The sequence below is a fragment of the Acanthochromis polyacanthus genome, chromosome 5 (assembly GCF_021347895.1).
Source record: "Acanthochromis polyacanthus isolate Apoly-LR-REF ecotype Palm Island chromosome 5, KAUST_Apoly_ChrSc, whole genome shotgun sequence".
NCBI classification, from domain to species: domain Eukaryota; kingdom Metazoa; phylum Chordata; class Actinopteri; family Pomacentridae; genus Acanthochromis; species Acanthochromis polyacanthus.
The window spans coordinates 13032051-13156043 of NC_067117.1; the positions used below are offsets into that span (position 1 = coordinate 13032051).

Sequence of the window (123993 nt, forward strand, 5' to 3'; positions counted from 1 at the left end):
AACTCAAAGGAGGTAAATGTACCTGGTGGCAGAAATCTCCTGGTCTTTGATCTTCAGTTTTGTGAGGGAAGCTTGCTGCACCTCCTCATAAACTGCTGGCAATAGAGCTGCACACACAGAATCAAACAATAAAGCAAGACTTAAAGGAACAAACCACAGAATGGTTGCCTCATTTATGTGATTTTTTCTGCAGCTGGGTGCAAACATCACATGCAATATATAGTGTAGCTGATATTAAATCACACTAGCCAATGCAGCAGTTTTCCAAGCCACACAAAGACATACTCACAGACTCACTGAGTCTTTTCACCCACCTAAAATTCCCTCCATGTTGGTGGCTGACGGCTTCTGTCTCAAAACTGGCCAAAGCAATTCTTTGCCATTCTTCTGATGAACTAAAATGACCAGGCGAGCATCTGCAGCTGCAACATCGATTTCCTTGTCCCGCCGAATCACTGTCATACTAGAAGAACATGAAGCTTCTTTTAACGTCCTGATCACTCAGATGGCTCTACTGTCAGTTTGAAGAGGTTAGAAGCTAATGTGGGCCTAAACATTTGAATACAATCAGACAACCAATCAAACTAGAGTTTTTATCATCTAACATATTTAAAATCAGCAGTTTGAGTGCATTATCGCTGTACAGGAGCTTGACTGTAAGCATCAGTTTCAAAATTTAAAATTACGAATGATAAAAATTCTGCATCATAAATAGTTTAAGTCGGGCCCTGTCTTTTTGAAGGCTGAAGAGTGTTTTTTGTACAAATAACCAATCTGTGCTTTCAGTGCCTCATTTGTGAGAGTGACACTTGTTTAAAACCAAAATCCTCAAATTTTTAGAGGTCCACTTTAATTTCTTTCTGAGGTTTTCAAGACATTGATACTATTCTCATGTCTTTACATCATGAATCTCTAACCTGCAGCCACAAAGCTTGGTTTTGATTAAAGAGCAGAGACCAAAGATAGCAGCTATAGTGTTGTTCAGTTCAGAAGTAACAAAATCTGTCCACCAGGACATTTCAACGCACTAATAAAAGCCATACGCATTTAATCAGCACAGAAACCTAAATGTAAAAACAGCAAATTGCTGTTTTTCAGGGGTGAGGTCTCAGAACATTTCTTGGCAAACTTCAAATACTGAAATGTAAACTATGCTGAACTGCACCAAACATCATAGTAAAAATCAATTCTCTCATGTAACTACTGATGAGATAATAAATAATTAGATTTATTAACATGTCAAGCTGTTGCTGATGTGAGAATCAACCACACATCTGTACAGATTCATCACTGTGTAATTCCAGACCATTACAATGCAAATTCACCTTCCGACTGCGATGGGATCCTGTCCAGTGTGGTGTGTTACATTCTGCCCCACTCGCACAGTGACTCCTGTGGTGGTAACTTCAACATGCTGATCAGCAGTGAAGTGGACGACAATCTTTTTGAAGCCCCCATTTGTTACTGAGTCAAGCTCACCGTTCACATACAGCTCTGGAATAAAACAGACCACATACCGCTCAATACCACACTACAGACTAGGCAGATAAAGATAGAAATCACTGTCTATGACACACTGAGGACAACATACTAAATAACAGGGTTTTGTTGACTGAGCAGATAAAGACTGTGAGGGAGGATAATGAGGAGGAACATTACTGACCTCTGCTGGGGTGGTGCAGCAGTTTAAGGAGAGCAGCTCCGTTGACATCAAAGCATAGTGGAGGAGATGCACTGTCAGATTTCAGCAAAAATCTGTGCAAAAGAGGGGCTGAAGATATGGAGACACACAGAGTTACACAGCAGATGGAAAATTAACAGCTTTCACATGCAACATCAATTTACTAAAGTACAGCTGAATTGTAGCATGTTTGAAGTTCATCTGTTCATTCTAGTCTCAGCTTTGAACGTTTATGGACCAAATTATCGTAGTTCAGAGATTACATACACACAGGAATGTCCTAATTATGGTGCATACCTGTCATAAAAAGTTGGAATATAAATATATTTTCTAACTACTTTATTCAAATATTGACAAAACATATATTGTACATATTTTTTTTGCGTGTTGTTTGGACCAAATTCACTTGTTTCAAATGTGTGTGTTGTGTGTTAACTAAATCTGTACCTCCCTCTGTGTCTGTGCTCTTGTGTGAAACAGAATTACAAATACTCTATACAAACCAGTATATATAAACTGTACAAATCAGTTATTCAATAGTGTACCAGAAGTTGCTGCTGCTGTTGACACGAAGGTAGGACGAGGACGCTGAACAGGTGCTGTAAATAGATTTATAGGAAGCCAGTTACATACTCTGATATCACAGAGCTTTAACAGATATTTATAGAGCATCCATGTTCTGATTCCTATCCCCAACTTCAAAACAAAAAAACTAAATGTTATTTCATTCCTCATCTGCCTCATCACCTTTAGAAATATATTTGTACTTTAAATCATTTTTGTTGCTGAAATTTGTGCACATGCGTTTAGACCTATTTGTGTCTGTAGTTAAAAATTTTCTGTGAAGGAACATCTTATTCATGTGACTGCCACTTTTAGTGACTGTCCAACAAAAATACACAAATTCTTTAGTATATCTGAATCAGTTGGCTGACAAATTAAAGTTAAAAGTAATTAAAATATAATTAATTAGCTTTCACAGCTTGTGTTGTGATGTAAATGTAGGTAATTTCTAATAATTTCTTCAAATATTAGAAGGACAGATTCAGAGAACTGTCCACTTCCTTATGACATGAATGTGGATGGTCAGTGCCAAAATTACAGATGTAGAAGGACAGCTCACAACAAACACAGAAAAAGATTATGTTTACGTCTCTTAAGTTTTAGTTTTTGATGCCCACTGCCGGCACGACCTTAAAAAAACAAAAAACACAAACAGTAAAACATAAGAATTTATGTTTATTTAGAAGTGCCTTAAACAATCATATCTAAAGATGACTGTTGAAGGCATTTCTAAATAAATGTATATCTTTAAATACTTTTTACATTTTGTGTCACTGCAGTGTTATCAGTATTACAGATATATTCTGCATGAAGAAGTTTCTTTTATAGAAACAATTCTCAGAAAAATGCAACTATAATTTTTGTAATTTTGAAAAAAAATCTTTAAAAATCGCAAGACATTTATGTTATTATTGGTTAAAAAAAAAACAGTTTTATTTGAATGGTTGAAAGAAGAATGGAGGCTTTAATGTGTCTAGTAATTGGAAATCTAATTTGTAATTCAATCGAGTTTCTTCCACACTTTGAACTCCTCACCTTCAGCCACATTTCAGTTTACCGCCTGCATTCAAAAGTAGACGTCATGAAAACAGGTGAGAGCTTAGTCACCGCAGTCATTGCAGGTGTTCATAAACAGCTTCTTTCCCTCAGCTGTCATTCTACTGAACTCTGCACTACAGTGACAGCCCCAACATCCCAACACCCCTCCCCCATCCCTGTTCACCCTGGACTTCATACTGTGCATATGCTGCATGTATGCTCCATCTGTTGTTGTTCATACAATTTATTATTACTATTTATACTCATACTGCTAATCCTGTATGTACACTGCATGTATAGCATTAATGCTGCTTACACTGTCCATACTGTCTATGCTGTTCATACAGTTGATGCTATTCATAGCATTTATACTGTTTATACTGCACTTAACACCATTTATCTCCCCTTGTAGATTTGGATCCAAATTCACTAATGAACCTCAGCATGTTTTTGGACTGTGGGAGGAAGCTGTAGAACCCAGAGAAAACCCACACGTGAACAGTTAGAACATGCAAACTCCATGCAGAAAGATCCAGTCCCAGGCTGGGATGCAAACTGGGGATCTTGTAGTTGCGAGGTGACGGTGCTAACCACTGATCCACTGACCCTGGCAACACTAAACATTAATTATGTTTATACTTTAACAAGTGTGATCAGTGACAGCTCCGTTTTGTGGAGTTCAGGACGTAAAGAGCTCTCTGCTAACAGAAATCACAGGACCTCTTCAGAGGCTGTGCAGAATCAATGCTTTGGCAGGTGGAGCTTTTTTGGTGGCACGCACAGAACGAACAGCATGTTGGGCAGGTGTGATCTTAATGTTGTGGCTCATAAATATTGTCATATCAGAACAGTGCAGATGTGTGTTCATGCCATACCCTCATAGACGTCCATGACAAAACCTGAGTGGGAAGATAAACATAAAATTTAGATAGTGTAAGAAATATTCATCACTTGTTCATTAGATTACAGTATCACAGGTGAGTCTCTGAGAAGTTATAATTGCTTCATTAATGCATGACTTCAATGTTAAATGATTATTTGTTCTCATCTGTGGAAAAAAAATTCAGTTCCGTCACTTCATTCAGTTTCAAATTATTGTTGATTAACAAATTACATTTCACACATAGATAATTTTGTCCACTTTTCACCCACACTAACTTATTAATGCAAACAAACTTATAAACCACAAACTTATAGTTCTGTATCCATATAATTTAATTTCATTGTCACATCATGTAAATGTGTCTTACCTGGTATCATCCCTGTTGAGAGAGAATGTTGAAAAAGAGATATTAGATGCTGAACTGGTCATTCTGTATTATCTTTGTTTTGGTCACATTGATATTAGAACAGTTCTTGGATTGCTTCTCAAACTTTGTCATTAAATGGATGACATGGAGATTAAATGAATAGAAACTCTTTATCATGATTTTTTTCAAATTCTTGTTGCTCAGAAGTGTAAACTTTTGATTTGCATTCATTCATGGAAAGCAGAGCAGTCTAGAAGATATTTTAATTGATTCAAATCAGACTCAAAAGGCTTTTATAATCCTGCAGAGAGCATATGATGTTCAAATGTTGGTATAACTTACAATATAATTTAAGGAGAACTGATATCAAATAAAGACAGAGAGCAGATTGGATTTTAACAAGAGATACTGCAGTCAGTGAATGTGTGTTTTAGTTATAAATTATTATATAAATTCTATCTAGGAACCAGAAGATTAACTCACTTGATTTATAGAAGTTATTAAAAACCAGAAAACATCAACATGCAATTTTGATCCATCAAATCGTGTTTTTAAAAAATATATGACAGGACGATATCTACAGATTTGGAGTCTTTTCTTGTCATTAACTTTAAGAAACTTTCACTCAAGCACCAGAAATCCACGTTTTCTGATACGTACATTGTTACATTGTTATTCTTTATCTCAATAAATACTAAAATACATTTTACATATGCATCACAATAGAGCAACTATGAGCTGTATGACATACCTGCACCCTGAGGCAGAGTCCTGCACTGGGTCGGGTACCCGTGGGTACCCAATGGGTACCCGCAAAAACAGCTGATTTGCGGATGTTTTTTAAAAACTTTTTTTTCTTGGGTTCGGATCTGGATGGGAAAAATAGCTTGCGGGTGGGGTCGCGGGTTGTAGATTGACTCATGAGAATCAATATACAATAATAATAAATAAATAAAATAAAAACTTAAGTTGGAAGTTGTTTGTAAAGCTGTGACGTGATCCATCTGCTGCGACTGCAGCTGGCACCGCGTCTCTTCTGCATCCATTTCCGGGTTACCAAAACAACAAAAATGCCGGGGGACCATAGACTGTATCTATAGTGGACGTAGCATCTGGCTCCAGAATTGAAGCCAACCCGGAAGTGTCAAAAACTTGCAATATCACGCCGTCCGCTAGGGTTGGCTCCAAAAAGCCTTTGTTCCATAGACCCCAATTCATTTTTGGAAAAAATAAAATTTGATAGAATGATTTTCTGCAGCTCAGGATTTTTTTCCTGTTAGTTTTCATGGTCAAAATGAGAAATCAGGTGGCCGATCTTAAAATAAATCAATACTGAATTTTAAATAAATCGTTCAAGTTGGCGGAGCCAGGGGGCATGGCTATACTTGATAGACAGCAACAGAAGCCTCTGCGGTAAAATGTGGGCGGGATAAGAGAGTCCTCAGCCAATCCTGCCCCTAGTTGCTCTCCGGTCCAGTCTGTTTGATGACGCTTTTTACGTCACTGGCTCCAAAAAAATCCAAAACGGTGACCAGGAAGTAGCAAAATCCGGGCTTCATTTTCTCAGCGTTGAAACCAACGGGTGACGTCACGGTTAGTTTACGCCTGCGGGGGACGTGAGAGTAAAGCTGCAGAGCGGAGAGTACAAATTAGCCGAAAATTCATCCTCGAGAGCTAAGTCTAAAGTTTGGAAGCATTTTGGTGTTATCATAGATGAAGAAAATAATCAAGTCACTGGGTTCACTGCCTGTAAAAGTGCAGTAAAGTGTTGTCTTACGATAGCCGCAAAGTGGGAACTTCATCATTGAAGAAACACTCGGAGTCGAGCTGCTCTGGAAATGCCGCTGCTGCAAAACCAATCGATCACTTCTTCACAAAAAAAGGTGAACTTAAAGCACCAAGAAAGCAAGACAAAGAGACTGTTACAAAACTAGCAGTAAAGTTTGTATGCAGGGACATCAGATCTTTGGAAACGGTGTGTGGGGACGGCTTCACGGAATTAGCACAGGGACTAATCGACGTTGGTGTGCGGGCTGGCCGTGTCGATGCAACGCAGCTGTTACCAGATCCAACAACTGTATCTCGCAGAGTGAGTAAATGTGCTGAAGAAATTCGCCAAAGCATCATTCCTGAGCTGACAGAACAGTTAAGTGAGTTTAACGGAGCAGTCACTTTGGACATGTGGACTGATGACTATAGAAAAATAGGCTACATCTGTCACACACTACACCAACAACAGCAACTGGGAGCTGGTGGAACGAGTGCTTTCTACGTCGGAATGGGACAGTACGCTACGTAAAACAGCTGAAAACATCAAACCAGCAGTCATCCAAGCCCTGAGAAGATACAACATTGAGGAGTTCTTCTCCAAACTTGTGTACATTAAGACAGGGGTTCAAACATAGTGGCAGCCCTTCGCACAGTCACAAGACTAAGCTGTGCTGCACATGCGCTAAACACTGTACTGTACACTACCATTGGGAAACCAGACGAGGGGGATGTGTTTGGAGAGGAGGTTTCTGCACTTATCAATGGAGCAAAGTCACTGGTGACCTACTTTAAGCACACAAGTCTTTCAGACGCGGCTGAAAAAAACACTGAAGGCATCAGTGGAAACGCGCTGGAATTCAATCCATACAATGCTGGAGTCGATCAGCTGTCAGTATGAGGACGTTCGTTCCTTGCTGCTGGAAAGAGGGGAAGAGGGTCGTCTTAATGACTTGCCTGAAGAAACATTGCGTCCAATGGTGATGTTTCTTGAGAAGTTCAAGGAGGCTACCAAGGCACTGGAGGCATCCAAAACTCCATCCCTTCACCTCACTGCTGTGTGGTTTGACCGCCTGAAACGCCACCTGCAACCATCCTCCACTGATAACCAAACATTTTCCTCTCTGAAGGGAAAATGCCTCAAAATCCTGCTCGACAAGTACGAGGTCCACCTCCTGCATAAGCTGGTCATGTTTCTGCATCCAAAGCTGAAAAGTCTTAAACTTCTTGTAGATGAAGATGAAGTGGCAACAGTGCACCACGAAGTGCGACGTCTTCTTAAAGGTGAAAATTAAGTTAACACAATGTATTTTTCACAGTGTATTTATGTATGTGTGTATACTAGTAGCCTAATTTGTATATATTACGTATGTATCACTTTGGATTTTCATGTTTTTTTTTCATTTGTCTTTGTTTTGTCCTGAGTATTATAAAGTTGCATAGCCATAATATTGCTCCCTCTATTACACCACTTTAGACTTAAAAGACAAGCGTGGATCACCTGAACACTGTGTCACTGCTTGTGTCCCACCACCTGAGAAGAAATCCCGAGCAAGGATGGAGGCATTATCTGATGTCGAAGATTCTACTTCTAGCGATGATTCCAGCACCCAGGATGAAGTGACCAAATACATCAACTTCAAGACAAAGAAGGCGGATAATTTCGACATTCTCAACTGGTGGAAGGAGCATGCATCAGTCTTCCCATGATTTGGCACACATTGCTTGTTCGATCTTGTCAATTCCAGCTTCAAGTGCAGCAAGTGAGCGAGACTTTTCCACAGCTGGATTTGTGATCCAAGAGCGCAGAAGCCAGTTGAAACCAGGGACAGTGGATGACATTCTTTTTCTGCATAGCAATTTAAAGAGACACTGAGTCGCAAGTTTGCTTCAAAGTGGCAAGGATGTTGACTGCAACACTGCATTTAGTTTGTTGGCTGCAGTGCATCCTACTCTCACTCATGCCATGGTTGCCACTAAAAAAATAAAAATTAAAAAAAAGAGTATTTTTTACATTTGGTTTATCTTTTTTCTTGCACATGTGTTTTGATGTTTACAGTGGTGGATTAGTTACTTTCCTGCCAGAATGTTCACCTTTGGGTCTATATTTGTTTATTAATCCATGCTATTTTCCTCTCAGGCAATCTATTGGCCAGTCACTTTAGGTTCTAATATGTTGCAGTATAACAGTGGCTATAGAGATGTTACTGAGAATGTTAAGACTGTTAATTTGTTTGAATATTGGAATATCTGGTCTGAAAATTCTCAAAGTGGAATATTTTTCAGGTGCCTACAAGTCACAGTTTTGTGGCATGAACCAGATCTACCTCAGTTTATGTACAGTATTTTATGTGTTGTGTCACTGTACTGGTTTACTTGCACTGATTTATTTTTGTATTAGCCAGCCTGGCTGTAATGACACAGAGATGTGCTTTTTGTTTACCTCTTTTGTTTTAATTTTTGAGCTGGACTTAAAATTTGACTTTTATTGTCCATAAGGGCAGTTAAAAAACAGTATTTTGTCAGTAGCCCATACTGCCTTAAATAAATTGATGTGATGCATTCATTCAGTTCTGAATTTTTGTTTTTGTATACGATTGTTAAAATAGATGGCTTTATAATTGAGCTAAAACGAATCTTTTCAGTTGAGCAAACTACAGAAAACTATCTTGGTCATTATTTACTCTCTGAGGCTTCCGCTATTTTGCGACAGTCATTGGCTCAGCTGTTGAAACGCGTTTCACCATCTAATAACACAATTTGTGATTGGACGAGAGCATCAAACGGTCTGCCACCGTCTAACAAGCGCCACTTCCAAAACAGTTAATAGCTATTTAGATATTTGAGAAATAAGTGGATAAAACGTACAACTATCACTTTGTAATGTTCCTGAAGTGTTCAAATATTACACAGTGTTTCACTGATGGATTACTTTTCTCCTCGATGGATTCGAAAACATGTCACGGCTCGTAACTGCTGAACGCTGCTCAAGTCTAGACAGAAAGTAAGTCTACTATTACACACGTAAAGTTCCCTCGAAGAGATTAAAAGTTTAAAAGCATTAAACATAACAAACGAGTAGTTTTACAGTTGTATGGGAGAAGAACACGCAGGGTTGATGATTCATGACTGAAGTCAGGCTTTTATTGGAAGAGCTGCTTCATTCAGGTGCGTTGTTTACTCACTGGCACCTTAACTGTGGCGATATGCTGTTCAGTATTCAGACAATATGACCCAAAATGATTATTTTAAATACGGGTTACGGGTCGGGCTGCGGGTCGTGTTTCAACGGGTCGAATCGGGTCGCGGTACTAATCGGGCTGATGCGCGGGTTTGCGGTTCGGTTGCGGGTTTGTACGTCCCCGGGTCGGGGCGGGACGGATCTTGAAAATTGGACCCGTGCAGGACTCTGCCCTGAGGAGGGTCAACCCTTCCCTCTTAAAAGAAAAAGACGATATAGTGCCGTCATTGCAGTTACAACTTTACTCTGAGAACATCATGTTATGTAAATTAGCTTGTAGCCTCTCAAATGTGTTTTAGAGAGACACACCTGAGCCAGATTTTTTGCTGATCCATGCCTTTGTTTTGATTAGAAAATAAACATTCAACTGACTGTGTAATTCATGCAAGAACTGGCAAAACATTTAATACATAAATTAGTAGTTTTGGTCAGGTATCAATTAGTCAAAACTGTGGAAAGATTGAACATTTATTTTCATGTAACTTTCTGGCTTTGATTCAAATTTATCTGATGCATCTTTGAAGATGACTGTCTGTGTTCATAATAATTTACATAGGAAAAATAGTGCAGACAGAAAAGATGTATAAATGTCATTTCATCTTTTAAATAACCATAGTTTCCACCCCTTTAAGCACAATGAAACAACACACACACATATATATTTATACTGTGCAGAATTAGAATATAATGACAATGCTGCATGTATGCTGTAAGTTGTGTGCAAAATACAATATCTCCTGACATATCTGGCAACACAACACTTGCTGAAAAGAGAATAATAAATGACCTTGCATTGGTGATAAACTGTATTGTAAACTGTTGCAGCATGATACAAGTAAGAATTGCTTCATTATTGCATTCATTTAATCTAAAATAATTATTTGTTCTAACTTGTGAAAAACAAATTATTCAATTCTGTCAGTTCATTCATTTGAAAATTATTGTTGATTAACAAACTGAATTTCACACATACATAATTTTGTCCACTTTTCACCCACACTAACTTATTAATGCAAACAAACTTATAAACCAAAAACCTGTATCCATATATTGTAATTTTATTGTCACATCATGTAAATGTGTCTTACCTGGCATCTGCACTGTTGAGAGAGAATGTTGAAAAAGAGATGTTAGATGCTGAACTGTTCATTCTGTATTATCTTTGTTTTGGTCACATTGATATTAGAACAGTTCTTGGATTGCTCCTCAAACTTTGTCATTAAATGGATGACATGGAGATTAAATGAATAGAAACTCTTTGTCATGATTTTTTCAAATTCTTCTTGCTCAGAAGTGTAAACTTTTAATTTGCATTCATTCATGGAAATGAGAGCAGTCTAGAAGATATTATAATTGATTCAAATCAGACTCAAACGGCTTTTATAATCCTGCAGAGAGCATATGATGTTCACATGTTGGTATAATTTACAATATAATTTAAGGAGAACTGATATCAAATAAAGCTCGAGAGCAGATTGGATTTTAACAAGAGATACTGCAGTCAGTGAAAGTGTGTTTTCTATATAAATGAATATACAGATTCTATCGAGGAACTGACTTGGAGGATTAACTCACTTGATTTTAAGTAGTTATTACAAACCAGAAAACATCGGCATGCAATTTTGATCCATCAAATTGTGTGTTTTTTAAAATATATGACATGACGATATCTACAGATTTGGAGTTTTTTCTTGTCATTAACTCTAAGAAACTTTTCAAAATAAAATACATTAAAAAAAACTCTAAGAAACTTTTACTCAAGCACCAGAAATCCATGTTTTCTGATGTGTACATTGTTATATTGTTATTGTTTATCTCAATAAACAGTAAAATACATTTTACATATGCATCAAAACAGAGCAACTTTGTGCCATATTTCATACCTGGAATCCAAGGATTGCCAGGTGGTCCCCCTAAAAAGACAGAGATGATATAATAGTGTCATTACAGCGACAAATTTGCTCTGAGGACATCATGTCCTGTAAATTAGCTTGAAGCCTCTCAAGTGTGTTCTAGAGAGACACACCTGAGCCAGACTTTTTGCTGATCCATGCAGGTTTTGATTAGAAAGTAAACATTCAACTGACTGTGTGAATTAATGCATAAACTGGCAAAACATTTAATATATAAATTAGTAGTTTTGGTCAGGGATCAATTAGCTAAAATTCTGGAAAGATTGAACATTTATTTTCATGTAACTTTCTGGCGTTGATTTAAATTTATCTGATGCATCTTTGAAGATGACTGTCTGTGTTCAAAATAATTTACATGGAGAAAATACTGACATGCAATTTTGATCCATCACGATGTGTTTTTTAAAAAAATATATTACCAATTTGGATTTTTTTTTATTATCTCTAAGAAACTTCTACTCAAGCAGCAGAAATCCACGTTTTCTGATGTGTACATTGTTACACTGTAATTGTTTCTCTCAATAAACAGTAAAATACATTTTACATACACATCATAATAGAGCAACTATGAGCCGTATGACATACCTGCAGCCACACCATAGCCTCCTCCCCCTAAAAAGACAAAGATGAAATAATACAGTGTCATGACAGCTAAAAATTTACTCTAAGGACATCATGTCCTGTAAATTGGCTTGAAGTGTGGCCTCAAGTGTGTTTTAGAGAGAGATGTCTCAAAGTTTTGCTGATCCATACAGGGTTTGGTTAGAAATTTAACATTCAACTGACTGTGTGAATTAATGCATAAACTGGTAAAACATTTAATATATAAATTCATATTTTGGTTCGGCATCTATTAGCTAAACTTCTGGAAATATTGAACATTTATTTTCATGTAACTTTCTGGCTTTGATTCAAATTTATCTGATGCATCTTTGAAGATGACTGTCTGTGTTCAAAATAATTTACATGGAGAAAATACCGACATGCAATTTTGATCCATCAAATTGTGTTTTTAAAAAAAATATATATTACCAACTTGGATTTTTTTTTTATTATCTCTAAGAAACCTTTACTCAAGCACCAGAAATCCATCTTTTCTGATGTGTACATTGTTACACTGTAATTGTCTATCTCAATAAACAGTAAAATCCATTTTACATACACACGTGGACAAAATTGTTGGTACCCCTCAGTTAAAGAAGGAAAAACCCACAATTCTCACTGAAATCACTTGAAACTCACAAAAGAAACAATAAATAAAAATTTATTGAAAATTAAATAATCAAAATCAGCCATCACTTTTGAATTGTTGATTAACATAATTATTTAAAAAAACAAACTAATGAAATAGGGCTGGACAAAAATGATGGTACCCATAACTTAATATTTTGTTGCACAACCTTTTGAGGCAATCACTGCAATTAAACGATTTCTGTATTTGTCAATGAGCGTTCTGCAGCTGTCAACAGGTATTTTGGCCCACTCCTCATGAGCAAACAGCTCCAGTTGTCTCAGGTTTGATGGGTGTCTTCTCCAAATGGCATGTTTCAGCTCCTTCCACATATGTTCAATGGGATTCAGATCTGGGCTCATAGAAGGCCACTTTAGAATAGTCCAACGCTTTTCTCTCAGCCATTCTTGGGTGTTTTTGGCTGTGTGTTTTGGATCGTTGTCCTGTTGGAAGACCCATGACCTGCGACTGAGACCAAGCTTTCTGACACTAGGCAGCACATTTCTCTCCAGAATGCCTTGATAGTCTTCAGATTTCATCGTACCTTGCACACTTTCAAGACACCCTGTGCCAGATGCAGCAAAGCAGCCCCAAAACATTACTGAGCCTCCTCCATGTTTCACCGTAGGGACAGTGTTCTTTTCTTCGTATGCTTGGTTTTTGAGTCTATGAACATAGAGTTGATGTGCCTTACCAAAAAGCTCCAGTTTGGTCTCATCTGTCCAAAGGACATTCTCCCAGAAGCTTTGTGGCTTGTCAACATGCATTTTTGCAAATTCCAGTCTGGCTTTTCTATGAGTTTTTTTCAGCAGTGGTGTCCTCCTTGGTCGTCTCCCATGAAGTCCACTTTGGCTCAAACAACGACGAATGGTGCGATCTGACACTGATGTACCTTGGCCTTGGAGTTCACCTTTAATTTCTTTGGAGGTTGCTCTGGGCTCTTTGGATACAATTCCAACGATCCGTCTCTTCAATTTGTCATCAATTTTCCTCTTGCGGCCACGTCCAGGGAGGTTGGCTACTGTCCCGTGGGTCTTGAACTTCTGAATAATATGAGCCACTGTTGTCACAGGAACTTCAAGCTGTTTAGAGATGGTCTTATAGCCTTTACCTTTAAGATGTTTGTCTATAATTTTTTTTCGGATGTCCTGGGACAATTCTCTCCTTCGCTTTCTGTTGTCCATGTTCAGTGTGGTACACACCTTTTCACCAAACAGTAGGGTGACTACTTGTCTCCCTTTAAATAGGCAGACACACCTGAGATAATCATGTCACTCTGGTCAAATAGTTTTCAATCTTTTATAGAGGTACCATCATTTTTGTCCAGGCCTGTTTCATTAGTTTGTTTTTTTAAATAATTATGTTAATCAACAATTCAAAAGTAATGGCTGTTTTTGATTATTTAATTTTCAATAAATTTTTATTTATTGTTACTTTTGTGAGTTTCAAGTGATTTCAGTGAGAATTGTGGGTTTTTCCTTCTTTAACTGAGGGGTACCAACAATTTCGTCCACGTGTGTACACATCATAATAGAGCAACTATGAGCCATATGACATACCTGCAGCCACACCATAGCCTCTCCCATAGCCTCCTCCCCCTAAAAAGACAAAGATGAAATAATACAGTGTCATGACAGCTACAAATTTACTCTAAGGACATCATGTCCTGTAAATTGGCTTGAAGTGTGGCCTCAAGTGTGTTTTAGAGAGAGATGTCTCAGAAAGTTTTGCTGATCCATACAGGGTTTGGTTAGAAATTTAACATTCAACTGACTGTGTGAATTAATGCATAAACTGGTAAAACATTTAATATATAAATTCATATTTTGGTTCAGAATCTATTAGTTAAACTTCTGGAAATATTGAACATCTATTTTCATGTAACTTTCTGGCTTTGATTCAAATTTATCTGATGCGTCTTTGCAGATGACTGTCTGTGTTCATAATAAATTACATGGAGAAAATACAGAGAGAAAATTTACATAACTTTAAGCCTCTCTCTCTCTCTCTCTCTCTCTCTCTCTCTGTATATATATATATATATATATATATATATATAGATAGATAGATATATATATAGATATATCTATATATATATATATATATACACACACACACACACAAGTTGTATGCAAAATATAATATCTATTTTCACATTTGGGAACCTAACATTTGCTGAAAAGAGAATGATAAATGACCTTGCATTAGTGCTGGATTGTATTGTAAACTGTTGCAGCATGATAGAAATAAAAATTGTTTCATTGATGCATTAATTTAGCATTAAATAATTATTTGCTCTCACTTAAAAAACAAATTAATCATTTCAGTCAGTTCATTCCTTTGTAAACTATTGCTGATTCACCAGCAAGGACCACACCATCCATTTGAAGCTTAATTGTTTATTGGATGCAAAGGATTGTTATGCTGGTGATCACTCAGTTGAGCTGATGCGGTGTGGAGGGAAAAGCTTAATCAGAAGGAAACCAGCAGGTAATCTGCTGGTGTCTGCACTGAGACTGACTGAGAATCTGGCATCCTGGTGTGTAAAAGCGGAGAGTTGTTGATGCAGGGGTCAGAGTTAGTGACAGTGGCATCGAGGTGCTAGGAATCATGGCAAGAAGTTGATGACATGTGGTACAAAATGGTTGTGAGGGCAGGACAGTCAAGATTGACCGCTGCTGCAGAAGTGACTGTGCAGGTATCTGCACTCAGGCGTGTTGTAGCCAGCTAGGTTAAGACAGATAGTTTGTCCTTAAGAACTTAACTGGTTTTCCTTTACGTCGACACCTTGCAGCATGAGAGGCGAGAACAAACAAGTGGGAAGGGGAAAGTGGTATGTATGACAGGAAGGGGAGTGATTGAGGTGTGGTCCTGCTTCTGAACCTCAGCTCAAGTTTTTCATCCATCCATTCTCTATACACCGCTTTATCCTCACTAGGGTCCCAGAGGATTGGAGCCTATCCCAACTGACTCAGGCGAAGGCAGGGGACACCCTGGACAGGTCGCCAGTCGCAGGGCTACATATACAGACAAACAATCACACTCACATTCACACCTACGGGCAATTTAGACTAATCAATTAACCTCTGCATATTTTTGGACTGTGGGAGGAAGCCGGAGTGCCCGGAGAAAACCCACGCATGCACAGGGAGAACATACAAACTCCATGCAGAAAGATCCCAGGCTGGGATTTGAACTGGGGATCTTCTTGCTGCAAGGCCAAAGTGCTAACCACTACGCCACTGTGCAGCCCAGCTTAAGTTTTTATGCTCATTAAATGAATTGCATTTCACACATACATATTTATGCTCAGTTTTCACACACACTAATTTGTTAATGCAAACAAACTTACAAACCACAAACTTATAGTTCTGTATCCATGCACTGTAATTTCACTATCACATCATGCAAATGTGTCTTACTTGGCATCACCCCTGTTTAGAGAGAATATTGAAAAGGAGACATTAGATGCTGAGCCATTCATTCTGCACTTCTTTGTTTTGTTTACATTTATGTTGCTCACCAAAACCTGGTGTCTGGTGTATCGGAGATGAGTGAAGACGAAAATGGTATTGAGGAGTCCTGGTATTGGCCTGCCTCTCTGGTGCTTCACCTTCCTTGGGTTTATGAAGCACATCTGTGTTCTCCCCTGGAGGCTTGGTGACCACCATGGATGTGAGTGGGGTCACAAAGCTATACTGAAGTGACAACTCCAAAGCATCTTTCTTCACCTTCTCTTTCTCAGGTCCAGATAACTGCAGCCTGTACCATAAATTGTTATGTTGTCATGTGTGTTTTGAAACATGGACACAACTTACAACAATTATCAGAGAGAAATGAGAGGCCTACTTTTATTTACTTCTGTGTGAAATTGAAGATCCAACCAATTTTGACCAGTAAATCTTTCACTATTATCCCTGGATACTGCATATATGAACAGGAACTAAACACGGCTGTTTCAAATTAAAAAATTTTGGATTTTAAACTCAAGTCAGAAAAAAAAGTCATTTAAAAGTCTGACATTCTCAACAAATTACTGACTGAATACAAAAAAATAATGAATAATGGTTGGCCAACAAGAACAAAGAGAAAAGACAGCAGATGTCACACTTACTCTTTCTCCAGAAGCTGTTTAACTGTGAGGTAGGCCCAAACCCTCTGGATGTGGCCACCAGACTCCGTTCCAGTCGACTCCACAGAGGTGTTTGTGCCAGAAAAGGTTACCCTTCTATTCCCCTGTCAAAATTCAAGAGAACTTTAATTTCAACAACTTTCACAAAAGTCATTACAACTGTGGTGCAATAAGAATGAAGATTTACCGAAATGGCCACAACTTGTGGAGTGAGAGTTTCCACGTCATTGTCAGTGATCTGACCAGCCACCACGATCTCAGAGCCATTATAATACATGCTGAAGTTAGTCTGGGTAAGATTGGTTCCACCAGCATAGAGTAGTGTCAGGTCTGTCAACAGAGGAGTAGCTACCTCTTCATAGAAACCCTGCATACATATAATATACACACCAGATGAATGTTTCACTTTTACACAGCAGCCAAACATTAATTTCTTCAGTAGAAATGGAAAATATTGCATTGTGAAAAGTTTATTGATAAGGTGAGGAACATACCTTCAGCTGCAAATCAGCGTCAGAGTCTTCATAAATTCGTCTTGCCACACCATTGTTCTGTAGTGACATTTTCTCAAGGAACTTAAAATTGACGTCAAAACCAAAACCAAGACAGTAGAGTGGGAATTTATCTGCAATGGCCCTTCTGACATTGGACTGTATCACTTCAATATTTGTCTCGCCTGCAAGGACACAAGACATGGTCATCTGAGCACTTTCTACAGTACACTCAAACAACTATTTGAAAAATCAGTGAAGAAATGATGGCTTGTGTTGGAACGCATACATGAATATCTAGGAAGTTGGTCTCTGTCCTCTGATGTAACCCACAGAAGTATACTAACCTTTGATAAACTACTGTTTAAAAATAAATTAATGAAACCCTTCTATACAGATAGTTCATTGTCAGGAAGGGCTGTCTGACGTAAAGCGATTTAAATATTCTTAACCATAAGAACCCACGGTGACACCCGTGTAACAAGCACTTTGAGTGCCCCAGTCTCTTCCTTGTAAAGCTTTTTGTCTGACCTTAACTCCTTAAGTCCTTCAAGGAAAAATGGGTCTGGGTTCTTATGGGTTAAACAGCGCTCGATTTAGACGGTCGCCAGGTCACCATTTGCGACTAAAAACGTCGCAAATGGCGACCTGGCGACCATCGAAATAAAGCCCTCGATCGAGCTGAACCGCCTATCATGTTTTCTTCATGGAGGCAGCCACTTTGTATGATGTCATCAACCTGCCATGATTCCCGGTGCTCGTGGCGACCTGGCGACCATCTAAATCGAGCGCTGTTAAATGTGTTTTGCTGCTGACCCTGTCTATGTCAGTTAATGTTTTAGTTTCTGTGCTGGTCCCTCTGTCAGCTTCTCCAAATCAGAGGCATATTGACTGTCATATACATAGATAACACACTGACTATTGTTAAGTATCTCATACAACATTTCAAGGAAACTTAATTTATATTGTAAGATTTGACAGCACTATGACAAAGATTTGATTTGGGTTAAACACAAAAGTCAAGATGTCCTTCATTGTCATGGTTAATGGAATGGTTGAAAGAAGCATTGCTGATAATTGCTTTGAAACAGAAATCCAGCAGGTTCTCCAGTGTAAATCCAATGTTTTGTCGACACAACCATCCACCCCAAGCTCCCACATGCAGACTTTATGCATGTAAATGACAATCGTCTCCATTGCTCCTGTTACATGTAGTGCAACCAAATGTGTGATCGGTATTTTTATGACAGTCTACATTTCTAAAAGTATTTGTGCCCATTTGTGTGCAGGTGTGCTTTATTATAACCTGAGGTTGGATCTCCATCTGTGAGAAGTATAAGGATAGATGCTGAACCTTCTCTTGGATGTGCATTCAGCATACTTGCTCCTTTCAACACTGCTTGGTTAATGTCTGTGGCTGAAATGCAACAAGATATGTTTTATTACTGTCATTCTGCTTCCATATGTTCATATTCCAAAATGAAAATATTGATTGAAAAATCTCACCTCCTCTATCTCTTATTGTCCTTGCAAAATTCTTGGCGCTCTCCACATTTTCACTGCTGGCCTGAACAAGTTCTTGTTTCCAGTGAATAATGTTACCATCAAAAGTGATAAGACCAAAGTAGTCATCTTCAGCCAGGTCATTTAAGATGTGGATTAATGCGATTCGTGTCTGGGCAAAAACAGCATGAACACAATAACATTATTATTCAAGTCAGAAATAATATAATAGTTATGTTACATGTTAGTTTGTGTTCATTCTGAAATCATGTACTTGGCTGTAACGTTAATCTGTGAGAGATGTTGATAATCTGTGCCAAACACATGCTCTTCAAATTCTGTACCTGCTCTATTTTTCTGCCATGCATTGAGCCACTTTGATCAATAAGAAAGACAACATTTTTTGGTATTCGGGAAAGACCAGTTGGAGCAAAGTGATGAACAAAGTACCCATCAGATTTCTTCAAGGGAATAAGAAGAAAGAAGTTAGACTGGCTGAAAGTTACTGAAATGACAGGAAAACATATCAAATCAATTCATGTGAGCTTATATATTTTTGTTTGTACAGCGCTAATTCACAGTAGAACGCTTTCAGGAAAATAACACTTGTTTTACCTTGATGTCTCCCAGTGTGGTGTCCCTGTTTACATCATAAACAATAACTAGATCTCCATTCATACCATCCACTCCGCAGCTGTCACACGTTTTCTGTTGGTCCTCTGTTGGATAGAAATGCACCCATGCCTGGAAACAGAAAATAAATTCTAATTAATGTTCCCAGACACAGTAGTCAGTGGTTTGTACAGATTGTACAGCGAACAGTATCAACAGACATCATTTTAACATGAACAGTGAACGCAATAAGTGACACCACCATCATGTTTAATTTAGCTAATACAAGCCATAATGAAACAGCAGCTGAATTGAATATAAGCTAAAACAAGAACTAGAATCGTTGCATGCTTTACCTGTTTGTCTGCTTGTTCTTTGGTGATGGCATTAGCCAGGGCTTTGGTGCTTAGTCCTCCTTTCACATTGATGAAACTGATGCCAGCTTTCTCATGAATGTGCACATCAACCTGACATTAAGTGCATTAAAATAAGCAGTTACAATCACTATTATCCCAGCATGGCTTTCTTTGATGATCACTAAATACATGGACAGGAGAGGTACCTTGAAGTCTTTGACAGGCTGCATCGGTCGAGCATGGATTTGCAACTCATACTTCCCAAGGGTACGTTTCATCAGTTCCTCATATGTGAGTTCAAAGGTGACCTTTTGGTGAGCAGCCACAGTGACAGAAGTCTTGAATTCTTCCAGGGTCCTGCCTACAGAGCTAAAGCAAAGACAATAATAGTTGCATTTAATTGCATCAAACATATATGCCTATAGTGAGGACATGAACTGTGAAAAATGTGATTTTGCTGTTCTTCTTGTTTCAGATGAAATATTATAGAGACCTGGATAAATGAAATTGTGCAAGAAAAAAGAAAACATCTGTGTGGTCATTTAAACATCCTCAGTAATTTGTGTGACGTATCCTGAAAAACACATACGGTTCGTTGACAAATACAACATGTTTACATATACCTGACAATTCCAGCGCTTTGGCCACGAGATACAGCTTCAGTATACTGCTTCTGAGCCTGCTCCTTAGCTTTCACAATACCATCATATGCCTGGCCATCTATAAACCTGAAGAGGACCAAGAAAGACATTATTTAAAATCCCAATTTGCCTGCAGTGTTTTTCTTGTGATTCTTTAATATACAGGTTTGTATTTGAAAATGCCTCTAGATGTCCACAGAGCTTCTCTTTTTCTACATACATTCTGAATTTACTGATGAAGGCATTCTTTGGAATCCTAACGTGGAATTCTATTTCCTTTGACTCATCCATACGATTGGCCACACGGCTTGTGATGACAGTGGTGGCATAGCGATCGGTCACTGTAGAGTTGATGTGAAAGCTGTAGATGTCCCAGTCATCCTGAGCAAACACAGAAGCCATGTTTCACAAAAAACAAACAAATAGCTTGACTAATCAAACTGGCTGATGACCAGATGACCAAAGGCTCTCATTGGTGCAGTGGTAGAAACACCTCATTTGTGTTATTTTTTTTCACAAAATGTTTTCATTTCACATTGGCTGTGCAGGTCCACAGTCCTAATATCCCCACATTCATGGCACACACATCAGACTTACACTCATTAGCTAAAGATTTACACTCTGTTATTTGTGCCGAAAAGGGATTTGAATCCAACAATGTGACTGTTTTAATGTCCGTCTCAGCAACATATCACTTAGCAAGACATTGTGGTGTTAACTTCCAATAATTATATCTTAACCCAAGCTTCATTAAAACCTTAATATAATATGATTTTTTTTGTTATAAAGTTCAGATGACTTTTTACCAAATAAAATCAAGTCCCTAGTGGCTTAAGTTAACCCAGCCTGAACAAGAACCTAAATCTCGTCTACCCAAATGTTAAACCATGTTTTCAGCATAGAATTTCATGATTTATGGGAATCTTTGTTCCCAAAATGTTGGTGGGTTCTTTGTTGGTACCTCTATCTCTGTGAATACAATCACTGACATTCCATCATCCTGACCATCACGGATCAATACCAAACCTCAACCATGACCCAAATCTAACTCTAACAAAAAGTAAACCAAACCCGAAACCTTAAAAAGTAAATTGTCCTCACTTGCCACTGGTGTCCGCACGGCTCAAAATCTGTGGTCCTCATATGGACATATGCATAAAAACACATACACACTCATGATTCTATCTCTTCATTTTATAGAAATTTCTTTGAGACTTGCCATAACACTTAACTTTAAATACTACTTTTATAACCCTAAATGCAACCCTGTACCAGTCATAAACAAAGTTTTCATATGTTCTTTTACATATATCCGTAATTCTGTATAGTTTAACGCTCATTTTCCTTCCACAATCTGTTGCTCCTGATTAAATGCATGTGTGTTTTATTTTGTGTAAGTGCTTTGAGAGCTAAGTGAACACCAAAGTTTGATTTATCTTAAAACTGAATGTTTCAAGATAAATCAAATTTATACACACACACACACACACACACACACACAAACGTCTGGTTGTTATATCCCCGTGGGGACTTACCATTGACTCCCATTCATACCTAACCCCTAACCCTTACCCTAACCAACACCAACACAATGCCTAACCCTAAAGAAACTTTTTTGCACTTTTACTTTTTTCAGTAACAACATGGCCAAGAAAACACTGTTTCCCCCAGTGGGGACCTCATTTTTCGTCCCCACCGAGATAGCGTGGACACACACACACACACAGTTCAGTGTGTTGCAACTGACCAAAAGATGCAGAGACAAAACAAAGAGAGAAAGAAATAAAAATCATGCACAAATCAGGTGAAACCTGAAAAATCTGGGAAAATGAAACTGTGGTGCTAAAAAATAGACATGTTCGATCGAGTCAGTGTCCTTGCAGTGTTGTGCTCTGTCCCTGAAGTTTTGCAACCTTACCTTGTTTGGTAGTGTGGTAGCCAAAGCCAGCAGCAGCCCAAAGAGGGTTAGCTGCACCACAGTTCTCTCCATGATGCGTCCCACCAGAGTGCAACCCAGGCAGCTGAAGCTGTCTTTTAAACTCAAACAAACAAAGACAGCATTAATGTGTACATAATAGGGGCAAACTCTTATTTCTCCCTTTCAGCCCACGCACACTTACACACACTAAAGCACTCCCCCCAAAAGGAGGGATTTATCGGAAATTCAGCAAAAACACACAAAAACCCACTCCCCTCCGAAAAACGAGGTATTATCAAAAAGTTCAGCTGCTAATGGGAGCTTTACTGTTGACATTTAAAGACCAGCATTTGAAGAATAGCTCAGCATTGGTTGGAAAGCTTAAAATGAAAGCGATAAAGAGACAACTTGCCGTTGCATGTCGTGCATGAGCTGTTAATGAAACAATTATAACACTGTGTGATGTCAAGCAAAAATGAATTTATTATTTATGTCTTCAAGTATGTACAGCTTTTTTGAGAGAGTACCGATCTGATGAGGTCAGGAAAGTCCTGGAAAAACAGGTGATACGGCAGGCAAAAGCAATCATACATCAAGCTTTCATTGCAAGCATTAAAGAGATTAAAGACAGAAGTTACTGGGTAAAGCACAAAGAAAAGAACTGCATAGGAGATGTTCTCAAACAATGCCTATGTCATCACTCAGGAAATTCTGCCTTAAAGACAAATACTTCCACAATATTGTCACTGTGCAAACATGGAATGATTTTAAAGGGTCACTCCACCTCTGCTACAAACGAGGTTCAGTTTACTTGTTACAAAGAGTTCTACTTGGTCTGTGAAGACTTGTGTAGAGTCTTCTCTTGCTATGGAAACTGCCTTCTGAAGTTTGGAAAAACAACTCTGATCATGTCAAAGAAGCTATTCAGGGATGGGAATAACAAGTTCCGTTTCCAGCAGAACGGGAGGGGGGGGGGGTGGAAGTGGTGGTTCGGCGCGGTCGTGGCGGCGCTGCAACTTCCAATTGCTGGGCCGTTTACAATCGAACGACAGGTTGTTAACGTCGTTAACAAGCTATCATTAACGGCGTTACCATCTCGCGGGAGTATTAGCAACAATAAAGTGTTCAAACTTGAAATGAAATACGCGGAAGTCCACGGAAGCGCACCGCGGAAGATTCCCATCCCTGGCTATTGTGTTGCATTATGTGAAATTAATCTTTCAGCATTTCTGGAGATTGGTCAATAAGTTCTTCTAAATCTATTTCAAGAAATTATTTTAAAAGTCGTGTTCATGTGGCTCGCCAGACAGTGTAAAAGTGCAAAACTAATTTGCCTGATTACCATATTGATTGTTCAAAGCATGTTTAAAGCAAAATGAAATGGTGAAACCAGGACAAGATCAAAATAAATGCTCGTCTGCAGTAATCACAAACTGCATTAAGCAACTTGTCCGTGGTAGCTCTCTGTTTCTGACTGCACTGATTTTTACCATTCCTGTTTTGTTTTAAGAATACTGTCGTTGTTTCTCTCTCTGGTGTCCGTGATGTGCAGGTGAAGGAGTGACGTCCGTGACACTGACTTTCTTTAAAAGTATTTTATTAAAGGAAAGAGCAGCATCAGTACAGACAGAACCTGCCTGGAAGGAGTCGGCCAATTGAATCCCTCCCGACACTGACCAGTAATCAGGTTTTATAGGTTTTAACATGTAAATGAGTACAACATATGGTTATTTATTGTCTAACACATGGGAAACAAGTGAGGAGTATCCCCAAACAAACCCCCCTTATCTACAACAGCTGAAGAATCCCTAAATCAGTATTTTAGACAGAAGAACCCTCATAAAAACACCTCCAACAGGGCTCTGTAAACAGGAGAACACATTCCCATGGCATGGGTTGAATATAATGCAGGTTCCATCTGTGGTCAGAGACACCAGAGCAAACACTGCATCTCCTTTCAAATACTATAACAAACAAAACAGATTCCAGTCTACTAACTTATTAAGTAATACATGTAACAGATCAGATACCACAATACATTAAAACACTGATGCATTTCAAAATTATTCTGAGGGAACTGTATACAGTGTACAAGATATGCATTTAAATTTGAAGTCAGCCTGTAACTGACTAACACAATTAAAGCATTACATTTTTTTTGAGATCTTTGAATTAGGTCAGCTTTAATACATATGATGTGCCATATGAGCCACAGGACATTGAGAGGCCAGTGACAAATAAACATAAATTAGAAAACCTATGCATTGTACAATTAACATGTCAAACAGTTGTGGCTTCTCAGTAATTCACATTCTTCATGTACCTCCAACATTGTCAAATCATCAGCATTTATCAAACAACAACCAACCACACAGTAATCTCTTAAAAACCACAAAGGCAACAATATGTAAAGCCACAGATTGCATTAATAGAGGTATGGGATGATTATGTTTTTGACTCATATGTTGAGTCCTTCAGCCCTCCATGGTTTCAATGCCAGTTTCTCTTAATGTCTTCCTGTAACTGACCACATCAACCTGTGCACATGTTAGGAAATGGGGCATTTAGAACCCAAGCACAGACACAACAGGCAGGCAACAGGAGTTAAAGAAAAAGGGGTTTATTCAACTACAACAAAACCGAAAACCGGACTGTGGTCGCAAAGCAAAACCAAGCAACTGAAAAAAAACAACTGAACTAAGGGAAAGTACTCACACATGGGGAAACCAATACTGTGGGTGAAAACAAACTGAGGTCCATCCAAACAACTGAGTCCAAAGGGTAAATCCACAAAGGGGAAAAAGCAGACGAGTCCATAAAACTGATGCAGTCCAAACCTGTAGGGAAAGCGCGGGAGCGGTGTCTAAGGCCCCATCCACGCCAAGACAAAACGCTTAACAGTTTCAAAAACGATTGCCATAACGACGAAGGCGTCTCAGAAAATGTGTGCGTCTACATGAATGCACTCGATACGCATGGAAACGCTGTAAAACATGGCAGACCTCTAGGGGCGCTTTAACAATATGACGGAAACACACGCAAACAGAAGAAAAAACAGTGGGCATGCGCACTTGCGGCAAAAGTTGTAAACAGAGACCAAGCTGGGAAGTAAATAAAGTGCCGTAATGTGTCCTCGATAATTGTTTCTTCAACTCGGTGGTGATTGAGAAGAAGGAGATTTTTGCTGCAACAGGAATAGTAGGGTCACTCGCTTCATTGCTGCGTGTGGCGCATGCGTGTCAATGAAAATACGAAACTATGACGCAAGCGTATCTGAAAAGTAGCGGATAGCCAGTAAACACGGAGCTGTCTCTATGGCGTTTCAAAATCTTTCCCCTCTGGAACCTGGTTTCAAAAATGATCATTTACAAACCCCCAAAACGCCATCTTCGTGTGGATGATACGCAGATTCGACAAGAAACGTATGCGTTTAGACCTCGTTTTGTCTTCGTGTGGATGAGGCCTAAGACAACGTGTGTCCAACAATGATCCAGCAAAGACTGAGGGAAAGGGCAGAGCTTAAGTAGCAGAGGAGGAGACCAGGTGAAATGTGTTGAGCTGATTGACTGCAACAATCAGCCGACAGTGTGCAGGTCGACAGAGGGCGAGCGACCGGGAGAGAGAGACAGGAGGGGAAGACAACAGACACGGGGAGCCAGAGGAACAAGACAAGTAGGGAGGTGAAAATGGGGAGTGATGATGGGAAAAAGGAGAAAGAAGGGCAGGAGCTTGAGTAGGATCGTAACAGCAAATTCAGATTATCAGTGTATTCATGCAGGCTGCGGTGCAGGTGGTAGAGCAATCCCACAGGAATTTGACTTCAGTGAACAAGGACATTACTTCAAAATAATATCACTCAGGTAGAAGTAAAAAGTAGTCATCTTAAAAATTACGGAAGTAAGAGTAAAAAAGTATTTGGTGAAAAGACTACTCAAGTACTGAGTAACTGTTTGATTGGAATATCTGCCCGCTCCTCCTCGCTCCTCTCCCTCTCCTGGGGGGGGCCTGTGGCCCCCTGTGGCCGGGGGTTCTGTCTTTGGGGGCTGGGTGATCTCTCTGGGGGGGTGGCTCTGGCTCATCTGGGCACAGGCTCATCCTGGCCTGCGTGCCGCCACTGGAGTCCAGTTTCTGCTGGCTGGGGGCCTCCGTCCAGGCCTGGTGCTGTCCTGGGGTGGGTGGGGTCTCGGGGGCGCTGCGGGGTGGGCGCCCTGCGTCCAGGATTACCCTGACCCCTCCTCTCTGGATTTCCCCCAGCCTTGTCATCTCACCACCTCTCAGACTCTCCCCGGCCTGCTTTGGATTCCACCCAGCCTCACTCAGTGGACCAGCTGCCCCTCCAGACATTCTCCAGACCACCATAGCCACTCTCTGCTGCCACCCACACCACCAGTGCTGTGCTCCTGTGTCTTCTCCGCTTGCGTTCACCACTGCTCCGTCACACTTTCACGTATTACAGAGAAGAACAACCACCCAAAGGAGAAATCAAAAAAGTCCACATTAAAAAGGATTATTAATATTACTAGTAATAAACTTGAAGCTGTCGTAGTTTCTCTGATGTCTGTGATGTGCAGGCGGAGAAGAAACGTCCGTTGACACTGACTTGCTTAATAATGAGTTTATTATAAGGAAGAACAGCATCGATCAGACAGAGAGACTGTCTGGGAGAATCCGGCCAAATGAATCTCCCCGAACAGCAATCTGAGATCATATTTATATGTTTTGGACAAGTATGAGGTCACAATATATGTTTCCTAATTAAAAGACATCTGGTCATGGAACAAGACCCTGCAGAACAACCCCCTATCATTAAGACACCCAAAGACTCATTCGAGCCCCAAAGAATTATCAATTATCATTACCTGGACATAATGATCCCCAATCTAATCACAGAAATGACTTCCTTCAGCAAAAAAACACATCTATTCTAATAAGCAACATATATCTCAACATATATCTCAGATCAGATACTACAAAGCAAAGTGATAACCAATGCCCAGTGGCTGAAGGTTCAGATCATTATGGAAGATAAGTGGATGCCATGTAATTCAGTTTTTTCTGCAGAACAATTAACTTCATATCAGACAATCCAAGATGTAGGATGCTTTACTTTCTCAATGCTAGTTACAAGCTGAAAGTTTAGGTACTGATTTTCCTTAATTACTAAGTATTAATTGCCTTCATTTTCTTTTGCGTGAAATATTTTCAAATTCTTCAACATGGCCCCCAGTTAAAGTTGCGCAACAAAGAAGTCATCTAGGCGTCTCTGCAGGGCGGACTCAGCAGACATGAGCCAGCAGTTCATTGTCAGAGGAAACACAATACCATAGTTGACCGCAGTGGCACTACAAAAGAGAGACAACAATTTGTGATGTATCTTTGTGTAGTGGAGTAACAGTAGCACTCTCAAACAGCTGTCTTTTTTTGTGGCAAAAAAAAAATCTTTTAAACATAACAACTCAAAGGAGGTAAATGTACCTGGTGGCAGAAATCTCCTGGTCTTTGATCTTCAGTTTTGTGAGGGAAGCTTGCTGCACCTCCTCATAAACTGCTGGCGATAGAGCTGCACACACAGAATCAAACAATAAAGCAAGACTTAAAGGAACAAACCACAAAATGGTTGCCTCATTTATGTGATTTTCTTCTGCAGCTGGGTGCAAACATCACATGCAATATATAGTGTAGCTGATATTAAATCACACTAGCCAATGCAGCAGTTTTCCAAGCCACACAAAGACATACTCACAGACTCACTGAGTCTTTTCACCCACCTAAAATTCCCTCCATGTTGGTGGCTGACGGCTTCTGTCTCAAAACTGGCCAAAGCAATTCTTTGCCATTCTTCTGATGAACTAAAATGACCAGGCGAGCATCTGCAGCTGCAACATCGATTTCCTTGTCCCGCCGAATCACTGTCATACTAGAAGAACATGCAGTTTGTTTTAACGTCCTGATCACTCAGATGGCTCTACTGTCAGTTTGAAGAGGTTAGAAGCTAATGTGGGCCTAAACATTTGAATACAATCAGACAACCAATCAAACTAGAGTTTTTATCATCTAACATATTTAAAATCAGCAGTTTGAGTGCATTATCGCTGTACAGGAGCTTTACTGTAAGCATCAGTTTCAAAATTTAAAATTACGAATGATAAAAATTCTGCATCATAAATAGTTTAAGTCGGGCCCTGTCTTTTTGAAGGCTGAAGAGTGTTTTTTGTACAAATAACCAATCTGTTAGCCTAGCCGCGCTAGACAACCCACGGCAACGAATTTAATTCTCTGCCAGGGTGGGTCTAGTTACCCTCCATAAGGCTCGAGGCTGGATTCTCCTAAAACTGGCTGGACCAATCACCATGAAGTGCAGAGTCAGAAGGCGGGCGTAACTAAGTGACGGCAAAGGCGTGACGATTCTGACAGAAACAACCGGCGCACAATAAACAGTCATCTTTCAACTCGGCTTTGGCCACAGCCCTTAAAGATTTGAAGCTAAAATTCGACTTGAAAGATAAGCAAAGGACGGCTCTTAAGTGTTTCATTGAGAAGAAAGACGTATTTGGACTTATGCCGACGGGATATGGCAAATCCTTAATATACCAGTTGGCTCCGCGGCTCCGCTGGTTGGGAAGCTAATGGGACTTAGCCACAATCCGCCTGTGCTCTCGGAACTACGTCAGCCTATTCGTTGCGTTGATTGGTTGTATACCTACCCAATTGCTGCAGAGGGATTTGATAGACAACCTTTTAGCCCGCCTCCCTCCCTGTCGAGCTTCCCTAGACCCTTGTGCCATCAGAAACATGGGTGTAGCATGGCTAGGCTACCAATCTGTGCTTTCAGTGCCTCATTTGTGTGAGTGACACTTGTTTTTTTTGTTTTTTGTTTGTTTTATTATATATATTTTTTAAATTTTTATTTTTTGAAGAACAAAGAACAAAGCTCAGGCAAAATGTACACAGGTCCAAGTGGGTATACAATAACAATCAAGAATACAGCAATTGGCACATGACAGCAGAAATAAATAAAAATAGAAGTTAAACAAAAGTATGCAAGTATTTACTTTTTATGAGTGAGGTAGCATACCTAGTTACTACTAGGGAAGCCAGGTAAAATGGAAGATGAGAGCTGAGGACCAATGTGTTTTAAGTATGGCTCCCAGAGCTGATAGAAACTTCCCAAAGAAGAATGCAGCAAACAAGTAATGTATTCATTAGGGATACTGTCCATGATCAGGTTATGCCAGGACTTTTTGGAGGGAGCAGAGTCTTTAATCCAGAAAAGCAAAATGTTCTTTCTGGCAGCAAAAGTCAATAAAGAGTCTTATGATTTACATGAGTGACACTTGTTAACCAAACATCATAGTAAAAATCAATTCTCTCATGTAACTACTGACGAGATAATAAATAATTCGATTTGTTAACATGTCAAGCTATTGCTGATGTGAGAATCAACCACACATCTGTACAGATTCATCACTGTGTAATTCCAGACCATTACAATGCAAAGTCACCTTCCGACTGCGATGGGATCCTGTCCAGTGTGGTGTGTTACATTCTGCCCCACTCGCACAGTGACTCCTGTGGTGGTAACTTCAACATGCTGATCAGCAGTGAAGTGGACGACAATCTTTTTGAAGCCCCCATTTGTTACTGAGTCAAGCTCACCGTTCACATACAGCTCTGGAATAAAACAGAAAACATACCGCTCAATACCACACTACAGACTAGGAGATAAATATAGAAATCACTGTCTATGACACATGGAGGACAACATACTAAATAACAGGGTTTTGTTGACTGAGCAGATAAAGACTGTGAGGGAGGATAATGAGGAGGAACATTACTGACCTCTGCTGGGGTGGTGCAGCAGTTTAAGGAGAGCAGCTCCGTTGACATCAAAGCATAGTGGAGGAGATGCACTGTCAGATTTCAGCAAAAATCTGTGCAAAAGAGGGGCTGAAGATATGGAGACACACAGAGTTACACAGCAGATGGAAAATTAACAGCTTTCACATGCAACATCAATTTACTAAAGTACAACTGCATTGTAGCATGTTTGAAGTTCATCTGTTCATTCTAGTCTCAGCGTTTGTGGACCAAATTATCGTAGTTCAGAGATTACATACACACAGGAATGTCCTAATTATGGTGCATACCTGTCATAAAAAGTTGGAATATAAATATATTTTCTAACTACTTTATTCAAATATTGACAAAACATATATTGTACTTTTTTTTGCATGTTGTTTGGACCAGATTCACTTGTTTCAAATGTGTGTGTTGTGTGTTAACTAAATCTGTACCTCCCTCTGTGTCTGTGCTCTTGTGTGAAACAGAATTACAAATACTCTACACAAACCAGTATATATAAACTGTACAAATCAGTTATTCAATAGTGTACCAGAAGTTGCTGCTGCTGTTGACACAAAGATAGGAGGAGGACGCCAAACAGGTGCTGTAAATACATTTATAGGAAGCCAGTTACATACTCTGATATCACAGAGCTTTAACAGATATTTATAGAACATCCATGTTCTGATTCCTATCCCCAACTTCAAAACAAAAAAACTAAATACATGTTATTTCAATCCTCATCTGCCTCATCACCTTTAGAAATATATTTGTATTTTAAAACATTTTTGTTGCTGAAATTTGTGCACATGCGTTTAGACCTATTTGTGTCTGTAGTTAAAATTTTTCTGTGAAGGAACATCTTATTCATGTGACTGCCACTTTTAGTGACTGTCCAACAAAAATACACAAATTCTTTAGTATATCTGAATCAGTTGACTGACAAATTAAAGTTAAAAGTAATTAAAATATAATTAATTAGCTTTCACAGCTTGTGTTGTGATGTAAATGTAGGTAATTTCTAATAATTTCTTCAAATATTAGAAGGACAGATTCAGAGAACTGTCCACTTCCTTATGACATGAATGTGGATGGTCAGTGCCAAAATTACAGATGTAGAAGGACAGCTCACAACAAACACAGAAAAAGATTACGTTTACGTCTCTGAAGTTTTAGTCTTCGATGCACACTGTAGGCATGACCTTAAAAACAAACAAAAAACACAAACAGTAAAACATAAGAATTTATGTTTATTTAGAAGTGCCTTAAACAATCATATCTAAAGATGACTGTTGAAGGCATTTCTAAATAAATGTATATCTTTAAATACTTTTTACATTTTGTGTCACTGCAGTGTTATCAGTATTACAGATAAATTCTGCATGAAGAAGTTTCTTTTATAGAAAAAATTCTGAGAACAATACAACTATAATTTTTGTAATTTTGAAAAAAAAACTTTAAAAATTCCAAGACATTTAAATTATTATTGGTAAAGGGACAGTTTTATTTGAATGGTTGAAAGAAGAATGGAGGCTTTAATGTGTCTAGTAATTGGAAATCTAATTTGTAATTCAATCGAGTTTCTTCCACACCTTGAACTCCTCACCTTCAGCCACATTTCAGTTTACCGCCTGCATTCAAAAGTAGACGTCATGAAAACAGGTGAGAGCTTAGTCACCACCTCAACACTCTACTTGCCAGTTTCACAGTTCATCTCATCCTCACAAGTAAACAAGAACCTGAGATCTAGTTTCCAGCTTTAAGGGATAAATTCTAAGAGGTCTGCTGAAGAACAGCTCAGAAACTAACAGCATATTGGGCAGGGGGGATCTTAATGTTGTGGCTCATCAATCATAGTATTATCAAACAGTGCAGGTGTGTGTTCATATCATACTTATAGGTACAGTATCGTAGTCAGCATCTGGGCAGAAAGGGAAACATGAAATTTAGTTACATTTATTAAATACTTATCATTTGCAAATTGATTAACAGTATTGCAGGTGTTCATAAACAGCTTCTTTCCCTCAGCTGTCATTCTACTGAACTCTGCACCACAGTGACAACCCCAACATCCCAACACCCCTCCCCCATCCCTGTTCACCCTGGACTTTATACTGTGCATATGCTGCATGTATGCTCCATCTGTTGTTGTTCATACAATTTATTATTACTATTTATACTCATATTGCTAATCCTGTATGTACACTGCATGTATAGCATTAATGCTGCTTACACTGTCCATACTGTCTTTGCTGTTCATACAGTTGATGCTATTCATAGCATTTATACTGTTTATACTGCACTTAACACCATTTATCTCCCCTTGTAGATTTGGATCCAAATTCACTAATGAACCTCAGCATGTTTTTGGACTGTGGGAGTAAGCTGAAGAACCCAGAGAAAACCCACACGTGAACAGTTAGAACATGCAAACTCCATGCAGAAAGATCCCAGTCCCAGGCTGGGATGCAAACTGGGGATCTTGTAGTTGCAAGGTGACGGTGCTAACCACCGAGCCACTGATCCTGGCAACACTAAACATTAATTCCGTTTATACTTTAACAAGTGTGATCAGTGACAGCTCCGTTTTGTGGAGTTCAGGACGTAAAGAGCTCTCTGCTAACAGAAATCACAGGACCTCTTCAGAGGCTGTGCAGAGTCAATGCTTTGGCAGGTGGAGCTTTTTTGGTGGCACGCACAGAATGAACAGCATGTTGGGCAGGTGTGATCTTAATGTTGTGGCTCATAAATATTGTCATATCAGAACAGTGCAGATGTGTGTTCATGCCATACCCTCATAGACGTCCATGTAAATAACTGAGTGGGAAGATAAACATAAAATTTAGATAGTGTAAGAAATATTCATCACTTGTTCATTAGATTACAGTATCACAGGTGAGTCTCTGAGAAGTTATAATTGCTTCATTAATGCATGACTTCAATGTTAAATGGTTATTTTTTCTAATTTGTGGGAAAAAAATTCAGTTCCATCACTTCATTCAGTTTCAAATTATTGTTGATTAACAAATTACATTTCACACATAGATAATTTTGTCCACTTTTCACCCACACTAACTTATTAATGCAAACAAACTTATAAACCACAAACTTATGGTTCTGTATCCATATATTGTAATTTCATTGTCACATCATGTAAATGTGTCTTACCTGGCATCATGTCTGTTGAGAGAGAATGTTGAAAAAGAGATATTAGATGCTGAACTGTTCATTCTGTGTTATCTTTGTTGTGGTCACATTGATATTAGAACAGTTCTTGGATTGCTCCTCAAACTTTGTCATTAAATGGATGACATGGAGATTAAATGAATAGAAACTCTTTATCATGATTTTTTCAAATTCTTGTTGCTCACAAGTGTAAACTTTTGATTTGCATTCATTCATGGAAAGCAGAGCAGTCTAGAAGATATTATAATTGATTCAAATCAGACTCAAAAGGCTTTTATAATCCTGCAGAGAGCATATGATGTTCACATGTTGGTATAATTTACAATATAATTTAAGGAGAACTGATATCAAATAAAGACAGAGAGCAGATTGGATTTTAACAAGAGATACTGCAGTCAGTGAATGTGTGTTTTAGTTATAAATTATTATATAAATTCTATCTAGGAACCAGAAGATTAACTCACTTGATTTATAGAAGTTATTACAAACCAGAAAATACTGACATTGTTATTCTTTATCTCAATAAACAGTAAAATACATTTTACATGCATCACAATAGAGCAAATATGAGCTGTCAGACATACCTGCACCCTCAGGAGTGTCAAACCTTCCCTCTAAAAAGAAAAAAAATGATATAGTGCAGTCATTGCAGTTACAAATTCACTCTGAGGACATCATGTCCTGTAAATTAGCTTGAAGTCTCTCAAGTGTGTTTTAGAGAGACACACCTGAGCCAGACTTTATGCTGATCCATGCTGGTTTTGATTCTTTTTTAACTATTCCTGTGTAGCTTTTGCAGTATGTTTTGGATCATTGTCTTGCTGGAAAATAAATCTTCTCCCAAGACGTAGTTCTCTTGCAGACTGAAAAAGATTGTCCCCCAGGATTTCAGTGTGTTTTGCAGCAATCATTCTGCCCTCTATCTTTACAAGCCTTCCAGGTCCAGTTGCTGAGAAACATCCCCACAGCATGATGCTGCCACCACCATGCTTCACAGTGGGGATGGTGTGTTTTTGGTGATGTGCAGTGTTTGGTTTCCGCTAAACATGACGTCTTGTCTGATGGCCAAAAAGCTCAATTTTGGTCTCATCAGACCAAAGAATCTTCCACGTGCTTTTTGGCGAACTCTAGTCGAGATCTAATATGACTTTTCTTCAACAGTGGCTTTCTCATTGCCACTCTCCCATAAAGCTTTGACCGGTGAAGAACCCTGGCAGCAGTTGCTACATGCACAGTCTCTCCCATCTCAGCAGCTGAAGCTTGTAACTCCTTCAGAGTAGTTGTAGGGGTCTTGGTGGCTTCTCTCACTCGTCTCCGACTTGCACGGTCACTCAGTTTACGAGGGCGGCCTGATCTAGGCAGATTCACACAAGTGCCATATTCCTTCCATTTCTTGAACGCCGGGGGATGTTCAGTGCCTTGGATATTTTTTTGTAAGCATCCCCTGAATTGTACTTCTCAATAACCCTTTTCCTGAGTTGCTTAGAGTGTTCTTCTGTCTTCATGGTGTAATGGTAGCCAGGAATACTGATCAACCACTCTCTGGACCCTTCAGACACAGGTGTTTTACAACTCAATCACTTGAAACACACCCACACCACTCAGGTGATCTTCATTTCACTAACTGTGAGACTATTGGCAACAATTTGATGGACCTCTGTTGAATTAGACCATTAAATTAAAAAGGGGGTGAATAATTATGCAAACAATTATTTTCATTTATATAATTTTCTTTCATTAAGATTATGTTATAGAAATCTGTTTTCACTTTGACATTAAAGAGTTTTTTCCAATAATTTTTTTTGTTAAAAAAGCTAAATTTTATTGATCATGATTGATTTATGAAAGCAATAAAAGGGTAAAACATCAAAGGGGGTGAATACTTATGATAGGCACTGTATATATATATATATATATATAAACACACACAAGTTGTATGCAAAATATAATACCTATTTTCACATTTGGCAAGCTAACATTTGCTGAAAAGAGAATGATAAATGACCTTGCATTAGTGCTAGATTGTATTGTAAACTGTTGCAGCATGATAGAAATAAAAATTGTTTCATTGATGCTGTAATTTACCATTAAATAATTATTTGCTCTCACTTGTGAAAAACAAATTAATCATTTCAGTCAGTTCGTTCCTTTGTAAACTATTGCTGATTCACTAGCAAGGACCACACCATCCATTTGAAGCTTAATTGTTTATTGGATGCAAAGGATCGTTACGCTGGCGATGACTGAGTTGAGCTGATGCGGTGTGGAGGGAAAAGTTTAGTCAGAAGGAAACCAGCAGGTAACCTGCTGGTGTCTGCACTGAGACTGACTGAGAATCTGGCATCCTGGTGTGTAAAAGCGGAGGGTTGTTGATGCAGGACCCCTGTCAGTTAGTGACAGTGGCATTGAGGTGCTAAGAATCATGGCAAGAAGTTGATGACATGTGGTACAAAATGGTTGTGAGGGCAGGACAGTCAAGATTGACCGCTGCTGCAGAAGTGACTGTGCAGGTATCTGCACTCAGGCGTGTTGTAGCCAGCTAGATTAAGACAGATAGTTTGTCCTTAAGAACTTAACAACTGCTTTTCCTTTACGTCGACACCTTGCGGCATGAGAGGCGAGAACAAACAAGTGGGAAGGGCAAAGTGGTATGTATGACAGGAAGGGGAGTGATTGAGGTGTGGTCCTGCTTCTGAACCTCAGCTCAAGTTTTTCATCCATCCATTCTCTATACACCGCTTTATCCTCACTAGGGTCGCAGGGGATTGGAGCCTATCCCAACTGACTCAGGCGAAGGCAGGGGACACCCTGGACAGGTCGCCAGTCGCAGGGCTACATATACAGACAAACAATCACACTCGCATTCACACCTACGGGCAATTTAGAGTAATCAATTAACCTCTGCATATTTTTGGACTGTGGGAGGAAGCCGGAGTACCCGGAGAAAACCCACGCATGCACAGGGAGAACATGCAAACTCCGTGCAGAAAGATCCCAGGCCCAGGCTGGGATTTGAACTGGGGATCTTCTTGCTGCAAGGCCAAAGTGCTAACCACTACCCCACTGTGCAGCCCAGCTTAAGTTTTTATGCTCATTAAATGAATTGCATTTCACACATACATATTTATGCTCAGTTTTCACACACACTAATTTGTTAATGCAAACAAACTTACAAACCACAAACTTATAGTTCTGTATCCATGCACTGTAATTTCACTATCACATCATGCAAATGTGTCTTACTTGGCATCATCCCTGTTTAGAGAGAATATTGAAAAGTAGACATTAGATGCCGAGCCATTCATTCTGCACTTCCTTGTTTTGTTCACATTTATGTTGCTCACCAAAACCTGGTGTCTGGTGTATCGGAGATGAGTTAAGAAGAAAATGGTATTGAGGAGTCCTGGTATTGGCCTGCCTCTTTGGTGCTTTACCTTCCTTGGGTTTATGAAGCACATCTGTGTTCTCCCCTGGAGGCTTGGTGACCACCATGGATGTGAGTGGGGTCACAAAGCTATACTGAAGTGACAACTCCAAAGCATCTTTCTTCACCTTCTCTTTCTCAGGTCCAGATAACTGCAGCCTGTGCCATAAATTATCATGTTGTCATGTGTGTTTTGAAACATGGACACAACTTACAACAATTATCAGAGACAAATGAGAGGCCTACTTTTATTTACTTCTGTGTGAAATTGAAGATCCAACCAATTTTGACCAGTAAATCTTTCACTATTATCCCTGGATACTGCATATATGAACAGGAACTAAACACGGCTGTTTCAAATTAAAAAATTTTGGATTTTAAACTCAAGTCAGAAAAAAAAGTCATTTAAAAGTCTGACATTCTCAACAAATTACTGACTGAATACAAAAAAATAATGAATAATGGTTGGCCAACAAGAACAAAGAGAAAAGACAGCAGATGTCACACTTACTCTTTCTCCAGAAGCTGTTTAACTGTGAGGTAGGCCCAAACCCTCTGGATGTGGCCACCAGACTCCGTTCCAGTCGACTCAACAGAGGTGTTTGTGCCAGAAAAGGTTACCCTTCTATTCCCCTGTCAAAATTCAAGAGAACTTTAATTTCAACAACTTTCACAAAAGTCATTACAACTGTGGTGCAATAAGAATGAAGATTTACCGAAAAGGCCACAACTTGTGGAGTGAAAGTTTCCACGTCATTGTCAGTGATCTGACCAGCCACCACGATCTCAGAGCCATTATAATACATGCTGAAGTTAGTCTGGGTAAGATTGGTTCCACCAGCATAGAGCAGTGTCAGGTCTGTCAACAGAGGAGTAGCTACCTCTTCATAGAAACCCTGCATACATATAATATACACACCAGATGAATGTTTCACTTTTACACAGCAGCCAAACATTAATTTCTTCAGTAGAAATGGAAAATATTGCATTGTGAAAAGTTTATTGATAAGGTGAGGAACATACCTTCAGCTGCAAATCAGCGTCAGAGTCTTCATAAATTCGTCTTGCCACACCATTGTTCTGTAGTGACATTTTCTCAAGGAACTTAAAATTGACGTCAAAACCAAAACCAAGACAGTAGAGTGGGAATTTATCTGCAATGGCCCTTCTGACATTGGACTGTATCACTTCAATATTTGTCTCGCCTGCAAGGACACAAGACATGGTCATTTGAGCACTTTCTGCAGTACACTCAAACAACTATTTGAAAAATCAGTGAAGAAATGATGGCTTGTGTTGGAACGCATACATGAATATCTAGGAAGTTGGTCTCTGTCCTCTGATGTAACCCACACAAGTATACTAACCTTTGATAAACTACTGTTTAAAAATAAATTAATGAAACCCTTCTATACAGATAGTTCATTGTCAGGAAGGGCTGTCTGACGTAAAGCGATTTAAATATTAACCATAAGAACCCACGGTGACACCCGTGTAACAAGCACTTTGAGTGCCCCAGTCTCTTCCTTGTAAAGCTTTTTGTCTGACCTTAACTCCTTAAGTCCTTCAAGGAAAAATGGGTCTGGGTTCTTATGGGTTAAACAGCGCTCGATTTAGACGGTCGCCAGGTCACCATTTGCGACTAAAAACGTCGCAAATAGCGACCTGGCAACCGTCGAAATCGAGCGCTCGATCGAGCTGAACCGCCTATCATGTTTTCTTCATGGAGGCAGCCACTTTGTATGATGTCATCAACCTAGCATGATTCCCGGCGCTCGTGGCAACCTGGCGACCATCTAAATCGAGCGCTGTTAAATGTGTTTTGCTGCTGACCCTGTCTATGTCAGTTAATGTTTTAGTTTCTGTGCTGGTCCCTCTGTCAGCTTCTCCAAATCAGAGGCATATTGACTTTCATATACATAGATAACACACTGACTATTGTTAAGTATCTCATACAACATTTCAAGGAAACTGAATTCATATTGTAAGATTTGACAGCACTATGACAAAGATTTGATTTGGGTTAAACACAAAAAAGTCAAGATGTCCTTCATTGTCATGGTTAATGGAATGGTTGAAAGAAGCATTGCTGATAATTGCTTTGAAACAGAAATCCAGCAGTTTCTCCAGTGTAAATCCAATGTTTTGTTGACCCAACCATCCACCCCAAGCTCCCACATGCAGACTTTATGCATGTAAATGACAATCGTCTCCATTGCTCCTGTTACACGTAGTGCAACCAAATGTGTGATCGGTATTTTTATGACAGTCTACATTTCTAAAAGTATTTGTGCCCATTTGTGTGCAAGTGTGCTTTATTATAACCTGAGGTTGGATCTCCATCTGTGAGAAGTATAAGGATAGATGCTGAACCTTCTCTTGGATGTGCATTCAGCATACTTGCTCCTTTCAACACTGCTTGGTTAATGTCTGTGGCTGAAATGCAACAAGATATGTTTTATTACTGTCATTCTGCTTCCATATGTTCATATTCCAAAATGAAAATATTGATTGAAAAATCTCACCTCCTCTATCTCTTATTGTCCTTGCAAAATTCTTGGCGCTCTCCACATTTTCACTGCTGGCCTGAACAAGTTCTTGTTTCCAGTGAATAATGTTACCATCAAAAGTGATAAGACCAAAGTAGTCATCTTCAGCCAGGTCATTTAAGATGTGGATTAATGCGATTCGTGTCTGGGCAAAAACAGCATGAACACAATAACATTATTAGTCAAGTCAGAAATAATATAATAGTTATGTTACATGTTAGTTTGTGTTTATTCTGAAATCATGTATTTGGCTGTAATGTTAATCTGAGAGAGATGTTGATAATCTGTGCCAAACACATGCTCTTCAAATTCTGTACCTGCTCTATTTTTCTGCCATGCATTGAGCCACTTTGATCAATAAGAAAGACAACATTTTTTGGTATTCGGGAAAGACCAGTTGGAGCAAAGTGATGAACAAAGTACCCATCAGATTTCTTCAAGGAAATAAGAAGAAAGAAGTAAGACTGGCTGAAAGTTACTGAAATGACAGGAAAACATATCAAATCAATTCATGTGAGCTTATATATTTTTGTTTGTACAGCGCTAATTCACAGTAGAACGCTTTCAGGAAAATAACACTTGTTTTACCTTGATGTCTCCCAGTGTGGTGCCCCTGTTTACATCATAAACAATAACTAGATCTCCATTCATACCATCCACTCCGCAGCTGTCACAGGTTTTCTGTTGGTCCTCTGTTGGATAGAAATGCACCCATGCCTGGAAACAGAAAAATTCTAATTAATGTTACCAGACACAGTAGTCAGTGGTTTGTACAGATTGTACAGCGAACAGTATCAACAGACATCATTTTAACATGAACAGTGAAAGCAATAAGTGACACCACCATCATGTTTAATTTAGCTAATACAAGCCATAATGAAACAGCGCCTGAATTGAATATAAGCTAAAACAAGAACGAGAATCGTTGCATGCTTTACCTGTTTGTCTGCTTGTTCTTTGGTGATGGCATTAGCCAGGGCTTTGGTGCTTAGTCCTCCTTTCACATTGATGAAACTGATGCCAGCTTTCTCATGAATGTGCACATCAATCTGACATTAAGTGCATTAAAATAGGCAGTTACAAACGCTATCACCCCAGCATGGCTTTCTTTGATGATCACTAAATACATGGACAGGAGAGGTACCTTGAAGTCTTTGACAGGCTGCATAGGTCGAGCATGGATTTGCAACTCATACTTCCCAAGGGTACGTTTCATCAGTTCCTCATATGTGAGTTCAAAGGTGACCTTTTGGTGAGCAGCCACAGTGACAGAAGTCTTGAATTCTTCCAGGGTCCTGCCTACAGAGCTAAAGCAAAGACAATAATAGTTGCATTTAATTGCATCAAACATATATGCCTATAGTGAGGACATGAACTGTGAAAAATGTGATTTTGCTGTTCTTGTTTCATTTTAAATATTATAGAGACCTGGATAAATGAAATTGTGCAAGAAAAAAGAAAACATCTGTGTGGTCAAAAAACATCCTCAGTAATTTGTGTGACGTATCCTGAAAAACACATACAGTTCATTGACAAATACAACATGTTTACATATACCTGACAATCCCAGCGCTTTGGCCACGAGATACAGCTTCAGTATACTGTTTCTGAGCCTGCTCCTTAGCTTTCACAATACCATCATATGCCTGGCCATCTATAAACCTGAAGAGGACCAAGAAAGACATTATTTAAAATGCCAATTTGCCTGTCGTGTTTTTCTTGTGATTCTTTAATGTACAGGTTTGTATTTGAAAATGCCTCTAGATGTCCACAGAGCTTCTCTTTTTCTACATACATTCTGAATTTACTGATGAAGGCATTCTTTGGAATCCTAACGTGGAATTCTATTTCCTTTGACTCATCCATACGATTGGCCACACGGCTTGTGATGACAGTGGTGGCATAGCGATCGGTCACTGTAGAGTTGATGTGAAAGCTGTAGATGTCCCAGTCATCCTGAGCAAACACAGAAGACATGTTTCACAAAAAACAAACAAATAGCTTGACTAATCAAACTGACTAATGACCAGATGACCAAAGGTTGGTGGGTGAGATCTCATTGGTGCAGCGGTAGAAACACCTCATTTGTGTTATTTTTTCACAAAATGTTTTCATTTCACATTGGCTGTGCAGGTCCACAGTCCTAATATCCCCACATTCATGGCACACACATCAGACTTACACTCATTAGCTAAAGATTTACACTCTGTTATTTGTGCCGAAAAGGGATTTGACTCCAACAATGTGACTGTTTTAATGTCCGTCTCAGCAACATATCACTTAGCAAGACATTGTGGTGTTAACTTCCAATAATTATATCTTAACCCAAGCTTCATTAAAACCTTAATATAATATGATTTTTTTATTATAAAGTTCAGATGACTTTTTACCAAATAAAATCAAGTCCCTAGTGGCTTAAGTTAACCCAGCCTGAACAAGAACCTAAATCTCATCTACCCAAATGTTAAACCATGTTTTCAGCATAGAATTTCATGATTTATGGGAATCTTTGTTCCCAAAATGTTTGTGGGTTCTTTGTTGGTACCTCTATCTCTGTGAATACAATCACTGACATTCCATCATCCTAACCATCACGGATCAATCCCAAACCTCAACCATGACACAAATCTAACTCTAACAAAAAGTAAACCAAACCCGAAACCTTAAAAAGTAAATTGTCCTCACTTTCCACTGGTGTCCGCACGGCTCAAAATCTGTGGTCCTCATATGGACATATGCATAAAAACACATACACACTCATGATTCTATCTCTTCATTTTATAGTAATTTCTTTGAGACTTGCCATAACACTTAACTTTAAATACTACTTTCATAACCCTAAATGCAACCCTGTCCCAACCATAAACAAGGTTTTCATATGTTCTTTTACATATATCCGTAATTCTATATAGTTTAACGCTCATTTTCCTTCCACAATCTGTTGCTCCTGATTAAATGCATGTGCGTTTTATTTTGTGTAAGTGCTTTGAGAGCTAAGTGAACACCAAAGTTTGATTTATCTTAAAACTGAATGTTTCAAGATAAATCAAATTTATACACACACACACACAAACGTCTGGTTGTTATATCCCCGTGGGGACTTACCATTGACTCCCATTCATACCTAACCCCTAACCCTTACCCTAACCAACACCAAAACAATGCCTAACCCTAAAGAAACTTTTTGCACTTTTACTTTTTTCAGTAACAACAACATGGCCAAGAAAACACTGTTTCCCCCCGTGGGGACCTCATTTTTCGTCCCCACCGAGATAGCGTGGAGTCAGGTCAAAGTCCCCACCCAGTCCCCACCGGTATAGATAAACACTTACACACACACACACACACACACACACACACACACACACACACACACACACACACACACACACACACACACACACAGAGGCAGAGTTCAGTGTGTTGCAACTGACCGAAAGATGCAGAGATGAAACAAAGAGAGAAAGAAATAAAAATCATGCACAAATCAGGTGAAATCTGAAAAATCTGGGAAAATGAAACTGTGGTGCTAAAAAATAGACATGTTCGATCGAGTCAGTGTCCTTGCAGTGTTGTGCTCTGTCCCTGAAGTTTTGCAACCTTACCTTGTTTGGTAGTGTGGTAGCCAAAGCCAGCAGCAGCCCAAAGAGGGTTAGCTGCACCACAGTTCTCTCCATGATGCGTCCCACCAGAGTGCAACCCAGGCAGCTGAAGCTGTCTTTTAAACTCAAACAAACAAAGACAGCATTAATGTGTACATAATAGGGGCAAACTCTTATTTCTCCCTTTCAGCCCACGCACACTCACACACACTAAGGCACACTCCCCCCAAAAGGAGGGATTTATCGGAAATTCAGCAAAAACAAACAAAAACCCACTCCTCTCCAAAAAAAGAGGTATTATCAAAAAGTTCAGCTGCTAATGGGAGCTTCACTGTTGACATTTAAAGACCAGCCCGTGTGCTTTGTCAAAACTTTGTTTACTCACAGAAATCTTTTCATGCAATGATAGCTCAGCATTGGTTGGAAAGCTTAAAATGAAAGCGATAAAGAGACAACTTGCCGTTGTACATTCTGCATGAGCTGTTAATGAAACAATTATAACACTGTGTGGTGTCAAGCAAAAATGAATTTATTATTTATGTCTTCAAGTATGTACAGCTTTTTTGAGAGAGTACCGATCTGACGAGGTCAGGAAAGTGCTGGAAAAAAAGGTGATACGGCAGGCAAAAGCAATCATACATCAAGCTTTCATTGCAAGCATTAAAGAGATTAAAGACAGAAGTTACTGGGTAAAGCACAAAGAAAAGAACTGCATAGGAGATGTTCTAAAAAAAACAACCTGTCATCACTCAGGAAATTCTGCCTTAAAGACAAATACTTCCACAATATTGTCACTGTGCAAACATGGAATGATTTTAAAGGGTCACTCCACCTCTGCTACAAACAAGGTTCAGTTTACTTGTTACAAAGAGTTCTACTTGGTCTGTGAAGACTGTTGTGTAGAGTCTTCTCTTGCTATGGAAACTGCCTTTTGAAGTTTGGGACAACTCTGATAATGTCAAAGACGCTATTGTGTTGCATTATGGGAAATTTATCTTTCAGCATTTCTGGAGATTGGTCAATAAGTCATGCTATCTCGGCCTCTTCTAAATCTATTTCAAGAAATTATTATTTTAAAAGTCGTGTTCTTGTGGCTCGCCAAACAGTGTAAAAGTGCAAAACTAAATTGCTTGATTACCATATTGATTGTTCAAAGCATGATTAAAGCAAAATGAAATCGTGAAACCAGGACAAGATCAAAATAAATCCTATCTGCAGTAATCACAAACTGCATTAAGCAACTTGTCTGTGGTAGCTCTCTGTTTCTGACTGCACTGATTTTTACCATTCCTGTTTTGTTTTAAGAATACATCAAAACATTGATGCATTTCAAAATTATTCTGAGGGAACTGTATACAGTGTACAAGATATGCATTTAAATTTGAAGTGAGACTGTAACTGATTAAAACAATAAGAGCGTAACATTTTTTTGAGATCTTTGAATTAGGTCAGCTTTAATACATATGATGTGCCATATGAGCCACAGGACATTGAGAGGCCAGTGTCAAATAAACATAAATTGGAAAACCTATGCATTGTACAAATAACATGTCAAACAGTTGTGGCTTCTCAATAATTCACATTCTTCATGTACCTCTAGCATTGTCAAATCATCAGCATTTATCAAACAACAACCAACCACACAGTAATCTCTTAAAAACCACAAAGGCAACAATATGTAAAGCTACAGATTGCATTAATAGAGGTATGGGATGATTATGATTTTGACTCGTATGTTGAGTCCTTCAGCCCTCCTTGTCGCATGGTTTCAATGCCAGTTTCTCTTAACAATGTCTTCCTGTAACTGACCACATCAACCTGTGCACATTCAGATTATCAGTGTATTCATGCAGGCTGCGGTGCAGGTGGTAGAGCAATCCCACAGGAATTTGACTTCAGTGAACAAGGAAAAACTTACAGTAAATACATGATAACCGAATTTAGATTTGGATCGTTTTTACAATATCTGACATTTATTGAACTGCAACACCACTTTATAGTGTTTTGTTACTAAATTAAATATGCTTTAATCCACATTCATTATTCAAATCACATAATTTACCTGTGAAAGTGAAAGCATATTGAATATCTAGTGGCTGCTTTGAACCTAAATGCTTCACTTCAGAAAACTGAAACTGCAATTCAAGGCACTCTCACAGGTGTGTTTTCACCTGAAGATAAAGTTCAAGTTCATTCAAATCTCTTAAGGATATTTCAAGCGCTTGTGCTGGAAGCATTTCATTGATGAAGAATGAAACCTATCCTTGGACTGAGAGAGCAGAGTAAAGGAACTGGTCCTAGTGACCAGGATGTCAAGTCTTCACAGTGATGGCATGATGGTGGCTAATAAGGTGTTGCATTAAGACACATAGCTGCAGCACCAACCTATGGAGTATCTAATGGTAACTGTACAAACACAGGAGCTATGTACAGACTAACAAGAATTCATATATACACACGGCAGCTTATATATTGGGGTGATATGAGCAACACAAACATCAACTATTTATATTAACACAACATGAATGAACAGCACATTATGTACATTCAGTGAATGGCAATGTACATACATAAACAATGGCAAAAATCTGCACTTTCAAGCCTGATTGGGCTAATTATACATATTTAAAAGTAGTACTACCATTATGACTCCAGTCAAGGAATATGTATTATAATTTGGACATGAGGTATGTTGATGCAAATGAAACAAATAACATAAAACTCAAGAATGAAGACAAGTATGTACATATGGTTACATACATGCTGGTTAAATATATACAGTATACGCACAGAAGATTGACTAGAACTATAATGAGATATCTTTTTGGTAACAGTTGGAAGACACAATGCTACTCAGATTAGAGAGTCCTCGCCTTGGGGTCGGTCGGCTGATATGACGAAGCTGGAAAGGGGCTGTGGGCATCCTGGGCTGAGGGCACTGCAGGAAAGGCAAACACTCCTGAAGGAAGGGGGAAGAGCAGCCCAGGCCACTGGCTAACAGAAAGAGGTGAGGACAAGGCCCTGAATGGAGCAGGGGAGTGTGACTGATAAGTGAGATGAGGCCCTGCAGAGGGGGTGGTCATCACTGCTGACCCAGGGCTGTCAGGCCATGTCAGGGGCAGACTGCAGGCCTCTGAACCTGGGGCTGTCCATGATGATACCTAGAAAGGTTACATAATGTAAATAGTGCACAAAGTCCTTTAGCTAGTGACATTGTTAGTCAGACTCGTGTGTAATAAAGATTCTGCTGACTGCTGTCATCTGCACAATTCATAATCTCTAATATTAAGGCATTTGCATGAGTATTTTAGTGTATGTAGTTTTCTTCACTTGAAGCCGCACTACCTAAACACTGCATATATGTACTTCTTCTATGAGCTAATTTCTAAATTGGAACAAAACTTCCATGACACTCACATCTGAAGGACTAGCAAGCTGTTCACATGTTCGAGGGACAATCTGATCCCAAAGCTGCTGTCCACTGATACTCAGAGAGTTGGTGCGCGGCCGGTGGGTCACAATAAGAACTTCCTGTGCCCAGTCATCCATCAGCCGCTGCAAGTCTTCAGGCAGGTTGTTTTCAGTGGCACTCATGGATGTGCCACTGTATGTCTTGTTGTTGCTGTTATTGGCCTGAGCCTGGGCCAGACCCATCACTGGCTGATGGGGAGGAGGCGTGACACCGGTAGGAAGTTGCTGTGATTGATTGAAAGCTGAAGCTGAAGCTCCAGATCCTGAGAAGACACACACACACACATCCCATGATGCTATATTCAATGAGGCGGTTAGACTGATGTAGGCAACATCATCTGGATTAATTCAGTTTAGTAAGATGCTGTAATTTCACGTACTGCTGCCACGCTCTTTGCCAAGACACAGTCGCTTCAGTGTTGACCCTACGGGAGAAAAAAGGACTTAATAGTAATTGTGATTTACATCATCAGGTCATAATGTTTAGTAACAGGATGCAGTGCAAAACAAAGCTACTAAATGCTGCCACAGAGCAAAGGAACAAACTAAAACCACACAACGAATGGGTAAGCACAGCAATCAGCTCCCTGAAATAGGACAGTCCGTATATTAGAAAAGTCATGCAGGCTGACCAGATAAGAGCAATATTAAAGTGCAGTGTTGATGTATTAAAGAGGTAGAGATTAGAAAGACTCGAGAGAGATTAAAAAAGAAGAGTGATTACAAAATTCACAGTAGCTTGGGATGCATGAAGCATGCCCATGCAGAGATCCATTTCTTTGTGATGTGAGGTGGATAATTCACAAAACTATGCGTGTCATAAAGTGGAGAAAGAGCACAAGTATCACTCAAACACTTGAAATGTGAGGTAATGCACAATACTGACAAAATGAACGTTGATTATCCAAACCTTGAACTTGTAAAACACAGTGACTGGAGTAAAAGGAACTACTGTTAAACTGAGTAAAATTCTATTTCTATCTCTGCATGGAGAAATATATGTAAATTGGGAAATAATAAAGTGAAATTATCTTTAAAATGGAAAAATGTTTTAGCCATCAACTTGTCAAAACCAACTGTATTCCTTAGGGGTTTGAATAAGCAATATATTTTTATGAACGCAAAAACAAAGAAGAAAGTACAAAGGTGAGGCGAAGCAAAAGAAAATCCAGCAGTGTCGCAGAATAGTCTGGCAGAGACAAAAAAATATCCATGAACTGAAATTAGATAAGTAGAAAATATGAAAAACGAAAAAGTGAAGCTATGCGGGAAGAGAAGAGATACAAACAGATAGACAAAGACACAGGCCCACTGAGAAATCTAGCTCGTGGCTTGCTACTCGATTTATAGGTCACTCTCTCAGATGGTTGAGGGTAATTAGACCAGCCTGTAGAGGGGCATAACCAAGGGAAGAAGACGACAGGGTAAGAAGAGCTAAACACACACACGTTATGAAATAATTCTCTGATAAAAGTACACTTTATTAGTGGAGAGATTGATGCACTGTGATGCTTCCTGTGTGTTGTGGCTGATACCTTGTCCAAGTGGAGCTTGGGTGCCAGTACCGTCTCCATGTAGTCCAGCATAAATATTATCAGATGACAGAGAGCCTTTGAGAGAACAGGGCTGCTGAGTCTGCACAGGCTCTGAGGTGGAGCTGGGAAGGTGGCTGGTGCACGAACGTGCTCGGCTGTGAGTGGGTAGAGGCCCTTTGGCTGGAGAGCCATTTAAACTCACTGTGGGCTCACTTGTGCCTGTAGCAGCACCTGGACACACAAACAAATCTAATAAATAAAAGAAAACCTCACAGGGACTCTTTGTATTTGTTGGGTTATCACATATATTTTTGCAGATTAATTCTAAATGAGTCAGACTAATCTCTATAATTCATAATATTGTAGGGTCGTAGCCTTAATATTTGTTATCGTCAGATAAAGTTTTATTTTCTATAATTCTGGTAGGGTTAATATTTAAATGGTAAATTCATATCATAAATAACATTGTAGAGCCTTCTCTACAGTAAAGCCAATATTTAAACTTTTATAATGTCAGTCTTATGTTTCTACTAGAAACCATTTTGACTGTTGCTTTAAATATGCTGTATAAATAACGGTGACTTGACACAAACATAAAGATGCTATTACTCTTTATATTTACTGCAAATATTTCATTTATAACACTTATAACTCTAAAGGTACTCACTGGCTTTGCTGGAGTCACTAGTTTTGGTTGTAACATTTCGAAACTGTTGAACCAGAGGACTGAGAAGTTTGCCTGGCTTCAGTCTGTGTTTACTGGACCTCTTCCTACGTCCGGCATGTGGTCCAACATTAGAGATTCCCAGGCCAGATGGAGGGACTTTGCCAAGTCTGCGATAAAGTAGCTCCACTTCTCCTCGCTGATGGGCCTGCAGCTCTGAGATCTCCTTCAGATGTCTAAGAGGATGGAGGCAGGAATGGATTGATCACTTATGAGCTAAATGACAAAGTATTTTAATATACAGACACTACGTAAGACAGACAGTGAACCACAGGATATGCTTACTTCTCCCTGAGTCTCTGTAGTTCCCTCTTTATGTCAGAGTCCTCCATCTCTGAGTCGTTATCGCTGCTAGCATAGGCGGAGCCGTGGACACCTCCATGCCTGTTTGGTGAGTCAGAGCTCTGCACACTGCTGCTGCGACCGGAACGACGGAGAAAGGCCACCGCCCTCTTCATGAGGTCGCTTCCTCGGCGCTCAGAGCGAGAGTGTTGGGATGGGGTGGCAGGGGCCAGTTTTGCTGGACTGCTCTCGGCCCCTGAGTCTGAGGACAGGAAGCGAGCATGGACCGTGACATCCACAGGGACAGACGTTGAGGTCAGAGCTCGAGGCAGGGAGCCCCGCTTGGCCATAGAAGGAGGCGTGTCCAGGTAGAAATCAGGTGGGGCAGAGTAGCGGCTGCAGCGTGTCCTCTGTGTGATGTCATCTTCAGTGCTCACCACAGAGAACCGGCCGATGGTGGTAGAGGTAGCCATGGCCTCAGCCTGAATGTGGTCCCCACCGTATCCCACAGGGTGCGCTGGTGAGGCAGCGCTGCTCCAGCTCCTTTGCTTCACATCTCGTCCGTTGGCCACTTCAGGAGGTACAGAGATTATCTGTCCAAAGTAAAGAACAGACTGAGTTGCAGCACCGTGATGCTTTTGTGATTAGACATGCAAATTAAGGCTGTATGAAAGACAGTTTCATCTCCGCCTTAAATATGAGAAAAATCTCCCTTTTGTACCTTGAATCGACCTCTTGTTCCGGAGCAGGAAGCAGAGTGAGGGACGTGTCTTCTTGACAGGGAAGCTGCAGGAAAATTTACACAACAGTAAATACTGTAGCAGTGCAGAAATAAACTGACATCAAAATTTTGTGCTAGCATGCCAATTGTGTGAGTATGCTGTACATACCACACACAGCCGAGTCACTCAGTGTGCTCAAACTATCCATTCTTTCTGGAATTTGAGGCTTGAAGAGGTGACAGGACAAGCGATACACAAAAATGAGATGCAAGAAAACTACAATACCAACCACTGATCACTGTCTGATAACGGGCTTTGAAGAACATCTAACTAAATAATTGTGATGAAATCTTACTGTAGCTTAACAGTTTTCTTAAATCTCTTGCACAACTAAAACTTACTTCCATGGATCCGAGTGATATATAGTATCATACCTGGAATGTAGCTGACAATGAATCATACGAAGTGCTGAACACCAGCAGTAAATAGCAGACAGTGTTGTTGTACTCACCAGCTGTTCTCCTGCCCTGTAGCGTCCCTCCCCTATCGGCCCTGGTGTGCTGTTTCCTGACCCTCCTGTGGCACTGTCTGGACCTGGAGGAGACTGGATGTACTCTGTGCCGGATCCTGGCGTCTCTGCAGCACTGCCAGACGGATACATGGGAGCATATTCCTGGTAGAGCAAATTCCTTAGCTTTTCATCCAGAGTCTTTATAGTGCTGTCCACAAATCCCCCACGTCCCAGCCTCCCTTCGCCATCGGACTCACTGGGACCTGCACCGTGCTGGGATGGTGCTGGGCTCTGGGGCAGTGAGGACACTTTGGTCCCTCCGACAGTGGAAAAAGGCTGGTGGAGCACCACGGGCTGCTGCGGTCGCTCACACCGGGCTGCAGGGGCGTAGGACACAGATGGCGGATCTTTGGCTGAACCTGGATCCTGAAGAGGAAGAGGAGTCAGAGGAGACCCACCCTGTGAAGTGCTCACATCCAGAGACAGCGGCATGACGAGAGGGCAGCAGGGAACCTCGTCAGCAATAGAGACAGGACATGTCATATCAGGCATCTGCTGAGCTGCATGTACTGGGGAGATGGAGCCCAGAGGAGATCCCTGTGAATCTTCTACTGGGAAAGACGTGTGTGGTGACGATGGGGGCAACGTTTGAGCTCTGGCTGGCTGGGCTTGATGCACACTAGGCTGCACTCCGCTGCCTGCTGGCTCCACCGAGGGCACCGACTGGAGGGTTGGTGGTGCAGAAACAGGAGGTGACAGAGTGGCCAAGAGGAGTGGGTCTGTGTTGGACATTATTGGAGGACTACAGAATCCATACACCTCGTAGGAGAAGCCTCCACTTCCACCAGACATTGTGGAGGATGACCCATCTTCTGCAAGAGAAAAAAAATAAAGATGAGCAAAAATTATACAACACGTAGGATCCGAACAAATACAAACTCTGATATTTAATCTGTCGCGAAGTCATCATTAGCTCATCATAACAGAAGGATGTTTTGTAATTCAGCTGCCACCAGGTAGTGCTATTGCTCCATGAAATTGTCAGATATTATGCTGAAGTTGCTGTATAGAAACAAAGTCACCTCTGGATGTGGAGGGCCTTGCAGTGCCACTGTCAGCAGGCTGGGTGGTGGCTGAGCTGCTTGGAGACTGTGTAGTTGTCCCATCAGACGGAGTCTCCTGACTGGACATGGGCGTCTCCTCTACAGGGCAGATTATGAACCATCTCTTTCCCGTATGAAGAACTGCAACCCAAGACGTTTGAAAAAATGGCACAAGTTAATGTGACAAGAAAAAAGGATTCACCAGACATGCATAAAGCTGCATTTTTGAAAAAAGAACACTGTTTTACCATTTTGCTGATAGACAGGCTGAGGTGCTCCAGGCTGCTGACTCTACAGGGGGATATACAGATGAAAGATAAATCACTGTGCTACTTGCTTTGCTGGTCTGTATTTGTCTTTATCCACGTTCATGAATATGTTTAAGTCCATATCTAATGTGTTTGTACAGATTTTCTAACCCCTTCTTACCTCTCCTGTTAGCCCGTCACACGTCTGGCCTTGTAGAGGACTACAGCTCAAAGTTGTGTCCCTCTCACCCTCCATGTCTTCATTCAGCATGTCTTCAGCTTTGTCCACAATGTCCTTTAGCTGGTCGATAAATACCTCCTTCTCTAACAATAGTATAAACCCATTCTCTACCTGTAAGCGTACAGTTTTAAAGATGTTAGGCAACGCCACAAACATAATCAGTAAAAATTCAAAAACGTAAGAAGGCTGAACTTACCATATAAGTGGCAATTTCCTCTGGAGCGTCTCCATCCAGGTCGAATTTAAATGTCACCATTTTGTGGTTGTGAGTCTCCAGCTGACATTCTACCATTTTATCACCAGTGTTGCAAACCTGCAGGGACAGCCGTGACATTTTACAGCCAGAAACGTTAAAACTGAGAAATTGTAACTTTTAGTAGCCACAAATTACCCCATGACTCACATTGAGCATGCTCAGTTTGGGTTTGCTCATCTTTTCTTGCCTGGAACGTGTGCGGGCCGACTTGCGGTGATGTTTCCTGGGTTTTCCATCCCCCTTCCCCCCACTAGCCAAGCTGTCATAGCCGTCACTTGTTTCCTTACCAGATGCTACATCAGAGTTGAGACTACAAATGGGAAAGTTTTAGACACGTTATCACCTTTACCTCAAACTAAACTATAAAGAGCAGAATCTGTAAAGAGGTGACAGTCACTGAAAAGCAGACACACACCTGTCATATGCATAACTGGGTAAAGATATTACTTTGTCCCGAAGCACATCCTTAAGGAAGAAAAATAGGCAAAGGTCAAAGAATTATCTATACAGAAAGAGTCATTGCAGGACTGAGTAACACTGATAATGATGTTAAAGTGTACTGTTTTTGGACTCAAACTTAAACTTCCTAAACTAAGATGGACTGGTTTCATAATGGAATGGATGTATAAAAACAATTAGACTTCCTTCATGGCAATATTAATTCAGCAAATGTAATTTTTTAGGAATTTGATTATGGTATAAATCAATACAGAAAAAAAGTACAGATTTTGGCTCTATCCCTACCTCGACACAAGGCTCTTGTTGAAGAGTGCTAGATGCAGGTGTTGTCTCCAGGTTTTGCTGAGTTGTAGCCAGGTTGGCACTCTCAGGCACTGAGACTGTCTGGATGCCAGCAGGCTGCAGAACTGGAGCTGCGACAGTAGCTGGAGCAGAAACAGGGGCTGCAGACTGAACTGGTGCAGGCAGAGTGACAGGGACTGGGCCTGAGACCAAACCTGGGACTGAGAGTTGAGGTTTGCCCATGGCAGAAGGTTTGTCTGAGCTAACAGAGGAGACATTCATTTGTTCTAAAGTGGGACCCGATCCAGACATCAGTGCTTGAACTGTAGTTGAGGCCGGAGCTTGTACTGCTGTTGGAACTTGTACTGGGATTGGAGCTGGGGCTTTCAGAAGGGTTGAGGCTGCCGTTTGAGCTGGGACTGGAGGTTGGTTCCGTGCTCGCACTAGAGCTGGAGGTTGTGCTGGGGCTTGAGCTTCAGCTTGGACTGCACCAGACACTGAGACCGGGGCTGGAATTGTTAGCTCCAGGCCAGTTGCAGTAGTTTCTGTATCTGCTCCACTTCCCCAGAGAGGAGTGTGAACAGCAGGTGAGACAGGGTGGGCCACAGACAAAAGCTGAACATCCCCCAAAGTGCCATGTGGAGCAATCACCTGCACGGGAAAAACACGAAACAACACTTTTAAGGAAACTTCTCAGTTATACCAAGTTTTGTTTACCTACGCATCTCCAAACGCATGCCCTGCATGCATTACACAGTTACACCATTAACACACAACGCCACCTTAGCATTATAGATTTCCCACGACCACAACCATTACAGTGAGAACTGAGTCAGATATTCACCTGCACAGGCTGCTCAACCAGTTGAGGCTCAGGGTTGGGGACAGGGTATGGGGTGGGTTGTACCTGAGAGAGGGGTAAGTGATGGGTGGAATGGAAGGTACCGAGGTTCGGCTGAGAGGTGGGAGGGCCGCCCTGGTGCTGTGGCACCGCAGGGGACATGGCCATGGCAAGAAGTGGAACAGGGAGCGCCACACCGGGCACGTGCTGAGGGGTGGACAGGGGAGTCTGAGGGGTGCCGAGAGTAGGTACAGGAGGGAAGGTAGCATGAGGGGTCAGAGGGAGAGAGGGATGGTGGGGTGAAGGGGAGAAGTAGGCGCTAGACATAGGAGGGTCATTGCTGCTGTAGGTAGATGGCAGAGGGGAGAAGGAAGGAGGCTTGTGCCCCACTGTTTGAACTACAGGATATGGTGAGGGAAACTGGGAAAGAAAAAGGGAAAATGATATAAAATGAACAAAGACAACCAGTGGATAGAAATAACATTCACACAGGCCCCTTATGTATTACTGAACTTTGTAACCTACATGGACATTTTCTAGGATGTTTTTTGTTCTTAGTTGTTCATGTGATTCTGATGCTACCACAACACACCTGAGTGCTGATTTGCAGGGGCAGGAGTGGGGGAGGAGCACTGGAGACTGACTGTGGAAAACTGGTGGATGGGTCAGGAGGACTCAGGTGAGATGCAGGCTGCTCAGCAGAAAACAGCTAAGAAAGGAAATCAAACATTTTGGTTTTTTACTTTGAAAGTATGAATTTTTAATTGGAAATACAAACTAATTCTCAGTTAAACTGACAAAATCTTCAGTTCTAAAAGCTCCACTTTGATAAAAGTGAGCTGCAAGGCAGGTAAATTTGGCAATTTGGTTAAGCTGTGTGATTTTCAGTGTACTGCTCTACCTGGGGCAGGATAGCAGCTGGTTGAAAGTGGCACTAAACAGAGGAGAAACAAATGGGAAGGAGACACAAACCACATGAATAGCTGTTCACATACATACATATGTATACATACATAGATATACAGAATACACTGACTGTAAGGGGGAAAATCAAATGCACTTTTCTCCACACACACACTACTGCAAACAGTGTGTTTTAAATGAACTGTGCCACTAAAGAACTGTATTTAACAAAATTTGTAATTTTGTGAAGCAGTCAAGTGGAGCAGCCTGCAAGTGCGCAACTACCCCATATCCAAACATGCTTATATGTTGCGATCAGCCAGCGATAAAAATCAGTTATATTTATACGACCTACAGCGTAAAAAAAAAAATTCTGTTCTTATTTGACAGATTTTTCAGTATTATTGAACTACACAGAAATGTAATTAAAATGACTAATACAGACTTTAAATCGAATGTCACAATGTTTTACATTAGCTATTAAAACATTGACATAAAGAGACTTGAAATAAATGAGAAATTTTATTGCAGTTGAACAAATATTTGCTTTTAATTGAAGAAATGAAATGTTTAAATTTAAGTTTAATACTGTTAATATCTTTCTAAAATGACATACAATTACTGACAATTAACAAAACATCTATCATTATATACTGGAGGTAATCAAATAGTTTTGCACATTTAAATATCCCTCATTAAACAATAAAAATCCCTCTGAAACTCTGCAAAAAAAATAAAATAATGGATTTTAAATTAAATGAAAATATGTTTAATTGGAAAACTACTGTATGTTTATGAGATGATTATGAGATACTACACTGGGATACTGGATACTATAGTTTGTTTTTTACCAGTGTATCTAGATAGCCGAGTGAGCTACAGTGACTTTCAAACTTGTGCTTCCTAATTCAGATTTTTGTGTCTCACTGCAGATGTTGCATCACACTTGGACACATGAAGTACCTGCTCCTGGCTGGGTTGGGCAGTAAGCTGTGTCTGTGGAGTCGGGGCTGCAGCTGGAAAGCTCTGTGCTGTCTGTCTATTCTGGTGCGCAGTGGGGGCTGGAGTAGCTGGAGCAGAAGCTGTCTGTCAGAAACACGAAAGACAGGCCAAGTTAATAATACGAATGTACCTCTGCGAAAACAAATTAAGCTCAAAGTTTAAAGTGTCAAAGCAGGGGTAGTCACTGGTAAGAAAGTACAGAGGAGTGTTTTTTTTAGCAGTTGGCACGGTTCATTAGGGGAAGTTAAAATGGAAATGGGAAGCTGCAGCATTTTTCTATCATCACACATCATGCTCACTGCAATACACTCTACAACTGAAGCACCTGGAGCGAGAAAATTGAGCCCTTATTGAGGATTAAGCAGCAGCAGACTGGCTGTTAACATATATGGCCAGAGGAGTGAGGCAGCAGGCAGAATCATGGATGATACAGCAGACTGCTGCTATGGCACTACTAGGCCTGTGTGAAGCCTCTCCCTCTGACCTACCAGTGGATCTGCTCTGCCTTCGCTGTAATGCGGTGATAACAGCAGGTTCTTGTCCAGATTTGGGTGACAGAAGATGGGAACATCCAGGCTCTGACTCTTGTGTATATCCTCAAATACTGAGGAATTATTACCCCCTACCTCCGCCTGGCCGTGCATTGAATGAGTGATGCCTCCTCTATCAGACAGGGTGGGGGAACTGGTTCTGCGACTGACAATGTGACGGAGACAGTAGTTGAGAAGAGTGAGATCTCCACCTTCATACAAACTCCGTGGGAGCATGACCCGTGAGGGCGGGGAAAGGCGTGAAGGTGAAGTCACCGAGGTCGGCTGACTGTCTGATGACGGGGTAGAGGGGGAGGTTGAATGAGTGGGCAAGGAGACTGCAGGACACCTCGAGCGATGCGGAGATGTAGCTGAGCCTGGCTTTGACACTGGAGTGAACTGGGTGGATGAGGAGAAGGTGTGTTTGTACGAGTGCCCCAGTGATCTGCCTCCCTTCGTCCTGCCCTTGAGGAGGAGAGACATGCAGGCCTTGCAGTGGTGGTGGGGCTGTGGGCTGCATGGGACATTCAGACGGTCCTCTGAAGGAGGTTGTAAATTCAGGGGGAGGTGAGGTGAATCAAAATAACTTGTCGAGTCATTATGAGAGTGTTGACGGGGGGGCAAGAAAGGAGATAATAATGATGGATTCTGGGCTTCCAATTTAGAGGATGGGTAATCTGTATGATGCACTGGACTCCCTGCGAAATTTGTTGATGCCAGATCCTCTAATGGACACTGGCAGGGACTTGGAGTCATTGTCTTAGTGAGAGAGTGTGTCCTACACTGTAACATCTCAACCAAGGAGGTGCTGCCACGCCTAAGACACATTGTGCTCTCAGTGATGAGCAGGTTCTCGTGGCAAACAAAGGGTTCACTGTAGTGACGCTGATCAGGTATCGTTCCAAAAAAGAAAATAAAATTTCAGTTATTTAAGAAAACAAGCCAGAAAAACAAAATAAAAGTTTTAAGGCAGAAAATTTCAGGTGAACTAGAGTAAGAAAGTCATACTCACTGTTTGACAATGATAAGGCCCCTGATGCAGTTGTGCTGCAGGTTGTTGAAAGGCCCCGGGATGCAGCTGACCTGTGGTTTGCTGGTAGGCTCCCTGGTGTAATTGTGTGGATGCTTGTGTGTAGTTTTCATGTGAGGCCTGTGCTGTGGGTTGCTGGTAGGGTCCCTGGTGCAGCTGAGGGTCAGTCTGTGCAGGAGGACTGTAGATTATCTGAGCGGTAGAAATGGGCTCTGGTAGCGACTGGTAGGGGCCATTCTGCTGATTGTTTAGATCATCTAATTGCATGGCAGAGCTCACGCCGCTGTCAGCTGTAATAACAGAGTAAATAAAACATTATAATTTTCCATGATTTGCTCTGCAGGAAGGACAGACACCAAAGGAGGACAGAGGAAGAAGGAGACAGTTCAGTATCACCTCATTTAAAGTCCGGCGTTGGATCATGATGTTACTCATACACTGAAGTTGCTTTTCGTATGTTTGTATCTTACGTTCTAAATCCTCATTCCCATGCCTTACTATTTCCTAAACCATGAGGGCCATATTTCAATGTTTTCTAAGTTTTCTTACATTTCCATTCAGACAGTTTTTAATGAATTCATCTTTATTTATTAGAAGAAAAAAAGCATATCTCAAGAGGAAAATTCCAAGATGGTCTAACTTCTATGGATGTCTGACATCTTCCTTCATTTTGCATTTCAGTTGAACCTAATCTCTTTTCTTAACCACTGTTTTATAAAATTATCACATTCTTGATCTTATTATATTATTCGACTATTATTATTTTATATTAATTGCTACTGGAGATACTAAGAATTTCACAAATGAAATAAACATATGGTTTTAATGTTTTTACAAGAATGAACAGATACAAATCTCTGATTGGTTATTGTGCACATGCATGGAAGTAGGTGATCACTTCAGTGCTACAAAGGAAGGTCCCATGTTTTGCCCCTTTTCAGCAAATTAATAAATGTCTCACATGTCCCCAGAATGTGTCTTTCAGTTTTTAGCTAAAAATACTGCAAAGATATCACCATAACTGTATAATTCATGGCTTTAACGCTGATCTGAACTGACCTTTTCATGTTCAGTTCAGTCTGTAGCTTTAAATGAATGAACTGTTGCTGTCCACACCCAATTCAGGAAGAAGACTCTCTCTGTGTCTTTGTGACAGTACCGAGCAAAACATCTCATAACACGGCAGTTGAAACAAATGTGAAAGAATGTGTACCACTTCTAAATTTCTTTCCAAGTGACCGTTCTGCATGGAACTGTCACAGAATTAGCAGCACCTGTTGTTTTGAATTCATGTGTTGGGTGAGTCTGTCAGACAATGATTTGGTTATAAAATCATTATATTAGTGGAGCAGAGCTGCAGCTTGGGAAATTTTCTCAGATGCTGGGAGTGTCAAGAACACTTCTGTGTTCACTCATGCGGCCACCAACAGAACATTTCATGTGGCTTAATTGTGGCTGAGACATTTTAGAGGTAGCAGAAGCAGCTCTAGAAACTAAATAAACTTGACAGACTGAGAGCCCCTTTAGCTAGTACGTAGTAGTTCTAATTCTGCTAGAGTGCAAAGCTGGGAGGCTATCTAGTTGTGGGGGATCAACTGAGGAATAGCAGATGCAAATATCTCCAACAGGTTTCACTTTATATCTTCAAGTTAATAACAACCACAAAAAAAAAAATCATTATATGGGACCTGCACCCATGGTTAGACTTATTACCAGAGACTGATTTTATGTAATACACCATACATTCACGTGTTCTTTTAATTACAGTTTCTTACATGTGGTAGAGGTGGTGGTGGGCACGGTGCAGATCAGAGTCTGCTGCTCCGACTCGTGATCCTCATAATCTGTAGCGGCTAGTGTGGCTCCCTGTGGAACAACAGTACCAGGAACCTGCAGTAGGTTCTGCTGCGTCTTCTTCACAGCTACTTCACCATTTCCATTTGGCGAGACAGTCCGCTCCCTTCTCCATTTGATGAGAGCCACACGGTCTCGAATGGACTTCCCAACTATCTTCACATCACAGTCCAGGAAAAAACCTGATTCCACCTGCAGGTAAGACACAGGAAAGACACTCAGAGCTGCGCAGAATGAAATACATCAAGGCTATAACTCAAAATCTTATGTAATAAATCAATACATTTCTATTCTCTTCTGAACTGCCTTGGTGTGCCTTTCCATAGCTTTAGATGCAGCAGCAAAGATCAACTCTAGTTGACTGCTCTAGTTTTGATTAATACAGAAAATACTTCAAGTCTATCACTATAGACAGTATGTTACAGAGCACTGACCAACTCCCATTTACACCAGACCTAATTGAAAGAGCCTAAAGTTGTGTTTCACAGTAAAGACAACTGCATTAATACCGGACACTTACATACAGGTGTTGTGAAAATGGGACAAGACTACACAGGTAATAGTCAGCTATTTGTTTTCATACATCGAAGGCAAACCCCATTAATCACAGGCAAAAAGAGACCCTGTCTTCAAAAAAACAGCCATGATAATTCACTGATGATATAGCACAGACAAAAGTATTGTTGCTATGGTTACTTGCAGGTCAAAATTTCATGGAGGCTAAATTTTAATCATATTTTTAAGTGTTTTTTATTCAACAGCCACCTGTCAGCCAATAAGAAACATATATTTACAATGGCTGTGGCTGAGTCTACAAAAGAGCTTGTGGAAATCAGCTTGCTGTCTGGCCAGTACAGGGACAAACTGCAAAAATCCCTTGATTGCAATTTCTAGCCACTCAGTAACATGATATAGTTATAAGATTAACACCTGAAGGCACCTAGTCCTACAACTGCGCTCAGTTTATGTTCAATGACTATTTCAGAGACACATTTTTATTTTTACCATTTCTTGGGCGACTACTTCTGGGACTTCGTTCACCAAGTTAAAAGTAAACTCAATGGCACCAGTATCTTTGTATTTCCCCTTCAGCTTTTTCGGATCTTCAACCCACAGCTTTAGAGCAATAGATGATTTCTTGCCGTCATCTTCCTCATTGAGCTCCACCCGGACGCCTGTGTCCTCGGCAAAGAACGCGTGATTCAGGAGGTCCTTGATGGAGTACCTGCAGGGAAACAGACAAACATCAGCCACAGACTCATACCATAGGTTACTATGTCAGTAAAACCTAATGATGCACATCATGGAGGAACTTCAGCTGTGTCAGAACCAAATACTGGTATTAACGTCACACTGCAGCAGCAGAAACAAAACAGTTTTGAGATGAGGGTAAATCTTTACCTACATAAAAAATGGGTCAAGTCAAAGATCCAGGCCCACTTACCTTTCTTCCCACCTGTGACAGATACACTCCCCTATAATCTCCTTAATTTCTGGATCACTGACTTTGCTGTAGCTGGCAGGTTTCACCCCCTAAAAAAACAAGCCAGTACCAACATGTCTCAGTTCACTAAATGACACAGTCAAAACAGCAATACTTAGAGCATGACTGAATAACTGAGGAAACAACTTCTGTCTGCAGTGTCAGAAAACATTAATTACAGACTCTCCAAAACACATTTTCTTCCAGACATCTCAACTCTGGGGATTAAGGATCTGCTGCTGCACAAGCAGAGTTCTGGAGAGCAGGAACAGAAATAAGACTTTATTTTTCTTACCAATTAAAAGTTTTATTCATTAGAATCAAAAAGCACCACTGCTCCATTTGATGTGGCTACTTTCTCTAGTATGAGTAGAATTGGTGGCCACAGTGGGCTAATGTTAGCAAACATTGGGTAAATGTGGCTGTGTAACACACATTTATGAGTTACATCACTAACTTTATGTCTCTCCTCCATTTGTGCTGTCAGCTTTTATTTATATTTGCAAAGTTGAGCTGACATTAGCTACAAATGCTACTCATTTTAGCTTAATACTGTTCTAAATAGTAGTTTAGCATTTAGCAATTCTCCCTGACCGTCATAGACAAATGTGATTGTTTCCGTTGGCCTTTACATAACTCAACATTGAAAATTGATTAAGTTTTGACCACCAAGAAAAAGATTTTACGAAATTTACTTTTACTTCAGTTAAACATTGTATGCAATGTGGAATTCCATCAGAAAAATTGTGATATTTCATCAAAATTACTTTATTATGCATGTCTCATTTAAAAAAAAAATGCCAACAACTTACTGTGTGCAAACTAGATTCTGTAAAAAGCAAAAAATTCTTTGTTTGTCAGCGCATCTGCGAAGCCTCAAGTAACTCAGCAGCAACCAAAAATCACATGACAGAAATTCAAGGACTTTTAGGCTTGGCTAAACTGCAAGCTGTGTTTCCACACATGGAGCAGAGAGAACACAAGTGTGGAAACAAACTACAAATGTAAGTTGTAAAATAGCCATAAGTATGTTTTTATACATTGCTATAGTGTTAGTGACATCTTTGGCATTTGGAAAATGGTTGTACAAGTTGATTCCATTTTTTTCAGTGTATTATAAAATAAATAATTAAACATTATCTTATTTGTTTTATTAATTTTGATTTATTTATACTATATTTGTTAGACAGTTTTCTCTACTTCTACCCATGGTTGTTATGTTTACATAAAGGTGAACATCTTTGCAGTAAAAAAAAAAAAAAAAAGAGCCCATATTGAATAAATATGTGTGAGGAGAACAGAAGACCTAGGAACTGCTTGGGGGCCAGGACCTTAACTGAGTTAAAATTACTATTTTAAATGACAAGACACGAGAATTGTGAAGAAATATGTGGTAAAAATAGGTTTGCCTTCATGCCACAATAACAACGGTAGTTTTAACTGCTTTAAATATGAACTCACGCTGGTGACTTTGCGGTAGATCTGAGCAGCGTTTTGACACTCGGAGTAGGGGTATTCTGAGGTGGCCATCTCTAACATACACATCCCAAAGGCGTAGACATCCACAGCTTCATCATAGTGCTCCTCATACATCTCTGGGGCCATGAACTCTGGAGTGCCTGGAAAATGAATGCAAGAGAGGGTGATAAATTATAAACTCACATGAGGTTACTCAGCTTTCATTTTATTTCAGTGGGATCAACAGCAAGACATTGAGCATGTCTGCTAAGTCACGATTCCAAGAATTTTCTAATGACTCCCATGACATCGATAATATGCGGTTACTCTGTATCATTTTTATGACTCTAATTGAAAAAAGTGAAGAAGATACTGTAGAAGACTTAAAGTGGATGCAACGCTGATTTTTATTTTGGTTTAATACTGAGTAAAAGTTTTAGGAAGACGCTCTTATTACCTGTAAAACAAAAAGTTAGCAATATTGTTGTCTGTAACATTAAGTAACATCACATGTGGGATTATGATAAACATTTAATCACCCAACTCTACAGCTCCTTTCATTTTTGTGAAGCTTTACACCATGTTTCAATTATTCTTTTTTTTGCTCATCAGTGCTATTTTTGATCACAGGTATTTTTAATTTAAAAAGAAATCCAATATCTGCAGTACCAACTAGTACATAGACACAGGTACAGACTTGCTGGTGAACACAGTAGAGCTTACACTAGAGCGAATACCGGGCTTTTATTCATCACCTTACCAGAGTCGTGATTCAGTATGAATGCCAGTGTTGTTCTGTAGCAGCTAAAAATGTCAGACTTCTGTTTATAGGCTGTTTGTGCTGCCCCCAAGTAACCAAAAACACAGTTGTTCTTTCAGTTTTAAAACAGATATTCTAGTATTCACAGTTCAATAAAACAGTGTTGCGCCAACCAGCTGATGACTAACCGATAACACTTTTAGCAAAAGAGGCCCTCTTCAGCGTTGCCAAACCCAGGTCTCCTATTTTGACAGAGCCTGTAGGACCAGTGATGAAGATGTTGTCACACTTCAGGTCTCTGTGGATGATCGGTGGAGTCCTCGTGTGGAGGAAGTGGAGGCCTTTGAGAATCTGTCTGCACCAGCTTCTGAGGACTTTAGGCTTCATGACCTTAAAGCGCTTTAGATACCTGTGAGAAGATTTTTATTAAAAAAAAGAAAAAAAGTCATAATAGAAGTTGTAGGTAAAAACACTACTGATTGACAAGTGGCAAATTCACATCTAAGAGTTTGACCACAAATGACCTCTCTATTGATAGAATATTTCTAATCAGCTGATTCTATTTTGGAAATTGTCACTGCTTTTAAAATGCTTAAAATGCTTCAGCAGCCTGGACATGGTGAATATGAATCTCTATTGACCATTCAGTTCTCAAGCTAATCCCTAATTCTCGCCGATTGTGTTGCCTATGCTCTCAGTGAGACAAATGTGTTTTTAATTACATTTTGAAACAGGAAAATCTACCTTTTTAAAGATGAAAAAACTAATTTACTGAGATGATGTCCTTTAGGCGGTATATAAGTAACTTACAGTTAATTATATGCTTGAAAAGAGCACAGAGACGATGAGCATGCCAAAATATAACAAATATGCTCATGAAAAAAAAGTGGTTTCATTTTATATTTTCACATTAATACTCACGTTTTTAGTGTCCCTGAGGTCATTAGCTCCGTCACTAGAACAATGCACTTCTTCCCTTTCACCGGTGATTCCCAGAAGTCATAAAATCGCACGATGTTAGGATGCTGGAGAGCTTTCAACATCTCTGCCTCCTCTTTGAACCTCTGTCTCTCAGCTTTGGACAGTTTCCGTTCCTGAGGAAGATGGAGATAGACAAATTATTCCATAAGTTCTCCCACTCAACCTTTTATTTCCTCCAATATTCTAGAGGCTTATCAACTGACAAGCTGCAGCAGTGATCAATATACTCAAATATAACCAGGTTAAGGGGTGGTGGAAGAGGAGGAGGACAGATGAGCTCAGTCTTTATCATTGCTTTTCTTGTTTTTTTCAGTGGCATTGTAAATTCCCCCTCAGCTTCCTTTAAATAGTCTGATTGTTTCAGGGATAATGCTCTGGTAGGACTGCGTGTGCCTCATGTTTAGAGTGAACACAGTTTTGGCATTTTGAGTGGCTAAACATGGGGGTCTGCACCATTTACTCTTTTTCATCACCACTGTGCATAAAACATGCTCTGCTAAAACACCTTAGAACCATGAGCAGAACCATTACAGCAGACAGATGGGCGAAAGCCTTATTTAATCTGGTTCTGTCATGCAGAGACAGACACATCTGTCATGACAGATAAACACAAGCTTTAATCACATTTTAATCTGTAAATGTCAAATGTGCTGCTGGTAAATGATGAAACAACAACAACAACAACAACAAAAAATGGACCATTAAGAGTTTAAACCATCCGGCTGGGAAAATTTGCTTTTTCAATCACAAAGCATCAAAAGTATTAAGAAAATCTCTATACCTGATATAGTCATTGGGTACAGTTTCTCAGAGTTTAAATCCTACATCTTTGGGTATACAGGCCTGAGTGAAAGTGTGTATACTGGATCAATATTTTGGCCCCTGCGTTCCCTGAACTGTTGTATAAATAGTAAAACAGCTGACAGCAAACATTCTCTACATTTCTGTTTCTCTCCTGTCAGCATAGCAGATACAATCCAACGGCTAAGGCCACGACAAATGCTACATGACCTCCAGACTTTCTCCTCTGCTGTCTTTATCGGCATGCTTCACTGGGAACAATTAGGGTGCATTTAGTGTTTTAAATGTCTGGGAGGCACAATGACCTACTGTACATCACATGGCATTGATTATTGACTGATGCTGGGGAATCAGATTACCTTCACAGGCCATAGTGACCTATACAGTGCGCAGTCTAATGCATCTTACATTTTGTGCAGCACGGTAAAGGATACACCTCTCTCTTTAGCTACCTTCATTCTAACTGAGGACAAACATATTGCAGTTTACCATATCTCTGTATCCTGTCAGTTTTCTAGTCAGTTTACATACAGATTATTAGGGATGTTGTACAGACAAAGATCTAAGCAGGGTGTGGCAACGCACAATCTGCTTTACTGAGACATTATTTTGGACATAAAAACTGAGTAAGAAATTACATTAGAAGCACTGATGTTTGTATCTGATATAGTGCAGTGAGAAGCCAGTGCCTCTTGTTTAACTGTGGATCAGATACTACACATCTTCAACACTGTCCTTAAGTGAACCCACCCTCTCCCTCTCTTGGTGCAGAGGGCTGCATCAGCAGGATTCACTCTCCAGACACATCTGTGTGGTACCACCACAGGGATATAAGTTGGCGTTTAGTATTCATTACTGAGCCATCAGACAAGGCAAATAATAATGTACAACAGTGAGATACGGATCTCAAAGTGGTAAAGTGTTTTGGCATTTTACTAAATTGTGTTGCACGATGTGCTAATTTCGGGTAAACAACTTGCTCAGCAGATGTCTGATCATCATTCAGCAGATGAATAAGTAACAAGCAGTCTGATTTGCTCAACATCGGGCTCCAACTTCTCCTCAAATCTGATTCATAAATCTTTCTATGAGTATCTAGGATTTCTGCTGTCTCACTCTTAGTCCTACCCCCAAACACACACACACACACTGTACAGACACAGTAAAGGCACAGCATCTGAGTTACAGCAGCCTTTTGTGAGCGAGCCACACCGGCACTGGAGCTCTGAAGGGCACGGCCTCATCTCCAGGGACAGAATGGTTGAATCATCATTAGATCTCCACTAAGAACCTGCTCAGACGCCCCACAGATGCAAATAGGCACACTTGTGGTGGAGATCATCACGCATGATAGATGCCTTCTCTCATATACATTCAAAGAAATATACTCTTCCTCTTTAAAATTCTGTTAATAATGTAGAAGTGTTTAATAATATCCCCAGTGGTTGGTTTCTCTCCTGACAGATGACATAAGACACTGAGCAAACTGTACTTTAAGCTCTTTTAAATTCCTAATGAAGAGAGTGAAAACAGAATTTTAATTTATCATTTCAATATGAGAAATACTGCTACAAAAGCAGCAAATTGGTACTTAATCATGAAGAGACAAAAAAAATCACTCTTCCACTGAGAGGGAGATCTGCAGTGGGTGAGGGGCTACATCATCATCAGCTAGACGCTGATTTTACTGACTTCTAGAAGGACCGACTGAGATTTCACCTCAAAAGGAGACGCGTTACACATATTGGCTGTTAAAACTTACCAAACAGTGAACATCAGTTCATTCCAAGCCTCACTGGGAACTGGACCTTTGTTTAAGCCAATAGAAGCAGTGAGATAAGCACAATGTAATAGTGTCTTAATTCTACGTCTGAACCTGATTGAATTGGGCTGTAATTTTTTATCAGTTATTCCCAGGGGCCTGACACAGTGAACCTGGATTCTGGAAGACACTCTCACTGAAATAATGCTGCACGTCACAGTATACAAGTGAAAGTCAGTTCATCGAGTAGCCTACAACAACAGGCAGCAATTTAAAGTTTGGTGAAATTATTCATTGGGGGAAAATAACATACTTCTGCATAAAACATATTTTTACAGCAGTATTATCGATTCATTTTTCAGGTGTTATCTCTTGGTCAGTTTCAGCTTGTCCGGAAATTTCCTCTGGACAGACTGTAAAAGCTTAGCACATTTTTAAAGGGCAGCCACAGTCTACAGGTCTGTCTGCAGGCTAATCTGTACATCACATGGATAGTATCTAAACTGATCATTAGATTACCACATACACAGATTAGTGATGCAGCAAGCTGTCGCTGCTATGAAGCACTGAGTTTACTGTATATTATCTCCTGCTACAACACTTCTTTAAAATTTGGACTAATTAAAGTGTCACTGAGTTCATCTGCTGACGGCGCTGAACAAAATTCAGGTGTCAGAGCAGAACGGCTTTAAATCAATACACTTAAAAAGCACTAATGTACAGAGGACAAGGCAAATACAGACTTTTTTGTAATGTCCACTTTGTAAAATACCATTGGAAATAGAAAAGATTTAGGCTAAAAGAAGGAGTACTTAAAAAATGGTGCATGAGTGACAGAAAGTCTGCTTGCTTTCCCAAAAATAAAAATCCAGTCATCAGTACAAATGTATGTAAAAAAAATGTCTGTAATTTCCGACTGGTTGGACAGTTTTATCTTGAAACCTCAAACATTATCTGAAGTACAACTGAACCCATGAGAGGAATACGAAAACATAATATTACACAGAATCCATCCTGATAGATTGTCAGGGGGACATCAAAGAGTTTATGGTCTGTTATGTGTCCCTATGTTTACTGGAAATGGACAAGTCTTCAGACTATTTTCTCACCATTTCAGCTCCACCTGAATGAAGAACAGTATAATGCAGTAGCCCTGTGTTTGATATCACCTCCATAAAGACCCCTGGTTGACCCCTGGACCAGATGTTGTGTCTCATATGTGCACACTGACATAATGTGTCTTTTAAACAAACTAAAAACAACATTTAATGCTACAGGCCTGAATCAGCTGACTGACTGCTGCTGCACTTTGAGTGTACCCACCTGGAGCTCACACCACGCCACCTCCACCCAGGTGTCCGTGTCCAGACCTTTGTAGACGGTCTTGAAGGAGCCTCTGCCCAGTTCAATATCAAACTTGAGGAAGCGGCCCCCCGGTGAGGTGGACACAGCCTTCATGCCGGGCTCCTCTTCGTTCTCATCACTTCCTGCTTTACCTGTGACATCGGAGGGCACCACCTCCGCCTTGGGCTCGGTTTCGCTCCGGTCTCCCCTCTCCTCGTCCGCGCTCAGGCTCTCCGTGGCGCTGTCTTTCAGGCCCACCTGGCTCTCGGTGCTGGAGGTCTCCTGGAGGCGGGTTCCGTGCAGAGCTCGGGTCCGACTCCGATCAACGATAGTCCGCAGGTCGATGCTGAGCACCGGGATGCTGCTGACAAACTCCGGCGCGTCCACCGGCGGTTCCTCGGAGTCTGACACCCACAAACTCCGACGGATGAACCTCTGGCGCACCAGCCCCTGGTACTCTGTGGACGGGTACGCGCTGGGGTCACTGGCTCCTCGGAGGGCTGCGATTTGTATGTTGACATTGTGGTCTGTCCCATTCTCATACACGGGCCTACAGGCATTTGCATTAATGTCAGAGTCTAAATTGGGTGCTGAGGAATATGTGGATCCCAGTGGCGGATCTTTGCTTGAATCCTCCGCCGCATCCATCCCTGGTGAAAATGTTAGACGCTCACCGGCGACATTGTGCAGGGAGGATGACGCTCCTCTCCCGGCAGTGGGAGAGTTTGCTGCCTACCTGCAACACTCACATGCAGTGACGCAGTTCGCCAGCTCAGGATGTATGGCCCTGTGCCTCGGATTTGTTTAGGACACAGAACATCCCCACAAAATGACCAGCTCGGAGGATGCGTGCATCGCTCCCTGCCACCTCACGCCCCGGTCCACCTTGCTGCAATACAGCACGGAGCTCCTCTGGTTAAGCCTGATGTCATTGCCAGTGCAACCTATGAGCTCACGAAATCAGTTTCCTCCACATTGCATAATGTCCTCGCTCCAGCGCATAGTATAAAAATGTGATGCGGACAAAATCACTTGCCTACAGTGGGGATGTTTTCGACCGAAACACGCACCAGCCGCTCCAAACGCGCATCACGGGACGACCGAGTGCGCAGCAGTCATCACCCCGCTGCAAACACTCATCGACCCGGCCGATTCAAACGAATAGCAGGTGTTCCGGGTGAGAATCTGAATCAGCTCTGAGAAGTGTGACCTCAGCATAATTTCATGTAACTATCCTCCTGTGCTGCTTCTCCTCTGGTGTTGTCCTGGAGCAGAGCGCACGGTGGATAGAGGCGCTTATCAGATTATGCTCACTGCGGCACAGTTTGCTCAGAGCAGGCAGCTCTCATCGCATCTCTCCCCGTCCGGCAGATACGGCCGTTGTCTTCTGAAATTTCATCTCTTACAGGTTTTGGGGAAAAACTGTAATATTTCACGGCGCAGCCCACGCCCCTAGCAACAACACGTATCCAATAACTCGGCACGCTTTAAGGCGGCAACCTCACCCTCCCATGGCACAGGCTGTGTGGGCCACACCGCTGTCCGCCCTCACCGTGACGCATTCGGCCTCCAATAGAAAGAAAATCAGGCCCACCAATCAAAAGAGACGCTGGAGGCGATCAGATAAGACGCACCGGAGCCCTTTTTAATATTACAGTCATCCACATGGAACATGCAGGGAGGCTGATGGGTAACAGACTCTCAGTGTTACTAAGAGATGATTTCTCAGGTCATTTATAACTCAGACACTTATCACAGTGGGGGTTCATCCATCAGTCCATTTGGATTATTCTAGAGCTAGATTGTTCACCACACTGTAAAAATTACAGCTTAACAGTTTTTTTCACTGCGGCTTAAGTTTTTTTTTGAACAATTACTTTCCCAGTTTTGTTAGAGATGGCTATAGGAAAATAACACAACAACCTTATTTTTCCACAATAACTGTCAACAAAAAAGCAAAAATCATGATCACATCAAAAATCAGTATTTTTAAAAATGGTAATTTGTTTTATTCATTAATGTATGAATCGCAAAATAAACCATTTTTACTGTATTCAAATAAAAAATATCCATATTTTACAGATATTTATTGCTGTTTAGGGTGAAGATGGTATATAAAGCATTTTCAAAAGGCTAATTATTATTTTAACTGTTATTTTACAGATTTTCTCTGTTTTGGAAATTTTTGTTAAATTACAGGTAACACTAGTAAAACTACAGGAGAAAAAATCTGAACAAAAAGGACAAAAAGTGTAAATATTATTCACATCAAATATGTATTGCAAAAATAAAGTCAACTGTTTTTAGAATTTTAACTGTTTAGGCATAATTTTTAAACTTTTTTTCTCACAGTGCATCTGTTAGTGTTAGGGGAAGTCTTTTAAATATTGCAAGAAAATCACTCAGCAGTAGAGTTAAGCTAAAGATATAAGCAGCTCTTCTCCTGATGAAGTTATTTGTAACAAAAGCTTGATTATGTAAAAACAATAAAAACATATATACAGTTTTAAAGAAAACAGTTTAAAAATGATAGTAGTTTTTAGCATTTAAAAAATAATAAAAAAAGTCTGTCAATAAAGACATCATCTCTAAGTAATCAACCTAACAGCAATTTTAAGTTTTACGCTAATAATGCCAAATTAATTTCTTTAATTCTTTATAGCAAATTTACTTATACAGCATTTTTCTGCTATCTTGAATTACAAGCAAATGTATGAAGGCTTGTGTATCAATTTAATGTTTTCTCTTGTAATTTCAAGGTAAACCTTATTAGTTACATAAGTGTGCACTTTCTCATTTGAATGCTTTAACTCTGGATACAAAATAAGATGTTGAACATATCGCAAGAAAGAGGTTTTGTGGGCATCTAATTAGGATGCCTCCTGGTTACCTTCCTTTGAGGGCTTTCCAGGCATGTTCAACTGGGTGGAGATCCCAAGGTAGACTGAGAGCTCACTGGTGGGATTTGATATCTCGTCCGGCCTGGGAACACCCTGGGATCCCCCAAGAGGAGCAGCAAAGTGTTGCTGAGGAGAGGGTTGTCTGTTGAGCCTGCTGCTGTGATCCCGCCCTGGATTGGAGGAAGGAAATGGATGGATAATGCAAAAAATAAGTGACAACGATGTACTGCTCTGAAGGTTGACTCTTTAAGGCCTGATGTCTCTTCTTTATACCCACTGGCTTTATGGAGGTAGTGCTTGAGTGTTGGGTGATACGTATGCTTAAATGTCTCAACTGTACTGAGAAGGTGGATAAAGGGCTATGGGGATTCGTGTATTGTCACCATACTTTTCTCCAGCAGTTCACCATGCTCGTACGGCTCCTTAGATTTTTTTTTCTTTTGTATGTTTTTTTTTTTACTTAAATAAAACTCTTATTTTGTAAACTGTGGTGCTGGGTTTCACTTTAAGTTGTGGCCCAGTCAGGTCACAACACAGAGGCTAATTAGTTGCTATTGTAAATTTTCATCTGCATGAAGTAACCAAGAGTGTTTTGAATTCAGTGAGGGATCAACTTTATTTAACTTTCAAAATATGTATTTTACTGAAGAATCCTAAGCATGCATTAATAGTTATTTCAGTCTGTCTGATCATAATACATGAGCCCAAATCTGTCCCAAGTCTCCCTGCAGAACTTTTAGGTCTATCAGTTTAATGAAGATGTAATAATTTAAGAAAATGTATACATAACTATGTTTCTCTACTTCATTTGAAATAGGATATTTTGCTTTCATTTTACATTTTTTGTTTGGCAGCTGTGACTACCTGTCATTGGACCATTTCTTTTACGATTACAGTGTATTATAATTATGTCATCACTAAAGATAAGTAAAACCCAGAAACCTGACAAGAAATACACGATCAGGCCCTAAAAGAGTTTAGACCCTTTGTCCTAAAGCCACTTTATAATGACTTTCTAGTGATGCATAACAGAGAACGTAGTTTGCCATGTTAAAATGATGTTTCCTAATACTAATGAAAACATTTCCTCTCAGCACAATTGACATAATAAAGAAAAAAATATGAAATCTATTTCATCTTTGCAGCGTAGTTGTCTGTCATACACAGCTTTGACCCACATGTCGCCTTAAATATGGAGTTATTGTAGCAAATTGCGTTAAAGTAAGACATCAGTTTATTCTTTTTTCCCACGAACATCTGAACAGATTTAAATTTTATGAGGTCAGCTTTATGAGGCAAATTGGCCCTGATCACCAGGGAAACACTAGAAATAATGGGAACCAGTTGGTGGGTGGGGTCTGGTCTTCGAGGGCTTGTGTGAAAGTATGAATGTGTCGATGAAAGTGATGTCTTGGCATCCTGTTCACCGGCTGTTTAACAGATGCCCACAAGACTTTTCAGTAGAAAAACCAACTGGCTGCTTCTTGCTTTGTCATCTTTGCATAAAGTGCAATATGCTTAGTTGTAGAAAAAAAAAACAGCCAGTACAGATTAAAGTCTGGCCCCACATGAGTGTGAAGCCTGTTAGAGGGCTAAACATGTACTAACAGAACTAAAGTCAAATCCATTAACTACTATTTTTCTAAAATATAATTTTGCAGAGCTAAAGCAGTCATTGTTGCTACTCAATAACATTTAACCAAGTAGTTACGATCAACCAGAAAATGTTTACACTGATTTTGTATTATTGTCATTTAATGCTGTACAGACAGTATAAGAATGCATGTCCTATTATATGTAAATAAGGAGTCTGTTTGTATATGCTCTCATTAGTTAAAGTGTGTAAGATTTAGGTTTAGTTGTGAATTTAGTTAAAGCTTTTGTAAAGACTCTAAAAGACTTTAGGGATGAAACCTACTTTGAAGATATCTGAAAACAAGCTGTACAAAAACAGGACATTACAATACTGACTCAGAACCTGCAACCAAAAGAAAGAAATTGAAAGTGGATGAACAGGATGTGGTGTCTCAGTCAGGTGGGTGTCTGAGCAGAACAAGGACGCTGTGGGCATAAGTATCATTTGTATACTTATCTTATGTCATTTAGATTGCAATTCTCAATAATCATTATGAACAATTTTCTGATAAAGTGTATTAAACTCTACATGGCTTCTCATGTTCAACAAACAAATGATAAGAGTGAATGACCTCACCAAAAATTACTCAGCTATCAGTTAATCAGACGTTGTGCCACCCCAGTGGAAGTAATGGTCTAAGCTTTGGGCCTTCCCTATCAAAACTGTCTGACGCCACTCTCCACAAGTCAGTGTTGATTTTGGGCCGATGCCAAACCAGCCAGAGAGCGTGACCTGCTGTCACTGGATCACACTGTAAGAATAAATTAATAAAGCATTCACAAAAGGCAGTATGAGTGAAACAATGCTGAGTTTGTTAGTAACTTTCTTTGCGCTATTTTTCTGGTGTTCCTATGACCTATCCTCCTTGTGATATTATAGGATGGAGGGTAAAACGTGATGAAAAGCCCCCGACCATCATTCCTCTCCTGACAATTAGATATAGACACTTCTCAGTCCAGTCTTTTCTTGGATGATAGGGACTTTACCGATTTTTAAATGGTATTGAAATCATTTAATCATGAGTAACTCAAAATGAGTGGTTTTGAGGTACAGTAATGTAAAACTCTGACAGTACAAAATAAGACTGCTTGTTTTTAAAGAATATAATTATACAAACCTTTCTTTACTGTTAACACGAGAGACACATGGACACTCTTCCATTAGTTTGAACAAAAAATAAGAACACCTTTTTTGGTAATACATGATAATGTAAGATTAGTACTTGAGAGGGACAAAAATGAATTTAATGCTCTCTGTTAGATTCTTCAGAATTCTTGAATACTCTTTATGTTAAGCTAAAAAAAAAAAGCTATGCTTGTGAGGTTGAGAATAGGGCTTCTTCTCCTGGTACGATACAATAAGATACAGTACAATACAATACGAGAAGATAAGATACCATATGATAAAACAGGATATGATACAATAAGATATGATAAGATACATCCGATACGATACGATATGATAGGATAGGATTGTGTAAGTAAAAAAAAAAGTATTGATGAAAGTGAATTGTGAGGTTGGGAACTATAGGGCTTCTTTGCCTGGTACGATACGGTATGATACGATAAGATACGAGATAAGATACGATAAGATACAACACAATACGATAAGATAAAATACATACCTTACCATAGGATATGGTATGATATGATGCGATACACTAATATGCCGTACCATACCATACAATACGATATGATAACTTACCATACCATACCACACCACACCATACCATATATGACAAGACAAGACTTTATTAATACCAATGAAATTTTTGTGCCAGATATTGCTCAGAAAAAAAAGCAATCACTTAAGATAACAAGTGTATTCCAAAAAAAACAACAACAGAGCAATAAGATGTAAGTAGCTACAATGCATTACCGAAATTACTGGAATAAATGAGCTAAAATAAAATTTACTAAGTTTTATAATTGTAAATCTGTAGTCTGTTATGATTCAATCATGCTCTAAATTTGTTTACTTAAGCATGCTTGTTGTGTACATATTATGTTCAAACTACAGAATAACCAGCTTGTAATACCGCATTTAGACGCTGGGTGTCAGTAAAGTCTAACTAGTTGAACAGTGTGTTAATGAGTAGGCATTTCTGTGACTATAGTCCAAATAAAACCGCTGCACGACCGTTACTGTTGACATTATGTGAGTGTTGTGGTTAAAATGTAGTGTAAGAACGTCTGAAAAAGTATCGGTAGTGGTCTCAGAGTGAGCAGCCAGCCCTGCCCACACTTCCCCTCCGAGCCCCGGCTCTCAGAGGACAGACAGCCGCCCCCATGTTGGAGGGCGGTCGTCTGGAGCTGGTTACCCCTCTTCCTCAGCCTTATATGAACACTCTGTGCCTCACTCCAGCCATTCTCTGGCATCCTTCAGCGGAGCTACAGCCTCTTCTGGACACTCTAACCAAAGGAACATGGCGACAGAAGACTTAGAAATGAACGGCCGTGCTGACAGAAACGGCGACGCTGAGGTAAGACGGCGGCTACAAAGGAACAGCTCCGGGTCCAGCCAGCCGCCACTGACACCCAGCTGTGGGTCAACCGAGCGGCGGTACTTTCCGGTTACAGTGGAAATGTTTATTCATCATCTCTCTCATTTTCATGATGTTAGATGTTTGCCAAGGCAGCTGAAAAAGTACCATTTATCTGATGTAACCGGGTAGCAGCAGGGCTTTGGTTAAATGTGGCTCAGATTTCACTGCTAGTTTACAAAGTTAGTCACGTTTGAGGGGTTTTCCTGCTGCTGTCTGCTCAGTTTACACTCAGTGACAGCAGATACAGGAGACAATGTGGGCTCAGAGCACAACCATCGCTCTGTGGAGGATCAGGTGGTGACTCATATCTGGGATAGGATGTGGCCCAATGGGTTTGTTGAAACGATACTACTTTGTAGAAAAAAACTCTTTAAATATCATCTGTGTGGTGAGGGGGTTTCTGAAAAATACACAGGTATTTATAGCTAGTGATAACATCAACTTGTACTGTAAACAATTACATTTCATAGCGAGAAGTGGCAAAATGGGACATTTTCTGAATTGTTTTAACTCTGGAAAAAAATACAGAATCTCTCCAGTGCTTAAAATACAATTCTACTATGCTGTACTGTATACAGATGTTAAAAAGGAAAAAAATAAGAAATTGTAGAAGATGAGTAATTCCAATATTATAATGTAATCAAATACAGCAGCACAATTAAAGTACTGAAAAGTTAAAAAATAAATACATAAATAAATCAAACAGAGCTTTGGCCATGGCCACTACACTGGTCAACTGAGTCACTCATTTCAAAATATTTATTTATTTAAATCAATAAATACAAGTTAGAAGAACAAGTAAAGTAGCTACAAATGGCTAGTTAGAGCTTTTACCGGTAAGTCTTAGGTCAGCTAAAACATGGTTATACTAGCTCCTCATAGCTTAGTTCCAGCAAGCTTTCTGATAAAATATTTAAGGGAAATTAGATTGATTTGACTTAGAAATGTGATTTTTTTTTCTTACATTACTTCATGGTATTCTTCTTTATTAGTCAAAATGTCTCATTTTAAAAATACAGAACTATCAAAATGGGATGCCAACAATTTTTCCCCTATTTTAAAAAGGGCAAAAATACTACAGAATGATTCTTAATCATTTTTGACACATAATTACATCCCATTACAAAATAAACTGTAATCAAGAGAGGAATTTGGTATTTATTTAGATTTTTAAAAGCTTAACATTTTAATGTCAGAACAATATGTCATTTCAATTACCACTGTTATCATGAAATTCCTTTTAAGTAACTTTGAAGCATTAGCTTTAGGTTATTTTATGTATCTCTTGAAAAAATACTTATTGCAAAGCTTAGCTGTCCCATTTTGCCGTGTGTTGTATTTAAACACAACTGCTGCACATTTATGAAAACTTTCAGTGAGAAGTGGTCACAACTTATGTCACTGGGAAGTACCTGCAGGTTAACTTCTGCATAGGAGAGGAACGAGTAACCACACAGTTACTCACAGAAAACTGCTGTCAACGTGATGAATTAAAACACCATACAGAGAAACTGGTCAGCTGTGGTTGACTGTCGTTTGTGTTATTTGATGAACTGAACTTCAACAAAATATATCTACTATTAACTATTAACAGCTGTTTAGATAATTTAGTACATTTATTATGCTTTTACCTCGTCTCTAATGTGCTCTTAAATGAAGCATTATTGTCATTTAGATTGTTGGATTAAACAAACACTACGAAGACGATGTACTGAGCTCTCAAGTTGTGATGGGTACTTGTACACGATACAATTACAGGAATAAATGCTAATATAATTAATAATGAGTTGCAGGCCAGCTTGTTATTAGAACCCACCTGATACTGTTGATACTGGTTTTAGAGAATGAAAGTTGTCATATCAGAATATTGGCCAATATTCTTTATCTACTGAACAAAATTATGAATGCAGCACATGATGCTTTGTTAAATTCCATCCGTTATTTTTAACATAGGTGAATAAATGTTTTATAATTGTTCCAACACTCAGCATCTCTACTACACAATAGACACATTACATTGTGAGGGATAATGGCCACATGAACAGTGGAGTTATAAACCAGAACTCACAAGTCAGTAATAATTAGTCTCACATTTCCAACATGTAGAGTCAATGAAGTTGTCAGTGCTGGCTGGTGGAATGTTATCCTGCTCTTCTTGAAGGACTTGGAAAAGTTGTTGGACATTTTGGGGGACAAGATCCTGTAATGTCACATTCATACACATGTTCATCCAGAGAATCAGGAGGCAGACTGCGTGCTGTCTTAAACGATTTCTTAAAAGATGAATAATGGAGTTGTGGACATTAAAGCGTCGAGCTAAAGCCTTAGCTGACACGCCAGCATTTGGCTTTCACCACAGTCTGTTCTTGTCTTTGTCCTGACATCTGTGACATCATGTCATTTTAATGAAGATGGCATTTTAAGATGTCCTGTCACTGGTCAAAGGGGTTTCTGTGCACTGGTCTCTCTCTTTCTCTGAACAGGGTGTGGATTAACGCAATAGTTGAGATTTTGTTACCAGTTCAACAGCTCAAAAACTTTTATGAATAATTCAGAAAAGGAGACTATTTTCATGCTGTGTTTATACTTTTGTTCAGTGTGTATGCACAGGAGGTTTCCTTTATAGAAGAAATTTTGGCACCAAAGGAAAATTCCCAGCATCAAAATGATGAAACTAAAAATAGAAATTCATTGGTTTAGCCGATTATGTTAGCTGAAGTCTCAAGCATAATAACTATCTTGGTTTATCATACTATCAGAACTACCATGAAAAAGGCACCTCAAAGCTCACTGTTGTGAGTCGTGACCCCTCAAAGGCCCATTATGAGCCTTGATTCACTATAAGCCTAGCTTATAAGAGAGCAAAATCTGTAACTTCAGTAAACAAGCACTGAATCTTGACAGAAGAAGGTTGAGCCAGCTTAGGTAAGCTTGAATTGCTTTATTTTTGTTTTTGTGTTGGGGGTCGTTGAGTGCTTAGCACTGGAGTTTCAGTTTCTCTCTGCAACAACAGGTGAGGGCAGCTGACGTGGGTCACACCCTCTGTTGATTGCCCAAGTGAAACCAAACAGGGGCGGTTTAGCCGGGCGCATTCCAGTGAAGTTGGAAACAGCTGTGACTCTGTCAGGTACTTAACGGCACAGACTGCGCTTGAGCGTCAGCCCACATAGTGCGAAGACCACATAGGGTTAAGACCTGCGAGTCTACCTGCGCGTGTCCACCGAGCAAGGACACCGAACACCGGCCACCGCTAAGGTCTATCTGTCACAGTCTAACGCACAATGTGTCTCACACGCATCCCAGTCATTGTCGGCAACCGGAAAAGACACGTAGTCCTCCGCAAACGCAATCCACACAACCTGTCCGCTCTCTCTGAAAGTGGTCCCAGCCCACACTCGGTTACCTTTGGTCTTTGGAACTGTCAGTCCGCAGTTAATAAGACAGAATTCATCAGTTCACTGATGAAACTCTCAGACATTCAGGTCCTAGCCCTGACTGAGACATGGATCCGCCCAGAAAACTCAGCTACACCAGCTGCACTCTCTGCGTCCGCTACACTAAGCCACACCCCCCGCTCCACTGGACGAGGAGGCGGTGCAATATCATGCTTTGAAGGTCACTACTCCCATCAAAGCATATATTCTGGTTGTGTACCGCCCACCACGGGGTAATCTGGATGGCTTTGTCTCTGAAATGGACATGTTACTCTGACATCCCTGATGATGGCACACCACTGATTGTCATGGGAGACATGAACATTCACATTGACAGACCTCAGGCTCATGACTTTTTGGCACTCATCTCCTCTTTTGCACTCGTACTGGCTCCGTCTCCTCCCACCCACAAAGCTGGTAAGGTCCTTGACTTGGTGCTGACTCGTAACTGCTCCACAGCAGAGGTGACAGTTACTCCACTACACCTGTCAGACCATTTCTTGGTCAAATTTGTGGCTGCCTTTCCGCAATTGCAGTCACCAACACAGATGGTCTCCTTCCGCAGAAACCTGAAGTCCCTCACAGCAACTCAGCTGTCTGAGGAGGTGAGCTCTGTCATGCCTGACCTCTCACACTTCCCCTCCCTTCCTGTTAATGAGGCTACTGAAACACTCTGTTCCTCTCTGGCATCCTCTTAGGACAAACTCTGCCCCCTGGTGTCCAAACCGGCTAAGAAAAAACAACCAAGTCCATGGCTCTCTGAAGTTCTGAGAGAACAAAGAGCTGGACTCAGGGCAGCAGAAAGAAAGTGGCGTAAATCCCAAAAACCCGCTGACTTGTCCTCATACAAACAGAAACTTGCTTCCTTTACCTCCTGCTTGCAGTCCGCAAAGAAAACTTTTTATCAGAACAAGATCTGTGCGGCTTCTGATTCCAGAAAACTGTTTATGGCGTTCAACTCCTTGCTTTCTCCTCCAGCTGCTCAGCCGTCCACTGAGCTGACTCCAGACATGTTTGCCTCCTTTTTCACTGAAAAGGTGGCTGCAATCAGCAACCAGTTCTCTGAGCCTGACCAGTCCAGTCAGCTCAATCCCACTACTGCTCCTTCACTCTGCTCTTTTGCTCCTCTGAGCGAGGATGAGGTCTCCAGGCTTCTTCTGAGCTCAAAACCTACAACTTGTCCTCTTGATCCAATACCCACTAGCATCCTGCAGACCATCTTGCCCACAATCAAACCTGCAGTCACGCACAACTCCTCCCTGGAAACTGGTATTTTTCCTGCTACTTTTAAACAAGCCCGCGTCACCCCACTGCTCAAAAAGCCTCATCTCAACCCAGCCCAGGTTGAAAACTACAGGCCAGTCTCACTTCTACCATTCCTGTCAAAAATACTGGAGCGCTCAGTATTTAACCAAGTCTCTGAACATCTGCGGAACAACAACCAACTTGACCCTTTCCAGTCAGGCTTCAGGTGCGACCACTCCACTGAGACTGCACTCCTATCAGTCACAGAATCTCTGCGGCTGGCGAGAGCTGCTGGTCAGTCCTCTATCCTACTGCTGCTGGACTTGTCTGCTGCCTTTGACACCGTGAACCATCAAATCCTCCTCTCCACACTCTCTGAGCTCGGCATCTCAGGTTCTGTCCTGTTGTGGTTCAAGTCCTACCTCACAGGCAGATCCTTCAGAGTAACATGGCGAGGGGAGGTGTCAAGGTCACACGACCTATCAACTGGGGTTCCTCGGGGGTCAGTGCTTGGTCCCTTACTCTTCTCTCTGTACACCACCTCACTTGGTGCAGTGATCCGCTCCCATGGCTTCTCCTACCACTGTTATGCTGACGACACTCAGCTTTTCCTCTCTTTTCCACCTGACGACACAACAGTTTCAGCTTGGATATCAGCATGTCTGGCTGATATCTCCACATGGATGAAGGAACAGCTGAATCTGTCTAAGACTGAACTCATGGTCTTTCCAGCTTGTCCATCTGTTCAGCCTCAGATCAGTGTCCAACTTCACTCGAGCCTACTTGTGTCCACAAACTCAGCCAGAAACCTGGGTGTCATGATCGATGACCAGCTGACCTTTAAGGTTCACGTGGCCTCAGTTTCTCGATCTTGTCGTTATGCCCTCTACAACATCAGGAAGATCAGAGCCTTCCTGACCCAAAAGGCCACACAACTTCTGGTTCAGGCTCTTGTGATGTCACGCATTGACTACTGCAACTCTCTTCTGGCAGGTCTCCCTGCATGTACAGTCAAACCTCTACAGATGATCCAGAATGCAGCAGCACGTCTGGTCTTCAACCAGCCCAAAAGAGCTCATGTCACTCCCCTGTTCATCTCCCTTCACCGGCTTCCAGTTGCAGCCAGAATCAAATTCAAAACTCTCCTCCTGGCTTACAAAACATTTACAATAACGGCCCCAGCCTACCTGGATTCCCTGATCCAGGTCTACTCCCCTTCACGCCCACTTCGCTCTGCATGTGAGAGAAGCCTGGTGCTTCCAGCCCAGCACGGCTCAATATCTCTAGCCAGACTCTTTTCCTCTGTTGTTCCCAAATGGTGGAACAATCTACCAAACTCTGTGCGTTCTGCTGAGTCCCTTTCTACTTTTAAGAGACAATTGAAGACTCAATTGTTCATAAAACACGTAGACACTTAATCTGACTCCACCTTAGGGGTAGAATAGGTCAGGTGGTCCAAACCCCAGCACTTATTTAGCGCTGACAAAGTATTAAAAAAAGGGGGGGGGGGGGGGGGGGGGGTTGGCAATTTCTTCTGCAACTTGATGGCAACACCTTTGACCAATCACACTTGAAGCACTTTTTGCACTTACTACAGGTCTTTCCTTATGTCTGAATTCTTGCTTGTGTTGTACGTCGCTTTGGACAAAAGCGTCTGCTAAATGAAATTGTAGAATTGTAGAATTATCTTTACACAGCTCCTCATTCGGGGCACAGGGGGGCTGGAGTCTGTCACAGCTGACTGAGGGTGAAGGCAAGGGACACCCTGGACAAGTCGCCAGTCTATCACAGGGCTACACATAGAAGCCCTGGTCCAGTAAAACTGGAAACGGACAATTATGCGATTATTTTTAGTAACTTTCCAGCAATATATTTTGCAAAATAGTTAGCAGCTTATTGAGAAGACACCACTTGACTCCACTCCTCTGCTCAGTTGTGACGCGGTTTTGTTTTTGTTTTTTTTTGCTTTGTGGCACTTACGCAGGTTGTTTTCTCCTGACTAGATCCTTGCTTGTGTTGTGTCTACTCTCAGGTGTGTGTTGCTTTGGAGAAAAGCGTCTGCTAAATGAAATTATCGAATTGTAGAATTGTGATTCATACTCTGCTACATGTGCTGCAGATAGTGCCACGTGTGTCTGAAGAAGTGATGGACAGGTGACGGCAAAATATCTAAATTACCCAAAGCATCTTTTCAAACCAGGCTGCAAAGTGGTGTGGTGGTTAGCATTTTTACCTTGCTGCTAGAAGATCCCCGGTTTGTGCCCTGGCTTTCCCGGGATCTTTCTGCATGGAGTTTGCATGTTCTCCCTGTGCATGCGTGGGTTTTCTCCAGGTACTCCGGCTTTCTCCCACAGTCCAAAAATATGCTGAGGTTAATTGATGACTCTAAATTGCTCGCCGGTGTGAATGTGAGTGTGATTGTTTGTCTTTATATGTAGCCCTGCAATGGACTGGTAACCTGCCTTCGCCCAAAGTCAGCTGGGATAGACTCTAGCCCCCCATGGGACCCTAATGAGGATAAAGTGTGGTATTCATAATGGATGGATGGATCTTTTCAAATCGGAAAAATTGGCCAATGGATGTATCAGTCGGATTCCACACTGGGAGCTTCTTGGTGTTACAAAAATGATCACTTGAAATTTGGACTAGCTGTGGTAAAACTACTACTTTTGTTTCTAACTTTATCTCAGCTGCCCCTGCACAGTAACCTGAAAATGAAGTTATTATAGAGAGTGGATTTAGCGGGGAACAGCTTTCACACTTGTGTATCAGTCTACCACATAAAAGAGGAACGCAGAGTTCAATCTCAGCACTCAAGGTTGCCAACGTGGACACAAGGTTGACTTTGTGGACAGCTGAGCTACACTCCACCCAGATGAAACCCTAAACTCTATTCTGTAATCATATGAAGAGAAGTATGGGTTTCAGAAATGACACTGCTTTTCTGTGGTGTAATGTTTGTGTTGTGTCTCTCAATTAACCATTCATCTCACACTCATTTCACCAGGAAGTAAAATAGAGAAAAGCTCTTTTTGCCTCTCTGGGTAAAAGGAAGCTTCTTACAGCTTGGATTAGTGAGCCCATCTAAGTTGTAATGGAACTGTTTTGTCTTATTTAAGAAACACCATTGGATAATAATAAAATTACACCAGTGAATATGTGAACTAGATTATTGTTACAAGAGTGTGGCTTCTCCTATCATATGTGTTTGTTTAATTGTAACACAAGTGTCTTCAATGATATTTTCAAATGTTTTTGAGTCGAGGTGATTCTGACATTAGAGTGACCTGCTTTGTACAAAATAAAGGAAGTGGTATGACATTCTTTTTCCAGCCACTGAACTGAAACTAGCTCAGTGATCAACTACGCAAAAGTTCTTTCTGTTCAGTAAAACAAACACTTTCACTTCCATAAATATTTTCCACAGAAATCTAAATTATTGGAATTGCACAATTCTGGGATTAGTTTTGTCATTACACTGACATATTTTCTCAAAAAGAGATTAGCTTAGTTATTCTAAAAATTGGTTTCAGCCAAAAACCAAAAAAAAGTGATTAAAACATGAAAAGACTTGCACATCTAACAAAGTGGATAACTGCACAACTTTCACATATATTCTGTTAAATCTGACACTTCTTGCAATCACTTTGGCAAATAGAATTTTAAACCAGCTAGGAGCTGATTGTCTCGTGTGGATTTAGATATTCATTTTGACTGTTGTGTTGGACATTTAAAATATATATGAGTTCTGAAGTGTTTCTTTAATTTAGCAAAGAAAAACACAAAATAAACGAAAAAGAAATTCCACCAAACGCCAGTTAGAACACAAGTCTCAGGACAGGAAAAGTGGTGGTATTACCGTGTCACTGTAAAGCTGCACACTAAAGGAGAAGTCTTCCATTCAAGTGTGCTTGTTTAGATGAAGGCAGAAGATAATAATACATTAACTGGCATCTGATGACTCTATATATTATTGTTAAGTGAACCTGCCATAGTAGAGCCGTAACATATCAAATCCTGCACCGACGTAGCGGAAAATTGATCATCGAGGCCTTCGCGTGCCTTCCTGTGTGTCAAACTGATGTCAGACTTTGTGTTTGTGTTCAGGTCCCACTGCGGCCAGGCAGGAGGATGAGAGAAAAACCCCTGAACATGAACAGTTATGCCAATAAGAAGAGCGTGGCAGAAAGCATGCTGGACGTGGCTCTGCTAATGGCCAATGCCTCCCAGCTGAAAGCGGTGTTAGCGCAGGGATCATCATTCCCCTTCTATGTGCCCCTCGTTATTCTCATCAGCATCTCTCTCATCCTACAAATCCTGGTGGGAGTTATGCTCATCTTTATCTGTAAGTTTGGAGGCCATGACCTTATTTCCATTTGTTCCTCGCTTGTTAGAATTTTTCACATGAAGACATTTTTGGAAAGTCAAGTTAGGTCTAATTATCCAGCTTATCATTTTTTCAGTATATGATGCCGTCTATCCTTAGGCCCCATTTAATACAGGAAACTGATAAAACTATATATAATAGGTATTAATTCACTAAAAATAATGTGTTAAATCAGTGTGTTGAACAAAGTCCTGCTTTGTTTAACATAAGTTTATGCACCAGTGTTTAGACAGGCAAGAGATTTCCCAAAAAATGTGCAAATTTGTCACAGGTTTTCAGAGGCTGATTTTTAGCCTTTGATAGCATTTATATACACCCCCCTTTCTCCTTATAGCACCACTGTTATTACTATAAACTGTAAATCAATATACTGGAACACCTATGTCTTGCAGTACAAAGTCTGCTCTGGTGCGTTCTCCCAACAGAGAGTAATATTGTGATAGTAAGCAGAGTTTACAGAGCCACAGCAGGAAGAAATGGGTGTCTGCCGTCAGCTGTTTCCAATTTGAAAGCGCTCTCGTCCCTATTGGGAAAATGCAGTCCATCACAGGAAATTTGACATTAGTAAGATTGCACGACTTGTTCTCGGTTAAAAAAATGAACCCGCACATGTTTTGCAGAGCGACGAGGCATGAAATATCCTGGTGGAGGAATAAGCTAATTATTCACCTGAGGGCAGTGCTGTCAGATGCTGTTAATTTGTATCTCAGCCTTCAGTAATGATTACTTCACCGCTAATGTGACAGGAAACTCTGTGCTGCCACCTCGTGTTGAGAGGTCAGTCTTACTGATGAAGGACAATTCAGTAATGTTTTGTTTCTCTTTTCCCAGTGAAGTGGAATCTAAATGATGAGAAAATGCACTACAAGCTAGACATCCTGGAGAATTTCACCACAGCCTTCGTCTTCATCATAGTCGTAGTCAACGTTTTCATCACAGCCTTTGGTGTCCAGATGTCTTAATACAAGTTCTGATCATTCCTATGTTTGGTGCCTGCTGATCAACTTTTCAAAGACGGACGACCAAACTACCCTCCGCAGAAGGAAAGGACATTTGTTAAGGAAACTAGACGGCATGCGGGTGCATTTGCCTTTCTGAAATTCAACCTCTCAAGCTAGAAGAGAACCAAGGATAAAGTTATGTTATGTGTGTCTGTTGGACCTGTTCCCTGACTCCAACCATGGACAACTTATGGTGGTCAGTTCTTATTTCATCTAAAAATGCACCACTTGGTTACCTCCTATCATGCTCAGGTTACTGATGCAAATAACTGATTGCCTTTACTTATTAAACTAACATCAGGAGCAATATACTGTATGTCTGCCAAAAACATTGTGAAAAAAAAATACTTTTGGCTCTTACTTTGAAGCTTTTACATATGCTATTGTGCCTGCATTTTGTTTAGAACAAAAGAAAAAAGCATAACCACCACAGTATAATCCAAATGAAGTTCTTGACAATGAGTGCATCAGGATTCATCTTCCCCTACTGCTGCACGAGGTATTATGTATATTAGCTTTATATGTGGGGAAAATGTAATATTCACAGTGTTTTAGACCTCCATTGAATGATGAAGTGGACCATACCGTTGTTTTTTTAAAAGTGCTATAGAGTCTAATGTGTAATATTTAAACGATCACTTATCAGTAAATGTCTGTAAGTCTTGTGGATTGAATTATCTATAGTGTATGTAGTTACTTTTAGACCAAAAACGTTCTATACATATATATAATCTTGTACTGGACACCTTGACGAGTATTTTACATGAAGTTTCTTATTAAAATTTAAAAAAGTGACAAAATGTGTTTGTTTTTGTTGTCATGCTTTTTTTTTACATTTTATTTTATTATACAAAGACAAAAGTCTGTCTTACAAATGATGGCACTTCTGAATGAAAGGTATTTTTGACACAACAGTACACACAAAATAAGAGAACCTCAATGAGTAAATGTCAACTAATGACACATTGTAGAATAGTATTACCTTTTGTCAGTTCCAAGGCACAAACAAAGCCATTCAAGCTGCAAAGTTTCTTTCAGATGGCTCTAATATTGGTGTCTAATATCCTGAGGATTTAACAGAGCACCACCATTACAGTTATGTTCAGAACTCCTTTCTATGTTGTGCATTTTAATAAAATTGCACACAAACCACCTGAAAAATAACAGCAATTTTTACATATTTGCTTGTAATTTTGGTGCAAATTAATTTATTGTTACACTCACTGCAAGCGTATTTTATGTAGTCCAAATAAAAGCCTTTTTTAAAAAAAAAGGGGGGGGGGGCTATTTTCACATTATGGAATGGCATTTTATTTAATATTATAAATTAACAAGTGAACTAATATAAAGTAATATTTTTAGGAAATTAATAAATAAACATGGCTATGAATTAGTCCCTAAAATAAACAAGGCAAAAATATATATAAATCAATGTATTCACTAAATGATTGTCTTATTTTACATTTTTTAAGGGTGACTTTGATTTGTTTGAGTGGATTTCCTACTGCCTCATTTATTTATTTCAGGATTTATCTCAAAGCCATTTTTATTTATTCACCGAATATTGAACAAAACGCCATTTCATACAAACTTAGGTCAACATACAGTCGCCAAAGAGACAAGGTAAGAGCAAAAAACATCCCAACCGTAGGACTAAATGATAAATAATAATAGGCAGAAGCTTAAAAACATATAAATGCACGTTTTGACTGTCACAAAATAAGTTTAGCTGTTTCAGTAAGAGACTGGAGGACACAAAAAAGACAATCAGTATCCTCCGTGTATTCAGTGGTGGGCAAAATGCTGCCACAGGCCAACAGGAAACAAGAACATTTCCGGCCTGACGGAACAAGCGGAAACAAAGACACGGCAAAACAGTTCCGTTATTAAACTACACTGTGGAAACAGAAGATGCGGTTTCACTTATGTACAGAGGCAAAATACTAAAGCACCCTTGAGGGAAGTTACACAAACTAAAAACATGGTTAGAGATGCCACGAAGTAGGTGGCAATGCCTTAACCGTATGTGTGTTGCAGGCCACAAGGGCCAATTCCATCCTTGTCAAGGGGAGTGCTAACCTTCTCTCCTTTCATACAACACATTAACTGCCGGAAAAGCGTCACAATATATACGCAGAGTTATACGACTTGGTCTTACTCATGGTGCAATTTTCTCATTTACTTACAAGTATTACCTCCAAGGATACTCAGTTGTTCTATTTTCCTTTGAACCGGGCTGACAGTTATTTACGTTTTTTCTTTCGACGTTTCTATATTTTGCTTATTTACAAGTCTACCCACAATGCAGTGCGCCGGGAGAGCGGAGTATCATGGGTAGAGGAAATCACGTGATTGCGAATATCACCGTGAATCTGTCTAAAAATCTTATTCAGTCTACGTGCTCGATGTTGCTTCTGACAGACCGATAGAAAAAACAGATTTCTATTTTTTGCTGCTGTTTAAATGTGAGCAGTTGAATCTGTAGAAGCTCCTATGAAAACAATAGTCTTGGTGATGTAACTTGTTTTCGCCGCAAGGTGGCGGTCATGTTTAAGATGAGATCGACAGCTTCTGAATCAATTCATACTAAAGCATCACTGGGGGAAAAAACACACATGAAGACTCCAACAAACGAAACAAAATAGTCAAATTTAAGTCACAAAACCAAAAGATATTGATTGATTAGAGGCTATTTTTGTGGATCCGTACAACAGTCAAAAATTGATCTCCCTGTTATTTAGTTGTTTAGAATGTCTCAATCAGTACAACTAATAGTGCAATTTGTGTTTGTAAAATAATACTTTAGTAGACACTTGCAGAGAAAATAAATTACTTAATATTCCTATATCTTACTGTTTTAAGGCATCTCTTTCACCCATTTAAATAGACATGAGAGAAACTGTAGCAATGTGCCAAACACATACAAAATTAGTATTGAACCCTTGATATAGTGTGCGGTGCTTTGGTACAATTCATAGGTGCAGTATCGCTGAAGCACCTGTTATGAAGGAGCCACACTTTACTTCATTAAGCTTTCCTCGGTGTACCATATAAGAACCTCCTGAGCTTTTCTTTTCAGCCCGAGAGCGGCCATCCCCAAGGCCCGGCTGCCTCCTGACACTTTAGCATCTACGAGGAAAAAAAAGGCACCGTTTTAATAATGCTGGATTTACAGCATGAAATGGAATTAATAGCGGCAATAGCATATTATTGCAATGTCAACAGAAGTTTAAAAAACACTGGAAAACTGTTTACCACTGTAGTAATAGAGCAAAGCCACTCCGACTGCAAATCCAAAACATCCCAGAAAAAAGAGGGGACCTGGAGAAGGTTTGCACATTAAAATATAAATGTAATTATTTAATGTTGTGGTTGTCACTTCTAAGCAACACTTTTGGCATGGGTAGTTTTTACCACACCAATAATTGCTTTTTGCATGAGGAAGTATAATTCATGTTTGAACACTGGATGCCCTGATTTATCTATTTCCATCACTATATCCAAATTGTGTGTATTATCGACACACTATATTACATTGCATTGAAAGAAAATTTTTAACCTCTCACCTCTGTCGTTCAGAACATATCTCTGTTTGTAGACACGAGGAATTGCGAGGGGATCCATGGAATCTAGAGGCAGGATGGAATGAAATGTAAATTATACAGAGACACACATACAAACATGTATTATTTATTTTGTATTATTCAGATAACTATTACATTTGGGATATAGGGAAGCCATTCTGGAGACAAACCTCTGAGGCGGAGCCGTGTGGGTAAGCTGTAATAAACCTCCTCTACATGCAAATGAAGAGCTCTGTAAAACTCCCTGCATGCTTCCTCGCCTTTCTCCTGCAGGTGTGTCAGGAGTTCACCCAGCCGAACACTTTTAGGGACGTCCAAGTTTCTGAACTGGAAAAGAGTTAACAACAGCTATAGAGGTTGGATCGTAACAAGCTACAATCAGATAGAATGGTTGATGAAGTAGAAGCATGCACACAGGTTCTCTGTTACCCTTTGAGCCATCTGTGCTGGCATTCCTTCGTGTTTTTGTGTCATGTGATTATTCCACTGAAGACATAAATTCCTTCATGCAGTTTCTGAACGACAGCATCTGTTCATGGCTACCTGACATGTGGCCTTAAAAGCTGTCTACATATTTGTGAAGAAATACTTTTACATGCAAAACATGAAAAAATACATCCACTTAAGTATTTTAAGTACAATTATGAACATGCTTGCTGAAATATAAATTCAAATTATGTATACATGACTTCAGAGTTGTAATTTTATACTGCTTTACTTTAATACTTCATTCTAAAGGATAATTTTATTCGAAAATCTAATTTTCCTTGATCTAATGCATTTGTTTCATGCCTATTGTTATTATAGAATTTTTAGATTGACATTTTTCATGGCGGACTTCAATGACTTCATAAAAAATGATGCATTAAACTTCAGAACGCATACCGTGGCGACATCAGATGCTGCTTGCAATACATCCCTAATATTATTAAGGACAAGAATAAATATATGATTAAAAATCCATTGATAGCAGTCTTTTTTTAAATTCACTTTTAACACTTAGGAGAATTTTCCAATAAAACTTTGCAATACATTTTTAATGCAGAACTTTTAAAAATAACAGTATTTCCACACAGTGTAACATACGGATCTCTCTTGCACCCGTCATAAAACCAGTAAATGACTGGCGAGGACTCACCTTGGTAGCCTCCTTGTCTGTGAGGATCTGAGGGTAGATTCGGTTGAGCTGAAGGATGAGTTTGTCCGCCAGCTCTGTGTCCAGTCTCCGGTCAGCTCTGAGGAAGGCGCTGTCCTCTATCAGCTGCTCACGGAAACTGTCTGTGTATGCAAATAGAGAGAGGAGAGAAAAAATAACTCAGTACATCTGCAACTGTCTAACAATAGGCTAGCTAATTTTATTGGAAGTGGATGTCAGTTTGCAGTAGCCTCGTTACTAATACAGAACAGAACCAGTGGTGCCTCAAAGGGGTGTGAGGTGAGCCACAGGCACACCTGAAATCTAACTGGTCACTCCAGATGTGATAGACCAAGTTCAATGAAGCTCAGATGTCCAAGTTTCAACGTAAGTGCAAGTGAATTCCCCATTAGATGATTTCAACACCTATGCACAGCAGCAGCTAGTCAACATCGCTGAGAATGCAAAAGACGCCACGTGCCTTTAATTAATGAAGATTACCTTCTCACTGGTTGTAGGAGTCTCTCCTCTGTGCAAATTTTTGCACAACACAACAGTAATGTCACGGATTACTTTTAAACTATCCCTGACATGGCGATATGAACCTTGACAAAGGTACCTTGTATTTTTCTGCCCTTCAGACAGGTGAGCAGTCACACACAGCGTCACAGTTTATCAGTTACAGGTAAATAATCTGTTACTTAGCTAAACCCTGAACTCCATCACAGCTTGAGATCATTTTCCTGGGAAATCTGATCTGTTTTTTTCAGTCAAAATGTTTATCCATTATATCAGGTGATTGTATTTGGGAGATTTTTCTGTTTCACAGCAACATATTTGCAGCAGTGACCTTCATGTGCATATGAGTGCATTTTAGAACATGTTGTCTTTAATCGCTAAAATAACAGGTAGCCTAATAAAAACATTTTATTGTACCATCAGTTGCCTTAGTGTGATAAGTTATCATCACATGTGAACAGAAGTACCAGCATTGAAATCACAGACAAATAATGGATCTTACCTATATGAGTGACATTTTTACCCTCAATATGTTTAATAGCGCTCTCCAGAAAAGCCAAAATACTATAACTATACCTGTAATCGTATAAGTTACAATTATATAAACAAGTACATCAGTATGTGATTTTCAGCTAACGTCAATACTATAACACCATCAAAGAATTCCTAACATTCAGTTATACTCTTGTCTTTTTGTGTAACACCCCAAGACTTTCAGTGGCCTGCACCTGGCCACCCACATCAATAACGTCTGGAGGCGTCACTGGCAGGAACGTACATTGTCGCCTGTATTTTCTCGTAACTCGTAACAGAAGTGGAGTATAAGGGCATGACGGGTGGGAAAGGTTGCATAAACACACACGTTGACAGCCAACTAAAAAATAACGGCTGTTTCTCCTGTCAACCGTGTTGTCAAGAAACTTTTGAGAAAACCTCAACAGGACTTGGAAGGAGCCGTTCCTCTGTGTTTGGCAAAGCGAAGGCAAACTTTCAGGTCGTTGGTGCTGCGGTAAAGCTTTATGCCCAACGGGAAAACTGTAAAGTAGAACAGAAGGCTACATACGTGCTAAAAATAAGCATTATTTTTAGTTAAAAGAAAAACACAAACCTCCCATTGTAGAGTCCCCTCTGTCCTCTGTGTGGACACGCCCTCTGACGTCATCACGCAGGCAGGGATGGGCGACGTCAACGTCTTCAGAAAAGGAGAAAAAAACAAAACTTTCCTTTTCAGGAGAAGGAAATTCGAGCTGTGCCTTGTGAACTCTGATTTATTCAGATGTAATGAAATTTATTTTTTAATAAAGCAGAGTGTTTTAGTCTAACTAAAGGCTACATTTACATGTAATAAATAAATAAATGAATTAAGTTGTATTTGAAATCTCAGAGTAATTTCACTTAGCCATGAACAGGCGCAGTGTTGGGGTCTTGACACATTCAGAGCTCAGTCCAATCCAGTAGGTTTTTAAAAATGTTTTATTTGAACTAGTGGTCATTTTCAAGGTGTTTCACAACAAAATCTGTTCTAGTGAGTGAATGCAGGACAGACAGAGCAAGCGCTTCTCAAACTATGTGCTTTGAAATTAATCTTAGCCTATCCAACTACAGTAAGCTGCATTAATAGGTGATCTGCTATATTTTCTTAATCTAATAGGTATAGTGGTCAGATTCCATACGTAGTTATAGAGAAGCATCCACGTCCACAGTAAAATTCATTACTACAAATGTCTTGCTTTGGGGCTGTGAAAAAGAAAAATCCATAATAAAACACTTGACAAGACGGAAAACTATATTTGACTTCAGCACAAGACTTTTAAAATCGATAAAATAACGAATGAATGAAATATCAAGTGAATAACCAGAACTTTTATTTCTAATTATTTTTGTAAGTAAAATGGATATTCATGAAACATTCAGCGCTTTAGGCTTTAATGCCCAGAACTAATGACACTACTGCACTCACCATCCATCCATTCTCTATACACCACTTTCTCCTCACTAGGGTCACTGGAGCCTATCTCAGCTGACTCAGGCGAAGGCAGGGGACACCCTAGACAGGTCGCCAGTCTGTCACAGGGCTACATATACAGACGAACAATCACAACCCTTTAAGCTTCAGTGTACCGCCGGCGGTACACCTACTAATTTGCATAGGAATTTCAAGAATGTCCGACGGGTGCAAACGCGATTATACAAACACTATACACCGATGGAAAGCTTAGATTCTCATGAATCCGCCGGTATAAACCACTTTCAGATGCGATTACCACAGCGGGTGAGAAAAACACATTTGTCCGACAAAAACAAATATTCATCCATCCGTTCTCTATACACGGCTTCAAAGCACACAGCGCGACTCACATTTCCGGGTTTATTATTACACACAAAAAAAAAGATTCCACAAAAAACGGCCATAATCCAACCTTTTACATCAGATGACACAAGCCAGGAAACTATTTTGTCCAAAACATGTCCTGAAGTCGGTATAAAATCCCCGAATCGGTCGTTTTCAAGGAAATGCACCTCCCGATGCGCGTCCAATATTCCCCGTATTTTTCGTAATTTTTTTTATTTAAAAATAGAATATTAGCGATTTTTTGTACTGAAAACGGCTGGAATTGACTGAAGCTTAAAGGGTTAAACTCAGCATAACCACAGTGGCCGGAGAAAACCCACGCATGCACAGGGAGGACATGCAAACTCCATGCAGAAAAGATCCCAGCCCCGGGATTCGAACCAGGGATCTTCTTGCTGCAAAGCAAAAGTGCTATCCACTATGCCACGTGCAGCCCCTGCACATGCCAGTTTTCAAAAAATGTTTTTGATATATTGTATGCATGTATCCTTCATTTACACAGAAAAAGGACACTTACATTATCATAAAATGATGAACTACATATGTCACCACTGATATTTTTAAAGGTGTGTGTTTTGCTTTTTATAAAAGGTATTAGTCGGGAGGTTAAGTGACTTTTGACTTCAAGTCATGATGCAAAAGGTCTCCTTTGGCATGGAAGTACCATAGAAATAAATTTATCCTAAGTGAGATCACATTTTGGCCATACTTTACAGTCCCATATCTTTGTTTCTGTGATAGCTAGAATGACAAATTTGGTGTCAAAGTATACATTTTTTTGGGTCAAGGAATCCAAAAAAAAGGTTCCAAGACTAGAAAAAGAAAACATTCTTACCATCACAATTCGAAGTAAAATCTGAAATTCATTTAAAGAAAAAAAAATGCATGTCAAAAACACAGTTGATTCACAACTCAGTAATAATTTAATAAATAACACCTTAAAGTGTGGAATATGTGTATTATGGATGGACAGAAACTGAGCAGTGAGACAAGTTCATAACTACTCTTGGAAAAAATGATTAGACCACCTTTGTTTTCCTTAATTTCTTGTTCATTTCAGTGCCTGGTACCACTACAGTGTCTGGACCAGAACGGACATCAGTTTGAGAACAGGCGGGCACAAAACAATAGAATGTTTGTAAATTCTTTTACATGTTAAAACTTAAAAGAATTATAATAAACACCTGGTTTACAATTATTTAAAGTGTGTATACATTTTTTGGGACACTGTGTGAGTGTGTTTTATTGTTTCCTTCAAGAATTAATTTTTTTTTTTTCCTGAACTCACAAAATGAAATCATTGTATTGTAACCGAAATAAATAAAAATCATCATCCTTTTATGGTGGAGAACAGTGCACCTTGTACCAAGCTGCAGATGTGCTTTGAAAAAGTTTATAGGATAGGAAATATTGTCAAAAAATCATTGTTTTCAATTTCAGTGATAAAATATAGCTTTATTGTAATTGTTGTAATTGTAAAAAAACAAAAAAAAAAAGGCAAGTAACTCGATTTTATCGAAAATGACACTTCACACTTCAGAATTGTGAAAGTTAGATTTATTTTTTACACCAACCACAACTGGAAGCTGAGACAAGCACCTACAGTCATGAATTTTGCTAGTGTTTTTTTTCATTTTAAACCAGTTCAGTCTTCTTGAAATTGTGACCATTCAGCTAAATTCAAACTCCCTTCTGTCATCAAAAGGATGATCCATCCTGTCGTCTGAACAGAGTCAAATAAATACAACTGCAGTTATAGTAAAAACACATAAATCCAATTAGGACCAAGAATGTGAGCAACAACATGTAACAATACGTCAAATACCTTCACACAGCACAAAACATTATTTTCTTGCCATGTTCACAAATTGCACTGATATAAACAAAACACAACATGGCACTGCAGTTTATTATTTAGGACTTAAAAAGGTTTACAAAAAGTAATATTAAAACAATTACTTTAAAAACTTTCCTTCATGAATAAAGTGTATGAATACTATTAACATCTGACCTTAACTTATAAATCTTTAAATAAGATTTGCATTGTAATACTCTTTCTCCATTGTAACAAGCATACTTTAATTCCTAACAGTTCCCCCATGTCTAAGGAGCATAGCTATACACAATGTTGTTAAGACACTCAATTTGTAGGTCCATATTTGCAGGATCACTGATTAACAGTAATATATCACCATTTTTTAAATTAGCTGACCAGGAGACACGGTTATCAAAAATCGTGCTTATTTTCATTGGCTGTCAGAAAGGCAAAAAGAAATTTAAGGCCAAAGGATAACAGAAGCAGAGAAGCTTATTTGTCTCTTTTGTTTGATTTGAACAACAGTAAAGTTTTGTTTTTTAAAAGCTAACATAATCACCAGCTTCATTGTTATGAAATAAATTAAATAAGGTTAAAAATATGTTGAGATACTAGAAAATGCCATTGTTGAATAATACTTGGCACAGCATGATTTTAGAAAATAAGAGGAATCACCTATAAGAGCAAATCAGGAAATCAAAAAGTGCTCAGTCAGGGTAACACAGGCAATGAGTGATCCGTAAAACAACCATCTTGCTGCTTCTTCTGGTTCAGTTATCATAAGTGGTGCTTTAGTTGGAAGACTGATGGACTGCAACAGGCAGCTGACTGCGATTAGTCATGTTTTCTGCAGTCACATTGTTTGAATGAACTTTCGAGAATTTAAAATCCTTGTTTTGGCACTCAAAAACAAGACTTTTGGCAAATTCTACGTTCTCGTCTTATCAGTAACTTGATTCGGAACGTGATTGGAGTGAAGAAACCAGGAGGACACAACAGGTGACTGGCAACTGTCACACACACTCTGACGGACCTCCTTAAGGACACTTGGCTTGATTTACTGTAGGTAGAAAGATAGAAGAGAATAATCACTGCATTGATTTAAATTTCCGCTGTGATCGTGAGATGATCTTAGCTGATAAGAGAAACAATTAGGATAGTTAATGCACAGAAAATACGATTGCAAGAAGCAGAATATGGGATAGGAACGGCACGCAGGCTTCAGTAGTGAGTCACTGATACTGTAAGGGATGTTTCCATGTCACAGAGCATGTGAAAGGCATGAAACATCAGTTGGGAGCTGAACTGACATTAGCATGCAGATTTCCACTTTCATATAGTCTTCAAGACAAAATTGAACTAAGCCATGCAATATACTTATAATCGTGGCCCACCAAGACCCATGCACCTGAATACTCTTTATTATTATCTATCTATTTATATCTGAAAATAAGACATAAATCTTATACATCATGTTTAAGATATTTGTGCCTTCCTCATGCCAACAGAATAGATGCTGTATGTTCATTACACCATTAAAATTATTCAAACCTAAAGAATATATTTTTTAATGGTAGAAGAGAACCAAGATGCATGAAAAATGAGAAATTCAGCTCTATGAATGCCACAATATACTGTCAATCAGTACAAAAGTATTTAAGTTTGTGGGGAAAAAAGAAAAAAGATTACTTTCACAACACATCAGAAATAAGTATGATATAATTTGCTGACAACATGTAAAAATACACTGAACTCTGTAGTGCTAAATTACTGAAGTACTAAACCTGAGAGCATCAGCCTCAGTGGTTCCTCCACATGACTGCAAGTAACTACAACTGATGCCGGGGTGGCTGTGGTAGAACGGGTCATCCAATGATTGAAGGGTTGGCGGTTCAATTCCCACTCTGACCTAGTCATGAGCTGTTGTATCCTTGGGCAAGACACTTTACCTGCCTCCAGTGCTGCTCTCTCACACTGGTGTGTGAATGTTGGTGGTGGTTGGAGGGGCCGTAGGCACGGATTGGCTGCCACGCTTCCGTCAGTCTGCCCCAGGGCAGCTGTGGCTACAAATGTAGCTTACCACCACCAGAGTGAGAATGTGTGAGTGAATGAATAATGGATCCACTGTGAAGCACTTTGAGTGCCCAGAAAAGTGCTATAAAAATCTAATCCATTATTATTATATTACAACTATGACAGCCAACAGTTTGCTACCAATCATGCCTCTGTCCAGCAAATACATCTTCCCTGGATTCCAGAATTTTCACAACAGCTTAGTCTCCTCATGTAAATGTTCTAATAAGGATAAGGCAAAGAACAGGTGGATTGATTTTGTGAACAGCAGCACTGGTGCAGAGCTGAGGATCAGCACCAACACTCATTTCTATAGTGACCGTTTTACATTCGGTGGCTTTACAACCTTTAACCAGAAACAACTGAGTTCAACAGATGCATAAGTTTTACCATTTAGCATAAGCTGCCTTGTTGTTTAGTGTGTTACAATAGGCAACTTAGTTCACAGCCACATCTACAGTCTGTGATTTTACATCAAACCTGTTTGGTAAAAAAGTACTTTGGGCCATTTGCACAGTTACTACAATTCATTTAGGCTGCTGTGAAAACTGTCCATCAGCAACTTAAGCAGATCTGTCTTCAACATTTCAGAACAGAGAATATTCCATTTTTTCATGATTTTATATACTTGGAAATTACTGTAAATATTCAAATTTGGTCATTTGGGTTGGTAACAACGATTTTTTTGTGATGAGAAGATCAGAAAACATTTTCTAAAGCCTTACACTGACTTTAGGTAGTCACACTAGAATATCACTAAACAGAAGGCTCAGTGTTAGAAATAATAAGTTGATGCAAAGCCTGCGCTCGAAAAATGCAAATCTTTGACGAACCTCAAAGGCCACGTCTCTGATGTTTAGTGGCTTCAAGGTGGTTCTGCAGTACAACCTCTGACTTACATGATGGTTAGATGAGGCTCCTTTGCCTTTTGTTTTGGCCTTGCCTCCCACTGTGGCGCTGTTGCGGCGCGCCTGCTCATGGTCAAACTCCAAATCCTCTAGGCGCTGAGTTAATGCCAGTTTCTGCTGTATGGCCATACGCAACAGAGAATTCAGCGTCTTCTTCTCGTCCTCAGCTGCAGCAAGCTGCCTCTGCATGTCATCCAGCTGTGTCACATACTCATCACATCTGAGAGAAAGAAAAGGAGGAGGTGGAGAACAGAGCAAGTGAGAAGAAAAGCGGGGTGGGGGAAAGCAATAAATGTTATTTGCCAGCAGGTGGAGTAAGTTTCCTTGAACTCTTGCCGTCATGCTGCCATTTTTCTCCATTCCTCAGGCAGCATTTTCCAGATGGGAGGAAGAGGTCTCTGAGAGCTGACTCGCACAAGTATTACATCAGACTGTTCCCACAATGCCTTGTGTCTGTCTCATAAACAGACACACAAACAGTTGAGCAGAATGACCACTTCAGCTGCATTTCTTGCGTTGATGCAAAGAGGAAGAATCAGGATAGAAAACTAAATCTTGTTTCTTTTGGTATATTAAAAAATATTACCACAATAGATTGGTGTTGTGTGTTATAGCATTCTCATGTGTACACTACCAGGCAAAAGTTTGGACACATCTACTCATTTAATGTTTTTTCTTTATTTTCATGACTATTTACATTGTAGATTCTCACTAAAGACATCCAAACTATGAACGAACACATGTGGAATTATGTGGTAAACAAAAAAAAAGTGAAATAAGCCATAACATGTTTTAGATTTTAGATTCTTCAAAATAACCACCCTTTGCTTTGATTACTGCTTTGCACACTCTTGGCATTGTCTCTGTGAGCTTCATGAGGTCGTCATGTTTACATTTGGTTTACTACATGATTCCATATGTGTTCATTCATTGTTTTGATGCCTTCAGTGAGATGTAAATTGTAATGAAAATAAAGAAAAACGTTACATGAGAACATGTTTCCAAACTTTTGACTGGGAGCGTGTGCATATATACACACATATATACGCTCAACAAAAATATAAAAGCAACACTTTTGTTTTTGCTCCCATTTTTTATTAGATTAACTCAAACATCTAAAACTTATTCCACATACACAATGTCACCATTTCTCTCAAATATTGTTCACAAATCTGTCTAAATCTGTGATAGTGAGCACTTCTCCTTTGCTGAGATAATCCATCCCACCTCACAGGTGTGCCATATCAAGATGCTGATTAGACACCATGATTAGTGCACAGGTGTGCCTTAGACTGCCCACAATAAAAGGCCACTCTGAAAGGTGCAGTTTTGTTTCATTGGGGGGGGGGTATCCACTCCTCTTCAACGGCTGTGCGAAGTTGCTGGATATTGGTGGGAACTGGTGGACCCCCCCACCCAATAAAACAAAACTGCACCTTTCAGAGTGGCCTTTTATTGTGGGCAGTCTAAGGCACACCTGTGCACAAATCATGGTGTCTAATCAGCATCTTGATATGGCACACCTGTGAGGTGGGATGGATTATCTCAGCAAAGGAGAAGTGCTCACTATCACAGATTTAGACAGATTTGTGAACAATATTTGAGAGAAATGGTGACATTGTGTATGTGGGAAAAGCTTTAGATGTTTGAGTTAATCTCATAAAAAATGGGAGCAAAAACAAAAGTGTTGCGTTTATATTTTTGTTGAGTGTACATACATACATACATACATACATACATACATACATACATACATACATACATACATACATACATACATACATACATACATAGCGCCCTCCATAATTATTGGCACCCCTGATTAAGATGTGTTGAAAACATTAAAATAAATTCAATTTTTATTGCAGAAGCATACTCTCACACTGAAAATTGTTGAAAAATGCATTATAGGAGAAGATTAGTTGCTGTTTTGTTGGCAAAAGGGGGTTGTACAAAGTATTAAAATCAGTGGTGCTAATAATTGCTAACAATTATTTCTTAATGTGTGATTTTTTTCCCCCCACTAAATAAATGCACTTGAATTAAAAGTTGGATTTTCCTCTTTTCTTTTCATTGTAGTCCTATATTATTATTTAGGAAAAAAAAGAATTTATTAGAAGCTAAAGAACACATCTTAACCAGGGGTGCCAATAAGTATGGAGGGCGCTGTATATAGGTTATACCGTACCTTGTAGCAAACATGGCTCGAAGAGAAGAGAAGGTAGCAGCATCCTCCTTCAGAGCCTTGAGTTCATTACGGAGCTTCATCATAGTCTCTGTCACCATGCCCTTCTCACTGTCATACTTACTCTTGAGGTTGGCCAGAGCAACCTCAGCCGTCTAAAGGGAATAAGATAGAATTATTAATTACTTGCACCTTTAAACTTCGTGGCAATCTTTAGCTGAAGCAGATTATTCTATATCTGTCGTGCTTGTGAGTCTGAGAAACAATGAACATCCTTCCTCTCGCAAGTACACAAACAAACGCACACACATACAGGACATGCATACAGCACACTCAGAGTCGTCGTCTGACCTGTTTGTTAGCCTTGAGCACAGCCCTCAGAGTGGCAATCTGTTCCCTTTTGGTGCTGAGCAGGGATTTCAGTTTGAGAATCTCTTCCATGCAAGCTTCTTTGTCTTTGTCTGCCACGGTGCTCAGCTCCAGATTGGCAAGTCTCTGACGTGAGAGTTCTGTGGTGCGGTCCACTGCCTGCTGCAGATGGCGGATCTGGTCCCTGATGATGGCTACGAGGTTGTAGATATTCATGGGTTCTGGGCGGTGCTCTGGGGCTGCAGTAGCTGTGGTGCTGTTGGAGCCTGACTTTGAAGGTTCAGTCTCACTGATCAACCCATTAGTGAGAAGTACTGACTGGTGCTCTTTCCCTTCTTGTCCCCTCCTTACCAAAGCCTTGCCTTCCTTGTAGTAATCCAGCATGACACGGTTAGGGGTCTCATTGTTGCACATGCACACATGGTTGTAGAGATTGGCCAGTTCTTCGCTGAACGCTATGAGCTCATCTTGAGCCACATTAAGGCTGCCAAGTGATTCTCCTGCAGCCTCACTGACCAGACGGAGCTCTTTCTCCAGACGAGCCACCTCTGCTTTATCGACTTGGCTGATCTTCTCCAGCGACATCAACTTTGACCTCAAGTCTTGGACATCGTTTTCCAACCGTGCTCGTTCATCTTCATATTGGGTGCGACACTCCTCATACTGTGCCCTGAGTGTCTTCAGCTCTTGCCTCAATTCCCCAGCCTCGGACACTGCCACAGTGTACTTACACTGCAGAATCTCAGGCCCGTTGATGTCCAGCTCGTAGTAGTCTCCGTCATCATGGCTGTCCCTGTCTTTCTCACTGTCAAGGGCAGACTGGCGCTCCTTACTAGCCTGCAGTTTTCTCATTGCACTAAGATTTTCAGTGAGCCTGTTGACCGTTTCCTTTTGCTCAGACACAGTGCCATAGGCCTGTTCCAGCTGCTTCTGGCTCTCCTGCAGAGAGCTGATCAGAGCTGCTTTTTCTCGGTCAACCTAATGTAAAAATGAAGACATTTTCAGTCAGTTGGAAAACTTTAAACATAATCAAAAATAGTAATAATAATAAAAAATAACATGAACAGCCCTTTGGCCAGAGGAAAGAATAAATTGGAAATGCCTGCACGAGCTTTAACCCTTTAAGCGTCAGTCAATTCCAGCCGTTTTCAGTACAAAAAATCGCTAATATTCTATTTTTAAATAAAAAAAATTACGAAAAATACGGGGAATATTGGACGCGCATCGGGAGGTGCATTTCCTTGAAAACGACCGATTCGGGGATTTTATACCGACTTCAGGACATGTTTTGGACAAAATAGTTTACTGGCTTGTGTCATCTGATGTAAAAGGTTGGATTATGGCCATTTTTTGTGGAATCTTTTTTTTTGTGTGTAATAATAAACCCGGAAATGTGAGTCGCGCTGTGTGCTTTGAAGCCGTGTATAGAGAACGGATGGATGAATATTTGTTTTTGTCGGACAAATGTGTTTTTCTCACCCGCTGTGGTAATCGCATCTGAAAGTGGTTTATACCGGCGGATTCATGAGAATCTAAGCTTTCCATCGGTGTATAGTGTTTGTATAATCGCGTTTGCACCCGTCGGACATTCTTGAAATTCCTATGCAAATTAGTAGGTGTACCGCCGGCGGTACACTGAAGCTTAAAGGGTTAAGAGAGTACAGGGAGTAAACTACAGGACAGATAAATCTACTCAAAGATCTGCATAAAAATCAACAGTAATATTAGAATACGTCCAAAAGATTTTAGCTGAAGGTTATATCTGCTTGTGATCGAACGACTTGGGATCAACATGGGATCAGGCCAAGGCCCAAGAACATCTTATGACTGTCATACCTGCACAAGCTGCTGCTTAAGTTTCTGTATCTCAGAGATGTTGAGTTCACTCAGCAGGTCGTCCACCAGGCTCGGAGCCGGCTTAAAGGCCTCTCCTCTCTTGTTCACTGCCATTCTATTGTCTTCATCACTTTCGCCTGCCTTGACCAAGCCGTTCTCAAAGCCTCTAATTAGATCATCGTTGTCAGGTTCAGTGATGGTGGAGGGATCCTCATGCAGTTTAGGGTTATCGATGGAGATACTAAAAGAGCTGCTGTACACTGAGCCCCCGATGGTCATATAGTGGGAGAGCTCTTTGCGCAGGGTGGCTTTCTGCTCACGCTCTGTCTTGATGGTCTCTAAAGCTTCCGTCAGCTGTCGCTCAGCGATTTCTCTCAGACGCATGGCTTCCTCCAGTTGGCTGTGTAGACACTGGGAGTCCTCCTCCAGACGGCGAATCTCATGTTTTAGACCTTCAAATTCCACCTGCACAGATTGTCAAAAACATGACTAAGGCAGCCACTAATTCTACTTGAGTGAACGTTGTCCACTATTATTATTCTCATGAGAGAAAGTTTTGAGCTGTTTGCCAAAAAGTAAAATTCAAAGTGTATAATAGACAAAAGGGGATTTTTTTTCTTGATTCCCATTCTACAACAGGGGAGAACATTTTATATTTAGCCTTGTTGCATTTTTACAATGGAAACATGACACAATGACTTTGTGATTACATAAGAACCATAAACAATAATGTGGGTAGTTTGAATCATGAAAACAGAAATAATAGTACTATTTTAACATGATTTCCACCCACTTGAGGAAGTGCAACAAAATGAGCACTGTGTTTAGTTGTGTTTGTCTCACCTGGTTCTGTCTCAGCACAGACACTTGTTTCTGAAGGGAGATGTTCTCCTCCTCCAACTCAGAGTAGTCCTGCAGCAGTCGAGCCTCCCGAACCTTGTACTCTCTGATGTCGTCTCGCAGCTGACTGCGCTGCAGCTCTGCCAGATCTGAGTTCTGCACACAAGAAAAGAGACAACAGAAGAGAACCGGTATGGTTTGGCAGGTTGCATGAGCACAAATTCTAAGTAACATCCATGTTCATGGTCACTGGATGTAGTGCAGTTTATTTGGCTGCCAGTCAGTGCAGACTACATCCTTGCAACGGTCCGATCAGTGTGAAATGAGGATCAGTTCGCTGTCATCATGTTTCACATACCACAGGGGCAAGACCTTGGCAGGCAACTGTAGTGACGGGAGAAGGACATGGTCCACTTACCAGTCCAGGCTACAGAGAGCCCTGGTGGAGGACATCCTTTGTGTCACTCACTGCGGACCATTACATCATCTTTCCTGCTGGGCTCAGTGCAAACTTGTGAACTGACCCTCCCCCCATTACAAGCACCAGCTCTCCCATAACCCACACTCACAACTTGTGATAAAGACACTAGTCCCCATCACAACTTCAATTAGCTTTAATCGAATCTTGATGATATCTCCGTATGCAGTTCATATATTTAAAACAAAAACATTAAATTATCAGATTTTGACAGAGTTAAAAGACGTTGCCATCTCAAAATTTCTGTTGACCAAAAGTTAGGAGAAGGTTCAGCAGGGGTAAACAAGGATTTAAGTGTTGTCTAAAAAGCTCCAATCTAAATGTCAGGAAATTTCATATTGCAGCTTTTTTAATTATTACCTCTCTCATCTCCAGGGCAATGGATGACAGGCGGTCATTTTCTGCTTGTGCACTGCAGAGGGAAGCTTTGGCCTGTCGGAGCTCATTTTGCAACTCTAGAACCTTCTGCTGGTAGAGTGCCTCCTTACTGGCAGACTCCAGGATCAATGACTCTTCCCTGCTTTCACCGTCTGCCGCCACCTTCCTGTGGGTTGAGTAGGCTTGTCCAAAGGCCTGAGGATGGACGGACAGACAGACAGACAGACAGACAGACAGACAGACAGACAGACAGACAGAGTAAACAACAGAACAAACTTTTTAGATCAAGGATTAAGCACAAACCTTTTTTCAAGTGCATTCACAGAACTACAAGTATGGAAAAAAGAACCGCAGCAATAGATGGCGGTTCAGGTTTATTAATGAAATTGTACATTAATTACATTTTGTTACTGATCTCCTATTTGCGACTCGTGTTAAAGAAGATCATTCTAGGTTACTGAGAGCACTGATTACATTTGAACTACATTAATTTGAATGCGTCATGCTCATATGACACAGCATTTAAGGAACTAAAACCATTCATTCAGGATGGTCTGTCTAAAAATCTGAGACAAAACAAATAATAATAAACACAAAATCCTGAAATGTAACACTTTATTTCCATTGGCACACCACATTTACGGTTTGCCCTACTCTGCATGTAATAATTAAATTATAATTGCAGTTAAAAGCAAAATAAGACCAAACAAATTCAATAAACAGGTCAAATAAAATCAAACCCTTAAAAAAATAACCTTTGAATTATTTTATACAACAGAACTCACTCTCTGGCAACGTATTCAACACCATCAACAATTCAGTTCTTTGTAAACACTTCCTTATTTCATGCCCAAACATCACCTAAATTTACAATGAGATATGGAGCTTGTTTAGAATTGTTTCCTGTATTAACTCCAATTTACTGCAAAATAAAGCAAAAATGGTTTGATTATTCTGATGCTGAATCTGTAGTATATTCAATCACTTCTAAGTACAACAACAATTAAAAAACCTCACTCGATGCTATTTCGTTGACCAACTATGACACATGTACAATGTGCACAAACAGCCAGATATCAAGCAAAGAACGAGTTAACAGGAGAAACAAAGGGATGTCAGATCAGCACAACTGACTGACTTAAAGGCCTGAAGACACGCAGCCAACATTCACTGATACGGAGCCAAACTGGTAAGCTACTGTCCAAGAAAGTCCTGAAACCCATGACAAAGCTGCAGCTCTCTTTCCCACCAGCATCGAACCCCACCTTTTTTCTCTCAACAGTTTTCAGTCACACAAACATATTTGTGCAAAAATTAGGAGTCAGTTGTGATCTGAACTTATCAGGAGCCTGAGCGATCACTGATGGATGCTTCCTTTCCCTGCATCAGCCTCAGTGGCCCATTACTAAAGAGAGGAACAGAATCATGAGATGCCAAGTGAATGACTACAACAATGACTCACTTAATGACTGAACTCTGATCTATACTAATAATGCAATGTGGAAAACCCATCTTAGTTATTATACAAGCAAGAATAAGTCATTCAAAAATCCCCAGAGGCTGAGAACATTCGATTTGTTGGGTATCAATAATCTACAGCTATGAAACAGTCTCGCTTCTACTTCTGAGCACGTTTGTTCGCTGCTAATTTGCAGACAATACTTTGCATCTGCGGCCTTCTGGGTACCAGTGAAACATTATTTCATGTGAACGACTAAAACAGAACACTGCCTGAGAGAAGAGACAGTCAAAACAGAGCCATTATGCTAAATTATTAAAACACTGAGGAATGGAGGTACAGCTAACAGATAGCAAGAAGAAACCACAAGTGCTGAAACGAGCCTATGTGGAAGTGCCTCAGGATTCAGTTCCTCTAATCATCGAAAAACTGGCTGCGAGAAGGGAAAATCCCAACTTCTCTCTCAAATAGCAGCCAAATTTTCCCACAAGTTGGACCATCAGTGGCTCAGTGGAACTTTAATTTGAATTCTCAAGAGGATATTTGTCGAGAAAATGTTTGGTGTCGAATATTTTCTATTATCTTTACTCGGCTCATAAATGTCTTAGCCGCTAACATTTAGCCATCCAGCTTTTCTCTTCTCCTGTCAGGTTTGCCGAGGCTCTTCCTCATCCTCAAAGGTTGCAAATTTGAAAACTTTGGACTCCATAGAAACATACTTTAAAGCACCCCTTGGAAAATGAATAATGGAAGAATAAAAAAGTAAACAGACCGCTTAATTTACTGGAAATGTTGGTGGAGGGTGTTTTGACAACAGCATGGTGTAAAGCTGTTACATTTTATTTTCCTGAAGTGAGGATGTGTGAAATCAATCGCCAGAAGCTAAATTTAGTGACGACAGTTGTCACTTAAATTAAAAATTCTTCTGACTGCACATATACTGACAATTTAAACAAGAGGGATTATTCTGGGGGGGATTACTCTGGGGGAAAAGAAGACGAGAAGTTACCTGTAGCTGAAGGTTGGAAATGTCTCTACAGTCAATTAGGAAATTACTATTTTCACTGAAGAGTTATCTCACAATTACCTTCTTACCTGATCAGCCTGGTTGTTTGATCTATAACATGTGTATAAATGGTGAAAAATGGTAAACTCATATGTCTTGTTTAAACAACTCAAAGATGTTCAGTTTTTGGTCATAAAGGAGGAGAGAATCCAGGAAATATTCACATTTAAGGAAATAGAAACAAAATTTTCACGTTCTTCCTTAAATAATTTAGTCCAAAAAAGTCATTGATCAATAAAATAGTTGGTGACTAATTTAATGACTGACAACTAATCCATTAATAGTTGCAGGTCTAAAATAGGGGCATGGGAAAACAAAACCACAGAAAAAGAATAGAAATTATGAATTATTTAGCTTTGAGGATGAGTTTGCAGCCATTTCTTTTCTACCAGAGCCTTTCTGTTATTTTTAGACTCGATACACTAAAAGCAAGTTGGCCTCACAGGCATATAAATGTGGCATAAGCTGCTGCAGCTGCAGATGTCTGGCCTGAAGGCCTCAACCTTTACATACCAGGAGCAAGTATGGGCAAGTGATGCCTTTTAATTTTATTCCTACAGGAAACCATTAAGTCACTCAGCAGTGGTCCTGCTTAGATGCAAATGAAAAACACGTGAATTATTCAGACAACATGACTGACTTTATTTAACAGTTGAAGAGACTTGCAGATGGTCAGTTTACACTTTAGCAATTAGCAGTAACTGCTAAGATACGCGCCTAATCTTCACATACCGACACAATTATGATAAGATTAGAGCCATAAACACTATATAAGAGCATCCGGCTGCGTGGCTGTGACCTCGGGTTACCTCCTTCAGCTGGTCCAGCTCCTGTCGGACTGTCTCGTACTCCGTCTCCAACTCATCAAATCTCTGCTTGAGCTGCTGCTTCTCCTCCAGCACCGCCAGTCCGTACTCCGCCGCCTGGATCTTCTCATGGGTCGTCTCTCGGAGCTCCCGGGTAAGACGCTCCACTTCGGCCCGAAGCCACTGCGGCCCGGCTTCTGTCACCAGAACCGCGTCGGGATATTCCTGCTCCTCCATAGACATCTTGGCGAGCCGCCGACTCACAACTGTAACGGGACCCAGCCCTGGCTGGCAGCAGCGGCGCACAAAACCACCGAGACCGCAAATCACAGCCTTCTTTGTTTGAACCGCATCGTTGGGGCTCTAATGGCGTCTAGTTCCTTCTGCTTTCGACAAAACTCCAACTAGGCGACAGTTTTTTCATTGTCCACGACTTTCTACAGTCTTTTCATGAGGCTGACAGAGGAAACTTCAGTTGAGATCATCAATTGGAAAAAGCAGCCCCTGCACGACGTTCAAATCTCGGTGATTGTGAAGGGAATTGTAGTTTTGTGTTTGACGCAAACGACTGTAGTTTTACGTACTGCAACTGCCATATTGACTTCAAGTACCAGAGTGCATTGCGTGCACTTGACAGGACTGGAAACTTGCTGAAGGTGTCGATGCAGCGCTGCCATCTAGAGGTCTGATGACGAAACTACAGACGCGACATTTATTATCGCCACAGTACACTTTATCAAGATTTCATTAATATTTATTCGTCGAAAATACATTTTTAGTCTGCAAAATGTAAAAAAAAAAAAAAAAAAGCCCATAAACAAGCTCCTACAACCCTGATGTCTTCACCTTTCCGAAGGCAAAAATATTAAATTTCATAATTAAAAATTCAATTTACTTCAGTTATATGAAAGTGAGAGATCTATAGGCTACATTATACTTTTTTTTCTTTACTTGGCAACAATTAATTAACAAACCGGTTGTTAATTCAAGATTCATTTATTGTCATTTCTTGTATATTTGTGCACAAATAAACAAAATGCTGTTTTCCCAGTCCTAGTGCAGTCCAAATACAAGCAATAACAGTAAATCTAAATAAATATGTATAAAAAGTACAACTCAGAAATATAGCTTTTAAAAAGCAGCACAATTTGTGTAAACTTGTTTATTAATATTTGAATAATCAAGCAAACAATTTATCTGACTGCAATAGTGAGGAGTAACTACATACATATATATGAAGGTACTGTACTTAAGTGCAACTTTTAAGGGCTTTTACTTTACTCAATTATTTTAGCCTACATTATAATTCCATTGCACTGGAAAACACCGTACTTTATTTGACAGTTTTAGATACTGTTAAGACTTTACACAATGGATGACATATCAAACCTTCGGAGTACCGCATGTTGTTAAAGAATAAACCAGTGATTTCCTTTTTTATACTTCTCTCAAAAAGCAACGGGTCATCAAGGTTTCTTCACCAAATAGTATTTTTCCACTAAAATTCTCACATGGCTTTATATTTCAGTAACTGTACACATGGTCTAATATCTCACCAGAAATCAAAGATTTAAGGTTCAAAAGTGGAAAACAAATTTATGTATTAGAACTCTGTTCCTCTGCCCTCAGACTGATCTACTATTCCTTCATATAAAATTGTATAGAAAGTTGTTCAGGAGCTACAGAAACGGCAACAAGCTGCTTGACTGACACGCTGATACTTTTGTATTATGATTATCATGATATCATACATAATATTATATATTTATTGAATAATAATGTCTGATATAATATCAGTCAGAAACACCAAACCTCTGCTTCTAGACTTTGCTACTGTTTCTGCTAGTACTCATGTATTTTTGTTTAAGTTAGACTTTTCATCCACAAATTTTATCTGCAATGGAGTATTTTAATTTTGCTGTATTGGTACATCTTCTCGAGACATGATGTGAAAATTTCCTCCACCTCTGTCCTATTTTCATTTGGGACTGGTTCATGAGAGAATTGCAAATCTGGCACCATCTACACAGTTATTGCTTTCCTTGCTTTCAAATTGTTGATTTGGAAGTAAGGAAATGAATAGACTGATAACAGACAGGTGTAGTAAGATATTACTGGCATAACACCAGATATTCATATTTTACATACTCTTCCTTAAAATACAAGATTTGATCTATTAGAACTAACTAAGTAAAAAAATGTCTTGCCACTGACTTTCAGTCATTGACAGACTTTTAAAGCTGTGAAAACACGGTGCATGTGAATGTGAAAGCAAAACCTCTTTTACTTGGGACTTTCCTTCTGTGACAGCACTCAGGGAGGTGGTTTGACGGGTTCAGGAAGTTGTCTGCTTGATGCTGACTGTCTTGTTGCTGCTGTACCTGCCTGAAGAATTAGCCTGAAGCTGAACGTAAATGGTTTGTGTTTTTTCAGGGTTCACTGGGGTCTTCCACTTGTGGTAATGTCAATCTATATCTTTGTGATATGTTATGATGTTGTATTACATTATAGAGCCATTATATATAATGGCTTCCCCTCCCTCAATCTCTTTCTCTCACTCTCAAGCTGCAGCTTTTTGTTCACTGCCAAACTATTTGTGTCTTTCTTTTTCAGGAAAATGGAAGAAATCCCAATGTTGACTTTTACCAAAATTGTATGTACAAGTCTATCTCTCTCTCTCTCTCTATATATATATATATATATATATATACATATATATATATACATATATATATATATATATATATATATATATATATATATATATATATATATATATATTCTAAAACAACTTAACCTTTATTCTGAAGATCTTTGTTAATCTTAACTTGCTATTCTGGACATTTTCAGACAAATATTACCATTTTTATTCAGTCTGTTTTGGTCTGGGATGGGGAATGGCACTCTACAGGCCGTTTCGATGTAAGTAGACAGACGCTTCATCTCTAAATAGTCTCGCAAATCAATTTACACTTTAATATAGATTCTGTAATTGTTTAGGAGTGTGTGTGTGTTTCATTTCCAGCACTCATGATCCCATCAGTTCTTGGTGTCATTTTCACCATAATCTTTGAAGTCTTTGGCATAGTTTCTGGTAAGATGAACTTTCTTTTGAAACTGACTCCAACATTTTTAAGATACTTGTTAGTTGTCGCTGTTCTTCTTCTTTAACCTGTGGGCGTGCCCTTATTACCAAATGGCACACCTGTTATTTTACATAATGTCCTGAGGCTTTTGCTTAGCAGTAACAATGGCAGTTTCATTTAAATGTTCCCTTGCAGACATTCCAGCCCATACAAGAAGATGTAAAGGCCAACCTTATGACAAAAAAGGTATTCACTCATATATTAAGTTATGTTATGTACAGAATTAACAACCATGTCAGATGTGATTTATACTTAACATTATTTTTAAATGATCATGAATGATTTATAGTTGGTGGTCAATAATGTTGAAGTGAATTTTTAAAAATCAATTATTCATAATAATTATGCACTGAAGAACTGTATGTAATAACTTCTGTTGATGCGCATTATATCTTTAAATAATGAGTCTGAATTGTAATTTGAAATTGGTGCTCACACCCTGGTGCATTCCGTATAAAAGCTGACATTACCTTTCCCATTTCTTTAGATATTTATTGGGGATTTTGTTTTGCACTGTTCGTGGCCGTCTTGAACCTCAGGTCATATCACGGTAAAGCTCCATGATTTTACAACATGTGAGATACACAAATGCTTTGGGAAAATACTGTTTTCTTTGGGTAACTGGTGTGCTTTATTTCAGTCTACACACTGTCTTATGGATGTGGAATCATAGTGTTTTCTCTTAGGGGAGCAATAAGGAAATACAACTCTTTGAAGTAAGTGGGCAGTGAAATTTCCACATTTTTACTATTTTACTTTAGACTGATCATCTTTATTGCTTAATCACAGGTTAAAATATGTGTATTTAATTGTCTAAAATTATCTGTCTGTTTTGGACAGGGAGCTGAGAAGGAGACAGAGCTCCAGGTGGTAGAATGAGTTTACAGCCACAGAGGATGGATTTACCAGAAGTGATTTTTTTTTCTTGGCACTTTAAAAGTCAAAGTGCAGACCTGTGATTCATAATTAACTGCAATTTCAGATAAATAATTCATGGTGCAATAGCAACAAGCATGTTTCAGAAACTTGATCAGTTTTTCAGCTAGTCATTTTGTAGTTTGTAAAGAAAATATGTAAGCCAACTCAGGGATGTACAGTAAATAATATATGATACAAAAACATGTATTTCACTTTTATAAAAAAAAAAAAAAGTTGCAGTGTTCTAGTGAGTGTTGGGAAGTTATTAGTGACATGTACCAGTATGACCCAGTGTAATAAAATTACTGCATAAATGTAACTGGAATCCATTACAGTCACTGAGAACAGAAAAAGTAAATCAATTATGGTTACTAACCAAAAGGCATTACAGCCACAGATATAAAGTGTATAAGTAGAATATAACAGTCATTCTGTTAAATAGGAGAAATGTCTTCTATTAGCATATTTACCAAAAACAGGGGGCAGCATGAGCTGGCACAGCCTGATTTATATTTATGTTTTAAGGACTTTTCAGTTTTATTGCCAAATAAAGTAATCAAATGGAATAAGCTTTAATACTTTGATGAAGTAATTAGAATAGTTAGATCATTTACTAACCTACTTTTTCAAATGGGTTAATAAATAATCTGTAATCTCTTACACTTTTAAAGTACTCTATAACCAGTTGTCGAAGGCAGTGATACAATGGTTTGTGTCGCTTACTTAGACACTGCTTCAGGTAAAAGTACAAATTGGTATTTATACTGCTGAATTACACACAAGGGGGAAAGAATAACAATAAACTAGATGCAAGTCAAATGCAGAGGGCTTTATTACATGAAAGTATGGTACATACAAAATTTCAAGTAACAAAGAAAGTGTTAGTTCTCGGGTTCTCAAGTCAGATGCAAATAGCTACCGATCTACCTTCACAGTCACAGCCGACTAGATCCTCTATCAGCACTGGACAGCACTGAAGGCCTGTCCGGTGTTGATAGATCCTCTATCAGCACCGGACAGGCCTTCAGCCCCTCCACCGTTTAAAAAGACAGTTACATTGTTGGCATGGTTCAAATGTAAAGCTGAAGCACAAATGAACACTGAGGTGTGCTGGTTCATAGTGACTTTAATAATCAATAACAAAAGACAGTGCTGAAGAGAAACAATTTTTGGAAACCACAACTGTTGGAATTGTCTAAATATAGGACTTGTGGTTGTGTGTGACTACTCTTTATGACCTGCCTACATTTGTCTGATATTTTTCCACTACCTTCTACAAACAACTACTCACTTAGCTTCTTTCTGATACTGTTGTCATAAACACCTACTTTAAAACTAAGCCCCACCCAGTATTAAGAGCTACATCAGAACAATATAAAAACATTTCCAGGTGAATCAAAGAGCATTTAAAAACACATGAGAGCATCACACAGTAGTCATGTTGAACATGTAATAACGGTTTGTTTTGTACAGTGAGCATCCACCAATGACAAAGTCAGGTATGGCCACATTTTTATTACTGAACCGGACAATGCGGAGGTTATGAGTGAGGAAATGTGTCTTTGAATTTGTGTCTTTGTGTGTGACGAATGTACGAAAGGAAGGTAAACGTGGAACTCTACTTCAAAGTGTACGACACAAAATCACATTACTTCAGTACGCACTCGGGGGTATTAACAGTGAATGAATTTAACGAGCTGGGTGTCATGTGACTCAAAAACATACTGCTTATTTTCGTCTTCATGGGTGTAATCAGAATGGTGGGTGGGGCAGGGAGAAAGTTACTTGGCATTGGTGGAGCTGCTGAGCATCTTGCGGATGGCCTGGGCGATGGCGTCGCGGTCGATGCCGTAGATCTTGAGCAGCTCATGTGGTTTGCCACTGCGAGGAATGTGGGACACAGCCAGACGGTGCAGGTTGAAGCCAGACTCGTTGACCATTGCTGAGGACACTGCTTCCCCGAGACCACCTGGGGGATTAAAGGTTAGCACATGAGCAACATGAAGAGGGAAAGACAAGCTCCCTTGTAAGACTGAGTCAAGACAAGTTAAGATAAGTTAAGTATAAATAAATAATAATAATAAAAAGTAGGGTAAGATGAGATGAGAAAAAGTTGAGTTACATTAAATTAAGATAACATAAGATCAGGTAAGTTAACTTAAAATATACTGAAATAAAATAAGTTTGGTTAGGTTAAGTTAAGAGAAGATAAAAGGACAGTACAAAAAGTGAAATAAAATTATATGTAAGTGCTGCTGATATTTCATAGACTGTTCTACATCTAGAACATCTCAGTATTGCTCAGATTCCTCTGAATGTGGAAAATGATATTTTATAAGCACAGAAACAATGATATTCCACAGATCCTTCTATGAGTAAAAAATACTGATACAGGAATGCTTTCCAAACAAGTGTAAAAAAAAAAAAAAATCCGCTTGACCCATGAACCTTAATTAGCCTAAATATAAAATGAATGAGATATCCAACATCAGACGGATTACAGTTGCTAAATTTCCTTTGTCCAGTCTAGTCCATGCCATCACCCATCCCCTTTCTCTTATCAGGCACAGGGCATGGCTGTCTGTGTTATCTAGGTCACAGTCAGCCCCATGGGCACATGCTCAGTTAAGGAAATCTGACAGCACTCTGCCTCTCTGGCTCTCACACTTACAAAATGCACCACAGTACCACTACCTTGCCTGCGATGAGGGCACACAACAGGCAGCCTCGCCTCAGCCAATAAGCAAATGCCACCACATCGCGTCCACGTCATAGGACCAATGGAAACATGCCACCGCAACAAACCCGAGTATATGGACCAATGACGGGGCCCTGGCCATGTTATGCTGAGGAGCTTATCGCTGTTAGGTTGGTAGTGTGTCATACAATATGCAAAAGCTGAGCAGAATGGGCAATTTTTGGGGAAACCTGCCTTCGTAGTAGTGGTCCTCCACAGTGAGGATTCGTCCTCTGGTGGCACGTGTGTGGTCGCTGATGGTTTTGATGTCCAGTGGTTTGATTGTGAATGGGTCGATGACTCTGACGGAGATCCTCTCTGGAAGAGGAATTTTATTACATAAATGCAGTACATCAACATACTTGACACCATTAACAGGATTTTACAGTATATAATGAATGAACAGACAGGATTTGAAAAAGAAAGAAAAAGTTTAAACGAATCAGGAAGAAACACCCAAATGAGCCATAAGGTATCTGCTTAAAATGTATATGCAGCATTTCAGCATTAACTGATATTTTCATCTGCTGGCTGTGCTTCACATCTTCTTGATATATATTAGCCTCCTACAGTCAGAATCACTATTTCCCTCTACTGTACCTTTCTTTAGATGTTCAGCTGCAGCAAGAGCCTCATGCAAAGTCACTCCAGCTGCCACCACAGTCACCTGGTCCTCCTTGCTCTGGTACACCACCTGGCAAAGGGAATTTTGTACTCTGTTTCATGTTGCAGTATTTAGCGTGTTTATTTCAAGCAGTCATTTTCTATTTTTACTTTCCCATCACTGTCTTATCATCTATGTAAGCACAAAGAGCCTCACCTTTGCCTGTCCAACATGGAAGTCCTCGTTGCTGTTATAGATGATGGCACTGTCTTGGCGACTGGTTCTGATGTAGCAAACTCCCTTAATGATGGGAAAGTGACAAAAACATGATCACATGGGGCATTTTTTAAGCAGAAAAAAAATCAGGGTTGCTCTGATCTGTTAGTGAAGCTGTTTTGAATACCCTTGTGGTTGCAGCCAGTTCCACAGCCTTCTCTGTAGACACACCATCACTGGGATAGAAAATGGTTGAGGTGGGAAGGGCCCTGAACATAGCCATGTCTTCCAGACCCATCAGAGAGGGGCCTTCCTCTCCTGTAACAGACACATTCTGACCTGTAATTGACTGTGCACATCCTGCATTGAGCAAATCCTCAAAAGTTATCGACTGCTCTGGTGAGCTGACACATGCAGATGCACGAACATAAAGTCAGACTGCATGCAGTGTACCTGCGCTAACAGAGGGACACTTGGATCCCTGCTGACAGCTTCCAGGGTAGACACGAAGGGAGAAAAAGGGGAGGACTGAGTAATAGCTGTAAGGCCAAGGGGGGTAAACGGTGAGGAAAAAGCATTAGAGGGAAAGACAGAAAGGACTGCAACTACTACACACTCAGCAACACACACTTTTCTTTTACGTGTATCATACAATCATTAGGGAAACTGTGAATATCATCTGAGAAAGCGGATACTGTGAAGTGGTTGGATTCAGTGTGAGGGAATAGAGAGCTGTGTGAAGGTTTTAGTGAAGGGGTTGAGGTGTATGTGGCTCATTAGCTGTTGTCTACTAACCAGTGGACAGGCCACAGTGGGAGCCACACAGGTTGATGTTGCTCTCTGAGATCGCTGCCATGCGAAGCTGATCGTAGGCGCGAGTGAAAAAGGACGCAAGAGTGCTGGCAAATACAACGTTCCTCTCACGGGCAGCGCACCCCATAGCAACACTGACCTGGGAAAGGAAATTAATGTTTCTTAGTACCTATACAAGAGTTATTACCTTTCTTTGCCATATTAGATAGACACAGGTCACACGAACTTGATCACAAAAAGAACACCCAGAGGGTCAAAAATCACGAACCATATTTGAAAGCTTCTTTGAACCAAAGCCCACTATAAGTAGAGAGTCAGTGAGAGGAGCTTCTGCAAATCTCTGGAGCTTACTTTGCCATATGGGTAGAATCAGTGGCATACCTCTTCTTACAAATAATTTCCTTTATCCTGTCTCCCAAACTGCCCACAGCACCACAACTTCCTTGCTTTGTCGAAAGCAGCAGCTGATGTTAAATAACTTCTAAAAACGGCTCCTTATATGCTGACAATAAAAGTAAATTTATGTGTTTAAACAAGTCAATCAGTGTTCTATCATTGCATGTTTTCATTGAATTTCTATTAGCCACAGTTGCTGCGTCCTTCAACTTTTGACTTTTCTCATGCATTCAGCCAGATGGTCCCACTCTCTGCGCTGATTAATATTTTACTTCTGAATACGCTTGTCATGACTGCTTATCATCATACACACGCCTGACCTACATCTCAGCTGGCTGCTGCTGGTTCTATACCAAGACAAGGAATTAGCATCTCTCTCCAAATTAAGATCTGATAAAAATAATGACAGAGGCAAAAGAAAGGTGGGTGTCAGCAGATGTCACACCGACCACAAAGCAGCACATGGGCTGTGTCTTATCCCACCCTTACATTACGGATAGACAATCCATGCATAATTTATTCACACAGGCTTCAACCGACAGCTGTGACATGTGGGATTTGTACTCAAAGCAAGTCAGGACTCAGTAAGAGCAGCTTTGTTAGAAAAATCTTCACTGTGAAGCAAATGCATGTTTAATAAGAGAATGTATCAGTCAAAAATACAGAATATGCATTGTTGGCTTTGTTAATATAAAACTGTCTTCTAAAACAAACATTTCTCAAGCTTTGTGAATAGGAGGTTCACTAAGGATCATACCATGTTCTGCTGAGCAATGTAGCACTCAACAAAGCGGTTGGGATGCTCATTTTTAAAGATCTCTGAGTAGGTGAGGTTGTTGGTGTCTCCATCAAGGGCCACAACGCGCTCATTGTAGCGGCCCAGCTTGGCCAGTGCCATCCCATACGCCTTCCGTGTGGCAATCTGTAAAGAAGGAGACACAAAACGGATGATTGATCAGCTTTTGCACATTCTGTTAGTAATCTGTGTATAGCATAAATGCATGTGCACCAGTAGCTTGTGCAGACATGTGCATTTGGGAATAGAAGGCCGGGCATGTGAAATTTGCATTTTGCACACGTGACCAACCTTCTCTCCAGGTTTGTAGCTGGGTGCGCTTGGCATCCTGATGTTTCTCAGGCTGACGGGTGGGGAGTCCTCGATGGGAGCGGGCGGGTACAGGTGCTTGCTGCTGTTCACGATGCGGCTCTGCATATCCTTTATAACCATCTCGGCCATGTCTTTGGGCAGAGGTTTGGCATGCCAGCCCAGCTTATCCTCTGCAGCTGAAACCACATGAACGTTACATTTAAAGCTGTATAGTAGATGGGTTAAAGCTCAGGCTGTGAAGCTGATGCTGCATGATTTTGCATGAAATTTAAAGTGAGAGAAACGCATTTGCAGATGAGGCATGGACTGTGACAAACAATTACCTGGAATGCCTTTGCCCTTGATGGTTTTAGCAATGATGGCAGTGGGTTGATGGCGGGGCTGGCTCAGAGCCTTGCAAAGCTCTTCCACGCTGTGTCCATCCACGATGATGGCATGCCAGCTACACACACACACATTGAAAGACTCTTGGTATGCTTCATATGGTAGATAACATGGACACACCGCTGTTTATACTTTAGGCTTCACTTCAGTCTGAATTTTCAATAGGCAGTGTTACCCAAAAGCTTCACAGCGCTTCTGATATTTCTCTACATGATGCTGCAGAGGTGCAGGGTCGCTCTGGCCAAGACGGTTGATGTCCATGATGGCCACCAGGTTGTCAAGTTGGTAGTAGGAAGCGAATGACATGGCCTCCCAGACAGCACCCTCTGACATCTCACCATCCCCCAGCAGGCAGTAAACACGATAGCTGAATGGTGAACAAGACAAGATTGTATGATTAGAATGTGTCTCTCTTGTATATCTGTATGTGTGTGTTGTATATTGGAATGAGGATGGAGTGTTGTGCTTGTGAGAAGAAGTGTTATCTCACACTTAGTTGGTAATCGGCTGTGATAAAAGCTTCCTCAGGCTTCTGAAGTTGTGGCTTCTGAATTTTACACTGTCCTTTCACACATACCTCCCATATGACCCAAATAGTCTTTTAAATTAGACAAATCATCACATTTTTTTAATAAGAACTTTAATCTCCATTTGCATATTGTTCAACATTTGTGTGATATTATCAGACTCAGAATACCTTCAAATAAAGTAGCGGTTTCCTGCAAAGCAATACCTAAAACTAATGAAGTCAAATGAAATAATTTTCTCATATTGCCTTAGAACAATGGACTTAAAGCCAATCTATGGTTGAAAGCACAAATTTTGCATTTAATTCTGAGATTAAATCTGCTTGGATGGTAAAAATAACCGAGATATAACTGCTGCGTCTGTGATTATTAGAGCAGAAGAATTGTGAGAGCAGAGCATGCAGCCGCAGTACACACCCACCGAATGTGGAAAATCCTCATCAAAAGACACTAGAAAGAAGCATGATGTAAAGCTAAGGTTAAAAGGAAACCAAGACCAAAATATTAAGCATATTTATTCATGCTCTACACCAGATAAATCAATATTTAATTCTAGATTGGAAACCTTTTAAGAAAAGAAAATTTGCATGCAAAAAAATAAAGGTTTCATGTAAAGCTACAAAACTAGTATAGAGTTGGATTTTCCTGTGTGTTTCTATGGGATGTGCTCATTTGCAACGGATCACCTGGATTTGTCAAAGTATTTCCCAGTGTAAGCCATTCCACAGGCCACACCAAGACCCTGCCCCAAGGATCCAGTAGCTACATCCACAAATTGTTGCTTCTGAAATGCACACAAATCAAATCAATACAGAATTATTAATCAACATAATGGTGGTCTATTCACTGTCAGTGCTCTGTGAGATGATTTCTGAGATGTTCTACAGTATGTGGCAGCTTACAGGGGTTGGGTGGCCCTCCAGGTTAGAATCAACCTGGCACAAACTGAGCAGCTCGCTCTCCTTCAGGAAGCCTGTTTCAACCCACATGGAGTACAAGGCAGGAGCAGCGTGACCCTGAGAAAGAAAAGAAATTAGAATTCCAAATTTCAAAATACGAAGAGAAGCTCTCATGTCCGGACCGGAAGGTCTGACTGACTCACCTTAGACAGGATGAAACGGTCGTTGTTGAAGTTCCTCGGGTCCTCAGGGCGGTATTTCATAGTGTGGAAGAAAAGCACAGACATGATCTCTGCCACACTGCAGCATGATGTGGGGTGTCTGGACAATAGAGGAGAGGATGCTGTTACCCATATGGGCATAAGTACACACATATGGTCAAAGGAATGTACCGTAGAGTTACAACAAAGACACACAGACGGCTTCAACTTTAACATGTTTATTATTAGGAGCATATGGTAAAGATCAAGTCCCTTATTACGAGCAGTGTAGTCTGAGATGAATGTTATTGTTTCATAATGCTGTAGAATCACTGCAGATATGTTGGTTTAAGCCAGCTCAGGTCATCATTTTCCAATTCAGTCAGAAATGTAACATTTCTGTGATTTTAAAATACCACATGCCTGCCCTTTGGAGAAAGCTGAATATCAGGTGGTTTGTCTGATTTTTAGATGTCACAGGGCAGGCTGAAGGTGACCAAATAAATGGCAGATGAAGGTACAGATCACTGACCAAACACATGTAGCGGGTGTAAAAAGTGATAGAGCATCAAAAAATAAAAATAAAAAAGTTGCAAGTTGGACCAATAACTACCACAAATGCATTGATAAAACACTGTATAAAGAGCATTGGTTAAACTAGTAAACACAATCAAAGAAATCTTATGATTATAAATATAATTATATTATTTAAACAAAAAATGAGTACAACTGCTGCTTTTAATAAACAATACAACTAAATGGAGTAATTTTATTAAACAACAAACCTCAGTCACAGCACTCCTTCCAGTGCTATTTAACCTAAAGGACAAAGACTTTTGGCGCGCTAAAATCAGTGCCTGGTTATTATCCTCTTCCACCTGTAACAGTATTACTGTTTAATTCAGCATTAATAACTATAAAGCTAAGAATATTTCAAGTCAAGCAACATTTTTTCAAACATTTCTTAGTGTTCGGTCCTTTTTTCTGCTTTTATCAGTGTACGTTTGAATTGTTCAGTGAGACTCCAACATGATAAATCCCTTCATGCCTCAAATACAGAGAAGATTTTTGCGTTTCCCAAGCAATAGCAGTTCTGAAAAAAATCTTCATTCGTCTGCTGATCTATAAAAAGACAATTCTATCTCAAAATTTGGTGCAATGATACCACATCTGTGCTGAGCAAAAACGCATCAGCAACAGAGCCCTAAGATGAGATCGTAATGAAGATTTCTGCTTTTCACTGAAAATTTAGACTCCTTCTCCTATTGAAAAAGGCTCTTGTGATTGCAGTCGCCACGCAGCACTCAAGACATATAATTTGCCCACGATCGCACATGGTAATCTATTGTGTCTCATACTGCTTAAGGGCACATTATATTTCCGAAGTGAAAAGGTTAAATTGATGTTTGGAATGTCCTTGTCATTGTATGAGAACAACGATTATCCCTTAAGCAAAATAAAGGCAACATTTTAAAATATCTTGAATGCACTGAATACTGTACACATTTTACATCATTCAGCAGAATGAATGAAAGTCCAGTTATAAGAAGAGATTAAATTATTTACTTTGCACGGCGGAGTTAAATAGCTTCACAGTTATGTAAAAGGATAATTTCTTTCTGCTACACGGTGTTTATTTTATTCACCAAAAATGTTATATAAAGCTGGATGATATAAAAACGAGGAAATGTAGATCATTACATTCATTTAATTTAGTTGATTCAGGACTCAAGCACAATTTTTCAAGTAACTTTGGATATTTAAATTTTTCTTCCAATAGGCCAAAGCAGGAGCACAAAGGCAGGACACGTTGTTCCTTTGGTCCTTCACTGTGTCTGAGTGTGTTTCTCTGCACATGCATGGTTCAATAGGTGTGACCACTGGTGTTCATCTGTGCATGCTGCAAAGAAATATTAAATTTGACTTGTGGTGTGCATGCATTTTATATGTTTATGTGTGCAATGCATTCACAGTCTTGCAGGAAAGCTCACATGTGAGAATCAGTGGAGTGTACTCACCCACTGCCCGCTGCAGTCGTTGCCTTGATGGAGTTGATTCGAAGGCGGTGGGCGATGTTCCTCAGCGCCTGCACTGTCTGCTGGTCAGGTTTGTGGTAATCCTCCATGAAGGCAAAAAGTCAAGTTCTGCAGCACCAGAAAAGTGAAGGAACTACAATCCTGTGAGGAGTTTTGAAAGTGTGTGTGAACGAGAGAGGGTTGCCAAAGAGCAGCACCTGTATGTGTGTGTGTGTGAGCGATGGAGGCTGGGAGAAAGAGAGAGAGAATGAAGGAGAAGCTGGATTTATGTGACCAGGCATAGAGATGCGCAACACACACACATGCATACACACACATACACACTGACAGACACAAAGGAGGGGGAACCCTATGACGTGGACTGGGTGTTACTGTTAAAAAATAATGGCACTCATTCTATTGGCTACTGTCTGACTGGGATGTTGGAGGTTTGTCACAGTTAGAGATGAGCAGTAATATATGTGTGTGTGTGTGTGTGTGTGTGTGTGTGTGTGTGTGTGTGTGTGTGTGTGTGTGTGTGTGTGTGTGTGTGTGTGTGTGTGTGTGTGTGTGTGTGTGTGTGTGTGTGTGTGTGTGGCACGATTGTCTGGATAACAACTGGGGGGAGGGTGGGTCATCTGAAGCACCTAACCCTGATTCACTGTGACTTTACTGTCCAAACTAATAATTCAAATACGATGGCTGATCGTTCTTTGTTATTTACTTTAATCAAGCCCCCCTATTGTTATTGCTAACAACTGTGTTTGAGTAGGTCCTGATCTGTTTATATTACAGATTTAACAAAGAGGAAAAGGTGTTCATTTATAAAGCAAAAGACAGAATAAGAAGACAGAAAAGATAGAATAATGAGAAACAGCGAGACTGATAATCAGAATCAGAATTTTGCAGAGCTCCTTATTTGCTCAAAAAATCTAAATTCTGCAAAAATCTTTGACAGCAAGGTACAAAACGGCATTTTTATAAGATCGGATTCATACAATCAGCTGTGAATAACAATAATCATTATAACAGAAATGTTTATTTTAGCCTAAAAATCTGCCAGACAGAGAGAACAAAAGAGAAAGAGAGAAAAATGTTGCGTGGTATAGAAACATAGCTTTATCTTGGGAATGGTAAAGTAAAAGCAATTTTTAAATTTTTGTTATTCTAACACTCTGAACTTGTGTTTTCTTTGTAAGGGTGAGGGTTAGCAGTAGGGTTACTGCTTTTACATTACTGTACTTGATGACCATGCCAATAAAACAAACTGAAATTTGAGACTGTGTATGAGAGAGACAGGAAAACAAAGAGAAACAAAGGGAAATCCTTGTTTTTGAGGTGTTGGTGGAATCTTATAAAACAGAAATTTACAAAACAAAAGGTCAGAGCTCCATGACAGTAACTCTCCTCAGTCCAGACCTCCTCCTCACTGTCGCTACTTCCTGTCTTCTTTCGAACATCATGATGCACTGAGCTTTATGGCAGACTGATAATGCTGTGTTCTTTACAAACAATCCTTCAGCAACCGGCCTCGGGGGCCTGATATACTGTACGTGCCTGGGCCTCACCATTCACAGCTTATTCTTAGTTACCTGCAGGGTCACACAGCAAAATTTTGGGCTGAAGTGCTTTTCCATGAAAATGACTAAAAAATATGTTGAATTATTTTTCTTTTGTCTTAATTGAAGAAAGTATTTTTAAACAAGTTCGAACTGGGTTTGTAATTGTACAGGAATAGGACACTAGCATCATGCTACACTAAATAATATCCATTTATTCCTTTATAACAATTATGACAATATATTTTAATTATGCATGACACAGTGCAGTATGTTGAGTGAAATTAAATGATAAAATCTTGCAGTTATCATTGCAATCTTTGATAAATAATGAAAGATTTTAAAGTGTTCAGTTATATATTGGATTTACAGTCTTAACACAAAGCACTACAAACATCCATCCATCCATTCTCTATACACCGCTTTATCCTCACTAGGGTCGTGGGGGATGCTGGAGCCTATCTCAGCCTATCTCAGCCGAAGACAGGGGACACCCTGGACAGGTCGCCAGTCTGTCACAGGGCTACATATACAGACAAACAATCACACTCACATTCACACCTGTGGGCAATTTAGAGTAACCAATTAACCTCAGCATATTTTTGGACTGTGGGAGGAAGCCGGAGAGCCCGGAGAAAACCCACGCATGTACAGGGAGAACATGCAAACTCCATGCAGAAAGATCCCAGACCCAGGCTGGGATTTGAACCGGGGATCTTCTTGCTGCAAGGCAAAAGTGCTAACTACTATACCACTGTGCAGCCCCACACTGCAAACAGTTGACAGAAAAATCATGATGGGGAGGGTTGGCCTGCCATCTAGAGGATCATCTTTGATAGTACATTTGACCTCTTTCCATTGGTCACTCACTGTATCTGATGTGTGAGTGGACGAGCATCACAGCATCACTGAAATATGGAACCAATGAGAACTTGGTGTATCAGTCTGACTAGAACATTTCAATAAAGCTGATATTTTAAAGACATAAATCTACCTTCTCCCTAGCTGATGAGATTATTTAGAGAATAGATGGAATCACATAGTATCACAAAATGGTTAGCCATAATAAGACACATTTCAGCATTAAATATGAATGTGTGTGTGTGGACAGTGTGAAGCAGCAGGGCATGGTGGCTGGAAGCAGTGGCTGGAGTTGTGATTTGGTACAGTCCAGAAACTTCCATTGCATGGAATAGAGGGCTAGCATCAAATTTATTGTACATCTTCATTCTCATTGCGGAGCAGCAACAATATAATGCAGGCAAATTTTAATAAACGCTATATTTTAGGACAGTTTATTTCATTAGAGCTCAGATCAAACAATCCTGTCTTCTGCTTGACAGAAGAAGTCAACAAAATCGTTGACACAAGAGGTTAGTGTGGCGATAAATGGAACGATCTGTTACACATTATTCTGGTTGTGTCACAGGAGCGTAGACTACTTTCCATTACTCCATTTTGAATGTCCTTTCCTCAGTTGTAATCCAAACATTAAACACCAGAGGACACTGTCTCCCCATAAATGCTGTATGACTGCAGCCATAAAAATGGTTGATTAGATAGATCCATCCATATGCTGCTCAACAACTGATGGAACAGCATTAGAACTCAGAAATATTTATCCAAGAATGAAGATTAGGCCTTTTTATGCACTGATTTTTAAATCAAAGAATGTTAAGACAAATTTTGAGGTCAAACTACACTGAGAAGCATATTTGAAACCCACATTTGAAACCATCACCTAAGAGAGCAAAACCAAAGATGCTAATATAAAGTATTTGGTAGCAGTGACAGGATGGCAAGCTGATCATAGGATGTGCTTGTTGATCTTGTGCTGCAGATCATCATCCTCTTCTTCCTCTCATTCATATTCCTCTGAACATCTACAGCCATGTGATCTTGTCTGTGGATTCCTGCCCTTTGCTGTAGCTGAGAGGTCACATCCCAGCACCTCCACAGTCACAGCCATACTGATGCCATCTCTTGAGCCGCCT

At 40.0% G+C, this 123993-nt stretch overlaps 7 protein-coding genes, 1 long non-coding RNA gene and 1 other non-coding gene across 18 annotated transcripts in view; 2 read left to right on the plus strand and 7 right to left on the minus strand.

The window, feature by feature from the left end:
- Positions 1-22507, minus strand: part of LOC127534091 (inter-alpha-trypsin inhibitor heavy chain H3-like) — a 23357-nt gene extending 850 nt beyond the window's left edge. Inside the window, exons 1-26 of one of the 3 annotated variants that reach the window (XM_051948433.1) lie at positions 22339-22507; positions 20641-20801; positions 20403-20507; positions 19986-20148; positions 19780-19890; positions 19427-19555; positions 19156-19272; positions 18815-18983; positions 18615-18725; positions 17312-17493; positions 17005-17184; positions 16800-16921; positions 16209-16447; positions 16108-16119; positions 14245-14283; positions 12040-12066; positions 11425-11454; positions 10630-10641; positions 4534-4545; positions 4159-4182; positions 2833-2874; positions 2227-2280; positions 1664-1771; positions 1326-1494; positions 315-463; positions 23-107 (exon numbers count right to left, since the gene is read on the minus strand). In XM_051948433.1, coding sequence (XP_051804393.1) covers positions 23-107; positions 315-463; positions 1326-1494; positions 1664-1771; positions 2227-2280; positions 2833-2874; positions 4159-4182; positions 4534-4545; positions 10630-10641; positions 11425-11454; positions 12040-12066; positions 14245-14283; positions 16108-16119; positions 16209-16447; positions 16800-16921; positions 17005-17184; positions 17312-17493; positions 18615-18725; positions 18815-18983; positions 19156-19272; positions 19427-19555; positions 19780-19890; positions 19986-20148; positions 20403-20507; positions 20641-20801; positions 22339-22410 — 2624 coding nt within the window. In that variant the 5' untranslated portion in view covers positions 22411-22507. The remainder of the gene's footprint in view (positions 1-22; positions 108-314; positions 464-1325; positions 1495-1663; positions 1772-2226; positions 2281-2832; positions 2875-4158; positions 4183-4533; positions 4546-10629; positions 10642-11424; positions 11455-12039; positions 12067-14244; positions 14284-16107; positions 16120-16208; positions 16448-16799; positions 16922-17004; positions 17185-17311; positions 17494-18614; positions 18726-18814; positions 18984-19155; positions 19273-19426; positions 19556-19779; positions 19891-19985; positions 20149-20402; positions 20508-20640; positions 20802-22338) is intronic. The other 2 variants (XM_051948434.1, XM_051948435.1) reach the window with 2 other exon arrangements.
- Positions 22508-26938: 4431 nt separating this feature from the next.
- Positions 26939-43113, minus strand: LOC110955256 (inter-alpha-trypsin inhibitor heavy chain H3-like). 3 transcript variants are annotated; one of them, XM_051948437.1, is made up of 24 exons: positions 42945-43113; positions 41135-41295; positions 40897-41001; positions 40484-40646; positions 40278-40388; positions 39928-40056; positions 39657-39773; positions 39316-39484; positions 39116-39226; positions 37814-37995; positions 37507-37686; positions 37302-37423; positions 36801-36949; positions 33951-33980; positions 33349-33360; positions 32974-32997; positions 32075-32101; positions 31341-31382; positions 30731-30784; positions 30178-30285; positions 29841-30009; positions 28107-28255; positions 27814-27898; positions 26939-27680 (listed from the first exon to the last, which is right to left on the minus strand). In XM_051948437.1, the coding sequence occupies exons 1-24, from the start codon at positions 43014-43016 to the stop codon at positions 27566-27568; spliced, it is 2586 nt and encodes an 861-aa protein (XP_051804397.1). In that variant the 5' UTR covers positions 43017-43113; the 3' UTR covers positions 26939-27565. The 3 variants fall into 3 exon arrangements, with proteins under 3 accessions (XP_051804397.1, XP_051804396.1, XP_051804398.1); XM_051948436.1 differs by having other exon boundaries at positions 31335-31382; XM_051948438.1 differs by lacking the exon at positions 30731-30784 and having other exon boundaries at positions 31335-31382.
- A 336-nt stretch (positions 43114-43449) lies between these two features.
- Positions 43450-69079, minus strand: wnk2 (WNK lysine deficient protein kinase 2). Of its 6 annotated transcripts, none has more exons than XM_022200171.2 (29): positions 67504-69079; positions 63558-63730; positions 62825-63045; positions 61880-62037; positions 60380-60468; positions 59941-60160; positions 58857-59127; positions 57064-57371; positions 55483-55605; positions 54518-54550; positions 54209-54325; positions 53620-54036; positions 52779-53426; positions 52450-52499; positions 52182-52344; positions 51975-52091; positions 51719-51889; positions 51538-51580; positions 51269-51430; positions 50187-51055; positions 49844-49901; positions 49675-49739; positions 48957-49546; positions 48615-48847; positions 47948-48178; positions 47701-47799; positions 46793-46837; positions 46359-46675; positions 43450-46102 (listed from the first exon to the last, which is right to left on the minus strand). In XM_022200171.2, the coding sequence occupies exons 1-29, from the start codon at positions 68170-68172 to the stop codon at positions 45800-45802; spliced, it is 6963 nt and encodes a 2320-aa protein (XP_022055863.2). In that variant the 5' UTR covers positions 68173-69079; the 3' UTR covers positions 43450-45799. The 6 variants fall into 6 exon arrangements, with proteins under 6 accessions (XP_022055863.2, XP_022055864.2, XP_022055862.2 ...); XM_022200172.2 differs by having other exon boundaries at positions 47725-47799; positions 50187-51058; positions 67504-69078; XM_022200170.2 differs by having other exon boundaries at positions 50187-51058; positions 67504-69078.
- Positions 69080-74135: 5056 nt separating this feature from the next.
- On the plus strand, positions 74136-85474 carry ninj1 (ninjurin 1). Its single transcript, XM_022200169.2, has 3 exons — positions 74136-74542; positions 83392-83629; positions 84503-85474. Exons 1-3 carry the CDS (start codon positions 74486-74488, stop codon positions 84631-84633), a joined length of 426 nt encoding a protein of 141 aa, XP_022055861.1. The 5' UTR covers positions 74136-74485; the 3' UTR covers positions 84634-85474.
- Positions 85475-86645: 1171 nt separating this feature from the next.
- On the minus strand, positions 86646-86773 carry LOC127534266 (U6atac minor spliceosomal RNA). The gene has a single exon (XR_007942298.1). It is a non-coding gene; the product is annotated as a U6atac minor spliceosomal RNA (small nuclear RNA).
- card19 (caspase recruitment domain family, member 19) lies at positions 86650-91067 on the minus strand. The gene is made up of 6 exons (XM_022200168.2): positions 91019-91067; positions 89395-89534; positions 88427-88583; positions 88239-88301; positions 87928-87993; positions 86650-87801 (listed from the first exon to the last, which is right to left on the minus strand). The coding sequence occupies exons 1-6, from the start codon at positions 91023-91025 to the stop codon at positions 87692-87694; spliced, it is 543 nt and encodes a 180-aa protein (XP_022055860.1). The 5' UTR covers positions 91026-91067; the 3' UTR covers positions 86650-87691.
- Positions 91068-93803: 2736 nt separating this feature from the next.
- LOC110955251 (protein bicaudal D homolog 2-like) lies at positions 93804-107013 on the minus strand. The gene is made up of 8 exons (XM_022200167.2): positions 106481-107013; positions 103129-103341; positions 102294-102446; positions 101451-101915; positions 99597-100592; positions 99249-99400; positions 97052-97280; positions 93804-95139 (listed from the first exon to the last, which is right to left on the minus strand). Exons 1-8 carry the CDS (start codon positions 106718-106720, stop codon positions 95137-95139), a joined length of 2451 nt encoding a protein of 816 aa, XP_022055859.2. The 5' UTR covers positions 106721-107013; the 3' UTR covers positions 93804-95136.
- Positions 107014-109294: 2281 nt separating this feature from the next.
- On the plus strand, positions 109295-110827 carry LOC127534187 (uncharacterized). Its single transcript, XR_007942210.1, has 6 exons — positions 109295-109399; positions 109503-109571; positions 109759-109809; positions 110111-110173; positions 110264-110339; positions 110464-110827. It is a non-coding gene; the product is annotated as an uncharacterized LOC127534187 (long non-coding RNA).
- A 528-nt stretch (positions 110828-111355) lies between these two features.
- On the minus strand, positions 111356-120759 carry tkta (transketolase a). The gene is made up of 14 exons (XM_022200166.2): positions 120444-120759; positions 118429-118546; positions 118229-118342; positions 118013-118110; positions 116975-117166; positions 116739-116857; positions 116395-116591; positions 116065-116229; positions 114894-115050; positions 114286-114416; positions 114099-114182; positions 113879-113972; positions 113474-113596; positions 111356-112510 (listed from the first exon to the last, which is right to left on the minus strand). Exons 1-14 carry the CDS (start codon positions 120548-120550, stop codon positions 112323-112325), a joined length of 1887 nt encoding a protein of 628 aa, XP_022055858.1. The 5' UTR covers positions 120551-120759; the 3' UTR covers positions 111356-112322.
- Between the last annotated feature and the right edge of the window lie 3234 nt (positions 120760-123993).

What these genes read in the sequence shown, in the direction of transcription:
- LOC110955251 (XM_022200167.2), bottom strand. Translation starts at nt 106,720, where the DNA reads ATGTCTATGGAGGAGCAGGAATATCCCGACGCGGTTCTGGTGACAGAA. An exon ending in CTGTGCTGAGACAGAACCAG is followed by an intron (nt 101,916 to 102,293) that starts GTGAGACAAACA and finishes CAATCTGTGCAG; the next exon opens with GTGGAATTTGAAGGTCTAAA. An exon ending in TGCTCAAGGCTAACAAACAG is followed by an intron (nt 99,401 to 99,596) that starts GTCAGACGACGA and finishes TATTCCCTTTAG; the next exon opens with ACGGCTGAGGTTGCTCTGGC.
- LOC110955256 (XM_051948436.1), bottom strand. Translation starts at nt 43,016, where the DNA reads ATGGAGAGAACTGTGGTGCAGCTAACCCTCTTTGGGCTGCTGCTGGCT. An exon ending in ATGGCAGAAAAATAGAGCAG is followed by an intron (nt 39,485 to 39,656) that starts GTACAGAATTTG and finishes GTTTTTGCCCAG; the next exon opens with ACACGAATCGCATTAATCCA. An exon ending in GATCCCATCGCAGTCGGAAG is followed by an intron (nt 28,256 to 29,840) that starts GTGACTTTGCAT and finishes ATGTTCTTCTAG; the next exon opens with TATGACAGTGATTCGGCGGG.
- tkta (XM_022200166.2), bottom strand. Translation starts at nt 120,550, where the DNA reads ATGGAGGATTACCACAAACCTGACCAGCAGACAGTGCAGGCGCTGAGG. An exon ending in CAAGGGCAAAGGCATTCCAG is followed by an intron (nt 116,592 to 116,738) that starts GTAATTGTTTGT and finishes ATGTGGTTTCAG; the next exon opens with CTGCAGAGGATAAGCTGGGC. An exon ending in ACATTGCTCAGCAGAACATG is followed by an intron (nt 115,051 to 116,064) that starts GTATGATCCTTA and finishes TTCCTTTCCCAG; the next exon opens with GTCAGTGTTGCTATGGGGTG.
- ninj1 (XM_022200169.2), top strand. Translation starts at nt 74,486, where the DNA reads ATGGCGACAGAAGACTTAGAAATGAACGGCCGTGCTGACAGAAACGGC. An exon ending in ACAGAAACGGCGACGCTGAG is followed by an intron (nt 74,543 to 83,391) that starts GTAAGACGGCGG and finishes GTTTGTGTTCAG; the next exon opens with GTCCCACTGCGGCCAGGCAG. An exon ending in AGTTATGCTCATCTTTATCT is followed by an intron (nt 83,630 to 84,502) that starts GTAAGTTTGGAG and finishes CTCTTTTCCCAG; the next exon opens with TGAAGTGGAATCTAAATGAT.
- card19 (XM_022200168.2), bottom strand. An exon ending in ATATGTTCTGAACGACAGAG is followed by an intron (nt 87,994 to 88,238) that starts GTGAGAGGTTAA and finishes AACCTTCTCCAG; the next exon opens with GTCCCCTCTTTTTTCTGGGA. An exon ending in TTTGCTCTATTACTACAGTG is followed by an intron (nt 87,802 to 87,927) that starts GTAAACAGTTTT and finishes TTTTCCTCGTAG; the next exon opens with ATGCTAAAGTGTCAGGAGGC.
- wnk2 (XM_022200170.2), bottom strand. Translation starts at nt 68,172, where the DNA reads ATGGATGCGGCGGAGGATTCAAGCAAAGATCCGCCACTGGGATCCACA. An exon ending in GAGTGACTCGGCTGTGTGTG is followed by an intron (nt 49,740 to 49,843) that starts GTATGTACAGCA and finishes ATTTTCCTGCAG; the next exon opens with CTTCCCTGTCAAGAAGACAC. An exon ending in TGGCAAAGAGCGTGGCAGCA is followed by an intron (nt 46,676 to 46,792) that starts GTACGTGAAATT and finishes GTGTCTTCTCAG; the next exon opens with GATCTGGAGCTTCAGCTTCA.